Source organism: Erpetoichthys calabaricus, chromosome 7 (assembly GCF_900747795.2).
Source record: "Erpetoichthys calabaricus chromosome 7, fErpCal1.3, whole genome shotgun sequence".
Classification (NCBI taxonomy): Eukaryota; Metazoa; Chordata; class Cladistia; order Polypteriformes; family Polypteridae; genus Erpetoichthys; species Erpetoichthys calabaricus.
The window spans coordinates 98706247-98850425 of NC_041400.2; the positions used below are offsets into that span (position 1 = coordinate 98706247).

The window sequence follows — 144179 nt, forward strand, 5'->3', positions numbered from 1 at the left end:
GTAAATAGTTTTATTGTAAATAAACGTTTGGTGATGGCTTGTAACGTGTCTGCCTGTCTGTGTCCGGGTCACCTATTCCACAGCATGTATGTGTGTGTGTGTGTATATATATATATATATATATATATATATATATATATATATATATATATATATATATATATATATATATATACAAAATCCAATGTCTGTCCACTTTTCACGAGAGAACTACTTTACGGATTTAGATATGGGTTTTTTTTCTTATTTGCTTAAATATTCTGGTTGATTTTGCGACATCAGTCATTGCACAAAGTATCATTGTTTGCTTGCGGTACCGATTTTATTTGAGTGAATCCAAGAGAGACACAGTGGGCCAAGGGGCAGGGCCCTCCATACTTGCACGCCAGCCTCTGGGCATATCTTACATCCGCTTAGCTAGCGAATGAGAGGACTTCTTAATGCATTTAGATTGTTTTTTTTTCTATAATTTGCTTGAACATTCCGGTTGATTTTGTGACTTCTTTCATTGCGCTAACAATCTAAGTTCAGAGGCTGCGGGTCGAGGGGAGGGGGAAGTGTGATGTCAGGAGTGGGGAGTTGGTCTACCTCTGCATTTTGGAGCATAACTTGCCTCCGCTTAGCTAGCAAGACCTTTTTGTTTGTTGATTTTTAAAAGTTTGACCTGTTTCACTACTTGGAGGATTGTCTCGATTCACTCAGCTTCAGCACATTTTAATGTGGATATTGTTACATTGTATATGCTTGACCTGGTAATTAATTGTACAACTTTGCTTACATGTAAGCACACCTGGTAAATTCAAAGGAAACACACTAGGCCTTCATCTGTGATTCTAAAGGGCCGAGTTTACTGGGATACTTGACTATGGATTTGTTCACATATTCAGTCAACCTTGCTGTTTACCTGTACATATTTCTTGCATAGAGGCTTCTGTTGAACAGTTCATTATTAAAGGGACAGGTAGTGCCTGAAGTCTTCAAGTTAGTTGCAATCATAATTGCTTTATTGACTAATAATGTTATTAAGCATTGTGAGTAAATGTTTTTGGAAGCACAAAGAACAGCACTGTACTTAATGAAACAAATTTATGGGCTAACACCAACACAATGGGTTTCTTTTCTATTTTTTTATTTTTACATTTTTTTGAATTTATTAAAAGCAAGTAACAGTCCATACAAAAAGCAAGTCAAACTCAAATTGGCCCCCACCCATGAGAAAGTGAGCAAGACCAACAGCCAGAATAAAACTTTAAGAATAGAAAAAAGGGGGAGAGAATCCTTTTCCCCAATATAAATGCTTATTCTAAAATGTTGATTAGATCATGCCCAATTTGAAAAACGTTTTGAGCAGATCCTCTAAGTGAGAATTTTATTTTTCCCAATTTCAAATAATATATAACATAATAATATAATAATGAATGAATGAAGGACAATTGCGTTGTTAGTATATTGATGATAACTTGCATTTACTGGGGCACAAAGCAAGGAATATAAAGAAGTACTGCAGGAGTTTTTCTATTGCAGACCAAGCCTGTGTATGTTCATCTACTTGTGTCAATGTACAGGTTTTCATAGCTTGTATATTTGCCACCCAGTAATAAAATTGAAAGTTAGGTGGTCTTTGTAGTGTTGCTCTTTGGATGCGTCGATGTTTTGAATTCCAAATAAATGAGGTTATGATTGAATCTGACTTCTTAAAAAATGATTTGTTAAAGTATATCGGGTTGCTTTGAAATTGAAAAAGGATCTTAGAAAGGATATTCATCTTGACAGGGTTAATTCTTCTAGCTAAAGTGAGATGAAGAGTAGACCATCTGTGCAAGTCTTGTTTAAGTTTTTCCATGCAGACAGCAAAATTTTGTGGATAAAGAGCTTTATGTTTACTTATGATGTTTATCCCTAGGTATTTAAACTGATCTGCTATGGTAAAAGGGGCAGGTGTCCAATCTAGTTTTGTGTGCTAGAGAGTTCACTGGAAAGACCACACTTTTATTCAAATTAATTTTGAGTTCAGAAATCTTTTGAAATTCTGCTAGTTTTGTCAGGACTGCAGGCACAGTATTTTGTGGATCTGATATATATAGCACCATATCATCTGTATATAGTGATATTTTCTATTCAAGTCCTTCTCTGATAATCCCCTTTATCTCAGAAGCATTTCAAAAGTGAACTGCCAGTGGCTCACTGGCATTTGCAAATAGCAGTGGTGACAAGGGGCATCCTTGTCTAGTACCACATTCTAGTTTGAAGTAGTCTGAAATAATGTTGTTAGTACAAACTGAAGCTTCTGGACTGGTATACAGTAGTTCAGTCTATTCACATGTTCAGGGCAAACCCAAATTTGTCCAATGTAGTGAAAAGGTAGTCCCATTCAACCATATCAAATACTTTTTCTGCATCCAACAACCAACAGGGTGTTATACTTTGTGGGTGAGCATCAAAGACTGGAAGCTAATTGCCCACCTTTAATAAATCCTGATTGGTCTTGTGATATTACCAAAGGAAGCATTTTCTCAATCCTTCTAGCTAGAACTTTGGAGAGTATCTTAACATCATTATTCAGAAGTGAGATTGGTCTGTATGATGCACATTGTAAGTCCTAATTTTTCTTAGGAAAGACAGTAATTAATGCTTGGTGAAAAATCTTAACATTAATCACATTTCAATATGCAGCAAGAATGTCGTGCTTTAAATGAATGTTGAATGTTGTATTTTAAGTTTAGTTTTGTAAACGTGACATTAACAGCTCATGGTTTTCTGATGGTTTCTTGATGAAAATGTTGGTCTTTTCTTTTGATTTACCCATTTACCTTCCAGCCTAGCTTGAAGACCATGATTCTGTCTTTTATACCTGAAACATATCTAAAATTCAATCATCAGTTTGAAGAGTGCTGGAAGAACTGATAAGTTCAATACAACTATAAGTCATGAGGTAACCCATGTAAAGAACTCCATTCGGAGTAAAGATTTTCCCTATTGATCAGGCTGATATGTATGAGGATAACATGGCATTCTGCAGAACATCAGATGATACATGAGTGCTAGATGCATATTCATAGAGTAACTTCTAAAATGCACATTCTTCAGCATTCAACATTTTTAACAGATTCTCAGTTGTTTACTTAAACTGATTTCCCAACTGATCCTCAGTACAACAAATTTCTTTTTCATGCAAAAGTCAGATTTACCACAAAGAGTATACTGTTAAGGAAGGACCCAATATGTCACTGTAGGTTCATACGGAAGCGTATTAGGGCCACGGTGAAGAAAAAAAAACCGAAATGCCGACTTGTTGACTTTATTTTCAACATTTCCACTTTATTCTCAATGTTTATGTCGAGCGGGAAGGAGAAGAAAACACAAAAATACAGTTAATGGAAGACTTAATACAAATGTATTTTAGAAGTGGTTTCAGTAATCAAGAAATTCTAGCTCTTTTAGCCCATGAGCATAGAATCATAATTCGCATAAGGAGTTTGAAGAGATTGTGCCTAAGATTGCATCTCTTTAGACGGAGGAATCATGCAGATGTAGATGAAGTGGCTGCTTTTTTCAGAAGCGAAATTGCCAGTAGTGGACAAATGCAGGGATATTGCTGGTTACATCTGTGAGCAATCCAAAGAGGGTACGTTGTAACACAAGATGTGGTGAGACAAGTGATCAAGCTGATTGACCCTGAAGGCGTGGAGCTTAGGCGGGCACGACGGCTGAGAAGATGGCACTATCACACCCTAGGTCCAAATGCACTGTGGCATATGGACTCTTGTGATAAACTGAAGCCATATGGTATTGCAATTCACGGTTGTATTGATGGCTTCAGCCGCTATGTTTTGTGGTTGGAGGCGTATATCACTAATAATGACCTGAAAGTAGTTGCAGATTACTTTATCTCAGCAGTTTCACGGTTGAGAAGATGTCCGCAGTGACTACGCACAGATAAAGGCATGGAAAACGGACATGTGTAACAAATGCTTTTATTTTTGCGAAGAAATCATGATGACAGTTTTGCAGGTGAAAGGAGTTTCATTTATGGGCACAGCACCGCAAATCAGCGAGTTGAATCGTGGTGGGGAATCTTGAGGAAGCAAAGTATGGCAGATGAAATTTAATGTCAGTAAATGTAAAGTATTACACATTGGAAGTAAAAATGTTAGGTTTGAATACACAATGGGCGGTCGGAAAATCGAGAGTACACCTTATGAGAAGGATTTAGGAGTCATAGTGGACTCTAAGCTATCGACTTCCCGACAGTGTTCAGAAGCCATTAAGAAGGCTAACAGAATGTTAGGATATATAGCACGATGTGGGGAGTACAAGTCCAAGGAGGTTATGCTCAACCTTTATAATGCACTGGTGAGGCCTCATCTTGAGTACTGTGTGCAGTTTTGGTCTCCAGGCTACAAAAAGGACATAGCAGCGCTAGAAAGGGTCCAGAGAAGAGCGACTAGGCTGATTCCAGAGCTACAGGGGTTGAATTATGAGGAAAGATTAAAAGAGCTGAGCCTTTACAGTTTAAGCAAAAGAAGATTAAGAGGTGACATGATTGAAGTGTTTAAAATTATGAAGGGAATTAGTGCAGTGGATCGAGACTGTTATTTTAAAATGAGTTCATCAAGAACACGGGGACACAGTTGGAAACTTGTTAAGGGTAAATTTCGCACAAACATTAGGAAGTTTTTTCTTTACACAAAGAACGATAGAAACTTGGAATAAGCTACCAAGTGGTGTGGTAGACAGTAAGACGTTAGGGTCTTTCAAAACTCAACTTGATGTTTTCTTGGAAGAAATAAGTGGATAGTACTGGCGAGCTTTGTTGGGCTGAATGGCCTGTTCTCGTCTAAAGTGTTCTAACATCTCGTAAATAAGTATGCAGTTTTGGATTAACTTGTTCCAAACCCTTCACGATGACGGATATTTCTCTGGCAATTTCTTGGATAAAATCCTACTGCAGTCTGCTTCCTCAGCCTTGTTCAGGTAATATTCTTAAATAAAAAAAAAAAATGAAAATAAATATAAACACAATCGTATGTGAGCATAAAATTTTTTTTGTATTCCAAAATGTGTTTTTGTACTTTATTTCTTTATATTTGTAATTATTTCTTCATTTATGTATTTCAGTGACACCACACGTAACAAATTATTCATGAAGAAAAAAATAAGCAACAAAATTATACATCATGACACATTTGAGTATTTATGCTGTCCTATTATTGTGTTTTTTATTTATTTGTTGTTACAATTCACTATTTATTTAGGTAGTTAGTTACTTAGTTATTTTATTTTGTCTGAAATATTCTTTCATAGCCTGCAACCATGCTGTCATTCATCTGTGCTGCTTGAACCATATAATATGTTCATTTATAACATAATGGGCTGGTTTCAAGGATTTGGATAAAGCCTAGCCTGGTCTCTTTGCAATGCAAAGCAGTTTTCTTTAGTCTAGAATTAGACTTAATCTGGGTCCAACAATCCAGGGTATGTCAACAACAATAATAGTCAGTGTTGTCTTTTTTATGAATAAAACATTGAACTGTTACTTGTTTATTTTTGTGCAGTCTGAACTCAATGAGGTTGACAAAACATGGAATTTTCACAAGATCAGACCTAGGGCAGGCCATGGTGTCATTGGAGGTCAACCTGTTTTGATGCACAGTGTTCCTGAGATGTATGGTGCAGAGGACAAACTCTTGGAAGTGGACATGGAGGAGCTGGCTTTGTGTAAGGGGGAGTGCCCACCAAAAAGCCAGTACCCCTGTGATGAGACAGTTTTTGATCTCTGCTGCCTTCTGATGGAGGAAAAGGGTTGGAATGCTCCTACAGATGCCTTTTCTGCTGTTGAACTGTACACCTTGTTGAAAAATGAAATACGAAATGAAATATCTGACTCGTTACACTCTAGTACATGTATCAGTGTTGACATAAAATGGAGCATAGCTCAATTATTAAATAAGATGATCTCTCTAATGACATGCATATGGACACTGTAAAGGAAAAGTTACTGTATAAATCTGTAAAGTGCTTGAAACTATGCCTGCCCTTTTAACATGAATAATTTATACCCAGCACATTACTATACAGTATAGACTATCCTATGACATGTTAGCTTTTTATTTTGTTCTCTGATAATAATTTACATATAAGAAGTCCTGTTTAATGAATCAGATATTTGCCAAAGATTTTCAATCTGTTTAACTATTTTGGGACCTTTAGATAATGTTAAGCTATAGGAATGTTTAAAGATCCTACCTTTTATCTGTATTCTTATTGGTGTAATTTAAATACTCCCTTGACTGTAGTTATGTAAATGAACCTAATTCATAAAAGATGCTGCACTGTTCACATACTGTATGTTAGTCTGTCATGATGTATTAAACAAGAGCACGTGGCAGCACCATCAGCCTGATGTAATAAAGGACATCCATCTTGACTCACAACTATTCTTTATTTACCACATATTTTCTCTAATAGACACATAACTTCATTTTGTGCACACGTACACTGGGCACTAGTTAAGGCTTATGGTTGTTAATGCACAATTCATATTAACATTACCCATACTAATGACATCGAATGCTTCCACCACTTTCAACACCTATTGTATGATTGTATTTAATGTATGATTTGGTAACATCAAAATATACTAGTGGTTAGATGACTTAATGTACTTGAGATGGAAAGAAAAATGTGTTAACAAAGTATTTATTCCTTTTCAGGTAATATGCAAACTCTTCACGAACATTGAATATCTATATATATAAAATTCTTTTCGCGTTTGAAACGGAAATTACGTATGACCACAGAGGAACAGGAAAAACATTAATAAACCTGATTCTTGCCGATGGTGACATAGCTCTGGCTGTAGCGTCATCGGGAATCGCTTTTACATTATTAGATGGAGGCCGTACAGCACATTCGGCATTGCAATTACCCTTAAACCTCGTTCACGACGAAAATCCAATTTGCAACATACGCAAGGGCTCTGGAAAGGCAAAAGTCTTGCAACATTCAAAGATAATAGTTTGGGATGAGTGCACCATGGCACATAAAAGAGCTTATGAAGCCTTGAACCGAACAATGCAAGATCTCAGAGATCCTACCAAAATAATGGGAGATACTGACGTTTTACTCGCAGGAGATTTTAGTCAAACATTACCAGTTATTCCACGATGGATACCAGTGGATAAACTCAATGCGTGTTTAAAATCTATGCTTCTCCCACGGTCAGTTATATGTCGCGTATTCTCGGTTAGGTACACCAAAAATTTATACATTTATGCACGTAATGGGCAAACAAAAAATGTAGTATACACAAAAGCACTGAAGTAGTACTCACTCAATGTATCTTTACTTCTTAAATGTTAATGTTTTACTGTTTAATAATTTATACGCTTCTTATATGTTGTTCAAATTCTTTTATCAAAATATTTTACTGTTTAATAATTTATATTTATATGCAATGTGCTTCTTATATATTACTTCATATATTCTCATATGATAATGATGTTAATAATGTTGTTTATATTGATTTCTATGTTATTGTAAATGCTCTTTATTTGGTGAAAAATAAAATTGCCAATTAACAAACTTATTTTATAAATACTACATTTTATTTTTTTCCATGGCACTCAGTGAGCGAAGCCACTGGGTAATCAGCTAGTAAATTATAAAACAGTATTGGCCTTTGAACAGTCAGTCAGTCTTTTCTTATAACAGCATCACAAATTCCACAATGGATGAATACAGTATAGTTCTACAGTATAAGCTGAACAATAAAGCAAAATTAACAGACATACTCTGCACTGTCCCTGGTTCAGAGTATTCAGTATACTTCAAAACATTTATCAAAAGATTTAGAACATAGTGTGAATGTTTATTTCGCAAACTTGGATTACAGAGTCACAGAGTAGTAAATCTTATTGATGCTGAGCATTCACAAAAAAAATGAAAAAGCATCACTTATAATTCTGCAATATATATTTGGCATGATTTAGCAGGATAATTGCTATTTAATTACTGAAAAGTCAATAAAACAATGTAAACTTTAATAAAGGTGAACAATGAGGAAGGGGCATGCAGCCTCCCAAGTAGTATGTGGATGTTTTAGTATACAGCACTGAACATTTTCAAAACTTTACAAAAAGTCAAAAGTTTGACAGACGTGTGATAACAAAATAGATGAAGAGTATCCACTTTCTTTACACAATGACCATTTCTTACGATGGTATAAAGCACAGAAGGAAACTCTGAGTAATATTAATTGTTATCATCTAGCTGAAGGATCACCCCTCATGTACATCATACTCAGTGTAGTGAAAACACATAAACACAACAGTAGCATTATCTGCCAAATTCAGATCTGAACCTTTGTAAAACAAGTATTTCTTTATATTATTTCTTGTTGTAACTTCTTAACTTATGCTCAGTCTCATTTTGTTTTGTTGTTATATTCTGTCTAGGAATTTTAATAACCAAGACTTTTATTTTTGGCATTCTTTTGACTTAAATCTATGTATACTTTGGTTGTCCAGTCCTAATTCAGTTCTGCACAAGTTCCTTATGTGCAAACTCTATTCAAACTGCTTGATTGACAAAGGTTTTACCACAGAATAACTGGGTGTCTACACAATGTCCATCACCCAAATGTTACTCTCAGACATCACTGAATTCAGCACGAAAGTCTGGAAAATTGTCATAATTGTCAGATAGCTGCAGAATCATCCCACATGTGAGTCCTATTGGCCGCCTTGTAAAAGAAGACATAGGCACAAAGGCAACAGTGATGTTTTCTGACACAATCCAATCTGTACAAAACCTCAAAAACTTAGAAAGTTTTACTTCGTCTACTTCCCTGATATATCTTCTAAGATGATGCTCAATCTCTTTCTGTTTTGGTGTCATATCCACTGGGAATTTCAACATCTTTGACACTTTTTTGGATGTTGGCTTAAAATCAGTATACATTTTGGTCAACTGGTCATAATTAAGTGCAGTGTGATGCTGGATAATATCCCTCCAGCTGTCTATCACAAACATTTGCTTCTGTATAAGTTCTTTATGTGCAATCTCCCTGAGAACTGCTGGAAGAGTGTCAGGGGAAGCTCTTTTTCTACACTGATAATTGTTTAGAACATCTAAAATGTCATCAAGCTTCAACAGAGGAGATATCCTTCAAGGCTTGTTTGAGGACCTCTTGCTCTTGGACACTCAATTAGGTCACTGTAAACCTTTACAAGTAGAACATTCTCCAGAAAGGGAAGTGCAAGCTTGATTGGAATGTATTTGAAATCTTTGTATCCTCTCCAGAAAATGCGGGCAATAGCTTTCCAAGTGTCAGCCTTAAAATCATGTCTAATGAATGGTACTTGGAAAGTTGTTCCAATTGTGCACCGATCCTAGAATTCCTCCCAAAAAGAACTGTTCACGTCTCTCACAAGCCCTGATCCACAACCAGCCTCTAAAGAGTTATCTGGAAGTAACCTGTTCAGTGTCAGTGGTCTGGTCAAAGTCTCTGGGTCAGAAAAGGATTCAGTCATGTCACCGAGGCAGTTTGCATAGCGTATAGTTATTATTTTTGTCTGTTTTATGTTTTCATTGGATTCAGCCTCATACATTTCTGTGTCATTTAGGTGATCTTCAAGATCTGTACATGGGCCAAATGTAATTTCAGGATCAGACACAGAAGCATCAGCATGTATTTGGTAAACAATTTCACTTTCCTCCATCATCTGATAATGGATGTCATATTGATCTTTACTGAGACTGACAGAAACCATAAAAACATCAGGCACATCCTGAGGGTCACAATCCTCAGTAGTAGCCTGCCTGGAATTGGTACAGTCCTCAAGATCACGAGTACTGGCTTCAATGTCTGACTGCTCCTTTGTTTTTGTGGCAGCTTTTGTAGTTTGATGGTGTCATATATTAAACCAATTGTGATATGATGATCAAGTGAAGTTTGTTTGAGGTCCCAGATATCAAATATGAATTTGGGTTCATGCCCTTTGCTTGAGACACCATCAGGGAAAAAAAGACCCCTTGCCTCTTTCAGTATACCCAGCACTGATTGGCATGGAAATCTTTTGTGTGCCCCCACCTGGTTTTGCTCTGACCTGTTTAGTTTCCCCCTTGTTACTGTGTATCCACCCTAACTCTATGGTGCGTGTTTTTTTGCCTTGGTTGGGAACGGGATTGAGAATGTTGAGGTGTCTCTTCACTTTCATTGTTTTCTTTCCTTAACTTCATTTTGTCACGGAGCTTCTGAAGGCGGCCAGATGTTCGTATTCTGGTGGTATTTTGATTCTTGCAGAAATTGAAAAGTGCAAGTCTGTCTCCATAGGAGAGAATGTAATTGGGCAGTGTTGAATCATCCATGAGCAAGACAACATCTCGCTCAATCTGTGAGACAAAATAAAAACATGAAAGCTAAATAATTCATAAGTATATTAAATACATCAAAAAACATATCTGTTAAAAACATAACTGCCTTGTAAAATAACACTTCAAAAAAGGATATTTGTCAATCCTTTATATCAGGCTATGCACAATATATTGTAAATTTAAATATGAATAGCAAGGCAATCTCCTGTAGGATCTCATTGAATTGCCTTGGCATATAATCAAGAAGCTGTTCTGTTTAGAGGGCGGCACGGTGGCGCAGTGGGTAGTGCTGCTGCCTCGCAGTTGGGAGACCTGGGGACCTGGGTTCGCTTCCCGGGTCCTCCCTGCATGGAGTTTGCATGTTCTCCCCGTGTCTGCGTGGGTTTCCTCCGGGTGCTCCGGTTTCCTCCCACAGTCCAAAGACATGCAGGTTAGGTGGATTGGCGATTCTAAATTGGCCCTAGTTTGTGTGTGTCCTGTGGTGGGTTGGCACCCTGCCCGGGATTGGTTCCTGCCTTGTGCCCTGTGTTGGCTGGGATTGGCTCCAGCAGACCCCCATTACCCTGTGTTCGGATTCAGCGGGTTGGAAAATGGATGGATGGATGGATGGATGTTCTGTTTAGAAGCACTGCGATGATGGGTTCATGATGGGTTCTTTTTTTCTCTTTAAAGGAGCATTAAATTGATATGCAGGTGCCAGTTTGCTTTGACTTCAGATTTAGCTTTACAAATAAAACTTAATGGCTCCAATCTGATCTCTATTATCACAAACCTTTTGTTCCTCAATTAGAGTCAGGGCATCCTGGGAGACACCTCGTCCTCTAAGAAACTCTACTATAGACATTTCTCAGGTCAGGGAGATCAAACTTTACAGCTGCAGTAGACCTTTAGAATTTAAAGAGAACAAAAGTTTGAAATATGTGTATTTGGGTTTGGGGAGAAATGCAGTAGCATCTGAAATTTTAACACAAGGCGGAAATGCGAACTCATAAACATAACTATAAAATGGACCAAAATGTGAAAAAATGTAAATATCTTGCTTAAGAATTTGGAATGCCATATGAAAATGCTAAATGGCTTAAGATGATAACTGGACTTGATTAAATTACTGGAATATCCAATTCAAGGACTCCTAACAGAACTAACGTAACCATTACTTACTGAAGAAAATGTATTTACTGTAAATACAGTGGGGTTTGCTATATTGGGCTTAGCTTACATAGACTTCAGTTCTGTTTCTCAATTTGGGCTGCATCTTCTGAAAACGATTAAACTTGGCGATTCACAATCAATATGTGGTATGTATACGTAACCTATGACATACTTCTTCGTACAGCGGCCACTTTACGAATAAACAAGTACTACTTAGTTAATAACGCCACCGTACTCGCATATAAAATGCATTATCGGTAGATTAAAAAGCAGTTGATTTGGAATTACATTATATGTTTTCATTACTAGGCCTTTGGTGGGATGAAGATAGTTGTGAAAAGTATTACAAAGTAAGCATATCATAACCTAACACCAAAATGTGACTAAGTATATAAATAAACTCAAAATCGGACATGGATTGTTCCTGAAAGGAACACTATATAAACTACAGATGCACGCCATTAAAGAAAATCAGCTTTTCCAAAGACGAAGAAAAAGAAAAGTGAGACGGTACAAGGAGGTTTGCATTCCATTTATTCCCTACACAAAGTTTGCATGTTCTGCCTGTGGACATGTGGGTTTCTTTCCATAGTCCAAACACATGTTGAATGAGTGTTGCTAAACTGACCACTAATGTGTGTATGTGTTCATCTTGCGACACGCTGGCACCCACTCCAGTTCCTGTCTAGTGTCTGATGGTTGCTGAGAAAGGCTCTAATTGCCTTGCAACCCTGTTTTGGAGAAGTGGGAGTGAAAAGTGGATGGATGGACATGATTCAATGAAGAGAATAAGCATGAACATCACATCATATTTACTCTTTTTCGGACACAAAGAGCTTAGTGGGCCAACCTATGTGTAAATTTGCGGGCAGTGTGTTGTGGTGGTTAAGATTGAGGGTTCAAATCCCTCTAGAAACGCTTTGTGGCCCTAAGCAAGTCACTTGACCTACCTGTGCTATAATTGGAAAAACTAGAGAAATGTAACCAATTCTATCATAAATGCTGTAAGTCGCCTTGGATAAAGGCATCAGCTAAATAAGTAAATGATGCCATGACACTTGAAAAAGCACATTTTTTCTATTCTTTGCTTTCCACTACGTTTGTTGATTTGCTAGGATCTTATTTTTCGGCCGCTGTCTCGGGTTAGTTGCAGGTTTCAACAGACACGTGGATATACCTGCTGTCAACTAGTGGCCACACACCACTAATCTTGTCATTTTGCCACACTGTTGAATTAGTTCAAAGCAGAATACCTTTGCAGCAGGTGTAACAAATATCTAAGTGGCAGGGTTTATGAGTGGGTACCAGATGCAGCCTGCCACTGGTGTAGCTGGGAATGTGCAAGTGTTGGCTTCATGAGGTGGTGGTCGGAGACAACGAGACAGACTTCAATGGAGGTTCTTCTGGGCATGCATTCTTTATTGTACTCGTACTGTAACTAGACAAACATACCAGCTCTCAGTTCGGGTCCTTCTGTTTTCCTTCTTCCCACTTTTACACGCAATACACTTCTCAGTGAAAGTAAAAGCAGTTGTATGCATAAAACACGGATTCTTCAAAACTTATAAGGAGGAGGAGGAGGTTGGAAGCACGCACTGATATGACGCATAGCCGCACCCACCCCACAATGAACCGTCTGAGGATCCCAATTTAGGTGACACCTCAGCGACACAGTAGCTCGAATGGTATGGAATAGAAGAACACAGAAAATATTTATTTTACATGTTTAATTATTTGAGCAATCCATCCATCCATTTCCCAAACCCACATATTCTGTGCAGGATCGCTGGAGCCAATGCCTGCAACAATACAGGAGCAGTCACTGGGACTGGGTGCTAGCTTATCGCGGGGTAAGCAGAGACACGAGCACAAGCTGGAGACAGTTTAGCATTACTAGTTCACCTAACCTGCATCTCTTTTGACACCGGCGCACCTTGGTGAAATCCACGAGGAGAACATTCAAACTACGCTCACGGGAAACACCCAGGACCTGAACCCCTTACTGCGAGACAGCTGCACTACCTCTGTGTGACTGTACCACACAGTATAAAATATTTAAACAAAGTGAACAATCCATATTACTAACCGAGAATGCTAAACCGGATGGACGCAGGGACATCCGGCCATGGGCCGTAGCCGCAAAAAGATGTACTGCGCAGGCGCCCCAAGAAATGAGGCTCCGCGAGAGGCGGACGCGACCACAGAAAAAAGGAGTGAGCACAGAAAAAAGGAGTCAAAGAAATGAGGCCCCGCGACCACAGAAAAAAGGAGTCAAACGCAGGCGACGCACAGCGCCGCACGAAACCCATTGCACACGAAACTAGCACACAAAAAAAAAAGAAGCCGCTCGCGCCCACCTGCAAGCCACCCCCCCCCCCCTACAGGCACCGGACGGGACACACACAAAGAGGACGATTCAACAAGCCCCTGGCACACAAAAAAAAAGAACCCAAAACCACCCCACCCACCCTACAAGCAACGAACGGGACACACACAAAGAGGAGGATTCAACAAGCCCCTGGCACACAAAAAGAAAGAAGACACTCACACCCCACCAATCCACGCTCAGACGCCGAAAAAGCACACGGCGCCGCACGAATCACATTGCACACGAAACGGGACCCACACAAACAGGAGGATTTAACATGCTCCTAACGCAACAAAAAAAAGAAGCCGTGACAACCACGCAAGGGCCCATTAGAGACGAGACATGGCACACGAAACGTTCACAACAACGACGAATCAGACCCACAAACACACTAACATCAAAAAGAAGTGACACCCAAAGCCCCATTTCTAAAGGAACCGTCCATATTAAACATACGTCATCTCAACACCTTCACACTAGGCAGCATAGGTGGATCTCCTTACAATAAAGCACTATTAACCGTTCAACTGCAGAAAAGGATCCATATTAACAGTGAGTGCGATCCTCCTTATTACTTATCCATATTTCGCATGCTGAGGAACAAACAAGTCATGAATACACGCTCACGGGTACAAAACGATTCGGCTCGGATAACGGGACCAAACACACGAACCCGCATGAAACAACAAAATACACGGCGGCGCATCTACATTACATCCTACAATAGTTCATTTGATTTTGCATCTACCGGAGTAAATATCATGTCACCAAAAGGCAATGACCCATACTGCTTTCGCGTATGTGGACAAATATTACATCGCATTGGAACAGTGCACCCTGAAACAAATCAAGAACGCAAATATGCACAAATCACGTCGGCACCTACAAAGCAATTCTGAAACCACGGAAGAAAAAATGTCTCGGCTCCAAAAACACATGTCACTCCTTATTCCAAATACCAGTCCCAATCACAGAAACATCGGTATCCACTATGACAATTCACAGTAACAATGCACGTGACATCCGTCTTGCCACACTATTAATTATAGATGAATGTACAATGGCATCCAGTCACTTACTCAACACCATTGATAAACTTCTACAAACGTTGATGAATAAGAATATTCCCTTTGCGGGAAAGGTACTTTTATTAGGAGGAGATTTTAGACAGTGCTTAACTATTACTCCACTTACAATGCGCTCAGCTATTGTTCAGTCCACCTTAAAATACGCGGACAATTGGCATTGCGTTGATGAATAATAATATTCCCTTTGGAGTAAAGGTACTTTTATTAGGAGTAAATTTTAGACAGTGCTTACCTATTGCTCCACATACCATGCGCTCAGCTATTATTCAGTCCACCTTAAAATATGCGACGACGTCATATAAACAACACGAGACCGAACTACAATACATATACAGGCGCGAGACCTGATTGGTGATAATACGAAGAAATGAACAGTCCGCATATTAACAGTGAGTTCGATCCTACTTATTACTTATCCATATTCCTCACGATAAAGATCAAACAAGTCATCAATTCACGATCACGGATACAAAACTAAACGGCTCGAGTAACGGGACCACAAACACGAACCCGCATCAAAAAAAAAAATTCTCCTCGGCGCACTTCGAAAACCGCGCAACACAAAATGTTACGCGAACAATTGGCTTTACTTTCTAAAGATACACTTGGTACAAAACATGCGATTTCCAGATCACGAATATAACAATTGGTTATTACAACTAGAACATTGTACCCTCACCAATACAGATGGACTTCACCCAGATATTATTACAATTCCTCAACCCTTCATCTGCGACGACTTACTTACGGAGATATTTGAAACAGCGGTCTCATTAGACCAAATGCCCCTTTTAACACAACGCACTATATTATGTCCAAAAAATATTAATGTTGATCACATTAATAACCAGGTCATTTCATTACTTCCTGGAGAGGCACGGCTCTTTCAAAGCTCTGACAAAGTTGACTCTGATGACGACAATGAACATCTGAATTTCCCCTTAGAATATTTGAACACTATTAACCCGGCCGGATTACCACAACACAATCTTAGCCTTAAAAACGGAACAATAATCATGCTATTAAGAAACCTTAACACTAAACAGGGTTTATGCAATGGCACACGTTTAGTCGTCAACACCATGACACACAATGTTATTCAAGCAACAGCTCTTACAGGATCACCTTCTAACAATACTGTTCTCATTCCTAGAATTGACTTTACGAGTTCTGACCTAGAATTACCTTTTACATTCAAACGCCGACAGTTCCCCATTAAACCTACATTTACCATGACCATCAACAAATCACAAGGACAAACCATGGACAAGGTTGGCATCTACCTCTCTGAGCCCGTTTTTGGACATGGACAACTTTATGTTGCCTTCTCACGTGTTCGACGTTCATCTGATGTTAAAGTTAAAGTTATAAATGCTCCATGCCAAGGAAGACTCATTCAAGGACAGGACACCATCTTTACTACTAATGTTGTGTACAAAGAAATATTCCAATAAACCATTACTCTGTGCCAAACACTGTATTTTTGGCTTTCTATATGCATCATCCACACCTGCACACTATTCTATATCTAATTCATACATCTCACTCTTTGTCATGCCCCAACGCCAGGGGTTGGCGAGCGAAGCGAGCAGGGGGCGGAGCCCCCTAGTTAATCTATAAAATGTAACACTAAAATACATGGATTTCAGCATTAAAATTACACAATCTCAAGTATAAATTGCAGTTTTCTAAATGCTCACGATGTTGCCATAAAATGCATATTCTGTATGGTGACCTGCGGTGGGCTGGCGCCCTGCCTGGGGTTTGTTTCCTGATTGCGCTCTGTGTTGGCTGGAATTGGCTCCAGCAGACCCCCGTGACACTGTAGTTAGAATGTAGTGGGTTGGATAATGGATGGATGGATGCATGGTGACGACCATAGACATTGAATTACTAGACGCCTCATGACCAGCTGCATCGTAAATCAATGTCGTCGCCATATTGCGAGTGGCATTGCTGTGGAGTGAAGTAATGGATAAAGATGCCTCAAGCATGTGCTGCTTGGGATTGTACAAACTGCTGTACGCTCCAAACCAGATCACAGGGATTACATTTCGTAGGTAAAGCTGAACAATTGTTTTGGTTATATTTGGCCATTAGAAAATCCCGTTTTATAATCTTAACTTTAGCTACGCCAGACTAAGCTAGCAAAGCTATGCATTTATGTGCTCAAGTGAGCCTGCAAACAACGTTTTGGCTAAACGTATTTAGTCACTAACTATGTAGATTGTTGTTAGCTATTAACATTTCTCAAACTTTTAAGGTTTCCCAAAGAAATCCACCTCAGGAAGCAGTGGGAGGTAGCCCATAGACGGGATTTTGAGAAAGATGTCCTGTGATGTGTGCCGTGCTAGTCTGGTAACAGCTGCTGTACCGGCATCACATGATCAAAGCTACCACTTGCTCACGTTAAAAAACAAAGGAGGTTTGATGATGCCTTCTTCTGAGGGTACAGTCAAGGTAGTCAAAGTAGCTGAGTGTGTTATCCGACAGTTGACATTAGGGCAAGCTGTCAGTGTATCTTTGATCAATCAGTTTGTTCGGGCTGAGATTGGTTCAGATGATGTGTTTTTTCTCAAGGAGCACATTGAGGAAACACAGTCTGAAATCGACAACCATCATTTTATGCTCATGGGGGTATTTTTCGTACGTCGCTTAAATCATCCGAGATCAGGTGCCTCATCTTGGATAAGTTAATGCCGGTGACACTCATCTGGGATAGGTCGGTTTTTCAAACGCAGCCATGTATTAGATTAGTCGAGCTGGATCTAATCATACGAGATGAATGCGTGCGCCCGCGCTGAGTGAAAAGCCCATATATAAGGCCGGATTTTCCTATAGGCTAACTAGGCTTCAGCCTAGGGCCTCAAGGTCAAGAGGGGCCTACATTCAAATTGTTAGCAAAATTTTATTATCTCTCATGTAATTTACAAACTTAAAAATGGAAGGTGAAAGGGCCTCATAAGTGGAATAGCCTAGGGCCTCTTTTCATATAAATCCGGCCCTGCCCATATATATATATATAGTGAGTCTAGAAAACATGATCAGCAAGTCTTTGATAGGCTGTAACAAAATGACGAAAGAACGGGCGCATTTTTTTCACACACACGGCGCAAGACCTTTTATTTGAAGGACATGAAGAATGTCAAGATTTAATATGCACAAGGGGTAACACTGCAAAAGCAGCCCAGACCAGAAAAGACGGCTGGCAAAAAGTGACCGTCAAATTAAACGCTAAGAAGTGTGCATTGTACTTACTGAATGCAGTGTTTCATTTCCTATGTGTCAGATTAGTTATTATTTAATATGTCATAATTCCAGATCAGTCCTGTGGTGGGTTGGCACCCTGCCCGGGATTGGTTCCTGCCTTGTGCCCTGTGTTGGCTGGGATTGGCTTCAGCAGACCCCCGTGACCCTGTGTTCGGATTCAGCGGGTTGGAAAATGGATGGATGGATAATTCCAGATCAAACGTGAGCACAAGGAGAACATGGGAACAGGTTAAAGTGAAGTACAAGAATATACTTCAAACTGGCAAATATTGGTATATAACTATTTAAAGAATTGTTGACATAAAGAATCATATATAATATAAAAAAACATTAATTTTAAAGCTAATAAGGAGGCAGACAAGCAAAAAACAGGTGGAGGTCCACGCGGTCCAGACCTAACCCCTGCAGAAGAGTTGGCTCTCCAGCAAAATGCCCATCGCCCTGTTTCTGAGGGCATTCCAGGGGGAAACTCCTCCTCAGAACCAGTGGCAGGATGCAGTGGTCACTTCATTTCAGGTAAAGGATGGTCATTGCATATATTTGTCCTCCATGTGTGCCATAGGTATGTTCCATATAGCCCTCTTTTTTGTTGGGTCAGTTGCAGGGAATGTCATTTCCCTTGAACCTGTGTCTGACCAACGAGATATTGACGAAGGTCAAATATTTGATGAAGACACTGTGTCTGATTATTCATCAGGAGGAGAGGTACATTTTCCAAATAATGTTTAATCAAACTCCACTCTGATCAGTCCCATGTGGCCCAATCACATTTGGAAATCCTGGTAATGAGAATGTTAGCCTGTGTATTACCTACCTGCAATTGCATGATACGCCTCTTTTATTGTCTGCACACGCAGGTGTCCAGAAAACACAATGAAAACCCGAAGGAAATGTTTCAGAGACAAACAGACTTTACGAATTGCCTGGCAAACTGCACTTTTCGATAGATGTTCCGCATCGCCTACAGTATATAAAAAAGTGCCGCTTGCAAGAAACCTCAAAGCAATGCCTACTGTCTGTGTGGTCGTGAGAGCCCGACTTCGCCGAGTTTGACTTCGAATATACGGAGCTAATAAATCTTTGAGGTACAATATTCCCCCTCGGCTAAAGCGGTATCTTTCGAAAAGAATTTCCTCCGGGAGCAATAAAGGATCTTGCCGATCGCGCAAAACCCTCTCTATATGAAATTCTCTTCGTATAATTTGCGCACCAACATCAATTGGTCGCTCATTCATGAACGGCGAAGCCATGACTGGATGACTTCCACAAACCGTCACTGATCACGTGTGTAAACTAATCCTTGTTTACGTAGAACAAACCTTGCGGATTAGGATGTGTTGCTATGACAACACTTCCAGCAAGAGTTTCGAAAAACCGACAGATCCAGGATCAGGCCAAATCGTCAACAATTACATCCGGCTAAGCGAGTAATCCACGTACGAAAAATACCCCCCATGTCTTTAGTTGTGTCCGTCTTCCACAAACTAAGGCTGCACCATATTGCCAGACTGAATATTCTCAAATTACAGAGTGGCAACACACGGAAAAAGCTATGTAAAACAGTTCTGTTTCATGGATTTTAGACTCTATCCTGTATATATTTAAGTAACCACATTGTGCGTGTGTGCGCGCGTGTGTGTGTGAGAGAGAGAGAGACTGAGAGATTGAGGAATGAGTGAAATGCTTTCAGAAATTATTAAGCCAATTTGTATACAATAAAATAGTTTATTTTTGTCATTGAGTGTATCATTTCACTGTTAAAAGAAAAACAAACAAAGATAACTGGCAGTAACAGTGCAAAATTCACAATTTGTATGCCAGTTTGAAAAATAGGTTTTGAGGGTAGTTTTAAAATGTGTTATTGAATCGAGCTGACGTATATGAGAGGGAAGAGAATTCCAGAGTTGAGGAGCACTATGAGAGACGCTCAAGCTCCCAGAGTACTGAGTCTGACGTGTGGTACAAAAAGTAGAGCTGTAGATGAGGATCTGAGTGAGCGAGAGGAGTGCAAGTCTGTAGGAGATCAGTGAGGTAGGGGGGAGCTTTAAATATTAAGAGCGGTATTTAGTATTGTATTCTGTAGTTAACAGGGAGCCAGGGAAGTGAGAGAGAATAGGTGTAATATGTTCAGTGGATTTAGAACAGCAGGTTATTATCCTGGCAGCAGAATTTTGAAGAAGTTGTAAGCGATGGATACGTTTTTGTGGGATGCCAGATAGAATAGCATTACAGTAATATACGGTAGGTGATTCGGGCATTAACCAATACTTCAGTACTGTGTTGCATAAGAACAGGGCGAAGTCTAGATATGTTTCGGAGATGGAAGAAGGCAGTCCGAGAAATGTTACTTATATGGTAGGAATTATTTAATAATTATTATTATTTAATAATTGTCATTATTAGTGTATAAATGGATATAAATAATTGCATTTAAACGATTCACCAAAATCTGTTGTATGTAAACGATACTGTTTTAAACATTATTGTTTTTTCATCAGAATAACCAGTTTCCACGTTTACCTGTATTAGTTTAAATCGCACTTTTGCCACTCGCAATATGGCTGACGCGCTGACGTATCGTGTCGACTGGGCAACACAGTGAATGCGGCGTCTATCTATATATGTTTATGGTGACGACTGCCTGTGCGTTCAGGGTTTGTGCAAGAAGACAAGCGTTTAAGAAGCATTAAGTGTATTAATGGCCAGGTCGGGGAGAACTTAGATTACGAATGACTGAATGTACTACTTTAGTTAGGATGGGGTTTGAGAAACAGCAGTAAACGTACGATTTCAAGATGGAGTTTATGGCGATCTTAATGATAGATAGATAGATAGATAGATAGATAGATAGATAGATAGATAGATAGATAGATAGATAGATAGATAGATAGATACTTTATTAATCCCAAGGGGAAATTCACATACTCCAGCAGCAGCATACTGATACAAAAAACAGTATTAAATTAAAGAGTAATAAAAATGCAGGTAAAAACAGACAATAATTTTGAATAATGTTAACGTTTACCCCCCCGGGTGGAATTGAACAGTCGCATAGTTTGGGGGAGGAACGATCTTCACAGTCTAGTCTGATGATAGCATGCTTTATGAAAAAGCAACTCGGCATATACACAATCCCCCTTTAAAACGATATGTGATATACACAAACTAACCTTTATCGTTTAGTTTCTTCCTAGACTGACTTGTTTGTGCTGTGTTCGTAGTTTTCTTCAGTTTTCGAAAGTCCCAATCGTACGTACGGAAGTTAAACTTAGTTTGATGTGGAAATGTGAATAAAATCAACGTGTCGACTTTATTCACGACATTTAGTTTCTTTTTCCTTCACCGTTGAAGCCAAAAAAACAAGAGACTATTTTTTTTCCTCGTAAAGAAATGATATCCTGTAGTAACGCTGCACTTTTGTTTTTTTGTGCCTTTGTATTAATGTGAATTAACTGGTCAGAACAGGTCACACTATAATAATTGAACCATTCTTTTTAAAATGCACTTAACAAAATTCAAAGATGGGGCAGGGAGAATCTTCAGATAAAGATAGTAATGTCGCTAGCTGTGCTCTAAACCAGGGGTAGGCAACGTCGGTCCTGGAGTGCCACAGTATGTGCAGGTTTTTGTTCCAACCCAGTTCCTTAACGAGAACTCAATTATTGCTGATGAAGCACATATTGCTTAAGTGACATTTTAATGCTTCATTTTAGTGGTCTCGCTTGTTAAGGTTCTCCAACCTTAATTGCTTATTTCAATCTTAAACTGCTGCATTCAGTGTTTTAATTGCTCCTTATTAGCAATAAGATGTAAAACAGGGGTAGGCAATGTCGGTCCTGGTGAGCCGCAGTGGCTACAGGTTTTCATTCAACCCAATTGCTTAATTAGAAACCAATCATTGCCAATCTCAGACCTTATTTAATTTTACGGCTTGTTAGTCTGTGCAATGTAAGGCTTTTATATCGTAGATTTTTTTCCTTTCCAAGGATATCATCCAAATGATTTGAAGCCTAAAACAGATCATTTTCAGTCTGTCACATTTTTCTATTAAGTGTTTTATTAAATCAAACCGTGCATAATGAACACACACAGATGTAATTGGAAAAAAGCTAGCTGGAGAACTGCTGGCTGCTTTGTCTTTTACATCTTATTGCTAATAAGGAGCAATTAAAACACTGAATGCAGCAGTTTAAGATTGAAATAAGCAATTAAGGTTGGAGAACCTTAACAAGCGAGACCACTAAAATGAAGCATTAAAATGTCACTTAAGCAATATGTGCTTCATCAGCAATAATTGAGTTCTCGTTAAGGAACTGGGTTGGAACAAAAACCTGCACATACTGTGGCACTCCAGGACCGACGTTGCCTACCCCTGCTCTAAACAACAGGCTTGTAAGTGCTCCTGTGTTTCTTTTAAAGAATGAAAGTAAATATTTGTACTTTCTGGTATATTGTGCCAGGCCTTCAAGTTGAGAACCAAGTTGTTTATGGCGTCATTTAGACTCGCTCAATGTCCAAGTGCTGTCAGCTGTGCACGATGGCTTCTAGGCAATCCTAAGATAATGAGACTCGCTGGACCTCTTGTGAAGTTCCTTCTCCTTTTTCATTGAATGTCATTTCACTTCATATTTATTAGCCATCAATCTCAAGTCTGAGAGAATAGGTTTCTGCAAGTTTGCTGATTGAGTGCCTTTTTGAAATGAGCATGCATGGGATTTCTTCCAATTGACCATGATACCTCTACTCTCCTTTTCTGAGTACAGGTGCCGGTCATAAAATTAGAATATCATGACAAAGTTGATTTATTTCAGTAATTCCATTCAAAAAGTGAAACTTGTATATTAGATTCATTCATTACACACAGACTGATGTATTTCAAATGTTTATTTCTTTTAATGTTGATGATTATAACTGACAACTAATGAAAGTCCCAAATTCAGTAACTCGGAAAATTAGATTATTGTGGAAAGGTTCAATATTGAAGACACCTGGTGCCACACTCTAATCAGCTAATTAACTCAAAACACCTGCAAAAGCCTTTAAATGGTCTCTCAGTCTAGTTCTGTAGGCTACACAATCATGGGGAAGACTGCTGACTTGACAGTTGTCCAAAAGACGACCATTGACACCTTGCACAAGGAGGGCAAGACACAAAAGGTCATTGCTAAAGAGGCTGGCTGTTCACAGAGCTCTGTGTCCAAGCATATTAACAGAGAGGCGAAGGGAAGGACAAGATGTGGTAGAAAAAAGTGTACAAGCAATAGGGATAACCGCACCCTGGAGAGGATTGTGAAACAAAACCCATTCAAAAATGTGGGGAAGACTCACAAAGAGTGGACTGCAGCTGGAGTCAGTGCTTCAAGAACCACCACGCACAGACGTATGCAAGACATGGGTTTCAGCTGTCGCATTCCTTGTGTCAAGCCACTCTTGAACAAGAGACAGCGTCAGAAGCGTCTCGCCTGGGCTAAAGACAAAAAGGACTGGACTGCTGCTTTCTGATGAAAGTAAATTTTGCATTTCCTTTGGAAATCAAGGTCCCAGAGTCTGGAGGAAGAGAGGAGAGGCACAGAATCCACGTTGCGTGAGGTCCAGTGTAAAGATTCCACAGTCAGTGGTGGTTTGGGGTGCCATGTCATCTGCTGGTGTTGGTCCATTGTGTTTTCTGAGGTCCAAGGTCAACGCAGCCGTCTACCAGGAAGTTTTAGAGCACTTCATGCTTCCTGCTGCTGACGAACTTTATGGAGATGCAGATTTCATTTTCCAACAGGACCTGGCACCTGCACACAGTGCCAAAGCTACCAGTACCTGGTTTAAGGACCGAGGTATCCCTGTTCTTGATTGGCCAGCAAACGCGCCTGACCTTAACCCCATAGAAAATATATGGGGTATTGTGAAGAGGAAGATGCAATACGTCAGACCCAACAATTCAGAAGAGCTGAAGGCCACTATCAGAGCAACATGGGCTCTCATAACACCTGAGCAGTGCCACAGACTAATCGACTCCATGCCACGCCACATTGCTGCAGTAATCCAGGCCAAAGGAGCCCCAACTACATATTGAGTGCTGTACATGCTCATACTTTTCATGTTCATACCTTTCAGTTGGCCAACATTTCTAAAAATCCTTTTTTTGCATTGGTCTTAATTGATATTCTAATTTTCTGAGATACTGAATTTGGGACTTTCATTAGTTGTCAGTTATAATCATCAACATTAAAAGAAATAAACATTTGAAATACATCAGTCTGTGTGTAATGAATGAATCTAATATACAAGTTTCACTTTTTGAATGGAATTACTGAAATAAATCAACTTTGTCATGATATTCTAATTTTATGACCAGCACCTGTAATTGAGATTCCCTGGAAACGAGTACTTCAGGAACGTCCACCTTCTATACTTCCTTAGTAGCTGTGACTCTCTGATGTACAGTCAGGAAATGGAATCAATGACTCCATTTCCATAATGGATGAGGACTAGTTTTGCTTTGATAATCTAATCTCTCTTGCTTGATTTCCTTGTCTACCACTTAGTTCTGGCCTATTCTATATTACTACCCATTTACATTCTCTCTGATTTTGTTCTACATCAGTGTCTATTTTCCTGTTGAAAAATAAAAACATACAGCTAGTTCTCCATTATTTGCTATAAATGGACCTTTTTTGCCCATGGAAACTTTTGGTCCTCTTAATCTAGACATAGTTGTTTCAACTTGAAGTCCACATACCATTGGTAATTCCATCAGCTCCTGGGTGCTTCTGTTGGAGTAGGACATGTTACGTCAGCAGCACTACTTGTTTCGTTGCTGGGTGTAAAGAGTGCCAAGCCCAACATGTCATGTCAGTGTGTTCCTCCCTCTTGTAATTGGTTGGTTGGCTTTAACTTGCTGAAGGGAGCTCCTGAAGTAGGCTATTCCTTCACAATTCAGTGGTTTTGTTTTACTTTCATACACTGGTAGTAAATTACTGTATCTACAACATCTCTGCCCAGTTTAGGAAAGAATATATCATGCCTTGCAGTCCCTATTTTCCAAGAAATAAAATGAGCTCTGCATGGTAGGCTCGTCTTCTCGTTGAGGTTACAATTGTCTATATTAGTGGTTTTGTAGTGCAGTGTATTTATATCGGTTTGTCTTATTTCTTACTCATCCACAAAGTTAGAAATGATAGTAGAGTAAAAGTAGAAGTTCTTTGTCAAATTTTTACTTTTCACTGAAACAGCAAGTATTTCAGTTAAAAAAAATAAAATACTTTATTAAATGTCTGCTTTCAAAAGTCCAAGTACAAAAAGTAAAATTACACTTTATTATAATAACAAAATCATGTCAGTACTGCAATCAGAAGAGCTTCTAATTTTCCTCCAAAATGTATTATACACTTAAACAATAGGTTTTGCCATTTATAAGCTTAAGTAGTAGCTGTTTCTCAAAATTCCTGCTGTCCAGCCGTGCACATCTAGGGCTTTTGTAATGCAGAATGTTTGATTTTCAAACAGAGGCCACTGGATGAATCCAATTAGTAATAAACATTAGAGTCATCACAATTTTTTTCCTTTCTAGACGTGAAAATGCTGAAAGATTTTAGACTTTGAAGAGTATGCATTTCTACTGTGACTTAAAAACAGGATTTGAATTTGTAAACTGAGTGTTAATTGGTAGTAGACATGAAATGAATGTGTCCTATTCAGTTTAAAGCTATCCACTGTACTTGGGTGCTCAGTGATCGTGTGGTGTGGAGCACACAAAGAATCGGCTTGTTTTTCATAGCATTGCTATTGAGTTTAAACACAACACTGTCTCGTTTAAATGAGATCATTTTTGTTTTCTGTGTAGAGCTATTATGTTTTGGTAAGATCGTACTTTGTGATGTAGGAATGGAATGAATTTTAACTTGTCCAGCCCAGGCATGGCAACATACTGCATGATCTTTGTTAATCATCAGCTTTACCTGATGACCTTCAAGAGACCAAGTTGTCTTTCAAGGGATCTCTTTCACTTTCTAGTTGGGATGCCAGCAATGTGAAGCAATCTGTACAATTTATGAATGAAGTTCATAAATCAGCAAAGGTCGACATTGACAATTTCACTTTGTCTGTGGTTAGGATGTGGCCAAAAATGTAACTTTCACAAATAACTGAAACACATTTGTTAAAGTAAACAAAGTAAGACAATTTATAAGCTAAGGATAATACATGGATATATGCAAATAGAGAGCTTGAGTAGTTCTTTGTACTTCCACGTTCCACAAGGTTTATTCTCACCTAGAGGAAGCAGGCAAAACTGGCAGCACCTTTAATACCATCCAGCCATCGCTGTTAAGAGACAAGCTCAGAGATATACAGATCACGGACTATCTGTTGGGCAGACTGCAGTTTGTAAGATATGTAAACTGTGTTTCTGGTGTGGATGTGAGCAATACTGGAGTGCCACAAGGAACAGTCCTGTCTCCTTTTCTCTTTAATCTGCACACCTCCGACTCTAATGGGTGCACTGATAAGGGGGATGACAGAGTATAGCAGTCAGGTGGAGAACTTTGTCTTTGTTCAGAAATAACTAACTGTCTGCAAGTTAACATCAGCAAAACCAAACGTCATTGCACCAAAGAGACTCTATGTCTGATCACTAATCAGGGAACAGATGAAGAGGTGGTGCACTCCTAGAAGTACTTGGGGGTCCACATGAATGACATTTTGGACTGGTCTCATAACACTGAGGAACTAAATAAGGAAGGTCAGAGCAGGCTCTTTTTCCTTAGGACACTGCATTCCTTTAATTTGGCTAATGATGTCCTCCACATCTTCTATAACACTATGATGGCCAGTGCAATTTTCTATGCTGTGGTGTGCTGGGTTGTTAACATCATTTCAAGAGAGGCCCACCAAATCGATCAAATTAATTTTCTGAAGCAAAGTGCCATAAATTTGAAAATGTGATTGATGGTGCGTCAGCGACAGTGGCTCTGTTACTCTCTTGCTTTTGATCTGGTAAATCAGAATATACTCCTTGACTGCCTTAAAAATTAAGTTGGCATTGAGGTTACAGCACAGTGGACTGGTTTGTCTCCTACCTTTGTAGCGGAGCTACATAATAAGTATTTGTTTTTTGTCTGTGCTGAGTGCGTTGTTTTCACCGTCCCATTTACTGTCCGTTATATGTGCGTCAGTAAATGTTGTCCCCATAAGTGAAGAGGGGAAAGATGATGGAGAGAGACCGCAGCCCCGAGACGGAAATCACCTGTTGGATCCACCAGTAACATCTGGGACTAGTGATGGGAACTCCGGCTCTTTTCAAAGCTTCGGCTCTTTTGGATCGGCTCCCTTTAAAGAGCCGGCTCTTATGGCTCCCGAATGGCTCTTCGTTTAGTATCACTTGGATGCTTATATCTTAGCCTAATTAAGCAATTATGAATGGTTTGTGTATAAGCAATTTCTTATTCATTGTTTTCAGACATTACGTATTTTTATGCATTTTTTCATTACAAAAAATACACAGTTACTATTGTTTAACATTTTAATAAAAGCTTTAAATGAACAACTTAACACAAAACCACAGCAAACACAGCAAACAAATTAAACAAAGGCCAAACTCAACAACAACAACAACACAACACTATGACTCTTTGAATAAAAGTTTTTAGGTGAGGTTGGCATTCAGAAATGCCAGATGCCTCAACTTAGATGGGCTGATGCGATTTCTCCTCTCCGTGATTATTTGTTCTGCTTTTGAGAAGACTCTGTCTGAGGGGACAGATGTAGCGACAATGCAAAGTCTTCCTACCATTACCTTAACCAGGCGTGGGTAGACTGCAGCCTTGGCCTCCAACCAGCTCAGTGGGTCTTCAGCTCTTTGGATGAGGGGCTCCTCAAGATAGGACCTCAACTCCAGCATAGCATCAGCTGTGGGATTTCTCCTTGCAGTGTCTCCTGTTGCTCTTTCGTCAAAGAGCCTCCACACAGCAGAAGCTTGTGGTTCCTGTGAACATGCTCCTGCTCCAATTTCTTCCTCTTGGCCCTATGATGGAGGAGCAGACAGGCTGCTGGGGTTGCATCTTGCTGCTGCTGCACTTATTCTTTGAAATGCCTCATCCACAGCTCTGTCGTCATTAAATGATACCTTTTTTTCCAGAGCAGTGGTTTCTGAAAGCACAGTGTTGTACTCCATCCTCAGATATATAGTTATGGAATAATTGTTTGGGACAAAGTTTTTCTGCTAGGGAGAACATACATGGGATTTAAGGCCTGTACAAAAGTTGTAAATCCTCTGTCCTCCACAATGGAAAATAGTTGAAAGTCGCTAGCTATCATTTTAGCCAGCTCCTCATCGACATTATTTGTTTGTTTGGCATCATTTGTTTTGGAATAAATGTGCTTATTTTGGTTTGAACTGAAGACCGTGTTATACCTGCAGTTTTCGGTAAGACAGTGGATGCTGCAGCAGAAGTACTTGGCTCTTTTCCAGGGTCAGTGGATAGCAGGAGAGAGGGCACGCTCTCCTCTAGTTGCACGGATGGGTGGGTGGTTCTTATATGTCTGTGCAGGTTTGTTGTTGACCCTGCTCTAACGGATATTTTCATATTACAAATTCTGCACTTAGCTTTGCAGTCTCCAATATCACTGAAATGCCGCCAGATGCTGCTTCTTTTTCAGCTTTCACTCATTTCTTCACTCTTCTTTTTTTCTTCACGATGCGCTTGCATTTAAATCTGGCTCCTCGTCTGTCGCAGCGACAGGTACACAGAGCGACACTGGCCTGTACCAACACTCGCTGTCTTCGGAGCATCTGCCCCCCCTTCCTTCTTTCACATAATGGTACGATCCTAGTCCGATGTGTCGTTCGTGAACGAGCCGGCATTATGAGCCAATGTTCTGTGTGCCCATATAAGTAAAGTCCCGCCCCTGCCGAATGGATTTTCAGCAGAGCTGAGCAGGAGCGGCTGAATCTTCGGCTCTGCTTGACGGGTATCGGCTCTTAGAGCCGGCTCGTTCGCGAACGACACATCACTATCTGGGACATTCTGCATTTAAACAAGAGGAGCGAAAGGCAAGAGGCAAAAGAGAGAGAGGAGAAAGGAGACAATTTACCCGTTCATTTACAAACATATCACTGCCATTTATTGTATCATTTTACTGCTTGCTTTTCAAACATCCGATTCAACATCATGACAGTCAGAGCTGAGAAACCCCGGGGTTTGGATTCATACCAGCCATTGCCAGAACTTTCACAGTGAGGTCGTTTTGTTGTCGGGAAGGAGCACAAAAACACTCCAGCCAGTATCAATACCGCTGGACTTTATTTTGGACTCATTTTTCACCACATTTCAATTGCTGTGTTTAATTAAGCTGTGTTTGTATTTGTGTTCCGTGTTTTTATTAATTGTTTAAGGGCAAGGGAGGTTTTTTTGTAACTATTGGTATATTCGTATTTTATATAGTAACCAGTAACGGCGCACTGCATGATAACGTGCAGTGAATACACTTGACTTGAGCATTCATAGTATTCATCCTCTTTCTCTGTACGTTTAGCATTTGTTTGCTCAGAGGTGGTTGCGCTTGCTGCTTCCTGAGCAGCTCTTCTTTACTCCACCCTAGCGGCCCGCTGCTTCTCTTCTTTCGTCGGCATCTTTTCGCGTTAAAACTGATTAAGTTAGTTTTTGTGTTGCAATTACTTAGTATGTTTTCTTTAACCTTTCACTTAAACTGGCACTTAAGTCTTCAGTCTGCCTCAAGAATGATTAGCGAAGGTGTTAGGGAATAAGAACGGCGACCGTACGCATGCACCGCACGGCCGCCCTGCTGCGCGCTGCCGAGAGTTGACTCTACAATAAAATAAAAATAAAAAGAGTAATAAAATCATCACCCCGAAAGTGGATAGTAGACGTCACGTAGTATATGTGTACCAAATTTACAAGTCAATAGGTGAAACGGTTTGCGAGCTACAGGTGATTTAAAATCCTGGACAGACAAACGAACAGCCATGGTAGCAAATTATAGAAGAAGATTAATCACTGGTGTCATTGGGATAGTGGTATTTTGCACGCACATATCTACATTATTGAATATTTGTTTGTCTCTTCCATTTATGATATATGCGTGTTTGATTTTATATTCCTGTCTACTGTTTGCTGGTTATTTGTTGTGTGGGGAAAAAGGTACAATTTGTAAGGAGTATGGCTTGTTATTAGAGCAAGAAGCCTCAGGTTATCCAAAGAATAGTCTTAGTAGTGTAGTGGCTGGTCTGGGTAAGGGGTCGGCCGCTACACCTTAATCACAGGACCTTTTCTGTCAGTATTGGAAATCAGTCCTACTCATCTGCTGTTTCATCTGGAGCCCCATTGAGGCTCTATTTTAGGGCCTATTCTCTTTTCAATTTATAGGCTACCTTTAGGACAGATAATTAGGAAACAGTATTTCCTTTCACTTCACTTCCATAATGATATTCAGCTTTAATTGTCTATAAAATCTTGGAAGACCTTTTGCGACTGCTTGGGGGAGATTAAAGGCTGGTTGGCAGATTTTCCTCCAGCTGAGTTAAAGTAAATCAGAGATAATCTTGTTTTGTCCACCTAAATGTTTTGCAAGACTCTCTAAAAGCCTAGCGCACTGACCAATATACATCAAACCGCAGGTGATTTTTCAGCCAGAGCTCAAATTTGAAGAACAAGTCAATCTTGGCTGCTAACCTCTCTCTCTCTCTCCCTCCCTCCTAAGACGTGAAGAAGAAGATGTCTGAATGTGAGCTTCAGCGCATTGTTGATGAACTCCACACATTTAAGAGTCAGATTCAGCAACTCCTTGCTAGACAGATGCACCTCAGGGAACAGAAAGCTCAACTGCTAAGAGACCTCCGCCGCATTCGAATTCAACGTGACTTGACTCAACTCTGCAACATCAACCCCACTTCACGCTGCTTGCACACTATGCCATGTGAGTTTTACTCAACACCCCCCACTCCTACTCGAGATGATGACGATGAAATCTAGCTGATTCTGCAACACAAACTCCATGTATAGATCATCTCTGTGGTCTCAAGCAAGCATCACCATCCTTAACCGCTTCAACCCTCTCCACTCCCCAACTGTGCTGGCAGACTTTCTTGATGTATTTATTAGTGGGAATTCAACTTTACAGCTCAGTATTTCATGACCTAAACATAAGTTTTGTTTCTTGTTTTCCCAGTGCAGCAGTACAAGATATTAAAAAAAGATCACCAACAGTCAAAGAACAAGAACAGGGCTGTTGTACTACAGGTACATCTCAATAAATTAGAATATCAGTGAAAAGTTAATTTAATTCAATAATTCAATTCAAAAAGTGAAACTCGTATATACAATCATTACACACAGTGTGATATGTTTCAAACATTTATTTGTTTTCATTTTTCTGATTATGGCTTATAGCTAATGAAAACCCAAAATTCAGTATCTCAATAAATTAGAATATTGTAGACTCATGGTGTCACACTACACTCAGCTAATCAACCCAAAAACCTGCAAAGGTGTCCCGAGCCTTTAAATGGTCTCTCAGTAGGCCACACAAACATGGGGATGACTGCTAACTTGACAGTTGTCCAGAAGGACCACAAGGAGGGTAAGCCACAAAAGGCCAAAGAAGCTTGCTGTCATCCAAGCATATTAATGGAAAGTTGAGTAGAAGGAAAAATGTGGCAGAAAAAGGTGCACAAGCAACAAGGATAACCGCAGCCTTGAGAGGATTGTGAAGCAAAAGAATCCGGGACATGGACTACAACTGTTGCATTCCTGGCCTCAAGCCACTCCTGAACCAGAGACAACATCAGAAGCGTCTTACCTGGGCTAAGGAGAAAACAGATTGGACTGTTGCTCAGTGGTCCAAAGTCCTCTTTTCAGATGAAAGTACATTTTCAAGGTCTTAGAGTCTGAAGGAAGAGAGGAGAGGCACAGAATCCAAGTTGCTTGAGTGTGAAGTTTCCACAGTCAGTGATGATTTGGGGAGCCATGTCATCTGCTGGTGTTGGTCCACTGTGTTTTATTAAGTCCAAAGTCAACAGAGGCGTCTACCAGGAAATTTTGGAGCACCCCATGCTTCTCTCTGCTGACAAGCTTTATGGAGATGCTGATTTCATTTTCCAGCAGGACCTGCCCACACTGCCAAAAGTACCTGGTTTAATGACCATGGTATCATTGTGCTTGTATTGTCAAGAGGAAGATGAGAGACACCAGACCCAACAATGCGGACGAGCTGCAGGCCGCTATCAAAGCATCCTGGGCTTCCATAACTCCTCAGCAGTGCCACAGGCTAATCGCATCCAGACCATTCCACATTGATGCAGTAATTCATGCAAAAGAAGCCCGACCAAGTATTGAGTGCGTACATGGACATACTTTTCAGTTGGCCAACATTTCTGTATTAAAAATAATTTTTTTTATTGGTCTTATGTAATATTCTAATTTTCTGAGATGATGAATTTTTAGTTTATTACCTGTAGGCCATAATCAGCAAAATGAAAAGAAATAAATGTTTGAAATATCACTCTGTGTGTAATGAATTTATATAATATGAGTTTCACTTTTTAAATTGCATTACTGAACTAAATTAACTGTTTGATGATATTCTAATGTGTTGAGATGCACCTGTACATGCTGGCATAAACAACACTTTGATATCCATGTATAAACATAAAAGGCAAGGAAAAGGACAACAAAGTTACAAATCTATATGATCATTAAGTTAGACACGTTAAGACAAAAAAAGTGTACAAAAACATACATCAAGATCGACTCAAAAGCTAAAAGGAAAAAGGGGACATTTGAGTCTACTTTTAAAAATGGTAGCAGAAGAAGCAGCTGTAATATTGAGGTTTCAGCTGTTCCACAGTCATGAGGCAGCTGCTGCAAAGGGATGAGGCTCATCTCATGACACCTGACGTAATTACCATTGGCCTGGTGGTCAAGTTGGGGGGGCAGAGCAAGTAAGCAATATAAGGGGGAGCCAAACCTTTAAAACCAAAAAGGAGGAGTTTAAAATGAATCCAAAAATGAACTGGAAGCCAATGGAGGGAACCTAAAACCAGAGTGGTGTCCTTTTCTTTGTGCCAGTCAATAATGTTGCGCAGCATTCTGGACAAGTTGCAGATATAGCAGAAGACTACCTAATATCTATATATAAAGAATTACAATCTAAACATGAGGATATAAATTGTGAGAGAATAATTTAGAGGGAACAGTAATTAGGTATTTTGGTTTCTAGTGCATAGTGAAATATATAAGCATGTGTTTTAAGAAATGTCATGAAGAGAACCACTGAAGTGGTTAAGTATACAAAAGACAAGTATGTACCAGAGGAGGGCTGATGTCATACACAACATGTACTCAGAGATCAGCAGATCTCCTGTAAACAACCATTGACAGCTGTCACATACACAGAAATTTCAAGGATAATAGTTAACGCTAAAGCTGTATGAAGAACAAGCATATGATTAAAAACAGGCTTTTATTTTCTAAGTTATCTGATGTGTAAACCAACCAGTGTAAAAGGCATGCATTGATCGACACTGTACGTTAATTCAACTGTTTATAAAACAGACCTCAACCCTTTGTTTACTGATCATATTGTAACGGACTGCACTCCGGTCCCAATCCAGGTAGTTTGTAGTGTGGTGGGGTCAGCAACGCGCTCTTGGCGAATGCTCCCAACCTGTAACAGACTACCATGGTGATTTTCCCTCTAAAGCATTTGCAGAGGAGTGATTAAAGACACAATGAACAGGTTTTCTCCTGCCGGATTACTGACTCAAAAAGATTTTATCAAACTTGTCCATTTAGAGCAGGGGTCCTCAGTCACAGTCCTGGAGGGCCGCAGTGGCCACAGGTTTTCATTCCAGCCAGTTTCCCAATTAGACCTCAGTCCTTGCTGATAATGAAACTTGGTGTTTAACTCTATGTCTTGTTAGCACTTTCTTTCATCAAAGGCAAATTTAATTACATTGTAGATCAGAGGTCCTCAATTACAGTCCTGGGAGGCCATAGTGGCTGCAGATTTCCACTTCAACCAATTTTTTAAATTAGAGACCATTTATTTACTACTAAAGCAATACATTTTTAGGCTTAATTTTAGTTATCTTGCCTGTTACAATTCAAAACCCTTAATTGCCTATTTTAGTTTTAGCAGCTGTATTTAAAATTTTAATTGTTGGCTATTTTGTTAGACATTAGTTTATAACAAGGGGGCTCCGCCCCCTGCTCGCTTCGCTCGCCTACCCCCGGTGTTGGGTAACCCGAAATACATTGATGAATGTATGAGATATGTTTGTAGCTCCGTTAGTCAAGCTGTTTGGTTTTTGGAGCCGAGACAGTTTTGCTTCCGCGGTTTCAGACGCACGTTGTAGGCGCCGACGTGTATTGTTTTTGTCCATGCGGGCTCGTGTTTGTAGCTCCGTTAGTGGAGCTGTATAGTTTTGGAGCCGTGATCATGACTCCATTAGTTCTCCGTTTTTTACCGTTAGTAATATGAATAATTGCACTTACTGTTAATGCGGAGCGGTTTCTGTGGTTGTACTGTTAATAATGCATCACTGTAATGTGATTCACTTATGCTGTATAGTTTGGACGTGTGAGGATGACGCACGTTCAATACGGAGCGTTCGTTTATTCTTATTACAGTTTGGACATGTGAGGATGACGTACGTTTAAAATGAAGCGTTCGTTTATTCTTATTACGCGTTGTAGGCGCCTTCGGCTTTCGTACTAACTCACGCCTTCCGTACTATTATGCTGTGTATGGTGGACCTTTGTGGACTCCGTACTTTTTCCCTTTTCACTCTGGGGCGGGGGGCTGAATCCTCTTTTTTGTGTGGCTGTGTTGTTACCTATGGGCGCGTTGCCTCATTTCTTATTTACGTTAGTTGAGCTCCTTTGTCTTTGAGCCGTGACGCGTTGTAGGCACTTATTTACGTTAGTTGAGCTAATATTATACCTCCGGTGCCGTGTGTGTGTTTCATGTGGTAGTCGTTGTAGGCGCATGCACCCTCCGTACTATCTCGGGTTTGACTATGCTGTGTTTTATGGACGTTTGGGGATGCCATACTCTCTCCGGTTTGATTGTGGGGCGGGACGCCGAAGCCTGTTGTGTTTGTTTTGTTTGTGAGTACTCATATTATTGTATTACTGTAATGTGATCGTTAGTTGAGCTGTTGGCGCCTGCGCACTATGTCTCCTGCGTCCATGGGCATGCCATGTACCTGCGTCCATATCCGGTTTACTCTCGGTTAGTAATATGGATAAATTGCTGATAACCAATAAACCAGCAGCTCTCCAGGCAACGTGCTTCCTTTTAAACCTGTGCATATGCACCATTAAATGTGTCCGTTTTAAAAAAAAATGTTTAGAAATAAATGAGAGGAGAACTGGAAGAAGCATTAAGTTTAATTCTGTTCTAGCCCACAAAACACATGGATAATGCTCTCAGGTAAAGAAACTCTACAGCACAATTACAATTTCTCTTGGATGAATGAAAGCACTAACAAGGCATATAGTTAAATAGTAAGTTTCATTATCAGCAAGGACTGAGTTCGAATTAGGAAACCAGTTGTAAGGAAAACCTGCATCCATTGAGGACCCCTGATAATGTTCTTTCTTTAATTAAGATGTTGATTTCTTCCACAATATGCATTGATCACTTTTCTCTAAATCAGTGACAATATTGGCTTCACGCTAAAAGATCATTCTAAGCTGGAAAAACTACCTTTCACAAAAACATTTCTATAGTACATTTTCTTACAAACAGTGTAGCTCAAAGTGTTTTACAAGATACTGTATCAAAGAGAAAGTTACAAGAGAAGAAAAAGACAAGATTAGGCAATAATATTAAAGATGACATAAAAAAATCTTAACAATCTTAAAAAACAGATAAATATCAAGTAGAAGAGTAGTGTACTTATATACAGTATCATGATGCAAGTCTCTAAAGGTGAGTCCAGTGATAAGGTCAGAAAAAAATAAAACCACTGGAGGGAAAAGAAAAAATTGCAGGGGATCAAAGCCAACAAACCGCCCAGCGCCTACTGGTCATTCTACCTAACATACAGTGAAAGTTCTTAATTTTTTTTTTCAGGCTCCATATGAGAGGATTTTATAACCCAGCCACAGGGGATGCACAAACCAGTGTATTTCTTTGTGCCGATCCCAAGCCTGGATAAATGGGGAGGGTTACGTCAGGAAGGGCATCCGGTGTAAAATTTTGCCAAATCAATATGCGGACAACAATTTTGGACGATCCGCTGTGGTAACCCCTAACGGGAGCAGCCGAAAGAAGAAGAAGATATGAGAGGATTTTATGAAGTCGGTCTCATGAACAGCTGAGGCACCCGCCTTCACTCCTGCATCACATGTGGCTGTATGGTGCCTTGATCAAGTGGTGGTGGTGCAAATCGGCACCACAGAAGAAGCAGAAAAGACTGAAGAGAAAAGTAGAGATTAGTAAAGATTGCAGTCAGGCTGACATACTAAGTTCAAAAGAGTGCAGTAAGGTTATGAATTCTTTTGCTTTCAGGTCACACAGGAACACATGAACATTGATACAGCTTACAATTAGGAACCTGTCATAATTAGTTGTTATTATGGATATCAAGTCTGAGAAATCCTCAATAAAAGACACATTATATTTTGGTGGTCTATAAACGGTCCATACAAGAGACTGTGACACTCCTTGAATATCCATGAGGAGATACTCGAAAGACGGGAAAGTACCAAATCCGGCATCTTTACAGTTTAATCAGCTTGAGTAAATAATCACTAAGCCGCCTCATTTTTGCCTTGGTGTACTGAATGAACAAAGCTATAATTTGGAGGCGCTGCTTTAATGAACACTGCCACACCATCAGAGCTGAGCCACATTTCGCTGTAAGAAAGTTGATTTTCCTATCACTGATAAGATGGTTAATGTAAAAAATTTTGCTGGTTAATACTGTAATATTTAGTAGAGCCACATTTAAGGTCTCGGAAGAGCAGAGGTGAATCAGAGTGTTATAGTAGCTTGTAATGGTAAATAAGTTATTTGTGATTATGCTGTTTTGTGTGGATTTTTTTATTTAATCTATAATTTATAATCTGATAATGTAGATCTAATAGAGTGCACATCTATAGGTGATATGGTAATTAAGTTATTCACATTTATACTGCTTTGTCTGAATTTTTTAGTTATTATAGTGCTAATACAGTGCACATCTAAAGTTGAACTCACTACAGAATTATCACAACCTAACACAGCATTAAATTACACATTAAAACTAAAATTACGTAGTCAAGAATGACAGATTAATTTAGAGATATTGTCGGAGAGGACCCAGGTACCGAATCAGCTGGGATGCAGACCATCTCATCTGAAAAAATGCAGTCTCTCCCAGAAAAGATCCTAGATGTCCATGAAACTAATGTTTTATCTCTTGCAGGAGCCTCTCATCCAGTTGTTCAAGGCCTGCAGTCAACTGTAGACTTCATTTAACCTAAGGACCTGAAATGATTCTTACAGCTGTGGTCCTCTCCTTTGTGGCTTGAATTAGGGCTGCAAACTTCATATTTAGAACTCTGACTGTGGATATCGAAGTGTTGTTTATGCTGGAATGTAGTACAACAGCCCTGTCCTTGGTTTTTTATATGTACAGCGCTTTGTCTAAGACAATGTTGCTTTGTAGTTAATGTGCTTTATAATTTGCTTGCTTGCTACCTGATCATTTACATTGTCATGATAAGACACAAGAAAAATAAAACGTCCTTCTGCTGTAATCTGAGTAGGTGCATCAGGTGAGCCCAGTGGTTTAATTACATACACCACTCCATTTTCACCTAAAGGCTGGATTGGCTGTACAACAGAATACAGGCCGTGTCAATGTGCTGCTAAGGTATACCTGGAATTTGCTGGATCATTTAGCCAAACCACACTGAACATTGGCAAAACCATACCGAGTTCTTTACTTTTTTGGTTAAAATGGACCTTCTGGTGATAATGGGCATGTTGGCAATGTTCCTTACTGGACTGACAAGCAAACTGTAACCTACACCAACCCAGATAAACATATTTTGCATGGGTGCCACTAGGAGCAGAGGATGGCACTCTATGGGACAAAAACAAGAAATGAACTGGCAGCCTGACCTCCAGATTATGTTCAAGGGAAAAAGGCTAGAATGGACACTGATGCTCTAAGAAAACTGAACTGAATGCAAAAGAGTATCCCATGGTTCAGTCTGTTGGTAAAGATATGTACCTGGTTGTTCTTTAACAGTCTGATTACATCGCTCTATTAAGGCGTTGTGCCGTGGATGACATGGATAGGTTCTCATCTTCTCAATGCCTAACTTGGAACACAGTTCATGTATTAAATCTGGTTTAGACTGTCTACCTCAGTCAGTGTGTAGATATTCTGGAACTCCATGCTTAGCTCTATATTGTTTAAAGATGCACTGAGCAACAGTAACTGCCAAATGGTTCTTCAATAGATACAGATTTACATACTTAGCTAAATAATTTTACATCACTAAAACATAGTTGTGGCCTGTAGGCATTAGGAAGCTCAGTAATGTCTGTAGCCACCTAAATGGTCGACTGGACTTAATTGTTTGCAGAGCAGCCAAATTACTAGGTACAGGCATTGCGCTGGCTGACATGCTATACATATACAATATCCCTCTATGTCCTTAGCAAAAATGGCTGTTTTGATTGGAAAAGTGTCTTTGTGTAACCAAAATGCAAGACCTGCAGCACAGAAAGAGTCAGTTTGTGTGGAATAACAATGGGAGGCGTTGGCTTCTAACCAAATGTAGTACATGAACAGCAACAGATTAAGTAATTTTGCAAACAAAGTCTCTGAAACGGTCTCTAGAACATCTTGAGTACAGCTGAGCTTTTCTTCTGTTTCCATGCAGGTGGTCTCTTACTCTGCATTAACCATTGCCTTACTGTGGTCAGTATGGGGTCTACCTTTTGAGACTGCAATTGGTCAACTGATAATGCTTGACATAGATCCAAAGCAGAGAAGATTTTTACAGTAGTGTATTGTGTTGCCTGTGTTACTGTCAGTGGGCTAGGGGGTTTGCCCGTGTATAATTCCTTGAGCAACAAGAGAATGAGACTGCATTTCAATGTCTTTTACCATCTCAGTGTTTGATTACCCAGTCATACACATCAACTTCTAAATAAAGCCCAGCATTTTCTTCATCCTGTAGCATTATGCCGAATGGTCATGTTCTTTAAACCTATTAAGAGAGGGTAGTCAGTAACAATACATAAGTACAGACAAACAGTGCTCTCTAAAAAATAATCAAAATAATTACTTAATTGACATCCTACACTGTAACTGAGCTCAGAGTTGGAGATGATCTCCGGGAAGTACGATATGAACTAGTCACATGTTAGTATGCAGCATTAAACTAACTTGCAACTGGCACTGTGGGTCAGCTGCATTGTACCTGAGATTGTACCAGACTAGCAGCAGATTGACACCAGACTACCTGGTGCAGTACTAAGAAGAAATGATCCTCATGTTCAGGTGCTGTCTCGGTAAACAGCGGAACAAGTTTAATACCAGGTTTAACTAATGTGCAGCCAGTTTCATTTTGGCTTTGTGTTTCTTCTCCATTTGCTCAGCTGGCATTCTGATGGTCTCCTAATGGTGGTGGCATTGGTTGTTAATGCCTGGCTATCTCAATTAACAAACGCTATCAATCTTCTGAATTTAATGGGACAGATCATGTGAAACAACTACATTCTCATGTAAACTTGATTAAAAATAATTCAAATAGTTAAGCTATATTAGATCAAAATGAGTGTCTCTGTCATTATTGTAAACATTACTCACTTTGAGTGAATGAAAAGGCTCTGAAATCCCAATTTGGGAAAGTATATGATGACGAGAGAGTACACATTAGTAGAACTGTATCTGAAGCCTAACTGTCTCTTTGTAACTCATTTCCCAGTTATGTACACAATACTGGAGAGTTGACACTTGTTATTCATTATGCACCCAACTTTTCCTAATAACTGAATTAATCCAACAGTCACCAAACCACAAAATATCAAGCCAGAGCTTGGACAATATTCGTATAAAATGTCTCACTGCAGCCTAAACCTCTCAGTAAAGAACAAGCTCTATATAATACATATTGTGAGAGACCTCATAGCAGGTCTGGGGGACACCTGCAAACATACCTCCACAACACACCAAAGGAATACTGCATGGAAGAAACTGACAACATCTGAACCGGTGGCCGGGCAGCATTTCACATCTAAAAAAAATGTGTGAAAGCTGATGAAAACAGGGATCCGAAAGGCAATTACAGGGAATCAGACAATGGCTGTGTAAGGAGAGCTGGGATCAGTGAAGGCACTGGTGGTGGATGTTGCTCACAAAATTAGAGGTGGTTAGAGCATGGAGTGTATTGTGCTAATGACACTGCCCTTTGAAAATGTAACAGTACAGTAGACTCCATGCTGTAACTCTTCCTGCCTCCAATTTATTGGTGTCTATTGACTGTGCCATTGGCAGTGATGTAGTGCATGCTGATCTGTATATTTCTATTTCTTATATTGCACAATATAATATTTATGCATTGCTTTTTTTTAAAATGGTATTTAAATATATTTCATTCATTGTTACGCTATACTTCAGTCCAAATATAATTTATGTTTTCCATATTTTTAAGTGGCATATAAGTGCTTTTTCATGTCTGTAACATTACCCACCATACACAGAGTTCTTCCACTCTACTCTCATTGGCTATCAGCCTTTTATAAATGATGTGAAGGTGCATTGCATACAAAAATATGGCCTTTCACCCCTCAGACTGCAAGATTTGGTATTATAGCTAGTGAGTATGCTAAACATTCATTATTTGAAACTGGAGTATCTCAAACTAGTCTGTAAGTAAATTAATAAAGGTGCGATTCATCAGTACATACCTTGCACTCCAGGAAGAGAATCATTTCAGAGCTGCTTGATGCAATGCAGTCTCCCTCTCTGACTCGCTCTGAAAACACAACTCAAGTACAAGTTAAACAGAGTGAAACACAGAAGAAAGCAAAAGCCACTTTGAATGCTCCACTCTTTCCTATAAAAAAGCATTTTCTAGAAGTGGTTCATTTGATAATACTTTAACTAGATGTTTGTGACACTGTGAGCACATGACTAGACAGAGTACCCAACATTTTGATATTCTGATACAAGTAATTTGAAACATTTTCGTATTGTTTGCTATTATTGATTGAAACCCAGAGTATTAGGAATTTTGTGATCTTTATTCTCCATGAAAAACATGGGACGAGCTTTTGAAATCACTGCAAACAATGTGGATAAGTAAAAGATGCAAATATATCTTTGGGTGTAGTTTTCCTTTAAGTTGATTATTACAAATAGATCCGTTCCATACAAAAATACCACATCTGCCTAAAATGAAAATGGCAAAAAGGATACAAGCTCTTAAAGTATAAAATTTAATTTAATCAAAGTAAAACGAAAGGGATGGAGTCAGTGTGTGTGCATGAATGGACCTTGTGCAGGACTTGCATCCCATGCAGGGATGATTTCCCATCTTTCATGCAGAACTCCTGGAAATGGGCAGTGACTCCCTGGGACCTAAATACGATACTCAGATGATCTCATCCATTGGTTTATCGTTTAACCTAAGGAAAGGCAACACACCAGAGGAAAAAAACAAAATCCCTGAAGTCTCACTGAGTTAAGCCAAAAAAGTATCTGCTGTGTCAATTAGTTGGTGTGGCACTTCAATTTTGAGAGTCGCAGGTGTCCTGAAAAAAATGAAACAGTTTACCAGTCATGCAAAACACCTGAAAAATGAGAAAAAGTAAACAGTGCTGGATATTTCTTATGCTGTTATGGAAAATATTCCCACATTCACCAAGTGAAAATGTATTTCCATGTCTTTCAAAAACTAATCCAGGTGTGCCCAAAACTGGCCGATGACTTTAGATCTACGTTCAGCATTTTTGACTTTTGTAATTGCCAGGCTGTTTTTCATTGATGATACCCTACATAAGATGCTAATTATTATGGTCTGCCAATAAACTAGTCCAATAATGACTCTCTTATGATAACTGGCAAAAATGAACTTACTAGTAAGAAGTTTCATGTGACTGCCCATAGTATTAGCTTCCAGCAGGAGAATTTGGAGATTATTATAATATTTCCAAACTTGGGTAACTAGAGAGGTAAGACAGAAATCTGGGAATGTTATATTTGGAGGAATGCAACAGTCAGTTAATGAGTTTCCACTGATTTTTTGTGTGCAAAATAAAAAGAGACAATCCACAAATGCTACTGGTACAATTTGAGAAGCACAGAGCCAGGTAGGGCAAGTGTTTCATGTTCTAAATGCCGGTGGACACGGTTCTGTATACAAATATATAGACTTGGTGATTAAAATGCAAAAAGTAAAAGCTACTTGTATGAATGGACACATTAAATATCTCTAACACATTTTCACTGGCAACTCTAAATTGTCCCTTTATCAGTAGCTTTGTGCGATTCTGCCCACTGACATCCAGATACGGGCTTGTTCTTGCCTTGTACCCAGTGTTGCTTGCATAGACTCCAGGTACTTTGACTTTGAAGGTCTTTGAAGATGAATGGATGCAAGCCCTGCATATACTTCTTTGTTATTGGTGTCTAGTCAGCTAATTATGATATTTAACTGCTGACACATAATGAGGGTTAATGTTAAGGCTGTAACCAAAATCTTTCAGTAGCATTAAATTCATTTTTTTCCTCAGAATTCTACACACAACACCCCATAATGACAACGTGAAAAAAGTTTACTTGAGGTTTTTGCAAATGTATTAAAAATAAAAAAATTGAGAAAGCACATGTACATAAGTATTCACAGCCTTTGCCGTGAAGCTCGAAATTGAGCTCAGGTGCATCCTGTTTCTCCTGATCATCCTTGAGATGTTTCTGCAGCTTAATTGGAGTCCACCTGTGGTAAATTCAGTTGATTGGACATGATTTGGAAAGGCACACACCTGTCTATATAAGGTCCCACAGTTGACAGGTCATGTCAGAGCACAAACCAAGCATGAAGTCAAAGGAATTGTCTGTAGACCTCCGAGACAGGATTGTCTCGAGGCACAAATCTGGGGAAGGTTACAGAAAAATTTCTGCTGCTTTGAAGGTCCCAATGAGCACAGTGGCCTCCATCATCCATAAGTGGAAGAAGTTCGAAACCACCAGGACTCTTCCTAGAGCTGGCCGGCCATCTAAACTGAGCAATTGGGGGAGAAAGGCCTTAGTCAGGGAGGTGACCAAGAACCTGATGGTCACTCTGTCAGAGCTCCAGAGGTCCTCTGTGGAGAGAGGAGAACCTTCCAGAAGGACAACCATCTCTGCAGCAATCCACCAATCAGGCCTGTATGGTAGAGTGGCCAGACGGAAGCCACTCCTTAGTAAAAGGCACATGGCAGCCCGCCTGGAGTTTGCCAAAAGGAACCTGAAGGACTCTCAGACCATGAGAAAGAAAATTCTCTGGTCTGATGAGACAAAGATTGAACTCTTTGGTGTGAATGCCAGGCGTCACATTTGGAGGAAACCAGGCACCGCTCATCACCAGGCCAATACCATCCCTACAGTGAAGCATGGTGGTGGCAGCATCATGCTGTGGGGATGTTTTTCAGTGGCAGGAACTGGGAGACTAGTCAGGATAAAGGGAAAGATGACTGCAGCAATGTACAGAGACATCCTGGATGAAAACCTGCTCCAGAGCGCTCTTGACCTCAGACTGGGGCGACGGTTCATCTTTCAGCAGGACAACGACCCTAAGCACACAGCCAAGATATCAAAGGAGTGGCTTCAGGACAACTCTGTAATGTCCTTGAGTGGCCCAGCCAGAGCCCAGACTTGAATCCGATTGAACATCTCTGGAGAGATCTTAAAATGGCTGTGCACCGACGCTTCCCATCCAACCTGATGGAGCTTGAGAGGTGCTGCAAAGAGGAATGGGCGAAACTGGCCAAGGATAGGTGTGCCAAGCTTGTGGCATCATATTCAAAAAGACTTGAGGCTGTAATTGCTGCCAAAGGTGCATCGACAAAGTATTGAGCAAAGGCTGTGAATACTTATGTACATGTGATTTCTCAGTTTTTTTATTTTTAATAAATTTGCAAAAACCTCAAGTAAACTTTTTACACGTTGTCATTATGGGGTGTTGTGTATAGAATTCTGAGGAAAAAAATGAATTTAATCCATTTTGGAATAAGGCTGTAACATAACAAAATGTGGAAAAAGTGATGCGCTGTGAATACTTTCTGGATGCACTGTATCTGGACAAATCACAAAATGAGAAAAAATAAGGTGTAAGAACAGCAACTTTAAAATGCAGAAGTACAGTATTTTGCAGTCAAACAATTTCAGAAATGCACAAATCCAGTGGGTGACACCTCACAGGTACAGCATCCTCGGTTCAGGACTTGCACCCAGTCACTGTTATTTTTTCAGTTTCTAGTTGTGTGAAAGTCTTGTGATTGTAAATGTCATATGTGTCTATAGCTAAACTGTATACAGTAATGGATAAAGTAGTGCAACAAGTACCGTGACAGGTAAGGCAGCTATGAAGGGCTTAAACCTGAAATATTTATTACTGATCCTTCTTTTGGTACTCAAAGGTGATTACTTTGTACTGGCTAGTCCAGGGAGTAAGGGCAAAAGGGTTACAATGAAATTCTAAGATTTTTATTTACAACAGTTCCTGCAGGGTTAGTTAATTTCTTATAAGAATTTCTAGTGATAAAGCAAAGCATACAGTACTGTGGAACCTTCTGCAATGTCTTACCCCTACCCTGTCTCCTGAATAACTGCAGTACAAGTTGGATACTCTGATAACAGAAATTTTGTAAAACTTCCCCTCTTAGCATAGCAGCCATTTTTATTTTAAATGGCTAAAGACTGTTTATCGTATTGGCCAGACACCCTACTCTGTTACTGCCAGGCTTCAGATGCAGCACAGCACAGTGTTCTTGGTTATCTCTGGTGACCTTCATCATGCATGCGTCTCTTGTCTACACTCTCTCCTTATGTCTGCTTGAAAGAATAATTTAGAAGTCACAGTAGTTAAGCATTTTGGTTTGCTGTGCATAATGAAATATATAAGCATTTGTTTTAGTTATGTCACGAAGTTATCCCTGAAAGAGTTAAGCAAACAAAGGCACAAGGATGTACCAGAGGAAGGTAGATGTCATACACAAAATGTTACCAGGGAATGACTAAGAGACCAGCAGATGTCCTGTAAACATCAAGACTGGACAGCTGTCACACAGAAATTTCAAGAAGATGGCTAAACCTAAAAGATATGAGAAGAACAAGAGTATTTTAATAAAATAAGACTTATTTTAATAAATCATTCAGGTGTAGCCAACAAACCAATCAAAGTAAACATATGCATTAAATCACCACTGTTATGTAAATTCAGTTCTTTATAAAATAGACCTCTGCCTTTATTTTTCTGACTATTCTGATCATTTTGTAACAGACTACTGTGATGAATGCTCCCTCTTCAATCATTTGCTGTGGAATAAAGTAAAGACGCAATGGATAAGTTTTCTCCTGCCTGGTTTCGGACTTGAACAGATTTTATCAAACTTGTCCTAGTACAGGATAAGTTTCTTTCTTGAATTAATAATTTCTACCACACTGCCTACTGTGTTAAGTTATCAGCCCAAGAAATTAAGACTTTACACCTACTGTACACTAAAGTATGTATATATTTCTACAGCCCTACCACACCTAGACATGTCAGACTGCAGCCTCGTGTTTCTTATGTTATTTTATAAATTCATTGTACAGCAAGAATTGATGCATTTATGGACAGTGAAAAGGACACTGGAGGCTGAAAAAACCCTACAAGATGATGTTGGGGCAACCTACTCGGGACTGTTCAAGTAATCCAATGGAGAGAGCATTACATAAGATGTTTGAGAAACGAAAGGAGACCATTCGGTCCACCAAGCTTAGATAGCCATTAGCTGTACTGTCCATACATCTCATCCAGATACTTTCTAAATGCCATTAAGGTTCCTGCTTCAACTAAATAACTCAGTAGTAGTGCTTCCTGGCTTCAGTCTTAAATATACTTCCCATTAACTTTCACTGTCACCATAAAGTACGTAATCTGCTATTAATTTCTAAGAATTCCATTGGGTCATCTATATCAATGTCTTTGAGAATTCTGAAGAACTGAATTAGATCCCCAAGTAGTCACTTCTACCCGCGATTAAAGAGATTAACTTTCCTGAACCTGTCAAAGTTTAGTTGTTTAGTTCTGGAATGCACTTGGTTGCTTTTCACGACACAGTTTCATGTCTTTTGTGTAGTGTGGTGACAACTGCCTGGTACTCAAGAGATGGTCTCATTTGTGCATTATACATGGTGAGTATACTCTCCCTTTGTTTACATTTAACATTTTTTACAAGATAACCTAACATTTCATTTGCCTTTTTAATTGCTTCTACTGATTGTTTAGACCAGTGCTTCCCAAACTCAGTTCTAGTGACCCACTGTCACTGCAGGTTTTTGCTCCAACCTGATTCACATTTAGAGATAATTAATAATTATTGATCTCATTTAACTAGCTGGTCTTCAGTGCCATATGCATTAGTTTCATTATAATGTCTGATGACCAATTCACATTGTCATCATTATCACTTGATTCAACTAATGGTTCAGTTCTAAAACTGGCTTTACAGCTTTTTGTTTACATGTCCAAGTATATTTTGGTTGAAGGTTCCGCCCCATCCATGAATACTGATGAGTTACCATAGCATTGCAAAGCACATAGAAATATTCATTATTTTTTGCAGTATGATGGTATTTTATCCAATAGATGGCAGGCCCCAAGTGTTACTTGTGCTTAATGCTGTACATCGGAACATGACAGCTTGTCCCATAAGACACTCTGACTTAACCATTTTTAAAAGAATTCCAAGCCTGAGAGAACCCCAGGGTTAAACTCATACAAATAATTTCAGGCTGCTGACATAAAAGTAATTCTTTATTTACAAAATTAGTTTATTATTTTAGCACAATTACAATCTGACCCACTGTTCTCAAGTTTTCAGTTCAGTTTTACAAAGGCTCGTCATTGTTACAGAAAAAAAGGCTTTTCTGTATGTGGCGCAAAGCACGGTGTCTTAAGTGAGAACAGGCAGAATGAAAACAAAACAGAACACTCGTTCCCTGAAGTATGTCAAGTTTTACATCTATCTACTTTTGAAAAACTGGAGAATAAATAACAGTGGACATGCTTCTCACAGGCAATCGCTAGGTAACAGGCAACATAAAGGAAATATTTGCAAAACTGAGGGACACATATGCACAACTGCATTATTTTTGTGGGGTACCAAAGTCTGAGATGGCAAACAGATGTGCATAGTTAAACAACTACAAATTATTAATCACAAATGCAATATAATGGTGATGCATGTTGTAACAGCCAACTTTACTTGTATAATAAAAATATCGATAATGATAAAAATAATTCTTTGCATTTATAGCTTTTGTTGCTACTAAAGTGCTTTACGCAGTGAGTACGGATTCACTTCAACCACCACTAATGTGCAGTATCCACCTGGATGATGTGAAGACAGCCATTATTGTGCCAGTATGCTCAGCACATATTAGCTGTTAGGTGGTGAAGGGGTGCCGATAGTTAATCAATTAGAGACAGACAGAGATAGAGAGAGAGAGAGAGATAGAGATAGAGATAGAGATAGGGATTAGTGAGCAAGCTCAGGTTGTCAGAAAAGGTCCCCAAAAAAGTGGGTCTGTCTGTCTTTCTATTTGACTACCTAAGGATACATTTACAGCATTTTTAAGCTTTCACAGTTTTTGAGATCATCCTCTTCTGAAAAAACATCTCAGTACAAAGGATCTTTTAGCATAACAGTTTTAAATATTTGTGACACAACTCACTTCTTGTAATCACTGATACCACTGCCCATGATAATTTTAAGGTATAAATGATTTGCAAAGAAAATTCACCTTGTGACCAAAACCTTAAACCAGAGCTGTCAAAATGAGATCCCAGTTGGCCACAGGGGCTACAGGCTTTTGTTTCAGCCATGTCCTTAATTAAAAGCCAATTACCACCGCTAAAAGAATGGAATGGACTTCTTTTGCCGCAATTTTACCTGACTTGCTTTTAAGATTAAACAGCCTCAGTCTGTTCATGTAGCGGCAGGTTTATTTTTATATGAAGCCACAACATATGAAATAACAAAAAAATGTAAAACATACAATGCAACATGCCAGCAAAGCTTTAACTGGACTTCTCACATTTTGACCTCTCCATTGAAAAAGGAGGTGAAGGTCTAGCTGCAGACCTCTGTAAATCTGCGTTTCGGGAGCTCTGCTGAAGAGCCAATCGAATTGCATGTTTACATCAGATCATTTACATACCAGAAAGTCTGACACACTGAGACAGGATTGGCTGTGGCCCACAGCACTGTATCACAGTCTCACAACCTTTTTTGACAGTCATCCTACACGACCTACCCACTACAAACATATCTACTCGATAGTTGGCATTACTCAAGCATAACACCTCCCTAATTTAACCGTAGTGTATGTTTTATATGAATTAAGGGCGAGGTACGTCTTGGGTATGTTTAGAAAGACATAAATGACTGGGCATGTCACACATCATGACTAATATATAATGCAAAGGTTACTAAATGTCATCAGACATATAAAATTTGATTAGCTCCTCAACGAGGTGGTGCTAAAAAGGCCACTGTACCATGTGATATCAGGGTTTGTTTCGGGCCTCCTAACTGACATGAAAAGGATCACCTGTGACCCAGATTAAGAATATTTATTTATATACTTCCCAAAACATGATTTTAAAAAATTTCAGTAGACTGTAAAAATCTCACTACTTAATGCGACATCATTGTGATCCATTTGACCACAAATTTTATACAGTTTACTTACCGCAGTTTGAGTGTCTACAACTGTGAGTTTTTATAAAAATTTAAATATTTCAAAAATGAAATTATGATAAGTCATCTGTCTATTTATCATTTCCAGCTTGGCATATTTCAGGGAAAATGGGGGTCATGGCCTGTTCCAACATTCAAAAGTACAATAAAGTGAACTCATTTTTGATTTCTCCAGAGACTCACTCGCATCGAAGCAGTTCTCTCTCACCCACAAGCCTAAAAGAATAACTTTGGACTAAAGTAGGAACATGTAGAACATGAAAAGTAATCTTTCTGCCTGCTTAATACTGAAAAAATTCTTTATAGTTGAAGCCAGAATAATCTTCATTGGTTTTGCTTAAAAATATACTTTCAATATCTGAAAAACTTGATGCCGTTATAAATGTAATTCAAATTGAAAAGTTCAATAATTCACATATGAAACAGATGTGATCACTAGTCAGTGCAAGTTCAGATTGGACCTTCAGCTCCATTCGACTGTTCCAGTTCCTGTGCAGTTTTGCCACTCAGTCCTGGAGGACCTGTAACACAAAACCAATAAATAAGCCCAGCTGTCATTTTTTACTTTTATTTTGTTTAATTGCATGTTACTGAGAAATTCTGATAAAGTTTAATTGGCTTAATATGAAAGATGGTCATTTTGGATCTTGCTACTCTTTATTAAAGAATACTGTGCCTGCTACTTCCATTTTTATCTGGCAATGTTGCCCCTTTATAGGATAAAACTCTACTGAGCTGCATTTCCGTGGGTCAGAAAACAGTCCTTGAACATTAGCTTGTAAAAATAGAAAAAATACCACCCAGCTGCATTCTTCACCTTCTTCTTGGTACTAGCCCTTTATTTGGGACTCCATCCCCAATTATTACCTTTGGATGTTTTCTGTTCAACAGATTTTCAAATGATTCCTGTCCATCTATTATTGACCCTATCATGATCACTCAAAACCATACTCTGTCTTTCATCTGGTTTACCTGACTAAAATCCTTCCCAGTTCGTTATTCTAAAATAATTCTCTCTCATTTGTGCCTCCAGTTTTTCATACATATTTTCCAAAGCCAGTGCCTTGGCACTGCCCTCTTTGCCTTGTTTATCTGCCTATACATTTCTCAATCATAATTGGTACAAATAACTGTTATTCATCTCTAAAACAGGCTTTAGAAATGGAAGGCAGTGAAATTCCTGCAAAATGTGATGAGGTCATCACAATTGGCTGCCCTAAGAGGCCTTTGTGTCTGCACCTACTGTGAGGTGATTAGCATGGCAAATCACCCCTACATCTTTAGAAACACTCACTCACTCACTACAGCACAGCTTCATGGAGAAAATCTTTTGCCTTCAAACCTTCATGTTTCATCAATTAGCACAGGGCATCACTGAAATGCTCCATAGTAAAACCAGCATCCTGCAGCTGCTCCCTCGGTCACACAAGTCTACTCAATTTGCATTTTTATATTACTTCTTATTTTTTCTTATTTTAATTCAAACCCTTAAGCTTCATGTATTACTCTATTATTTGATGTTTAATGTTTGATAACAGCTTGTATTTATTGATCTTCATCTGTGACTTTATTATTTTGTGCCTTTTTGAATTTATGCAAGGTGCTTTTAATTTAACAAGGGCTATCTGCTTTGTGCTTTCTGACCAGACGATGATGAAATCTCTTTGGAGGTCTTTATGACAATTTTGAGATGGGCCTACTTGTCCCAGTCACCTGCTGTGGCCATGCACTTACTGCCTCCAGAATCCTTAGCCATTTACCATGGCTTAACTATACATTATCAAAGCTGAAGATTACAGCATAATAGTAGAGCAGTTTAGCATATGGTTTGGCCATAAAGTATTGAATAATATGGGTGAGCCTTTTGTTTAATGTTTTTTGTGCATAATTTTAAATATATTTTTAATTGTGCTCAAACTGAGTCAACTGTGCTACAAAACTGTGTATTATGATAGTTGATACTTAATTTCATTAAACAATTTGTTGGGTGTCTTTCGCCTGTCCTTCTACTCGTAACTCTCTCTCTCTATCTAAGATAGAATGTTGGCCTGTGCTCTGCTGAAAACTTCATACAATGGTATCCACTACTATTTTGAGAGTAGAGGGCAAACTGGATATAACTAGGATAGAAAAAGAAGGGGAAGGGTCAAAGGCAAAACTCCATTAAAGGAGAAGTACATCAGAGTTTGCAGCTTGAGAAACAAGATGCCTTACAGGTCTCAATTGGCTTCTTCATTTAATTCACACCAAATAGCAGTGTAACAGTGAAATTGTTAAATAATTAATTAATTGTTATTCTTTTGCCAGATGTATAGTCTGCATAAATGTGTGCCATATACGTGTGTCTTCTGGCTGCCATTGCACTTCAGTGCTTGCTGTGGCCTTGCAGGTGGCAAGATGACACATGGCTCCTTGTAGTGTTTAACAGCCAATCAGGCTACAAGCGGTCATCCAGTCAGCAGGCACATGGTGGCAAACACCATAATCAACCATGACTCAAGGGTTATTAAGTTCCTGGTATCCCTTGTTTGACAAGTTTTGCATACTTTTATTGACAGCTTTTGTTTATGTATTAGTATTTTTTTTAAGTGCTGTTCCACTTGGACCAATTTGTCAATCAGTGACTCAAGGCTGCAAATTACATACTGTATCTCTAGGAACACCACAGACATATAATCTCTATCTACTAAGGTCACAATTATAGCAAGAGCAAAATGATTTACTAAACAAAAAAAAAGGGAGCAGCTGGAAATTAATCCTTTGTACAACTGTATACCTTACCTGAAAATACCTTTAAGCCATTCATTTGTATAATTATATACTGTCACATATATGCGCATGGGAGGCAGCTAAAGGGCCTGAATAAGGGTAATTCCACAACAGACCATTGGGTGGTGGAGTGTACTGACCCTTAAACTCTTTCAACTGCAGGCCAATTATGGGAAATTCCACCTGTGTCCAATGACGTCACTTTCCAGTTCCAGCCCCAATGACGTCACTTTCTGGTTCTGGCCCCGATGACATCACTTTTCAGTCCCGGCCCGATGACCTCACTTCCTCTGCTCTCCCTTATAACCGCCATCTTTGCCTCCTTAAGTCAGTTCGGTTTTGGACTTGTATCTGTACACAATGTACTCCCAATTTAACTCTTTCACAGCCAGGAAAATCATATGGGTGGCTGCCCTGAACCTTTTTTCGACTCTATTGTCTCATTTTTGACAATATCTTATAATATGTTTAAACCTTTCACCTTAAAACACTCTGCACCAGGAGAATCTAAAAGCCCTTTGGTAAAAAAAAATAAGAAGAGTTTAGAAATTCTGTACAATTTTAAAATCGAGAGAAATAGGAAAAACTGAGTATCATAACTTGTCTATTCTCACCTGCATGTTCATTATCCTCTTGTAATACTTTAGGTTTTTGTAGGAGTCTTGGTCCAGCCAAGCCAATAGCCAGAGCTCCTATTGGTGCGGTGATAAGAATTGATAAAAATGCCACTGTAAGAATATCCATACCATATGCCTCCAGCTGCACATCATGTTTTTCTCTAGCTGTATCCAATGCAACAGGACCTATTGCAGCCTTGAAAACAATAGGAAGACAAACATTACCATTACAGGAACTCCCCAAATCACAATTAAAGAATGTGCTAGATAAAAAAATAGGAATGCAACTAGCCATCACAATACATATTTAAGAAAACTTTTAAGTGAAGTTTTTTTAGCCAGTACATAAGAAGAACACTAAAGTTTTTGATAAGAACAAGTAATTCATCCCACCCCAGTAGGGACTGCCATTACCTGTTTACCTAAAATGATTACCAGGAGCACAAAAAGAAAAAAGAAAATGTAGTAAACAAAGCTAGTTACTCATCACAAACACATACTGAAATACAGTTCCCAAAATGTCATGTAAACACTTATTCCTGCCAGAGAAACAGAGATATTGGTCTCTGACAAACCAGGTTAACACATGCAAATTTCTCTGCCAGTAACCCGGTTATTTCACCACGTAAAATCTAAACTGGGGTTCACTTAAGTATTTTATAGTGTGTTCATGTCTGTTGATGTCTTTACTTTGTACAAAGTACAAAAGTACCACAAAAGTACATTTTCAGAGGCAAATTGTCAATCACATTATTTCTTCTCCTGCTTTAAATAATTGGTTGCAATATTTCAAAAATCACTCAATTTACGTTGATGAGCTGAACATGTGTTAAGCTCAGCAACACAATGTCAGTAGCAGAGTTGTGGATGACACATTAAAAGTATTGTGCATTCAGTATTCTGTTTACTTTTTAGAGTAAAACATAAGTAATAGGTAAGTAAAAATAACTGTATTGTTATTTATTATCCCAGTAGCACTGGATATAAGGCATGAAGCACATGTACCAATATGCTGGTCGTTTGCAGGGCTCAATCACATAGCAAAGCAGAAACAGGAGTGCTGCATACAAAGTAGTAACAGAAACATATTATTAATGTGTTAATTTAGTTCACAAAGACTTGTAACAAAATCATAAACAACAAAAAACAAAACGTGAGTCTAAAAGATCCCTTTTCAAAAAATGTTTTTTAAGTAAAAGTAGTAGAAAGCCAGAGCTCATGAAGGTTGAAAATACTAGTTTAGGCTCACTTCCACACCAATTACAGGCCTCAGTAATTGAAAACATTGTTATAATGTTTATAGAAAACTCAACTTAGTCTTCATAATTATTTTTTTCAGTTTTCTACAATATGCTTTTGGAGCATGTAACATTTTTTCTTTATGCCTGGCACTGCCAGCCTGTTCCCAAGTTACTTGAGTAGGTCATTCAACCCTGCAATGCTCTTGGTATACATTTGCTCATGAGTGTTCATGTGCAGCCTGAACTTTTTATCTCTGCTTACTTTGAGAAGTCATCATCATTATCATAAATCATTTTGAATACTTATGTATAATACAATTTAGCAATTTATCCACTGAAACATTTGGAAATGTATTAAATTTAATTTGCATTTCTTCTTTCAATGTTGAATATTTTATGATATTTTATCATCACTGGTGCTAACAGCTTAATCTATACAGTAATCCCTCCTCCATCGCGGGGGTTGCGTTCCAGAGCCACCCGCAAAATAAGAAAATCTGCGAAGTAGAAACCGTATGTTTATATGGTTATTTTTATATTGTCATGCTTGGGTCACAGATTTGCGCAGAAACACAGGAGGTTGTAGAGAGACAGGAACGTTATTCAAACACTGCAAACAAACATTTGTCTCTTTTTCAAAAGTTTAAACTGTGCTCCATGACAAGACGGAGATGACAGTTCTGTCTCACAATTAAAAGAATGCAAACATATCTTCCTCTTCAAAGGAAACAGAGAGGAAAGCAAACAAATCAATAGGGCTGTTTGGCTTTTAAGTATGCGAAGCACCGCCGGTACAAAGCTGTTGAAGGCGGCAGCTCACACCCCCTCCGTCAAGAGCAGGGAGAGAGAGAGAGAGAGAGAGAGAGAGAGAGAGAGAGAGAGAGAGAAAAACAAAGTCAAAAATCAATACGTGCCCTTTGAGCTTTTAAGTATGCGAAGCAACGTGCAGCATGTCGCTTCAGGAAGCAGCTGCACACAGAAGGTAGCAATGTGAAGATAATCTTTCAGCATTTTTAGACGAGCGTCCGTATCATCTAGGTGTGCGAACAGCCCCCCTGCTCACACCCCCTATGTCAGGATCAGAGAAAGTCAGCGCAAGAGAGAGAGAGAGAGAAAGTAAGTTGGGTAGCTTCTCAGCCATCTGCCAATAGCGTCCCTTGTATGAAATCAACTGGGCAAACCAACTGAGGAAGCATGTACCAGAAATTAAAAGACCCATTGTCCTCAGAAATCCGCGAACCAGCAAAAAATCCACGATATATATTTAAATATGCTTACATATAAAATCCGCGATAGAGTGAAGCCGCGAAAGGCGAAGCGCGATATAGCGAGGGATCACTGTATATATATAAAATCCCTATGTGCATCCAGGTGTCCGTATGTGGGTGTCTTCTGATGAAGTGCGCATGTGTGGGGCACGGTGCGATGCGTGATATTACTGTCAGAGAAAGTCAGAGGCGTTTTACGGAAATACAAACCAGTATTACTGCGAGAGGAAATTAAAGGTACACAATACAGTGACGCATATTACAGCCACATACAAGCCAGTATTACTGTCAGAGGAGATTAAAGGCATATTACCGACACGCACACCTGTATTACTGCCAGAGAAAATTAAAGGTATATTACAGACGTACAAGCCAGTGGACGTACAAGACGGTATCCTACAATAAGGGCGCGCACAGGCATCCTTCAATAAGGGCGCGCACAAAAAGGCGAGCCTCAAAAGGGCGACCTCAATTGGGTGCAGCGAATAAAGGCGCGTGTAAATAAAGATCTGCACCTTTGTTGCTCTTCACTTATTCCAGAGCCATTTGAACTAAATTATTTACGAACGCCTTTATTCGCCACGCTCAATTGAGGTCTCCCTTTTGAAGCTCGCCTTTTTGTGCGCCCTTATTGAATAGAGCCGTACAAGACAGTATTACTGTCACAGAAAATTAAAGACACACAATACACGGCGGCAGCCCATGAAGAACGGTCAGCTCAGCAAGTAAACATCAACAAAAGAAAGGCTGAAAGAAAGAAAAATATGACCAACAAAAAGAATGAGGTCAAAGTCCCTTGCCATTTAATATAGACTGTTCCTACTAATGTTTATGCACTACTGTTCTAGCGCCCGTTATTGTAATGGGCTAAATGACTAGTACATTATAAAATGCAGTGTCTCTCCCTCACGTCCTCATGTTAGGTTTACTAGAGGGCATTCAATTCCTGCGCTGCTCTCCAGTGCTGCCACCATTTCGATCTTCCATGGGTCCTTTTCTGCAGCTCCAATAATCTTTTTTTTCTGCAGTCTTTATGGTTTATACATTCACATCTCGCATTCATTTGGTATCATAGGCAACACCATCTGCACTTAATTATCCCTTTCTGTTAGCCGATCCAAGCCAAGATCCTTCCTGAGACCTGACGGCAGCCACACAGGAGAGCCAATGGATTTCATTAAAGGAGTGTCTCTCATAATTTAAGTGCTTGATCCTCCCTCTCCCTCAAACTCTGCACAATGTTTCAGGATGGTTCTGTCCTTTCTGACAGTGACTTTCTTTTTCATGTCCATGTGGCCCCACAAGGATATTGATTAAAAAATGCCACAGTTCTACATGACACACTTGCTTTGAAACCAAATTCCCTTATTAAGACTGTCTTTACCCTGCTCTGGAGTTGACCCATGGCAGGGACCCCTGGAAAAAATTGGAGATACTCACAATACCTCATCTGGGTACCACAGAGATGGAGTTTTTTTTTTTCCCCAGTGGACTATAGGCTAGCACCACACCAACATCGGAGGTATTTGACCCTTTTTGATATACTGAATTCCATACTTGAAATAGTACCATCTACTGGCTATGCAATCCTATAGTAAGAATTCAACACAAGTGGGGAATGATGATACCTGAAGGGGCCTAATCTGAATTGGAGCAGTGAATTGTTACTGGACTGCAGTGCTGGACTTCCCATAAAGAACACTTATGTATGAACACAAAGGTGCTCATAAGTACACCTGGATGGACCAAGAGGGTTTATTCCATTCATAAAGAGATGACACTCCTCAGTCTATTGGAGAAAACCTTATGTCTGGGGTATGAAAAGGAGACTGATAAATGAATTCCAGACCAGGAATAGTAATGCACATTCCATTCTGGACAAAGAAAAGCGAACCAACTCTTTGTCCTTGCACAGATATTTGAGAAGCCATGAAAGTTTGTCATTTCTGTTACCATGTCCTTTGTGGAAATGGAAAAAGCTCATGACCATGTAATATCTTGTGGCAAGTACTTCGTGTTTGAGGTTCTAGGTCTTTTGCTTTATGCCATGATGTCCTTATATTTGTGTAATAAGAGTTGTGTTTAAACACTTGGCATTTAAATCAAGTCTGTTCAGTGTTGGCATTGGACTCTGGAAAGGATGAGTCTTATCTCCTTTCCTCTACATGCTGTTTATGGATAGGCTATTAAAATGTATCCATAAATTTGCAGAGTGTCAGGTTTGGAAGCATAAGTGTTGGCATCACTAGATTGTGATCTCAATCACACACTGAAACAGTTTACAGACAAGTAAAATGCAGTTGAAATGAGAATTACTACCTCCAAATCTTAGATGAAACTCATGATCTACCAGTCCTTCTACACAGCAATATTGATGTAAAGTATGAACATAAGCTGTAACTTTATTTTCCCACACAATTTCATTTGAAATTTTTTATCAAAACAACTGAAACTTTTTGAAATCCTTAACCATTTCCAGAAAGTGAAGATCTGATGAACTCCCTTGGTGATTCACATCCATCTTCAGGCTCCTGCATTTAATGGTTCACATCATGTATAATACTATTAAATGTGCTTCAGTGTTTTTTTTTTTTTTTTGATACTCATAATTTGAATCACAGGGCACAGCTGTGCTGTCAACAAGGGTGATCAGGGTATGGAGTCAATTTTTTTTTCTTCATATCTAGTCATTCATTACATACATGACAAATAATAAATACAATCATTTTTAAAAAATTTTGACGATTAAGTGCCCATTGTAGCTAAGGCTCATAATACCATTTTATAGAAACTAAGGACATATTGGTTTCTAGAAATTAAAAATTAAAACTACTTTATATTGTGATTAATTCTCACTATTCTTTTAATTAACGGATTAAAATTTGTTCAATTAATCACATTGTTTCATATTTCCTGCTTAATGCTACATTTAATATTACAATGTGATTAATATTCTAATTCCTTTTGATAAAAAATATTTGTTTTATCATCAGGTATAAGAATTAAAATTAATGTTATTTCTTGATGTTCCCTTAAACCTCCCTTTGGATTAGAGGTTTTTAGAACCACGTGCTTATGTCAAGTGACTCGTTTCGAATGTGTGTGGTAAATAAAACATACACATCAATATTATGCAACTTTTGAAATCACAACACACAGCACTGATATATAGTCTTCTTCTATAATTATATAGAAAAGAAAACAAACTGATTTCTGAGGACTTTCTGTATTTCTTTTTACTGCCTGTGTGTGTTGGGTGGCTGTCAGGGGTTTCTGGATACCCTACTCATAGGGTCACAGTAAATCAGTTACTTTGCCCAGTTCTGTCCTGATAGCTCAAAACGTGTGGTAATGAAAACAGAATACAGACAGAAAAAACAGACATTCAATTTTAGCTATGTAGACTGTGTTTTTTAGAATACTGATGATTAAAAAAATGTTTTTACGTAATTGTAATCAGTTACATGCAGGCCACAAATACTGTAAGTCACATATTTATCACTTATAGAGACTGTCATAGATAACACCCTTTGTGGCTCACACATCTCAGATCAATAATCCCATTGTTTGGTACTCCATGCCCCATGAATTATGCCCTGGACCAAGTCTTCATTAATAAAGAATATTACAAATAAAAGTAATTTAACATTATGAAAAGTTTACCAAATAGAACTTTAAATGACCACTTTATTTTATGAGTGGGACAGTAGTAGCATACTCTTAAATTTCTTAATGCAACACTAATACTTTGTCTTTAAAAAGGATGACGGGCTATATTTGTTTTTGTATACAAGCCATGTACAGAAGGATGCTGATACTTACAAAAGGTCACCCTTGGACCTTTTGTAACACCTTTTGGACATGCGGATAAAAAGGAGAGTGGAGAAACGAAATCATTTAAGTGAGTGAGTATGTGCAAGAATGGTGACAGTTAAGAAGAATGGCTAGAACTCTATGTGGGTTTCCAGTAGAGGTGAGACAGACAGTGGAGTGTGAATCAGCTGGAAGCAGACGTCTCGGGTCTGCTAAATAAGTAAGGGAGCAGTGAAGGTGGAAGGTAGCTGGCGTAGATCCCACAGCTCTCTTTTTTTTTGTTTTTACCAAAATTAACTTTTAATATTAACGATATAGAATGCTCTTACACTAACAAACATTAAATAACACTAATATTTATATACTACTGTATATGATTTGAAGTGATTTAAACTATTTTTAGTATTATATACTGTATTTTTGGCTTATGTGTTGTCTGCAAATTTCTGCAACCTCCAAAAATATTCCCATTTAAATTGTTCATGGCCAATTTGTGAATAACCAAAATGCAAATATTGAATTTGTGAACCTGGAGGGGTGGTTGTACATTAATTTCTGTACATTATTTTCTGAAGTATATTTCTGTACAGATTTTTTATTCTTCAGCTATTTTTAAGTAACACATCTGTCAAAGCAGAAGACCTAAAATTATGTTGAAAAATAAAATGTGTAATTGACCGTTGATGGACAATTTTTATTCTAAATAAAAATTTGTTAACTGTGGACTTGATAAACTTGCAACACACAGGGAACACATCTATATTACTAAACGACAGTTTAATATATGCATGGACGACGGACGCACCGAGGCGCCTCAGCGCCCCAGAGTCAAACCCAGCGGCTTCCCAAAGTCAGTAGGTGGCGCCCAAACAACACAACCTGTAAACTAAACTTGCTCTAATCCACTGTGCCAGCAGTCAGTGTGGCATATTTGAATCACATAACGGTAATTCAGTATTAAAAGTAAGTTGGATTATGATTCCTAACAGTAAACGACTTCTACCTAACGACACAACCACAGAACAACAAAGACGAGACCGCATGGATAAAGACAATACACGGAGGCTCCTACAACACGCTTCAGAAACACCAGAAGCAAAGACGTTACAGCTCCAAAATGAAAGAGCTCAACTAACAGAAATACAAAAACGAGCCCGTATGGATAAAAACAATGAACGAAGGCGCCCACAACGCACTTTTGAAACAGCACAGGCAAAGAAGTCACGGCTCCAAAAAGAAACAGCTCAACGATTAGAAATACAAAAACGAGCCTGTATGGCTATGACCTGTGAACTAAACCTGAGGTAAAGCGTGCACGCCAGGTTGTACAGCCGCCCGAACGCGACCGCCCACACCACCGCATATACCACCTTCGTTTAGTAATGTAGCCCTCCATGCCCGGATCCGCCGCCATGGTCACTTCAGCACGTGAATCCGCAGTCATCAGCAAACGACTTCTGGCTGACGACACAGCCATAGAAAAACAAAAAAGAGACTGCATGGATAAAAACAATAAACAAAGGCGCCTACAACGCGCTTCTGAAACACCAGAACCAGATGAGTCACAGCTCCAAAAAGAAATCGCTTTAGTACAAATATGTTTATTTAATTAAATGAAAAATTTCCCAAGACGCACCCACCCTCCATGATATTTCATCCCTCCAAATATCGGAGGGAACAGAAAGTGATTGCCATTCTTGGATTTGCGATTCTTTTGAGAATCGCGGGGTTACTGGTTTATTACAATGCACACTTATTCACGCCACCACATTTACTCTTACACTTCACTATCAACTGTAGCACCCTTAACCCTTTAAAGTCAGCCTAATTTTTGTCCATTTTCTGCTACTTTGATTTAACTGGCTATAACTCATCATCCTTCACTCAATATTCATGTTCTAACCCTGAAAGTAAAGGTCAGACAGTTCTCTTTCAGACTTTTTACACCTGGACAATTAGTTCTGTTGTATACATTTGTTACAGAAAAATAAGTTGTAAAAAAAAAAAATAACAAAAAAAATAAATAAATAAAGCACTTTGAATGGTGTTCTCAAACCTTCAAACACTATAAAAGTGTCAGTGAATGTGTTAGGGACAGCCAAAAATTGATTATTAAAATATCTACAAGTGTTATATCTAGTTTTACTGTTTTGAATCAGTACAAAAAAGACCCATGGCCTATGCATCATTTGGAAGGGCAGCTCTTCCACTGTCAGAATATATAGTTAGCAAAGAAATTATACTGTGTCTCTAAATTACAACACCAATAGTTACAAGGTTCAAAAACGTCTTAACAAATAATTCTGAAATATAGAAAGTGGAATGTGGTGTCACTTGAAAGCTGAAACATCCCTCTCATTTAGTAGATACCCAGCTGTCTGTCATATTGTACGCAATTAAATAAAAAAAATTTAAGAAAGCCATGGGGGTGGGGTTGGGAGCAGGTGTTGTTATAATGCAGCAATATGGCCATCTTTGAGGGATGAAAGGAAAACATTGCAACATGGCATTTTATACAGTTTTATCTTCATTATTTTTAATTTGAATTATTGTTGAGTCCTAAAACAATGGGGCTCAGTTTATAGAGTTGAAAAGACCAGAAAAAACTATAAAAATGTATTTCAGCCAGTAACCGAACTGAGGTACAAGAACTATGAGGTGACAAAATTATCTGCTACACCACTCCTGCCATTGACAAAATAATGATTATTAAATACTCTAACAGAATATACTCAGTTCTAACAAATAAGGCAAAATTTACCTGAACTGTTGCTTTTGGAACCCAAGCAAGAGACACAAAAATCTTTTCTTTTAAACTGAATCCAGCAAATGATACCATGAGGAAAGTGCAAAGTATTCGTACTGCAAGGGCAGCAACAAGAGTTGCCACACCAAGACCTGCAAGAAAAAATATAACAAAATTTCAAGAAAAATGATAAAAGTAAAGTTCATACTGAAAATGAAATATTTTTTTTAAACTTCAAGTTCCAAAAGTTAAGTCATAATGTTCAATTTTCTTTGTCAGGATAGAGTGAACCAGAAAGCAGGAACCTTATATGTTGTTCTGGATTTATTGCAATGCATTTTCATTTTCTAATGGAAACTTTCAATATGTGTTAAAAACATAGGAACCTATGAACGTCTATTATATTTTTAAAAGTACAATGCATCTACTGTATATGGAAACCATTATTGGTCTCTGAACAAGAAATTTTAAGAGGTTGCAGGTTTGGTCACAGATAGCAGGGTCCATATACCTTTTAACTATAGCACTGGAGCTTCCAAAATATTCTTATTTTCAGGCTATACTTAATATTTTACCAGCTATACTTTTCAAACTTTACTGTAATGCAGAGCATCATAACTGACTGCATTCTACAGGACTATTGTACTGTTTATGAAACTGAAGGATTGTGTATATTCACTTCCCACAAAGTACTTTATCTTTACTTAAGCCATTCAAATTGCCATTTGTAGAATGCACAAAATTACTACTAAAGTGAGACAATAGTTGTAGTTTATTGCTCCAGACTTGAAGGACTGAAAGGACAGATCACACTGCATGCATGTGTTATTTCAATTGTCAGATAGTGGTGGGACAGGACTGAAACTTCACCTCTGTTTTCATTGACATAAAACTAAAACCCCGGTTGCAGAAATCTATTTTGGAGAGTTCAGCAGCAAGCAAATAATTGTTATGCATTTTAACTTTAGCACTAAGCTTCTTGCAATGATTTCCCTATTGGTTCCGTGTATGACTTCTCTGTTCTTTTAATGTGTTAACAGACAACACCACAAACTTACTTAAAAATAAAAACACCCATTCATTTTTAATTTATTGCAATTAACAGGTTTGTTTCTTTATTTCCCTGTTCTATTCCCCTTCTGGAATATATGTTGTCTAATGATCAAAAGTATAATAAAGTATCATCCAAAGATTCGAGAAATTTGAAACCTTATCTTCCTGATGGACATGCCTGTGATGGTGCATGGATGCCCTGGGTTAATATAAACTCTATGTTGTACTGTATTTTATAAATTTAAATATACATCATTTGTCCTGGTGTGATTGTTAAGATGTATTAGTGTCATTAGGCAACAACCAAATGCTACAATGTAATTTTGTTTTAGCACATTATTTGCAACTAAACTTGTCATATAGACGCTATGGTGGTGACCAGTATACCTGCAGAATTACTCTAAGATAGACAGAGATAGGCTTATCTATTTAGGTGAAAAATTTAGACAGAAAAATTCATATGTGAATAGACTCAGTTGTTTTTTCAAGTTGCAGGGTCTCTGTTCAAAGTTTTGTACAACCTCCTAGCCTTCTATCGACTTTTTGCATTTATGTCATTTTTGTTATTGAAGTGTTCTTGAGGTTAATCAGTGATATTTTCTGCCAGTTGTCCTTTATAGATATAAATAGGTCTCACTTCAATAATCTGTACTCAACCCTTTAATTCTGTACTTATGACTATCCTTTTGCAGCAGCATTTCAAGTTTCTCATGTCAGACATTAAAAGCACCAGTTATCTTTGAGTCCTGCCAAGGGCATCATTTTACTTTCAGTCATTCTTTAATTTCTTTGTAACAGCTAACTTTCCACTAGCAGATAATACAGTATATATGTAAGCAATTAGGTCTGCTTTAAATATACCACCTAATAGTAGGCTAGACAAATATTAATGGTTTGTGTGTGCAGCAGGAGATGATATTGATAAAAATGGGCCTGAGAAAAGGCAACAATAGGTGCATGGTATAATATTACCCTCCCCTGAAGGTAAAACATGTGCATGTACTATATATTACACTTGTCTGAAAAATTCAGAAAGCAAGGGACATAAATAGCAGGATGGTTAAATGTGGTGGGAGAAAAACATATGCAATGTCTGTATAAGAAAAGTTAAGTTTATTCAAAATTTACACTAAACAGCTTTGTCTTAAGAAAAGTTTCTTCTAATATTTCAGACTCACTAAAAAAAGAGGGATATGAAAGAGATCACTGAATTATCTTACTGATAAAACAAATAAATTACAACTATAAGATAGATAACTATAAATGGGAGAATGTAGGAGGAGCCAATACTGGTGAAGAGCACAGGTTCCAAACCAGATTATATACTTGCTTTTGCTCTTTAAAGACACAGTGCCAATAAAATAAAAACTTCCAGTTTCATGATGATCAGCTTGTGCCACCGTGTGGATTCTAAGAAGTTGTTTTGCCTAAGAAACTGTGTAGACTTTCTGTAGTCATCTAACATTAGTGAAAGTTGACAGACTGTCTAAGGCCGACCTATTCAAACAACCTCTAAATGTCCCAGCCCATGGTTCCACCAGAAACACAGACAAAAACCCATTTTGCAAGCCTTCAGAAATTCCTACAGTAGTACAGATCACGAATGTAACATTCGATGTAGCATTCAACCCACAATGCAGCACATCATTGTGTGTATTGAAATGGTGATAATACTCTATGACACAGGTATTCCTTTTTTGTGACAGTATGCACTTCAGTCATGACAGATGGTTGTGGCATCGACTACATATTAAATGATTATACAGTCAATTGTGTGCAGAGTCTTGGTTGTATTCCAGTTTCATCTCAAGTGAGTGCGAACATGGGTTTTCACAAATAAATCTAATTTTGTAGCTTTGCGGGGCTACAAAACAACTTTTTTTATAGAATGTAGAACTTGTTATTAACTTGGAGTTAATATTCTTTGATTTTGGAAATTCTGTGTTTGTAATTCTAAACTAACAAGCACAATATTATACAGTACAGTACACCTATGCAGGCAGCGTAAAAGTAACGCCACAGCCTTGCAATAAGATGATCATGGGTTCGTGTCCTGGGTCCTCCTTGCATGGAGTTTGTAAAGAGCTTTGAGCAGGGAGCAAAGCTCTATATAAATGTAGAGAAATTTTTTTATTCTTGACAATTTGTCAATTTCAAATTTTAAATGTTTTATTCTTTCATCAACTGAACAAAACATTTAGTACTATGACCCTCTGCCTCTAAATACCTTCACAGTACCTCAAACTTGATCCAAAACAACATACGTGCACCACCTCCTTTTTGTTTATAAAAAAGGCACTGCTAATCACATGTGATGATTTAAAATGAATTTGTTTCCTTATTGTGCAGTAGACATTGTATTCATGTGTGTTAGTTACTCTTATCACTTCTTATAGGTTCATTCACTGATAGCTTTGACAGCATTGATAGTTCTTTTTTATTCTGTTAAATGCACATTGTGATTTGCCTGGATCATACAGTATATGACCCAAGTATTTATATTATTTCAAAAGGGAAACAAATGTTATTGCTAATACAGTGCATTATTTTGCTGTCATACACTTTGAGATGTGCCTAGATCAAATATGGCAAGATGTTTATTTTTTTATTTCAAAAGTAGAAATAAAGTATTGCTTCTACCTCAGATATATAGCTCTTTTGTTTTTTTATGCACTTTAGATGTGCATGTGTCAGATGTGACCCAATTTAAAAGGAAAACAATGAATAAACATTGCTTGTTTTTCAATACATTCATTTATGTTGGTTTAAAATTTGTTATTACCTGCTGCTGAAAATGTCTGGCCCAGCTAAATTTCTTGATTTGAAAATCTGGCTGAACTGAATTTGTAATTGAATAGCCCTGGAACAATGCAATCCCACAAATGCTATCTGCTGGATATAATCCAATCCAACAACGTTAATGTCAGACAGAAAATTTACTGGGTTTTTATTTATGACAATTATAAGAAATTAATTTCTCCCTTACCCACTGTATTTGGGTTCAATGAAGTTATAGATATTTCTGCTCCAATAAGACCAAAAAGAAGTGGTTGGAAAATATTCCAGGCAACTCCAACAATATCTTCTACAACACCCTTTAAGATAATAACATTTGTGAGAGAAAAATACATTATTCTTTTATCCAAAAGTTAAATGTAATATTAAACTAAAAATTTTAAATCTTCTCTAGACAGTACCCTTTAACATAAGAACAAATACTGTTGGGAATCACAAAATACAAACTCATCTAAAATTCTGTAGAATTTCAGTTCATTGTCAACAAGCAAAGACTTCAGAAGTTGTATGGAATTAAAAGAGGAGGTTTCAGGTTTAAAATATGTGATCAGTCCCCTACCACAATGAAAATCTAAAATAGCTTTCAAGCACATGTGATGGAAATTGGGAGTATCAGTGAACCCCAAACCCCTAAACACGATCAAACCAAGTCCCGGGTCCAAATAATGGAAGGTTTATTAAACAATTCCTTCACAAAGTCACACAAGCACAAACACAAAAGTTTTCTCTCTCCACAATACCTCTCCTTTTACCACCACACTACACTCCTCCAGTTGAGTGTTGCTCCAAGTCCTCCCAGCTCTGACTTGCCTGGATAAGGAAGTGTGGTCCCTTTTATTACGGACCCGGGAGTACTTCTGGGTGCCAGGGTGATTGCCTGATGGAAGTACTTCTGGGTCACATGGAAGTCCCACAAATTGGGGAGGGCATCTCCCTACAGCGCCCCCTTGCAGCACCCATGGTCCCCAGCAGGGCTGTATTGCTGGATTACAGTGTACAGTAACTGTAGTGTTACTGGGCAGCACTGTTGGGGTCCACAGGTGAGGCTGCTAGGGGGGCAGCCTCATCTGTTAAGGTAAAGGTTCCACCTGGCCTGGAGGCACTTCCTTGTTGCTATGTAGTGACAATGAAAGTACTCCAGGGTCTGGTAAAAAAGGAAGCTGATGGAGAAAGCTCGCCTGGAAAAAGAAAAGGAATATTTGTGCTTATGCAAACCTTAAGAAGCCACCTTTGTTAAAGTTTTTGGTTACAAACAATTCCTTATTGGAACCCAGGACTTGAATCTGTACAATTTTGTTTGGGGCTGGGGCACTGTTTCATCCCTATTGGTCACAGCATATACTGCATGTTTAAATTCCTGGTAGGAAACTTTACATTCTTTCTAAGATATGTTCCAGTTATGCCCCTGCTGCTGCCAGGTTCTACTTTGATGTCTCCTAAATTTGCATTTAACAACTTAGAAATAAATTGGATGGATGGATACTTCAGACTCAGAATGGTTAGGAATAAATTGCTTTGATTGCTGTCCCTAACAACATATGTAATTTGCTTTGTTATGCCTCTGCAGTTACATATATGTTACCAGTATGTTATTTCAAATGGAAAGGTGTTGCTGATGTAAAGGATTTTCTAAAAGATTCTAACAAGAAAACATCAAAGCAGTAATACTGACATTAGATCAATACCTTATTGTACCTATGGATCAGTAAAAGAAAATTATTTCTATTCTCCTTTTCAAAGAACCAATTTTGTAAATGTTCTGCAAAATGACTTTGAAAGTGAACAGAAGGTTAGATGTTACCAGGGAATGATTAAGTGGAAACTAACAAAGGTACACTAGAACAGTAAAACAATACAGTATCTGCCTGTGCAGTACCCTCTCATGAAAGTATAGGTGGATGTGTGATCAATCAACAATGATTGCAGACAAGGGTCCTGGTCTGTCGTCTCAGATGTCCAAAATTGGGCTATCTAATAAGAATAAATGTAACACTAGATACTGTATAGTGGATCAGCACATGCACAAGATTCAGCTTGCTAAAGGCATTTCCACTTATCAGACACCCAAAGAAGCTTTTCCAGTACAAACACAACTAGCTGCTCACAGAATTCAGCTTTGTTAATTAAAAAAATAAGAATTGTACAATTTATTTTTGATTTCAACCTTTCAAATTTGAAAGTTGTCTGTTAACATATTGTTAATTTCACCTCATGAAGGATGCAACCAGGGAGTTGGAGACTGGAATTGTAATGTTTTTATATTAGACCTAGGGGATATCAAGTTAAAATTTTTGACGTTGGCACCCACACAGCATCCAAAAATAGGAAAAGGATACTGTTGAAAGTTGTCGGAAGATCATGGTGTACAATTAAAAAGGCCACCATAGTACGGTTGCCAACATGTGAAGGGATCGATTACAGGAAGGTACTTGGTGTTTAGCTTCTGTTTACTGAGTATTACCCCTTTTTATAAAAAAGTAACTTGGAGAAAAAGAAAAGACATACAGTGGTTTAGTTGAAATTGCTCGGTACTTCGACAGTAGATAGGATTCAAGATCTATGCAAGCTCAAACCTTCAAGCACTCTGGTCTTGATTTTAAAGTTTCTACATGTACTTCAGAACAGGTAATCCAACTGAAGCTAAGCATGTTCAGGCCTGGTTTGTACTTGGATAGGAGATCAACAAAGAAAAGCTTGGGTTGCTACTGGAAGAGGTGTTGGTGAGGCCAGCAGGTGCAGTTACTATTTGGTCTGAATGTGGATCCCAATGCCCTGGTACAGTGACATGGACACTGTGCTGAAAAATGGTGCTGTCCTTCAGATGAAGCATAAAATTGAGGTCCTGACTCTCTGTGGTCATAAAAGATCCTTGGGCATCCTTCATAAAGGGTAGGGTGCATCCCAATGTCCTAGCTAAATTGCCCACCATGGCCTAACCAATCTTGCCACATAATCTCCTGTCTCCAATTGGCTAACCATCTCTCACCCCTTAAACATGCAATAGCCAGTGTGTGGTGGGCGTACTGGCACAAAATGGCTGCCATTGCATCATCCAGGTGGATCCTGCTTATTAGTGGTGGTTGAAGTAGCTCCCCATTCTCTACATAAAGTTCTTTGTAAAGAATTATTATTACAATGAAAACATTATAGATCAGGAGGTCACACAGTACTTTATCTTATGCAGATGGAATGAGACACCCCCTTTCCTACTCAAACGAGTATAAAGAAAAGGCTTTAACATGAAGTAACTGATATTAAAAATTTTAACAATTGAGAACAAAACTGATAAATGCTTCCTAATTTATTACATAAAAATAGTTTCTTGACTTTGATTTTTTCTAATTTTAAGTTAAAATGATACAGAATATTTCTGTTGTGTTATGATAGATAGGTTGGGATTCTTTCCAGTGACCAAGATAAGATTGTATGCTAGCAATGAGCACTCTAACCCTACATGACCTCTTTGTTTAAGAACTTCTCTCTTTATGGTTTGCAAGAGACCCCCCAGTGCTAAATGTATGGAATGGAAGTGTATGTATCTGCACAGGAAGGGGTTCAGAGGAACGTGAGATCATTAAAGGCCTTTAGAGAATGTTTTACAGCCTTGACTGCAACACCTATGATTTGTCTTGCTCATTCTGAACCCAGTTACCGTATACATATTTCTTTGCTTTAAGTCTTGGGTAAGTTCTCTTACATAGTAGCTCTAAATGCCTTAAAAAGGTGGCATGCAGAAAATTACTGCATTGTAAGAAGAATGACGATCGAACAAAGTGTTCAGCTACACTAAGAATTATTAAATGCTTAATACAGTATGTGAAAAAGAACATATGATAAAATGCATGTTCTGGAATAATTGTTAACAGTGATTTTCCATAAATACACTTAAAACAACAATGCTACCATGAAATATTTTACTGATCCAGCATTATACCAATTTGAAAGATGTTACTGAAAATATCACATTAAAATCAAAAAGTCATCTATATGGCTAAAGAAGATAATGTTCTCAAAGTGCACAGATATCTCATCACTAGTATATCTAAATTCAATGCAGTAAAGGAAAAGCAGGAAACAGTGATTATTATTAAAAAAACTAGTGGTTATGATCAACTTTATTTAGAATACAAGGCTTTAAGAAACTGGGTTCAACAAGATGTGAGGTTGATCTTGATTTCCTTAACAAACCTTTGAGTCTGCCCATCCAACTCCAGCAAGAAAAGACATCACAAGTGTGCAGAGGCCTCCTGATCCAGGGAAACCAGCCCGACCGCTGCCAAAAACTGCAAACACAGCCAGCCCCAGAAGTAATGTGCTCCTCTTTACAACAAGGCTTTTCTAGAGAAAATAAGAGTTTCATTTATCACCTTGTGTGTTATATTTGAAGATACTCAACCCACCAAGGTGCAAATCTAAGCACAATCAGATGCATCTGATGCCTCTCTATTTATTAGGCTTGATAGTCCAATAAAAGAACATCTCAAATAAAGAAAGAACAAACACTAATGTTTTTATTTGGGATAACCATTGTCACCATTATTATAATCATTCTCAAAGTCGCCAAGTCCAATTCGGAGTATTGGGAGGTCAGGTTCTATGGCAGGAGCACTGGGTGCAAGGCAGGTAACAATTCTGGACACTGCACCAGTTCACCACAAGACCCATTCATGCACATTTCCACACAAGGGCCAATTTAGAATCACTAGTTAACCTAATTTCAGTCTTTGGGGATTGGTTACAAAAACCTATATGGACAAGGAACAAACATCTCATGCTACATAATGCTTTATAAACCATCACTACATTTTTAATAGCATTCAAGGTTCTAGGTAAATCAAACAAATGTTTGTGTGCGATTTTGGTGCGTTTCTGTCTATAAATTATATTTGATTAAAAGTTTCAGTAAGTGTTTTGGCAACTTTTTTTAATTGACAATTTTTGACTTTATTCCTTTAGTGGCTTATGTTTCATCTCCTGGTCCTTAAAACTTGACTGCACAGTTTACTAGCACTGGTAATATACCATCAAAGAAACCTGCCATGGATTAATAAGACTCCATTTCTGACATAGGATCAGTTCATTATTATCTAAGAAACAAAGGCATGATGCCTAGTGATGCAAACATATGATTGCTACCATTCTACAAGTCATGAAGGAACATGCCTAGTCTGTCCTGAGTTAAACCACTACTGACTCCCTCTGGAATCTTCAGTTAGCCAAAAACTCTTTGTGAGATTACTGCATTTGCATGACTCTCCATTTCCATTAAATACCAGGAACCACATTTTCCTGACATAACACAATAAAATAAAGAATGCAAACACCACCCATCTACGTCCAAACACAACACAAGGTGTGCAGCTTGGAGAAGCACCAGACAGAAAAAAACAAAGCTATGAGAAGAAATGGAGAGAAAGGTAAAGAAGCTACATTTGCACTGGTAACACAGAGCACTGCTTTTTTAGACCTAACAATATACTGATTATATCAAAATCATATTCATCCACTTCAATAGTTATTTTTGTTTTCTGCGTCATTTGTATTTTATTTACAAATAAGCATCAAAAAATGTTAATTTATACAATATACTGCCATTCAGGCATTAACCTATTTATGTTTGGCAGATGTACTTTGGCGAGAATTCTCCTCCATTGTTAGGTTGGAAGGATATACCAATAGCGTGTTGTTAGCTTACATGAAAAACAATGGAAGACTGGTATGATACTCATGCAAATATGGAGCAATCACAGAGTATATCAACACATTTATACAATGTTACCTTATTCCCAGATTATTTGTAAATTATCATCATTATCAAGACACAAAATGCATAAAAAACTGGTAACAATCACTGTCTACAGAACTATTTCCTCTATTTCTTGAGCCTTTATGTGTGCATTATTTTCTATCCTCTTTAATAAAATCCCTGTGTGCGTCCATGTGTCTGTGTGTGTGTGTCTTCTGGTGAAGCGGATGCACGGGGCACGGTGCGAAGCTTCAAAGGTCGCCTGACGCGTCACACAAGACAGAGGGCGGGACCTATAAAATATCGCGCGGCCGATCCAATTGGATTTCGGTAAATGAGGTAAGACCTAAAACATAACGCACGAAAAATCCAATCGGGTACCGAGGCGCAGAGACCAGCTTCCCCAAAGAGGTGGGATTAGTGTTTGTTGTTGTGAAAGTGTTCACTCTGAGGATGTCAGATTTGCGATTAACAAACTTGGCCCGGTAAAGTGTTTTCCTAAATATACACATTTTCATGATATTACAATAGGATGACTTTTAAAAGTAGATTTATTTTCGCGTACATAAAATCCATTGCTGGGGAGACACCATACATACAATAATCAGCTGCACGCCAGCACAGATTAAAATACTTGCTGGAGAGACGTATTACTGTGAGAGAAAATTAAAGGCACACAATACAGTGACGCATATTACAGCCACATACAAGCCAGTATTACTGTAACAGAAAATAGACGGTCCTTTGCCATTTAATATAGACTGTTACTACTAATGTTTATGCACTACTATTCTAGCGCCCATTATTGTAACGGGCTTAATGTCTAGTAATATAATAAATTCTTCTTTTAGCAATGGTCCATATTTATGTCAGTTTTACGCAAAGACAGTGTCAAGTGACTGCATGAACAAGTTTAACAAGGGTACCTGTAAAACTCCACTTTAACATATTATGTAAGCACACATAGTAAAAAGAGTTTGGAATAGTGGTTCAGTTTTACTGTCATCTTGTTCTGCTGTACTGCAGTATGTGGTTAGAATATTATTACTATATTTACTATATTCTTATTATGGAACACTTATTTATAATTGTCATTACACTATTTAGTAATTCGTGTTACTCTCAAGCCCTTTTTGGATATGACTATTTTTACTCTAGAAGGTGTGGTAAAGTAAGAAATTACTGGAGGACCTCTGTCATTTATAAACTCTGTTTGGACAGTATTTGCTACTACAGTGGTGTGAAAAACTATTTGCCCCCTTCCTGATTTCTTATTCTTTTGCATGTTTGTCACACAAAATGTTTCTGATCATCAAACACATTTAACCATTAGTCAAATATAACACAAGTAAACACAAAATGCAGTTTTTAAATGATGGTGTTTATTATTTAGGGAGAAAAAAAATCCAAACCTACATGGCCCTGTGTGAAAAAGTAATCGCCCCCTTGTTAAAAAATAACCTAACTGTGGTGTATCACACCTGAGTTCAATTTCCGTAGCCACCCCCAGGCCTGATTACTGCCACACCTGTTTCAATCAAGAAATCACTTAAATAGGAGCTGCCTGACACAGAGAAGTAGACCAAAAGCACCTCAAAAGCTAGACATCATGCCAAGATCCAAAGAAATTCAGGAACAAATGAAAACAGAAGTAATTGAGATCTATCAGTCTGGTAAAGGTTATAAAGCCATTTCTAAAGCTTTGGGACTCCAGCGAACCACAGTGAGAGCCATTATCCACAAATGGCAAAAACATGGAACAGTGGTGAACCTTCCCAGGAGTGGCCGGCCGACCAAAATTACCCCAAGAGCGCAGAGACGACTCATCCGAGAGGTCACAAAAGACCCCAGGACAACGTCTAAAGAACTGCAGGCCTCACTTGCCTCAATTAAGGTCAGTGTTCACGACTCCACCATAAGAAAGACACTGGGCATAAACGGCCTGCATGGCAGATTTCCAAGACGCAAACCACTGTTAAGCAAAAAGAACATTAGGGCTCGTCTCAATTTTGCTAAGAAACATCTCAATGATTGCCAAGACTTTTGGGAAAATACCTTGTGGACTGATGAGTCAAAAGTTGAACTTTTTGGAATGCAAATGTCCCGTTACATCTGGCGTAAAAGGAACACAGCATTTCAGAAAAAGAACATCATTCTAACAGTAAAATATGGTGGTGGTAGTGTGATGGTCTGGGGTTGTTTTGCTGCTTCAGGACCTGGAAAGCTTGCTGTGATAGATGGAACCATGAATTCTACTGTCTACCAAAAAATCCTGAAGGAGAATGTCCGGCCATCTGTTCGTCAACTCAAGCTGAAGCGATCTTGGGTGCTGCAACAGGACAATGACCCAAAACACACCAGCAAATCCACCTCTGAATGGCTGAAGAAAAACAAAATGAAGACTTTGGAGTGGCCTAGTCAAAGTCCTGACCTGAATCCAATTGAGATGCTATGGCATGACCTTAAAAAGGCGGTTCATGCTAGAAAACCCTCAAATAAAGCTGAATTACAACAATTTTGCAAAGATGAGTGGGCCAAAATTCCTCCAGAGCGCTGTAAAAGACTCATTGCAAGTTATCGCAAACGCTTGATTGCAGTTATTGCTGCTAAGGGTGGCCCAACCAGGTATTAGGTTCAGGGGGCAATTACTTTTTCACACAGGGCCATGTAGGTTTGGATTTTTTTTTCTCCCTAAATAATAAAAACCACCATTTACAAACTGCATTTTGTGTTTACTTGTGTTATATTTGACTAATGGTTAAATGTGTTTGATGATCAGAAACATTTTGTGTGACAAACATGCAAAAGAATAAGAAATCAGGAAGGGGGCAAATAGTTTTTCACACCACTGTATACCAGGAGGTGGTGTAAAATCAGTGATTTACCAGCAGTTCTTCACTCTGTACAGGCATTTCCCCTTTCCCTATAGTTAAATGTATGTGTACCATCAGGTTGGACCACAATAGCAACATTTATTTTTAAGGACAATATATCTGTTTGTACCTCTCTGAGGGACAGCCTGGCACCCACCCAATTTTCCAAATTGTAAACATCAGCGTGCTTGCAGACTTCTAAGGGGATATAACACTACCATCCACCTATTATTGAGCATGCAGAATAAGGAGTACACTGACAGCTCTTTTTTCCCCACTTCAAACACTGGGTAATGCAATTATTACAGGAGGAAGTCTAACTTTAGTCCCATTTGAAAAGCTCAACTGACAGAATTTTACTGACATGTTGAGTCACATGAGACTAGTTTAATCTGTTTTTTATTTTATTTTTTTTAAACAGACTTTTTACAGAAGGTAAAAATTCCTACATTTTTTACTGAGATGTGAACGCGCAGTGCATGAAAGTTACATGAGTGATTTCGACGAGACTAAAATTACTAAGGTACTATGGTAAAAATGACTTTACACCACCTCCTGGTATAAAACTAATCCTGCCTGGAAAGGGCTTAAAATACACGATATTGGCACTGAATGGACCTATACCACTGTGACTGGAAGCAAATGTGTCCCATTGCACTGTAAGGTATAATGACAATATATTGAATTGAAACTGAAATAATTTTAGCTTTAATGCTGACAAAGGGAAATATAACTTTGGTGAAATAAGCATGACAGTGCTGTGTATTTCAGGTAGTTCAACATCTGAAATGAAATGCTTGCTTGGTATACTGTATTGCTTAGTCATTTTATTTGACTAAACAATGTAATTTTTGACTTCTTGCAACCAGAAAGACCTGGCCATCTAAAGCATTCTGACACAAAGAGATAATGTAATGAAAATGCATTACACAGAGATACAGTATATATCATTTTAGTTACATTAGGTAGGGCACGTACATATGTACAGTTTTGTGTAGTTTGTCCATTTGTAATTCTGCAATTTGAGAGTTTATTTAATAAAAGATTCAATTTTGTATATTTTTGGTTCAGTCGTAGTTTCTATAGGTTGTGGATGGTGGCAATTAGTGTTCAGTGGCATGAGGCAAAAAAAAGTACTATATATGGTTTTGTACTAAATTAGAAGTGATTTATGCAGTATAATTTTATTGAACTTTAAAGTCTATTAAACCACTAGTGAACAAAATTGATTTTTATTCTATTAATATTTATTTTTTGAGCTTACTTAATTTAATTATTGGGTTGCTTGGGGCCAGAGAATATCCTGGCAGTACTGGACATCCACATGCCCACACCTAGACAAGTAAACTCATGAAGGCACATATGTATACTCCAGTGTCTGAGCTGAGATTGTAACCCAGTTCTTTGGAACTATGAGGCACTAATAACTTCAGCACCATGTTTCTCCCTAATACATATTATACAACAACATCTGTGTATTTAGCCTGTCTCTATGAAAAGCTGGAAATTAACAATAAAAATCTAACATATACAGGTAAAGCAAAGTAAATCTAAGAGGATGATTTCAATTTTTCTTCAGCTGCTCACCTGGTCTTTACTTGGAAAGAATCGCAAAAAGAAACCCATTGCTACTCCTGCAATAATACCACCAACCACCTCCATGCTTCCTCTAAAGATATTGTACAAAGATGAACCTATAGAAAGGATAAGAAATATATATGTAGAAATACTGATTATCAAATAAAGTATTCTTTTTCTAATCTAACTACTAAAACCAGTCCATAAATATACCTCATCTTGTATGGTTTAAGAGAAAAATGAATCACTAAGACTGACACTTTGGCAATTATTGGTGCTTATTTTATTTTAAAACTTGTTTCTATACTCAGTTTTAGTCCTCTTTTCATATGATTGTTTTTGACACTTGTCTCAGTTCCTTCTTTAAAAAGCCCTGCATTTATTTTTTCCAATTAACATTTTTTCTATTTCTCACTTCAACCAAGACTGATGTTATACGCAGGGAATGAATTGTGAAATTAATACGAAATACCAATGCATTAGACAGATCATTAAGGTCTTTAAATATGTTCCAAACTATGGTTTTTCCCCTGTGTCAGCTGTCCATTGTCTTAGAATTCTTAGGATTGGTTTGCAGGAGTTTTGCTGCCTAAAAGACAGTAAAATGATAAACAATCCATAGCACTAAGAAAGCATGGCAGTCCCATCACAGTTTCTAGTACCAATATTCTCTACCATATGTTAGGGAAACACCATACAAACTGGTATTACCTTTCCTTGATCAGATTAATAAAACAACTTTATCAGTTATTTTTAGGCTAGTAAATTCAGAGGTCTTGCAAGGAAGCCTGGTCTTCTGCAATATTTCCGCCTCTGAAGCTGGATATACATTATCTAGTATTGTGCTAATATGAATTGCTTATAAATGATTTGAAATCACTATTATTTTTTCAGCACTTCCTGACCCACTAGTACAAAAAAAACCTCCCACATATGACATACTGTTTGATTCGTCTAGACAGACAGACAGACAGACAGACAGACAGACAGACAGACAGACAGACAGACAGACAGATAGATAGATAGATAGATAGATAGATAGATAGATAGATAGATAGATAGATAGATAGATAGATAGATAGATACTTTATTAATCCCAATGGGAAATTCACATTCTGCAGCAGCAGCATACTGATACAATAAATAATATTAAATTAAAGAATGATAATAATGCAGGTGAAAAACAGACAATAACTATGTATAATGTTAAATGTTAAGTTATGCATGACATTGAGTTTTTTAGGGATGCCCTCATTTTTGGCCATCTAGACTTGAAACATCCTCATTTGTAGGCCATTTTTGGACCCTATTATGCACATGAAATTACACTCTTATGATAAAGAGTAAGTCAATAGGCGTCTTCAGCAAAAATGACGAGAAGAACTCGAATTTATGCGTGTCACAACCACTGACCCCAGGGGTTCACCCCTTGATAGGAAACGATGAGTCAAAATTATTCCTTTTCACAAAACTTTAAATGGCCATTTGTTATATAGACATTTTGAGTTTCATTTTATGCTATTTTGAGGTTGCTGATCACCAATATAATTTTTTTGATATGCGAGTCTTTAACGGTGGTCCCAACCCTCAAAGAATCATTCTGAGAGGATTAAAAATCTCAAACATAAGCATGTGGTGTATTGTTTTAGGCTATTTCTAGATCAGTAATTATGAATATTTTTGATCCTTTACTAGGGATCTAGCTCTCTATGGACCTCTATCAGAGCGTGTAAAATTATAAATTTAGATTACAATTGAAAATATTTAGACATTAAAGTTTTAAATTGGAGCACACATTTTAAAATTTCAAATATTTGACAAAACTGTTCTTTATTATGCAGATCTGCGTCATGAAGTTATTATGGCAGCTTACACTAATTCAGACTTTTTTTATATGCTAAAATGTTGGAGTTAACTAATAAAATGCTATTAAACAGACAACAGATAATGAGAAAAGAAAAAATAAATGCCTCACATTTAGAGGCATACCTGTCCATACCTTTTATACATTGCTTTTGATTCTATATCATGTTTTGAAAACAAAATAAGACAAATCTATTTCTTTCCACATACTGTATAAATAAAGGCAGAATCCAACCAACAAAATAACACTATGTAGTCTAAGAAGAGTGAAAACTTGGCTGGCCCAATTATTACCTGTGGAAAAGGCAATTCCCAAGCAAGTGTTGAAGCCAGTGATGGCCAGAATGTCATCAAAACTGCCAGCTGCCATTAATAGTGTTGGGACACCTTGTTCAACACCATATCCATCCTTCTGGAGAATTAGCATGGAGGGAACTACAACAGCGGGTGACACAGCACCTAAAACAAACCTGGAAAAATGCAATATAATAAATGCAACATTTTGTTTTCAGATTTATAAGTCTTAATATAGTCAACAATTTTATATTATTACAAGGCTTTTACTTATTATGTCAATGCCAAAATAAAGAGAAAACTTTAAGAAATATTTTGATGCTATTCACATCACTAAATACACACAGTCTAAACTTAACAAAACAAAAGAACAAAAAACAGCCACCGAACAGAATTTTTCTACAAACTGTAAAACAAACAATGAGATTGGGAAACACTATAAATACATCCAATAAGAAAATGTCTTCAGTTGAGTGTCAGGTAATTGCATTTGTTGTGCCAATAACAGTAGTAGGAAGTACGGTCAGACTTAAACAGCATGTAAACCTGAGGCTAAATGTTTAGAGATGAGCAAGTCTGGAGGTGTGCCATTACCTCTAAATTGTATTTTAATATTTTTATTCTAACTTCTTACTCTAGAAAAAAAATGGTTAGATTTTTAATGTATTTGACATAATATATTTTAAGTAGTAAAACAATATTATAGTAAATTTTTACTTGTCAGTGTTATAAACTAGAGAGTTCCTAAGCATGAAAGGCCCAATAACTACTCACAATACCAACTAGAAGGGAAATAACTGCTCTGTACTCTGTACTAAAATAAGCTCCGAGGAGCATGAGAGAGACAGAAGGCAATGCCTTCAAAATAAACAATCCCAACAGCCATAGAAGTCCCAATACAAAACCAAAAGGTAGTCAAAAAAACATAGCACATGGACTCAAAACAATCTAGAAATTCACAACAACACAACACTAGAGAAACTTTCCATACCATGAGGACATTCACAATGAACTGCAAGGGACTGTAAAAGTTGCTTAGACATTACAAAACTAAAGATTAAACAATGTTAACAGAAACAATGAACAAAATCAACATAAAAGAAACCTTAGAACCCTAGCCAGGGATGGAACCCTGGTAGAAATGTCTCAGACAGAGTGCATTTGTCATACTTAGAAGGTCAATGACCACAGCTAATATCAATAGATATCTGAGAAGAAGGAAGGAAAACCTTGAGTAAATTGTTTTGTGTTTGGATACACAGTGAAGTATAAAAATAACTTCGCCAACCCCAAATCCCCCTCCCTACCACGCGTGTATGTGGATTTCACTTTCACCAAACAACAAAACTTAATTCTTGCGGATAGGCCTCTTCATTGAGAAGAAACACTACTTTTCCCTGATGGCAACACACATTAGACGATCTACAAGTCTCTGACAACCAATATCAACATAGTTTCAATAGAATGCAACATTAAAACTATACTGATCCATTTTCCTCCCAAACAACAATGTGTAACTAGGATAGAGTAGCCACTTTATTAGGTGCGCTGGCCTACTTCATTAAATTTAAGTAAGCATTACGGTGCTGCGGTCTATTAAGCATAAGTAAAAACTGCACTGTCATTTTGTATCAATATACAGATTATTCTAAGTTCTCTAAGGAATGCTATTAAAAACACTATAAGATATTATTCTGAGCAAGTAATTACAATGGCCGTTTGGCTGCTTAATTTAAGGAATGGTATTTAGCCACTTCTATTTTAAGTAAAAGCACTTCAGAATCCTGTTTCTTGACCTTAGCCTGTCCCTATGGGTGATGGATTTGTAGCAATCAGAAGCTGCATTATTTCACTGCATATTTGGTTAAACTATGCTTTCTCTTAAATGGTGTATTTCCTATTCTTTCTATTGTTGGAGTTATCTTTGATTATAAAAGTGTCAGAAAGAAGTATAAGAATTCAGAATCATTGTTTTTATCTTTGATATTTGGATTTATCATCTTCTGATCTGGCGGCACGGTGGCGCAGTGGGTAGCGCTGCTGCCTCGCAGTTGGGACACCTGGGGACCTGGGTTCGATTCCCGGGTCCTCCCTGCGTGGAGTTTGCATGTTCTCCCCGTGTCTGCGTGGGTTTCCTCCGGGCGCTCCGGTTTCCTCCCACATTCCAAAGACATGCAGGTTAGGTGGATTGGCGATTCTAAATTGGCCCTAGTGTGTGCTTGGTGTGTGGGTGTGTTTGTGTGTGTGTCCTGCGGTGGGTTGGCACCCTGCCCAGGATTGGTTCCTGCCTTGTGCCCTGTGTTGGCTGGGATTGGCTCCAGCAGACCCCCGTGACCCTGTGTTCGGATTCAGCGGGTTGGAAAATGGATGGATGGATGGATCTTCTGATCTGTGGTCTTCCTACTTTTTTATGCCGTAAATCTTTAGTCTCCAAGGAAAAAACTGGACACGCTTCAGGTATGTGTGCACTTTCAACTTGATTGCATAAACATGAGTATTATGGCATTTACAGAAACTTGGCTAGCTGAAAACAATGCTAGTAATTATTTGATGGATTTGGAGATAACGTCTCAGCAAAGAAAGTTTTCACAAATTTTGATTACAATTGTCTATACAGTATTGACCAAAGGAGCGGTCAGTATCTCCAGGGTGAAACATCTGAATTGCTGTCACCTGACTCCAGAGATTTTATTTTGGGCAATTTTAACCAGTGTTCACTAAACAAAACACTTTTTGATTTATATCAATATGTCACTGCTCTAATTGTCACAGCAGAGTGCTTATTATCAGGCTCTTGTTTCTGTTTTTTTAATTCTCATTGACATCTAAAAATGATGTAGACCTTATTTTAGGGGTTTTAAAAGTCAAGGAATCTTGTGGTTACATCTGTTTTGCTGCTGGATATATTTTCAGCAATGTTCAAAATAAGTAGCCTTTTCCCCACAACATAATTTTGTTTTTCTTAAGGGCACTGCCATTTAAGGAATATTAGTGAATGGTTGCTATGCCAATAATAGGCAAGGTGACCCAGAAGTGTATGGTGTGTAACATATCTATATCAAAAGTCATGGTGTACACTTACTGGTTGCTCTTGAATGGACTTAACCGAAACCTCAAAACTTGAATTCCTTTGTTGTTTTCTGACTACATTCCTGTTGATGTCCTGTGCAGTCAGCACAAATGCTTCATCTGTGCTACAGAAGCATCAAAGGAGCTTACAGCCAAACTTCTGCAGGGTTCATCAGATCATAACTGCACTTACCTCATTCCTGCATATAAAACAGTCTTCAAAACAGAAAAGCTGGTCATTAAACAAATCGAAGTCTGGGTTTAGAGGCTGTTTTGAATGCACTAAGTGGACCACGTTTAAAAAAATCCTTTGCTGTTATTAAAAAACTCAGACACCAGAAGCACTTACATACAATATTTGGAGGATTACAGTCCAAATTAAATCAGTCAAAATACATCAACACGATGTTGGTTGTTATTCAAAGTATAAACAATACTTTTGTGGAACTGGCAGGTGGTAAAAGTGCTTATCAATTGGCTCAAAAATTCATTAATTCTTTTTAAGGCCAAAGAAACAGGATTTTGCTTCAGATATTATTCAGCAAAAGACCTGAAATGGGACAGGAGCTGGGAGTCATCTAGCGTTTATTTAAAATGGTGTCAAAAAATAATATTTCAAACAAACCAATAATCAAAAAAAGCTTTACAGCAGAAACAGTAAGTGAGTGCCTGCTTCAGTCCTGCACATAGCAACTATGTTCAATATTAAACTTCATGTTTTAGATGGGTTGAATGGGTACACAAACTCTGGAAATTGACAAATGTGCAGTTCTGGCGATTGGGATGACATCTAAAAGCCTTAAATTACTTCAGACTGTTGGCCTAGCTCTCATGAACTTAGTTTTGATATGAACTTAGTTTTGTCAAGTTTGACTTGCTTGTATGGAATCTTACTTGATTTTAATAAATTCAATAAATTGTGAAAAGAAAAAAAAATGTTACTTGACATTGATGTCCTAACTTCTCATATAACAAAATCCTTTGAGGAGATTATTAAGCGATAGCTGCAAAACAAAACCTAGGATATAAAGACCCTTTCCGATTTTCATATAGAGCAAAGAGAAGGGTGGCAGATTCAATAGTGACCCTTTGAAATTGCTGTATGAACACCTCGAACACTCAAAAACCCATGAAAATTATTGTTTGACACAATCAAGACATTACTGCACTGACAAGTTAAATTAAGATTCAAATAAAGAGTATTTTTTTATTATACAAAGTATTGTATAGTTTCTTCTTTCAATCTGCATGTCCCCAGTCCAAGTCACAATTCCTTTTTCTTTTATCCTCCTCCCCCACTCTCCTCCAGACAAGCCTTGTCCACCCTTCCCGACTACAAGGTGGTCATGTAGAGCAGCTGCTTTTAACGCAAACCCACAAGTACTTCCAGTGCAACAGGATTGCCACCTGGAAGCAATTCTGGGCCAGGTGGAACCTATCCATGACAGGGGAGCTTGCTTCCAGGAGCTCCCCCAAGCGGCAGCCAAAGGCCCTAACACAGTCGACCACCAAAACTACAACTCCCATGCAATCCTGCAGGTGTCCAGACAGGAGCAACACCAGAGGAATGCTGCCATCTACTGTACTAGTGGAACAACTCTTCTTGGCTGGTGATTTCCTCCAGTCCATTCACTATTTTTTCTTCCCAAGTTGGGAAGGGTATACGATCCATTGCAGTTGGGATACGCATCCATCTGCGCTGTCCTTCCATAGTAGCCACCTGACCAGATAAGGGACCATCGTCCATCTCAGTTGGAAGGTTAGTCCATGCATTAGAGCTATTACATTGCTTAACAATGTCCTCAATGTACTGTCCTGCTACAAACAAATTTCTCTCTGGGATAATAAATCTACCTTAACTAACATAACATAAGCTAGACCTAGTTCTTGTTTTCTTCCATATACAGTGCATCCGGAAAATATTCACAGCGCATCACTTTTTCCACATTTGGTTATGTTACAGCCTTATTCCAAAATTGATTAAATTCATTTTTTTCCTCCAAATTCTACACACAACACCCCATAATGACAACGTGAAAAAAGTTTACTTGAGATTTTTGCAAATTTATTAAAAATAAAAAAATTGAGAAAGCACATGCACATAAGTATTCACAGCCTTTGCCATGAAGCTCGAAATTGAGCTCAGGTGCATCCTGTTTCCCCTGATTAGCCTTGAGATGTTTCTGCAGCTTAATTGGAGTCCACCTGTGGTAAATTCAGTTGGTTGGACATGATTTGGAAAGGCACACACCTGTCTATATAAGGTCCCACAGTTGACAGTTCATGTCAGAGCACAAACCAAGCATGAAGTCAAAGGAATTGTCTGTAGACCTCTGAGACAGGATTGTCTCCAGGCACAAATCTGGGGAAGGTTACAGAAAAAATTCTGCTACTTTGAAGGTCCCAATGAGCACAGTGGCCTCCATCATCCGTAAGTGGAAGAAGTTCGAAACCACCAGAACTCTTCCTAGAGCTGGCCGGCCATCTAAACTGAGCGATCGGGGGAGAAGGGCCTTAGTCAGGAGGTGACCAAGAACCCGATGGTCACTCTGTCAGAGCTCCAGAGGTCCTCTGTGGAGAGAGGAGAACCTTCCAGAAGGACAACCATCTCTGCAGCAATCCACCAATCAGGCCTGTATGGTAGAGTGGCCAGACGGAAGCCACTCCTTAGTAAAAGGCACATGGCAGCCCGCCTGGAGTTTGCCAAAAGGCACCTGAAGGACTCTCAGACCATGAGAAAGAAAATTCTCTGGTCTGATGAGACAAAGATTGAGCTCTTTGGTGTGAATGCCAGGCGTCAAGTTTGGAGGAACCTGGCACCATCCCTACAGTGAAGCATGGTGGTGGCAGCATCATGCTGTGGGGATGTTTTTCAGCGGCAGGAACTGGGAGACTAGTCAGGATAAAGGGAAAGATGACTGCAGCAATGTACAGAGACATCCTGGATGAAAACCTGCTCCAGAGCGCTCTTGACCTCAGACTGGGGCGACGGTTCATCTTTCAGCAGGACAACGACCCTAAGCACACAGCCAAGATATCAAAGGAGTGGCTTCAGGACAACTCTGTGAAGGTCCTTGAGTGGCCCAGCCAGAGCCCAGACTTGAATCCGATTGAACATCTCTGGAGAGATCTTAAAATGGCTGTGCACCGACGCTTCCCATCCAACCTGATGGAGCCTGAGAGGTGCTGCAAAGAGGAATGGGAGAAACTGGCCAAGGATAGGTGTGCCAAGCTTGTGGCATCATATTCAAAAAGACTTGAGGCTGTAATTGCTGCCAAATGTGCATCGACAAAGTATTGAGCAAAGGCTGTGAATACTTATGTACATGTGGTTTCTCAGTTTTTTTATTTTTAATAAATTTGCAAAAACCTCAAGTAATCTTTTTCACATTGTCATTATGGGGTGTTGTGTGCAGAATTCTGAGGAAAAAAATGAATTTAATCCATTTTGGAATAAGGCTGTAACATAACAAAATGTGGAAAAAGTGATGCGCTGTGAATACTTTCCGGATGCACTGTACTAGTTCTGTTTCCATTAGTATTGTTCTCTTCCATCTCCTGGTCCTGTTCATATGATTTCTAACTGTCTTTTCTTGCCAGACATTACACATAGAACAGACAACATGCAGGAGTCATGCGAATAAGGGAGCCTGTGGGCAGACCTAACAGTTATGGTATTAGGCAAATATTATGTAGGACTCCTAAGATGATGTTTAATTTATCAATTTATTCTTTCAGAACACAGTGATGCTCTGACAGAGGGCTAGTGGCTTAATTATGTTTCTTTACTTTTTTGCTCAATGTCTATATAACATATAACATGTAAAGCAATAGTGTCTGCCTTGGCACAAAGGCATACCTGAGTTCAAAGCAAAGTCATGTATGCTGAGGCTACTACAAGGATATATTGGGCATTAAAGTCTGGCTTCAAACTAAATTCAATCAGATAATCAAATTTAGGGTCACAGGCTTAAGCCTCTTGTGCCCTAAGCCATCATTAGACAGGAATAACTCTGGATGTAGGTCCAATTCACAAAGGGACAGATTATAACTGAGGGACAGATTATAACTGCTATTTAACTAGACATGCATGTCTTTGTGCTGTGGGAAGAAAACCAAGGTATCTAGAAAAACACATGCAGACAGCAACCAGATGTGGGATTTGATGCAGCAACACTGCATATGTAATCCAGTTAATTAAGGTAACGAAACCAAAAGGCCAAAGCAAAAAATGATATTAAAACAATTTATCACGCATTTGAAATCAAGATTTCCTGTTGTGAAAAATGGTCTTGGCCACAGTGTCAATGATATTCCAGTCAAGATGGGTATTAGTTACTAATTATAAAACTAACTATGACTGGACAATACAACACATTTCATTCTTAATACTAATCAAAAGGAAAGCATTCAAAGTAAGTCTCACAGAACACAACTGCAATGATGTCAGAAAAATCGGGAGTGGTCTCCCCTAGACTTTCCTCGTATACTCAGATATGGGGATGGATATTAGAGGAGTAAAACACAAGACAATGATTTTTATATTATGCACATTAAAGAACCATCAACAACAACTCAATTCAAATTAATAATATATTGAACAATTATTATAAAAGTAAAGTTGAATAAATCGGCTGCAAGAAAAAAAGGTAAAGTACCACTTCCGGTTAACGGAAATAGCCCAAAGGTTGAAAGAAGTCTACGTTTTGTACCTAATACTTGTATGCAAAATTTGGTTGGCCTAAGTGAAAGCGTACTCAACACAGACAAAATTCCAAAAATGGTATTTTTGGACTCAGGGAGGTCTAAAACATCAAGATTCAACAAAATCTCGAAATATAATTTTTGGAAGGTTCCAATACTTTCTCTATACTCCATATACAAGAAAGTCAGGGAGGTCTAAAACATCGAGATTCGTCAAAATCTCGATATGGAATCTATGGACGATTACAATACTTCCCTATACTATAAAAGGAAAGAGGCTACTTTGCCAGTGTACATGTAGACTTTCAAAAGACAGATAAGTGCTAATTTCTACCTTGAATTTTTTTAGACCTTGCTCTGATGATGTCTTTTGTTAAACATTGGGTGTGTCTTTATCAAAGATATAGTATACATACAAAATACCATTTCAAATTGTTTATTTTTGTATTACACATAAAAGGATACAAAGCCAAAGGCAGACATTGGCTAATCTTTTAGAACAGCAATTTATAATTGTGAATGGCACAGAGTTGTATTCAATAATATTATTTTTCTATTCTGTGCTTAGCAAATGCCAAAAGTAATATATATAAAGGATATGCAGGAAAAATAATCTACCCTAAAGTATTTTCAAAAACATATACTCCAACATAATAAAATATACTCTTACCCTAGGATAAATCCCCAAATCCATGGAATCTGCAAAAGAAAGTGACTCAAAACAGCCACAGAACATGCCTCTGTTAAACACGGGCCAATTGCAAGCCTTACACACACGGCCTTCAGTTTTCGAAGAGCCTATGGAATGAAAATTGTAAATAAATGATTAGGACCAATTAGGTGATATTAGAAGCATGTGCATGTATAAACTGTAAAATATGTAGTATAATTAAAAAATGGACAGTAAGTAACATTTTTTATTCAAAGGCTGCAGATGCCCTAAGTCCCAAAGTACAAAATATAATAACCAAGAGCAGGGAAGTAACATGCTCATGCAGTAGAATTGTCTGGTGACTACAAGAAGCTGAAGGTGATCCCTGATCAGGGAAGTCTAATGTAATTATAAATCACTGCTCAATGTCAGGAAAATAAAGTTAGAGTACAAGAAAAAGTGACCTCACTGACATGGAAAACCAACAGTCAAAAAATAAAGAAAAAGTTAGTAAAAGAAAAGGGGAGATTAGACAGTAACAGGGTGTGAAAAATGGAAGACATCTTTAATCTGTAATCAATTGTAATGTACAATGCCATGTTTGTGAATGTGAAGAAAAAAAAAAGTGTTTAAAATGTTATAGGCTACACTTGAATATTATTTAAACCTTTTAAAATCCTCAGAAATTTTTCTCTTTATTTCAAATTATGTTTTTTTTTTTTAAAAAAAGCTGTATTATTTTTCTTCACTCTTCTTTTATGGTATTACATATGTTCTTTTAAAATTCTTATATAACTTTTCTATTTTAGAATTTTTTTTTTTGCATATTAAGGAGTGAAGTCAACAATGTTTCAGTTAATAAATACATTAAAAACATGATGAATACATAAAAGGTATAACTATTATCTATTAACTATCCTCACAGGTGGTGCAGTGGCAGTGCTGCTGCTTTGCAGTAAGGAGATTGTGGGTTCACTTCCCGGGTCCTCCCTGTGTGGAGAGCGCTTTGAGTAGTGAGATAAATGCTATATAAATGTAAAGAATTATTATTATTAATATAAATAACCTTCTGAAACATTAACCAATTGAGGATTGTGGTGGACCAAAGCCGGAACTGGGTGACAGATCATATTAGATCAATATTAATATTACTGACTAATAGAAAAAAAAATTCTGCATAAATATTGAGGATTCCTATGATTTTTCAAAGCACATTCTTAAATTGTGGGTTCATCTTTCAATCATTGGCTTTTGAGATTTAATAAATTTCAATTCCAGAGATGTGAAATGCATATGATAACAATAGATCAAAGTATCTGATAATTCCTTTATGTTCTCTGAAAATTTTGATCATACTCTAAGTCTGTGCTTCTTCCACTTTTTCTACATGGAGATATAAAATCTGTAGCTTTCTTATCAAACTCTATTTGCAAACAATTTTTAGGCATTTAACAGCTACTACACTTATTTGATTTTATCACATTAATACCTAATGAAAACTGAGCTTGAAACCTAAAACTTTCTTATCCCAATGCACATTTCTGAAAATCTACTTTATAATACACTTTGGCATGTTTAAAAGATGACAGTCTTTATAGAAAGAACATTCACAATATAAATAATTTGACTGAAACACAAACAGCATAATGACATTCCTGAAGCTCCTAGGTTTATACAGAAATTGCCACTGTACCTTTGCATCAAGTCCAAGTCCAGCTCTTGTCAGAATAACTGCAAGAGCAATGCTCCTTAGAGAGGAAGACCACTTCTGACTTATATTAACAGCTGTATTGACAACTGGAACATTATGAAGAACAAATCCTGCTAGCAGCATTCCTGAATCAAATACATAAAAACATAGTATACAAGAAAGCTACACAGCTATATTTAAATAATTGCACTATGCATTCAGTATTTATTATTAGTTTAAAGAACAACATAATAGCTCCATTGCCTTGAAATAACTACGTTATTTAATGAGAAGAGTTATTATTCTCTAATTAGAAACCATGTTTATTGAATTCAATTAACTAAAGCAATAAATTGCCTGCATACATTAAAAATAGATCACTTGTAGATAGGTATGTATTAAGATGTGTTATGAAATCCCTCACCTACTGAATACTTAAGGATGATAACATTAGAGAAAACTAGCTCAAAAAAAGAGCACCTGGATATCTGGAGTCACAGAAAGAGTTGAAAAGTGACATAATTGTGAAGGGGCTCCACTGATTAGAGTCAATTACCTGAGAAGAGAGGCTGTACAGAAAAAACAATTGCTAAAGACAGATACCCCAGTAGGTACAGTTAGGGGTCATACAGTTTAATAGGAAAACTTATATATGCAAAACTGAACTACGAAACTGGCCAAGTGATACATTCTGGAGTCTTAAAGAAATCTTCACAATTGACACCATGACTGCTTAAAAGATCTCAAAGGGGAACAGCATGAGGGCTTCTATTATTGTACCTATGAGCTTTAATTGGCAGGTAAGTCAGTAAACAAACTGAAGAAAAAAAAAACTTATCTTTTGTTTAAAAAGTTGTTATAGCTACCAAGGAATACTGTATATGATAACAGTTAAGCAGGAAAAACATTGTTGAAGGGTCATAGCTTAATCATAAACTAAATAGCTGAGCAGCATTTTATGTTGTTTCTGTAAAAATAACTATGAATGTTATGATCTTAAGATGTTTTGGTGTCACAGTCTGTCATTTTACGGTATCCAAATAGTCTCCTAATCCTCAATGACATTACAGCGCTGGAAAATCTTTCCAAATTCCAGGCTAATTCAATATAGGTAATGTTTAAACAAATAAGATTTAGTTTAATCAAATGTAAACATTTGAAATACTTCAAATTATAGACATCATAGCACACAAAGTTTGCTCCCATTTATTCATTAAGTGTAACCTTACAAGAAACTGGCAAAATGAAAATGGTTCAAAATTATCAGGCCTTATAACTTTTTAATGGCAATTTGTTCTTTTCAGGTAATTATTACATAAATCTGACATAGACTTGTCTCAACTGAACCCAAAATTGTAGAATAAATAATAACATTTAAGTTGCTGAAACAGGAGAGTTATTTTTGTCTTACAACAATGCAATAGATTTTTTGTTAAAATATGCTGTATTTACATACACAGAATTTACATACAGTACATACATACATACATACACACAGACACAGACATAGGATAGACATTTTAGATTATCAAGTATCTCACACAATATCACAACAGTAATTCAAAATAATACCTGCCTTCTAAGCTTTGTCCTTGCTGAACAATATGGTGCCTAGTAGGAAAACATTATTTATTGGCCGCTCTGATATAAGCCCCAAGGCTTTTTCTCTCTTCCTCTTAAGTGCAATGAGCTACCAAAGGAGGAGTTGGCTTCTATCCTTTTTAAGGATTGCATTGGAGTTTTTATCTTTCTACTTTAAAGGATTCTATATGTTGATACCTCCTAGTTTGTCTAACTATTAATGCACCCTTGAAACATCAAAAAAAAAAAAAGAGCCAAGGTCCACTTACTGTATTTCCCAACTTTCATACATTTCAAAAAGTTAATTATACTATATATAAATCTATGAGCCCTAAATGCAGTAAAACAATAAAGTACTGTTCTGAACATCATAGTTGAGTAAAACATGCGCAGTTTGTTCCTTTCTTAGATTAATATGAAGATCCAACAAGCAACTCTAAAACATGGGAAGTTCAATTAATCGCATGCACTGACCTCAAACTAAGACTATATGGTTAAATCATAAAAAACCTACTGTATCTCTACGGGGCCAGGAATGCCTATTACTGCTGTAATGATTCCCAATATATCAAGCAATATACTGAAAACATTTCTTTCCCTGATCTTGGAAGAATGGTAACTACGCCACTGTGCTCTTTTACTTTTAGAATTTCAGTATTTCTAGGTTTTTGTCTTGTTTTTACCTTTAAGTATGGAATCAATCATACATAAATTTTTGCTCAACTCCTAATGTCAAACTGTTAAATATTAGATTATAAAATAAAATTTAAACAAACCATTAAGCACATACTATGTAAAGTGTTACCGTAAATTGTTCTATGCATTTACGGTCTTTACAGTTTCTTTATAAAGAAATATTTTCCAGTATTTAAAAAAAAAAGAAAAAAAAAGTACCAGTTTCCATTGGTTCTCCACTTGCTCGTGTGAAAGAGATTATTTGAAACTAACAGCTAACATTCAAGTTCCTTTGGAATTTAAAACCCAGTTTCTCTCTTTTTTATTTCCATTGGCTTAAACACATTAAATCCTTATTCATAGTTTATTTCTTTCGACTTCTCTAAAGACTTGCTCTAGAATAGTAAAGAGTTTCTTGAAATATGCAGAAAAAAAATGTGCACAAAGTATGTTCCACTGGACCTAATTAAGTGGGACCACTCTTAGCTTGCAATTGACAAAGCATGTGAGTTGACCAAGAATCCTATTGGCATTTTAATGATTTATATAAAACATCTTGTTGTGACAGTCTTGAATCATTGGATCTCTTAAGTCTTTTTCATTGGGCATACCATGTTGCTCCAACTACTTGAATGTATAATTTTGATTAATATTTTCATGGTGTAAATGTACAAATTGACATTAAATTTCACTTGTAACATACACCCACCCTGTGATGGACTGATGCCCTGTCCAGGGATCGTACCTCCCTTGTGCCTGGTGCTTGCTGGGCTGGGCTCCAGCTTCCCCGCAACGCTGCTCCAGATAAGCAGGTTTGAAAGATGCCTACATTTTATAGAATCTATAAGGACTTTGCAGATAACAGTGTATTTTTATATACTGTTTATTGTATTCCTAAAAATGACTTATGAACACTTTGAAATAATTATTTTTTTGTCTAGAACCTGCTGACTTATGAGGAAAACCCTACATGTGATACACCATTCAACTCCCCTTGATGTTTAGTTATGTAAGACGTTGAGCTTTTTGGATTCCCTCCCCACCCTATTTTTTGTCCCTCTAGACCTGAAAAAAAAACCCTAATTTTCAGGCTGTTGTGGACCATATTTTTGTGCAGCAAAATACACCCTAATGATAGAGGGTAAACCAGTTAGTCTCTTCAGCAGAAATGATCAGAAGGGCAAGGACTTGAAGTTGTGCATGCCACAGCAACCGTCTCCAGGGGTTCACCTGCTAATGGAATATGAGGGGTCAATGTTACTCTTATTCACAAAACTTCTTAAAAAAAAAAAAAAAAAAAGCAGATCACATGGTGATCACGAATATAAGAATATTTTTGATATCTGATTCTTTACTGATTCTCGACTATTTGAAGGTCAATGATTATGAATATGATGATTGTTATGATTTTTGATCCTTTACTAAGGATCTAGCCCTATATGGACCTCTATTAGAGTTAAAAAATCACAAATTCTTGTTTATTATATACTTCTTCCTCATGAAGTAAATCATTACATTTCTTATGAACACCCAAATCAGGCCAGTTTACGCTAACTCAGTATTTTTACATTTGTATTAAATGATCTAAAAAGATGTGTGAGCCCTGTGATTCGTCACTTCTTCATCTAATTCAGAAAAGGATACTTAAATCATAAACTCTTTGCTTCATTTTTTAAGTTTACTTTATCTGAGCACTTTAGTTCAAATCACTCTTATAACTTGACAAGGCACTCATGAAATGCTGTGTCAAAAGCTTTTTCAACACATTAAGTCAAACACTTTTCATACACTCAACTACTTAAAATGTTTTAACTTCTTCTCCATGAAACTACATGCTGTTTTACTAGTATATATACAGCATGATGGTAAAACAGGACCTTACCTGTCTAAACGCACATCCAGTTTGTGCAGTAACAAACTCCTCCTGGATAGATGCTTTTCCATCTTGTCATTTGCAAGGACTAACATTAATTTAATTGATGAGTTAAATAAACTACAGGTTTTTTTTTTTTTTTTAAATACTGCAATATTTACCAGATTTAGGTCTTTTAAGAATTTCCTCAGCATATACTGCTCTCTGAAAATATAAATACAAACTCATAAAATAATTGCTACTTTAAGCACGTTGACTAATGTGGTCTGGTTCCATTAATTTATTTAATTTTAGCTTTTTCACTTCACTCTGTAACAAATTATGAAAAATTCTCAAATCTACTTTTTATTCATTTTAGGGTGTCAGGGATCCAGAGTCTCTCCTAGCAGCATTTGTTTGAGAGGCAGAAAATGAGGGCCAACTTACAGATGCTCCCATACAGTGGGGCAATATGTAATCAACAAATTAACCTAACCCGTGCATCCTTGAGGATGTGGGAAGAAAACCAAAGTGCCTTAAAGAATGGAATGGAAACCAGACACACATTATAAGGTTGGATTCCGCACAATATCTGATTAACAGAACAGTTTATTTAAACCTTAATATATGTATTTCTTATACTGCCTTCTAATGTGACTGCAGTAAATTTTCAAAAGCAAAAAGGACATTCATATTTTAAGACAATCATTCTATAAAATCTCATAGTAAAGTAGCATTGTTTATAGAAATTCCTACATTTATCCAACAATAGAATATCTTTAGTAGTTGTATAAGCAGCTGGGCAATACTTAGTAACATCATTTCCTTTTGTATAAATGTCCCTTTTGTAAAAATTGTCAGAAAAGAGAGGAATAGGGATGTCAATGTTCTGTATTAAAGTGGTGATAGAACTCAAAATCCCAAAAATCCATATGGTGTCATTAGCTATGCCATGCATGGCCAGGCTGTCCTCTAACTGCCACATTGATTCTTGGCATATGAGCTCTTCCACAAACTCAATTACAGACCAGTGAAATCAGCAGTCCGCTCTTCTCTACCAATTTATAGGACAATGGTTGCCATCATTTCATTCTTTTATTTTTTTCAAAGCTCCCACAAGAAAGAACTTTTCACTATTAAAAGACAGAAAAATGTGGTTGTTTCCCTTTAACATATTCACCATGGGGACTGGGGAAGGGATTTATGAGATCCGGTATGGCTGCAATTTATAAATAACCCATTAAATAAAGTACAGTGCCCATAAAAAATATTCACCTCTTTGGATATTGTCAGAGATTATTGATATACAACATTAACAGTGGAAAGCTTGGCTTTCTGAAACTGATCAACAGACAATGACTCTTTAATGTGAAAGCACATTCCTACAGATTGATCTAAATTACAAATATAAAACACAAAATAAATTGATTACATAATATTTACTCTCTTTAATATGACACTGACCAAAGTCCTAACCATCTTATGACCAAAATCATTACTCGTGCAACCAATTTGTTTTAGAAATCATATAATTAGCTAAATGGAGATCACCTATCTGCAGTCAATGGGTTTCAGTTGACTGTAATATAAATGCACCTGAATCTAGAAGGTCCATTTTGAAGAAAGCCAGTATTGTGATCTAACCTACACAATGAAGACAAAAGAATATTCCAAGCAACCCCATGAAAAGGTGATTGAAAAACATAACACAGGAAGAAAAGAAGAAAATATTCAAGTCACGGAATATCAATAACTAACAATGGTAGGGGCAGTATCATGCCTTGAGGATGCTTCTCTGGAAGAGTTTTGAGAAGTAGAGGGTATAATGCCGAAAAATGTAGGTTAATTTGCAGAGATCTATTTTCACTTTGACATCAAATAGTCTTTATCTACAGTGGAACCTCGGTTCACGAACGTCTCGGTACACATACAAATCGGTTTACGACCAAAAAGTTCGCCAAACTTTGAGAAGGGTGTCTCTGCAGAACAATATGGGTGTTCCCCAAGCAGTATGGGCGGGTTTCAAGCATCCAATCAGAAAACGTAATGGGCGTTCCCCAAGTTGTATGGGCGTTCCCAAAGCTGTATGGGCTGGTTTCAAGCATCCAATCATCGTTAAACCTTTTTTTCGGTGACAAAAAACAGGGAAACTGGAACGCAACCTGCAAAATACAACTGTAACGGCTTGGTTCCGCCACTAACTTTCAATATTTAAAATGCGATGAGCTGGGATGTGTAATGTGCCTGCTTTGCTCTGCATTAAGCGGTACTGTTCCAATTTATAACTACACACATCCACACGCGATCTCCTGCTGAGCATGCTTTTTTTTTTTAATCAACCTACCATTCTTCTGGATGTCAATGTCAGATACGCTGCACATTACATTTATTCTCGTCACTGTGTTATGTTTACATTCTGTCTACCTCCCCATCCCCTTAGCACAGTAACATGACTGTACAATACCAATATTTCTTTTGTCCAATATATATTTATATTCTGCTACTATATTCAAATTAATGTGTATATAGCTCCTATATAATATTCTGTCTCTGTGCAATGCTCATACACTTTACCTTTTATACGATTATTCATGTGTAGATATTCCACAAACCTAACACCAGCTTTTAAAACAAATGGCTCCCTCACTCGAGGACATTGCCAACACCCGGTACCATAGCAGAGCAAAGAACATCATCAAGGACATGTCTCATCCCGGTCATCAACACTTCGAACCTCTGCCCTCAGGAAAACGTAACGTCAATCAAAATACGCACTAACAGACTGCCGAACAGCTTATTTCAAAAAGAATTCCAGTTGTTCAATAATAACTTTGAATGTCTTTAATATCCATACTTATAAATCTTGTTCATAATACATGTACTGGCTGCTGTAATATGGCACTCATTACACCTTACACTTTTAAGCACTTTATATTTTTATCTTTTACATGATTGTCAATTTTACTAACTTTTACCTGCCTTGGTTGTGGTTTACAGTAATCCCTCGCTATATCGCGCTTCGACTTTCGCGGCTTCACTCTATCGCGGATTTTATATGTAAGCATATTTAAATATATATCGCGGATTTTTTGCTGGTTCGCGGACTTCTGCGGACAATGGTTCTTTTCATTTCTGGTACATGCTTCCTCAGTTGGTTTGCCCAGTTGATTTCATACAAGGGACGCTATTGGCAGATGGCTGAGAAGCTACCCAACCAGAGCGCGTATTACGTATTAAATAAAACTCCTCAAATATATTGTGGGCACGGGGGCTGTTCGCACCCCTAGAGGATACGGCCGCTCCTCAATATACGCTTCACATTGCTCTCTTCCTTGCTGGGCTTACATATGGCTGATTTGTCAAGCGATATGCTTCCAGCACGGTGCTTCACATACTTAAAAGATCAAACAGCACGTATTGATTTTTGATTGTTTGCTTTCTCGCTCTGACATTCTCTGCTCCTGACGGAGGGGGTGTGAACAGGTGGGCTGTTCGCACTCCTAGACGATACGGACGCTCGTCTAAAAATGCTGAAAGATTACCTTCACGTTGCTCCATTCTGTGCAGCTGCTTTATCAAGCAACATGCTTCCTGCACAGTGCTTCGCATACTTAAAAGCTCGAAGGGCACGTATTGATTTTTGATTGTTTGTTTGTTTGTTTTTCTCTCTCTCTCTCTGACATTCTCTGCTCCTAACGGAGGGGGCGTGAGCAGAGGGGCTGTTCACACACTGACCTAGAGGATACGGACGCTCCTCTAAAAAATGCTGAAAGACTACCGTTACATTGTACCGGTGGTGCTTCGCATACTTAAAAGCCAAACAGCCCTATTGATTTTTGTTTGCTTTTTTCTCTCTCTCTCTGACATTCTCTGCTCCTGATGCGCACTCCTTTGAAGAGGAAGATATGTTTGCATTCTTTTAATTGTGAGACGGAACTGTCATCTCTGTCTTGTCAAGGAGCACAGTTTAAACTTTTGAAAAAGAGACAAATGTTTGTTTGCAATGTTTGAATAAAGTTCCTGTCTCTCTACAACCTCCTGTGTTTCTGTGCAAATCTGTGACCCAAGCATGACAATATAAAAATAACCATATAAACATATGGTTTCTACTTCGCAGATTTTCACCTTTCGCGGGGGGTTCTGGAACGCAACCCCCGCGATCGAGGAGGGATTACTGTATACGTTGTTTTTCATGCCAAGTCTTGTGCTTTGTGATTTCAATGTTTAATTCAACTGAGATGGGGACTTGCAGCGTCATTGTATACAGTAAAAGGGGGTCATGTACTGCATCCGATCTGATGCCATTGTTTCTGCGCGCTGTGCTGCACGCATCCAGACTAAGATTCTTTTTCCGGTATGATAAGAAGTCCCGTCACACAGCCAATCAGATACTTAACTTGAAATCTGCCCAGTTGTCGTTTTAGCCAATCAGAAACTCCAATGGAACCCGCCTACTCCGCTTGAAATCCACCCAGTGTTTGTTTTAGCCAATCAGAACAACGCTTTGAAACCGCCCACTGTAATACACTTCCAGTACTTGAAATCCACCCACTCGGGTCAGTGTTCTGCAGAGAATAGTACTTGCAAACTTTTGCCTCGGTTCACGACCACACACTCGGTATATGAACAAGCCAGTTTCCATTCGGTTTGTACATGTTCAGTCTCTCCCTGTGCATTTCCTGTGCAGCGAGCAAGAGAGAGAGCGAGACAGCGCGCGATACACACAAACACAGGCAGCGAGAGAGAGCCGCGCACACACACAGGCAGCGCCAGAGAGAGACAGACTCACACACACAGGCAGCGAGAGAGAGAGGGGGCTGGACTCATAAGGTAGAGAAGGCAGTTAAAGAATGCACTGGGCTTGATTTTGTTTTCACTTCTGTTTACAGCGATCGGTTCGTAGTGTGCATTGTTGCAATGTTACTTTTCTTGGTGGTTTATTAAATTACGGATTCTTTCAAATGTTCATTTTTGTAGTGCTATAGCGCGAACTATTGCAGTTAGTTTTCTCTGTTCAAGATTTTCTTAGTGTTATTCAATGTTTTTACATTTAGTTTACTATTACGCTGTGCTTTCTATGGTTTAATTAACTATATTTGTGCTTAAAAACTTAAAAATATATATATTTACATACAGTTCGTATGGTCTGGAACGGATTAATTGTATTTACATACAATCCTATGGGGGAAATTGCGTCGGTTCACGACCAGAGTTTTGGAATGAATTATGGTCATGAACCGAGGTTCCACTGTATTGGTTAGTGTCAAAAAACCTAAATTAAATCCACAGTGATTCAATGTTTTATAAAAATTAAATGTGAAAACTTGTTTTTTTTTTTTTTAAATAAAAAAGGGGGGGCATAAATATTTTTTATAGGCACTTTATGTATGCCCTGGTGGATTCAACATGTTGGACACAAACATACTTTTCAGTTTTATGTTTATATAGTCCAACTGCACTTTAGCATATATGATATAACATGGTGAAAAAGTATTCACCTTATGTTTAGTTTTTGTAGTACTACATATTTTTCACAATGAAGGTTACTAGATATTCAACCAAAAGTGAATAGAAAATAAAATGGATTGTGAATGAACAAGTAACACATTTTTAAAATTATATAGTAAACCAAACTATGCAAATCTCAATGTTCTTGTGGAAAAAAAGCAATTTACACTTTGGTTGCAGTAGTGATGAGTGCATGTGTAAACACCTTACACTAAATAAATAAAAGATGCACCAAACTTTGGATTGCTTTTCCAACATGAAGATTTGACCAAATTAAGTTTGAAAGTTTTATATAAATGCAGAAAATCAGAGAGAAGATACATCTTGAAATTAGTAACGCAAAGCTTAGTGCACATTCAGGTCATGCACAAATGAAGGAAGCATCACCAGACAAATATATCTTTCCTTATTCTGCCATATACAATATCAAGCTACAAGAAGCTTATAATAATATTATTTATAACAGTGAACTGGTTTTAGTTTGTTATTATAATAATTGATCTCTGGTTTTGACTCCAAAATGGATGATTCAGTTATGGCTAATACTAGGGGGCTCCGCCCCCTGCTCGCTTCGTTCGCCAACCCCTGGTGTTGGGAATGACAAAGAGCGTGATGTATGAATGAGATATAGAATAGTGTGAAGGTGTAGATGATGCAAATAGAAAGCAAACAATAAAGTGTGTGGCACAGTGTAAAGGTTTATTGTAAAATTTCTTTGTACACGCCGTTTAAGTGTAAAAGGTAATTCCAGGTCAGAACTTGTAATGTCAATGAAGATGGTTATTGTTGTGATCAGAGTCAAGTTTGTCAGAGGTTAGAAAGAGTTGTGTCTCTCTAGGAAGTAATGGAATGACTTGTGTATTTATGTTTTCCACATTAATATTTTTTGGACATAATATAGTGCGTTGTGTTAAAAGGGGCATTTGGTCTAATGAGATTGCTGTTCCAAATCTGTCTGTAACTAAGTCGTCGCAGATAAAGGCTTGAGGAATTGTAATAATATGTGGGTGAAGTCCATCTGTATTGGTGAGTGTACCATCTCCCAGTTGTAATAAGTAATTGTTATGATCTGGTTCTGGACATCGTATCTTTTTTACTAACTGTATCTTTTGAAAGCAATGCCAATTGTCTGCGTATTTTAAGGTGCACTGAACAATAGCTGAGCGCATGGCATGTGTAAGAATAGCTAAGCACTGTCTAAAATCTCCTCCTAATAAAAGTACCTTTCCTCTAAAGCGAATATTATTATTCATAAACGTTTGTATAAGTTTATGAATGGTGTTGAGTAACTGACTGGATGCCATTGTACATTCATCAATAATTAACATTTTTGCAAGACGGATGTCACATGCAGTGCCACCGTTAATGTTCATAGTGGATACCGATTTGTAGGATCTAATGCAGTTGATAAAGATTTCACTTTCAGGTACATCGTTAGTTAGAAGCTTTAGTTGAGCTTTGCGTTTTTGGAGCCGAGACATTTTTTCTTCTAGAAATATGGATAAGTAATAAGGAGTATTGCACTCACTGTTAATATGGAGCCTTTTCTGCGGTTGAACGGTTAATAGTGCCTTATCAGTATGCTGCTGCTGAAGAATGTGAATTTCCCATCGGGATTAATAAAGTATCTATCTATCTATCTATCTATCTATCTATCTATCTATCTATCTATTGTAATGAGATCCACCTATGCTGTATAGTGTGAATTGTGTTTGGTCCCGTTATCCGAGCGGTATCGTTTTGTACCTGTGATCGTGAATTCATGACTTGTTTGTTCTTGAGCGTGAGAAATATGGATAAGTAATAAGGAGGATCGCACTCACTGTTAATATGGAGCCTTTTCTGCGGTTGAACGGTTAATAGTGCCTCATTGTAATGAGATCTACCTATGCTGCATATTGTGAACGTGTTGAGATGACGTATGTTTAATACGGACGGTTCATTTAGAAATGGGGCTTTGTGTGTCATTTGTTATTTATGTTACTGTGGTCGTGGGTCTGAATCGTCGTTTTTGTGTACGTTTCGTGTGCTATGTCCGTAGTCTGTCCCGTTTCGTGTCCAATGGGCTTTGTGTGGTGCTCGCGGCTTCTTTTTTTTTGTGTGCTTGTGGCTTGTTGAATCCTCCTCTTTTTGTGCGTCCTGTTTCGTGTGCAATGGGATTAAATCCTCCTCTTTGTGTGTGTCCCGTCCGTTGCTTGTGTGTGTGTGTGTGGGGGGGGGGGGGTTTGCGTGCTCTTTTTTTTTTGTGTGCCAGGGGCTTGTTGAATCGTCCTCTTTGTATGTGTCCCGTCCGTTGCTTGTGTGTGTGTGTGTGTCTGGGGGGGGGGGGGGGAGTTTGCTCGTGCGGTGCTGTGTGCGTCGCCTGCGTTTGACTCCTTTTTTCTGTGCTCACTCCTTTTTTCTGTGGTCTTGGCCGCCTCTCGCGGCACCTCATTTCTTGGGGCGCCTGCGCAGTACGTCTTTTTGCGGCTACGGCCCATGGCCGGATGTCCCTGCGTCCATCCGGTTTAGCATTCTCGGTTAGTAATATGGATTGGAACTTACCTTTATTCTGCGGACGCTGAGCCCTGGTTATAAGTATAAATTTCAGTAATTTTAATGCAAAAATTAAATTTAGGTTGGTCTGTGCTATAATTATGTTTTCATTTTGTCAGAAATGTGGCCATTCATTCTGAAATGGAACAAGGGAAAGGAAACACTGGAAATGGTTTCTGTACCCAATTCCCAAGACATTGGAAATGACAAACATCATATAATCAGTCTAATGCCCTCCAAGGACAGAAAAACAGAGTAGAGAGTATCCAAAGTGAAGGACTAAACACCATAGACCTCCTTGTAGCTACGAGAATACTGGGTATATTATCTTGGCCATCTTTGTTGCTTATTTGCTACACACATTCCAGTAATCTCAAAACCCATGTGGTTCTAAAAACTTGTTACAGCCTTTCAGTATAGTACATCTATTTTACTTATTTGAGTTTAGAATATTTTATTAAAAAAAACAAACTTTAAAAATTATACATTTAATATTATGTAAGGAAAGAACACTTACCTAACAAAGGGGGCAAAGGTGGTAAGGTTGGTATTTTAATCAGACCAAATAATTTTCCTGCTACTACAGCACAGAATAGTAATAGCAGTATCCCAAACAGATTTCCTCCAGGTAAACACTCATCTCCTGTAACTGACCAGACAAGTCCAAACAGTAGTGCTGCCACCATAACTACAATAGGAAATAATGCAATTTTATTTCAGTTTTAGTCTTTCTCACATCATAACAATTTGTGGCCTATTACCATTTTTAAATGTTTCATTTCCGTAATTATTTTCTTATTTAGAATTTTGCCATACTTTTCTAAAAGAAATAAATTTACATCCACAGACTCCACTGTAATTGATAGATGCAAATTAGCAAGAAATAGATAAATAAAAAATAGCTTTTGTATAAATAACTGAACTATTTTGTCTATCAGTGTAATCAATGAGGTAACATAAGCAATTCCTGAAATAGACACCAAAGTAACTAATCAAAGAGACTATCTATCGCCAGATTCATATTTAAAAGGCTTCTGCCATTTAAAATTAAGAAACCCATCAATTTGGTTTTACTTTGCATTATACATCATGCAGTAATCTGCACAAACCTTTGAATTTTTGAGAAACTGTAAGTACTCCTAATCATAACTGTGTAATTTCCCAAATGCTGTCTGAATGATGTTTGCATGTTTACTCTTATCTTTTTCTAGAGGTATTCCAGTTTTTACCTAGATCCCCAATGACATGTATATTACATGAACTGTGTATTGGACTGGGGTCTTGTGCGGGGTTATTTCCGAACTTGTACCCAGTGTTACCTGAATAAGCTGAAAACCCCATAACCCTGAATTGGTTGAAGCAGGTTTAACTATGTCAATCACTAATATAACAAAGTACAGTGGTATATTATCATTCTGCTTATACTAATTTCAAAAGAAAAATGGTCTTGTACATACTCAGAACAAAGTTCTCTGGACAAATGAATCTAAAATTCATATTTAGGATCTGTAATCATCTGGCTGTGCAAGTCAAAGCGAGGTACTGGGAAAGAACTTAGCCTGATGCCACCACATAAAGAAGTGTGCTGCTTAGAAGCTGACCAACCTGCAGGAGGATGAGTTCTCTCATTGCTCTCTGCAATTCAAAAGCTTCTTGGCCTCTTTGTAACCCAAAGGACACCAGCTTTTGATGGAACAGTGGTACAACAGAGTGAAATCCCATTGAGACTGAGCTGAAAAGTTTTATTCAGCATGTCATCATTATTAATGTTTTCATTCCACCCTCACATAAGAATGATTCTAGAATTCCAGCAAATTCAAATAGCTGAAAGATATTTACCGTTTTGTTATGGCCATGTCAGTGTCCACATATTTGTTGAAAAGGACTGTTGTGGCAGGACATGATACAGGCTATTCAAGCAAGAAAGCCAAAACAGTTCCTCAAAGGAAAACTAATGCCAATTAATAATTAAATTAAACATTTGGATCCTGTCAAAACCCAGTAAAATATTGATTATAAAGTTCAATAACTTTTGCACACTGCTACCAGAGGTTTTTGTTGAAGCTGTAGGCTGACTGTCTCTCCAGGAGCAAAGGTTACCCGGTCTACTTTTCAGGGTCTTGTTCAATTGTAGCTATCCAACCTTCAGCTCTATCTCACCAGTATAACTGCTCTGCTGCTGTGCTCTTCTTAAATAAGCTGTCTAGCAAGTAATTAACAAATTATGTTTGTTTATCCAGTGTTATTGTTTGTATGTTGCCAGTCAAGCTTCAAGACAGCGGTCTGTCTCTGCCACTTCATAGACTTGTCCGTAGCACTAATTAAATCGCTACCTTAGCAGAATGTCCTATGTGTCTATGCAACTGGCCTCACCACCTTATGATTTTTAAGGAATGGCCCTCAGAAACACTCTTACAGTGGTGGTTTTAATTCTTTTTTCAGGTAGCATCCAGATGAAAAGGAAACAACTTGATCTTTTGAGTTCCTGGTTCTGACCCTCACACAGCTGGAATTTACAATTACGGTGGCCTCTTATTTTAGACACAGTGATCTACATCCATAAGTACTGATTCTGATCTGCACATCCCCTAACCCTGGCTACTCTTCTTAGAAATAATATTCACAGAATTTCTGAGTACATCCCCATGCCTTGTTACTGATTATAATTTTATCTAAGCCTTGCATAACTTGGTCGCTGCCACTCAGAAATAAACATGATTCAACAGGCATAAAGAAAAAAAAAAATATTAGGCACCTAGCTGGATTGTACTATTTTAATAGTGTATTGCCTCATTTTTTTCTAGCTTTAAAGCACTTCTCTGTAAAAACAAAATAATATAAATATAAATAAAATGTGCATTAGGATGTATATTGTGTAATTCATTTTCTACATGAAACACAGAGTCAAGACAAGCCATTTACACACAGAAATACATCTAGTTAGTATATACATATTACATTCAAATTAGGTTCCTAAAGCATTCAAATATCAATGCATAAAAGAAAACATAAAAGGAAATTCTACAGTTTCCCTATACCAAGGCTTATATAAACTTATATATTCTATAAAAGCAAACTATCTTACTAGAGTTTATTTGCACTATATTGTTTTACTTTGATCAATGTGATCAATTTACTTTAGAATATCTGAAACCAAATAGTGATTGAAATAAAAAATTAGAAGTTACTGTACTCACAGAACCTTAGTCTAAATAAATTACTTATGCATATTAAATGAGCTATTAACATAATTTCCCATTTATTTAAATCAAGTTTCATATGATGAAAACAATCTGCTTTAAATGCAATTTATAGAAGAAGAAAATTACCTTTTGTTATCACATTGGCTAAGATGCCATGTGGGGGACACGAGCAAAGTCCCTTCTGAAGCTGGCTTTCTTCTGAGGAGCAGTCATGTTCCTGATTGCTCTGTTGACCATTTTCCTGTAGAAAGGTGGTCTCTCCTATTTCTGCAGGATTTTGTGCATATCTTATAGGAATTACATAGGCATCTTTATTATCCATCTCCTGTCAGAAGCACAAAATCCATGCTTACTAGCATTATTTATTAAAAAAAAAAAAAACTCTCCATCTGTCACTCAGCTTAATGCTAAGAAAATGCATATTCACACTAATGCAAAGTGATTCACATAAAAATATACTTTACTTATTGCTGACAAGTCAGTCACTAAAATATATTGCGTTATCTTTATGTGCTCTCTGTTATACACTTTAACCTGTTTAACAGAAGCTTGCCAATTACCCCTTAAAAATTACTTTAAACCAGTAAAAGAAATTTAGGTAATTCTCAAAGAGGAATCCAGTATCTACTGACCACTGAAACAGCAGTGTGTCATGGGGCTTGTAAGCAAAAATTATTTGTAATTCCTACCACCACACATCATTAAAAAATGACTTATTGAATTTAATTCTGAAAACACTGCACCAACTTTTTAAAGATAACATGTTGCAGTAACTTTAACCTTGCCTTATACAACTTACATTGTTATGTACTTTCTAATTTGGATTTTTAAAAACATCTTAAGTTTGGCTCGTTTTTTTTTTTTCACTTTAGTGCACCATAACTTGGCTTAACAAAGCACTGTTTAATTCACAATTCAATAAAACTTGTCAATCTAACAAAGCACAGCAAAGCTACATAATTAAGTCCAGAGGTACAGAATACAGCTCCAAGTACAAATTGGTAATACTGGTGAAGACATGATCCACATAGATTTATAATTGAATCAGCAACCTTCAGTAGCATGACTATGTCTCTTGTATAACCTCTTTTACAAGTCAACTTCCAACAGCTTGTACTGCCACGAAAGTGTACCTACAGTATATGCACTACAGTTGCTATCTGGCATGCACCTTTTCTTTCATGCTTCTTGCCTCTTCACATCCAATGCTCACCTTGTCAGTGCTGCATTCATTTTCTTCCACACCTCTGATCACAATTTCCTCTATACCTACATCTTTACACCTACACTTCGCTTGTACCAGCAAACAATCACAGGTGTCATAAGTGCAACTTGCCAAGCTTTACAGAAAAAATATCATAAGCTTACCAAATGTTTACAAAGTAGAAATTTACAATATTGCTTTATTAAAAACTAAAACTTGGTTGTCCCTTAAATTTATTGCATATTATCATACAGGGATCCTTGCAATCCCTTGAGCATTAAGTACTTTTCAATAGAAATACGATATTCACCTAAAACCTCAAAACAATTGAGATCTCTCTCTGTGAAGTAAACTGTTATGATGTAACTGACTAGCATTAAAAAGGTAAGAACTGACTAGCGTTACTGGTCAACAGCAATACATACAGGAATACATTCAGAAACCAATGTAACCACTCCTGAGATTTTCTGTTCCTCCCCAAAAACTACTTAATGGATGCCCGTGGGAATGTTAGCAATGTTAAAACAAAAGTGTACAAATAAAGAACAGCTGTTGTAGTTTTGCTATATCAATGAACAGTAACGACAAATAGCCCAATATCTACTTTTTACCTAAAGTCTGAAGTTATTAAATACACAAATGGAAATCTATGCTGCCATGGAATAGCAGAGATCTGCACCTTTCTCAGGCAGAAGTAGACAAAGTAGTATAAAAATCTATATTGTTAAAACATTTGATACTACATTTCAAGTACCCTGCAAGGACACCATAGGGAGAATTATTTCCAAGATAGGTAATTAATATCCATAAAAAAATCTTTTTGGTCCTGTTTATATTACTGAAAACAACAAAATATTAAAATTTTACTTAATTTCCACTCACATATGGACTGAGAGAAAGATGTGCCATGCTCAATTCCTGTGCTACAGCTATTACAAATGCTTATGACCCGGCAAGCAGACTACTACAAGATGTAAGGTGTGGTTACAACCTCGTCTAACTACAGTAAGTTTGATTACATTGTTTATCAGGGCTAGAAAACATTGAGTCATATTTATTGAGAATCGTTGAACACTCCCACTTCAAGATTCCATAATCTCAAAGTAGTATTATATTATAAATAACCCAATGTTAGCTACCATCACCATAATAATAAAGTATTCATTATTATCATTAGTTTTCATTATTGAAATATGTAACAAATGTATAACTACGTTTTAGCTTATGTTTCGTTTAACTTGCAGGCAAATGCCAGCTAGCAATTAGTTCCTAATTTCTTACATACTGTATGCATTACATGCACTTAAGTGTGACCAAGTAGTTTTAATATAACTTTAGCGCATGTTAATGTTACTTCATAATCTAATGTAAATTAAGAAGCAAGTGTGTCAAAAAACAAAACTTGGAATACTTCTTTACATAAAGTGTCATGGAAATCAAAAGTTTTACAAATATCTGGATCAGATATTGGGTAAGTATAACTATTAGCTATCCAAACAACCAATATAGATTAGTATATTGTCTCTTTTGATTTGTAAAATTCAGGTTAACGTCACTAGATACTAGAGTTCAGACAAAAGATCAATTAGATTTTCTCTGTAAGTGGTAAAAAATGAAGACCTTTTAAACAGTAGCCAATAAGTTCCTTGTCTAATCAAATAATAAGTAACCCCACAAGCTCAGTGAAGTACAATATAGTTGAAATTTTGAGCATACAGCATGAAGCAGCTAGTGCAGCAGTCAACAAATATGCATTTTGCTCATATGTTACTGTAAAGAGTTCAAACATTTTGTAAATAAAAATGGATTTAAAGACAGATGTTGCATTTTGAAAAATTCAATAAACGTATTGAGAAATTGGGTATGTTTTTGTTCCAATTTTCATTTACACTTCAATTAAAAATGAAAAGAATAGGCACATTAACATGTGTTATCTTCTAACACTAAATAGGGAAAAATTTTTAACTTTCACAAAATAAATCTTTAATATTATGGATTGGTCAAAGACCCAGCAAAACACATAAATGCTTTCTTTTGCTAAATTTACTTTACTTTTTTCCCCCCTAATATTTCAGCCTAACATTTTATGCCTTCCAAAGGAAATAAATAAAAATGCTTATTTTATATATCTGGAGTCAAACTAAAACATGACATGATGTAATATGGAAAACATGAACACTAAGATTTGTACTAAGATTTTACTTAATAAAGTAAAAATGTGGAGAAATCAATATGAACTTAATGGGAAGTGTTAGAAAGTAAGCATTGGTGACCTTAAAGGTGGGAGGTTACATATTTTCTATATAAAGGCTTATATACCTGGCACAGTAAGAAAGTGATTATCTTATCTAATCAAATAGAAATGCTTTCATTTACAGTTTACATTGAAAAATACATTTATTTTTCTGTTTTACAGCAATAAAAACAAATGTGAAAAGTCTTTTCTGTTTACCTTTGTGTTAGGTTTTATAGCTTCATGGTCACAGTTGCCTTTATCCATTAACAGCGATGGCTTGTGCATCTCATCTCTCTTGACAGCATTTTCTTCACTCATAGTGTTATGGCACAAGCTTTGGAAAAATAACACCCAAAGCAAAAGAAAAACAAAAAAATGTATATATTTGATTAGTTGCTGATTTGGCAGTGTATCAAGGCAAACCCGTTCCCATGGAGACATCAGTGCAATGTTTAAACCAAGGTATTTACAATAGATTACAAGGCTGCATGTGTGCCAAAAAGGAAAGATACAGTATCACAACAGGTCTTAGGGCAAACAATCCAAAGTTATCACTTGGGAACAAGGTAAAAATTAGAACTATTCATTCATTATCTAGTTTCAAAATGTGCATTCTTTCATTAACAAATGCTTTGGAAATTTCACAAACATGCATGTATTAGTGAAATCTTTCCAAAGAGCTAGATCACATGCAAGAAATGATCACCAACACTTAAGCATGACTAAAAATCAAGAACTGAAATTGGGCACAGAATAATACTAGCTATTATATTTACTAATGCCTTATTTATATTGACTTTACAGTGGAATTGTATTACTATAGTCACCGTTTTCATATTTTGAATTTTACCAAATAATGGAATAGAACTCTTAAAAAAAATTGTGAGATCATAAAATGATCACACAAATTAATCAGATAACTTGTTATTCAAAGAGAAAAGCATGTCCATTTATATGGTTCATATGGCAATGCTTTTATGAAGGTACTCAAGAAGAAAAATTTGTAGCAGCATACTAGGTTCATTCACTCATCTCTAAAACTAAAAAAAAAAACACACTGGCTGAAAAGGTTGGGATGCATGCACTGCAGGAGGGATGATACTGAACTTTTTTAATAAAATAGACTCCTACTATAAAGTGGAACATTGCCATCTCACAGTAAAAGGATCTTGGTTCAGTTCTCATCTGCACATTCTCTCTTTTCAATTACTTCCCACAGGGGAAGCCATAAAGAGACATGCTGGTGAATCTAACACAGTGCATTTGAGTTCCACCTGCAAATGACTGGAAATCTTGCCAGCATGCAACCCATTTAAATGTCTTTTGCTGCCCAAAGCACTAAAAACAAAAAATAACAAAACCACCAAAACAAAACGCGCAGAAAAGGAATGAATGAATAGTGTATCTTCCTATTAACGTTTGGCACACTGCGTGTTTTACAGATTTAAAGGTTTATTTTGCAGTGGACCTCTTAATTAACTTTAATTGACCCATCGCTTTTTTTTAAATATATTTTCTGTCTGCAGCACTGAACATTATTCATCCGAGTCATCTGTTACTCTAGATTATAAACATATTTAAATTATGTTTAAAATTGGATAAGCAGATTAGAAAATGGACCAACATTTCTCAGGTTGTCTGAATAAAGCATAACAGTATTCAAATTCTAACAATATTTAAACTGAGTTGCAAGGTTTAATTGTTGTATCAGCTCTCACTACAATGGGTTGCTGGAAAGTATGATCATCAACAAAATCCATCCATGTTGCCTTTTTGGTCCAGGAAGCATAAACTTTCTAGCAATTAAAAGATAACTTCAAAATGTGTAGGCACACAAAGTAATGTGAAGCATATTTTCACCCTTGTAAAGTCCAGTACATTATTTTACCTTAGTCCACTGACACATACAGCATACAGACTGGCTAAAATTGCATTCTTTTGATATACTTTGTTACCTTTGTTGGCAGAATGGGGTTTGAGGGGATGTCGTTAAGATGCAAACATTATTTCAACTCATTAACATCACCAAACCACCATTTATTACACAGAATAAAAAACAACTGAAATCATTATGCCTCTGGAAATTTATCAGCTCTCCATCACAATATGGGAACACCAAGATGTTCCACAAATGGCATGATGTCATTATTCTGCAGCATCACATGTACTAAATTCACCATATGTCTCTCTATTATAAAAAAAAAAATTCTGTCCTGGAAAGCAAATGCAAGGCTATGATACGTGATCATCTCGGAAGACATTTTAAAGACCTGCGAGACCAAGGAGACTTGCCACGGTGCGTCTCACGGGGACCGTAAACATGAGACTTGGTGCCAAAAGATTGTCCAAGGGCCGTAGCAAAAAGGACAGCGGCTGTACAGGCTTTAAAAAGATCGAAGGGCAGCGCGACAGCAGCTTCCCCAACCCCCTCCACCCCCCCAAACGCGAGCAGCGTTATACATCCTGCAAGAAAGAATTCAACCACGCCCGGGGCCAGAAATAAAAGACAGGTATTGCTTTTACAACGTCACGCGAGACCAGGCAGTCAGCCATCATTTAAAACAAGTCAACAGACCTCTAATCTAGCAGTTGTTGGATTGCTTTTGGCAGGCAAGCATCATGTGCTCCCAGCTCTTAAAACAACAAGTAGCAAGCAGCAAAAAGACAGCAAATGATCCAAAGGCATATCCTTAGCGTACGTTCAGCCGCAACACCCTTCACAACATGAGCAGTATTATACGTCTGGCAAGAAAGAGATGTAACCACACGCAGGGCAGGAAATAAAGAAACAAGTATTGTTTTTACAAAAGTTTTTAAAATAAAAGTGAAAATAATGCATATGTAACAATTCCCAAGAAAATAACAATGTATTTAAATTGTAGATTGCCTGCCTAAGGTAAAGTCATCCCTGATAAATGGGGATGTGGGAATTAGGGGTCCTTTCATCGGATTAGCGCTATTTCAGATGTGGAATGGCAAAATGGGGGAGGCAGCTTGATGAATGAGGTCTCCAGGACTTGAAACAAATCCAAATCATATTATGTGATATCATCTAATGTGAAATTCTACTCCATACTTCTAGAAATTTTATTTTTATAAAAATTATCCTTTTTTTGAGGATTTATTCTGTTCCATGTATTGTTTTGACCCCCTTCTTTTCGACACCCACTGCATGCCCAACCTACCTGGAAAGGGGTCTCTCTTTGAACTGCCTTTCCCAAGGTTTCTTCCATTTTTTCCCTGCAAGGGTTTTTTTTTTGGGAGTTTTTCCCTGACTTCTTAGAGGGTCAAGGCTGGGGTGCTGTCAAGAGGAAGGCAGGGCCTGTTAAAGCCCATTGTGGCACATCTTGTGTGATTTTGGGCTATACAAAAAATAAATTGTATTGTATATCTGGTAATCCAAACATGGGGGTTGGCGAGCGAAGCACCCTAGTTTAACAAAAAGATAGATAGATACTTTATTAATCCCAAGGAGAAATTCACATAAAGGGGAAATTCACAAGACTAATTCACCAATATGTTCCTTTTATGCAATTTATCTGACCCACAAATGTCACTTCACTTAGTTTTAAAATTGACTGTGTGTAAAAGTCTTTTAACTCAGCACCTCATATCTTTACCTGACACTATGTCAGCAACAGTCATAAATGTCTCTTTGCTTTCTAGAAGACAACAGGAGCCAAGGCCTCAACTTTGTTTAGGATGTGCAACAACAATATTATTATAACAATAATTTCTCATCAAAAGCATTTTCTTTGCTCAGTTCAATAATGATCACTTTATTCCCCCAATTATACAAAAAATATCATCTGCTTCATATGGCTGGAACTGATCTTTGTCTGGTCCTCTGCTTTACCAACACACATAACCTTATTAGACATGGTTTGGAAGTAACCTCAATTTCTCCTTTATGTCTGCTTCAATATTTCCTATTCAAATTAAAGTCAACTGATGGCATAGAAGATGCTTTTACTTCATTGGATTTTACGTGTGTTTTCTGGCTGTTGCAAGGGGTCTACTAAAGTACAGTGAGAGTCCTTCCATAGTTATGGCCACACCAATTTACTCTTGATGGCTCATTACTGTTGTCATGTGATATATTATTCAAGAGGAATTCACATTCCTTTGAAAGCTTGTCAAGGAAGAGTCATATTACTTGTGCTCAGCTACTTGGAAATTCAGATATAGCATCCTAAGTCATACTGGACACAAACTCCAGAGAAATTGTTCTCTAGTTTAGTCCTTGAGGTCCCCCATAGATGAAGGTGTTTATTCCAACCAAATTTACGATCAGTGCATCATTCTTACTTTTAACTGACCTCATTATTTTGTGAGCTGTTCTTTATTCTCTTGTAAGTTTTCTGTCATTTTCTTTTTCATTCAGCCTTTTTTATAGTATACCCCTTTATTGTATCCAGAGTCTGATAACACTGAATGCTAAAGGAGAGCCATTACTTCGCTGCCATATTCAATTGTTTACTCAATTGTAGGGAATATTTATTAATGAGCAAACAGACAAAAATGGAAGCGAAGTAATGGCTCTCCTTTAGCATTCACTGCTTATTGTGTCTACATTGCTCCTACATTAACACTGTTAATCATCATCAAAATTATGAATCAGTTAAATGATCAAAAACTACAGTAAAAAGTCAATTAAAAAAACAGCATAACAAAATTTAAGTATTAAACTTTTGGCAAAGAATATACATTTATTAAATCCTAGAAATACAGATGATCCGCTGTAGCAACTGCTAATGGGAGCAGCCAAAAGAAGATGATATGTAGTCCAATAACTAAACAGTGGGATCAAACATATGAATGACACCTTAATTGTGAAACCAGCTGGAATAAACACCTGCAGTGAAGCAGGCCTCCCAGGACTGAACTTTAAAACCACCGCTCAAGAGATCACATACCAAACTGAAAAATATATATATATATATATATATGCTCGTATTTACAGTGGTGTGAAAAACTATTTGCCCCCTTCCTGATTTCTTATTCTTTTGCATGTTTGTCACACAAAATGTTTCTGATCATCAAACACATTTAACCATTAGTGAAATATAACACAAGTAAACACAAAATGCAGTTTTTAAATGATGGTTTTTATTATTTAGGGAGAAAAAAAATCCAAACCTACATGGCCCTGTGTGAAAAAGTAATTGCCCCCTGAACCTAATAACTGGTTGGGCCACCCACCCATGACAAACATGCAAAAGAATAAGAAATCAGGAAGGGGGCAAATAGTTTTTCACACCACTGTATATTTCTAGAAAAAAAATTGCGGAGCAAAATATCTCTCTATTATAATAAAAAAAATCCTGGGACGAGACATGAATTTTTCAGAGAGATACTTTCAAGTCCCGTGAGACGAGACTTTGTGCCAAGAGATTTAACCAGCCCGGGGCGAGAAATAAAAGACAAACAGTAGATGACAAAGTAGAATGTCATAAAGAATTCAAAAATGTTGGTGCAATACACATGCAGAGCAGGTTAGAGATAATGAAAATACTAAAATTTGAAAGTCTCAAAAAAATGACAGTAAAGATCGCATTAGTGCAAACAAACAGAAATTATTGCTCAGTGAAATAACGGAACAGCAAAAAAGAGATCGAATATATTGTTCGGATTTAAAGTTTAAGTCTGGAGACTTGTAGATCATCTAATTCGTGTTGCCATCAGGGAAAAGAAGTGTTTCTTCCCAATGAAGAAGCATATCCGCAAGAATTAAAAGATTTGTTGTTTGGTGAAAGTGAAATCCACATATGCGAGCGGCAGAGACGTGAAGTGGCTGGTGTGTAGCACCGGCTATTAGTGATTGAAGAGAGCAGGGGGGAAAAGCCCCCTAGTAAACAAAATGAATAAATTAACATAAGATTATAGTGATTGAATTTTGCATATCCTGCCTTGTGCCCTGTGTTGGCTGGGATTGGCTCCAGCAGACCCCCGTGACCCTGTGTTCGGATTCAGCGGGTTGGAAAATGGATGGATGGATGGATGGATGGAATTTTGCATATGTTTTTAAATTACATTTTTTAAAATAATATTTTGCTATCATGATGGTGCTGACTCAATTCTCTACATATGTGGATTCAAATCCTAGCCCAGGAACCCTCTGTCTGGAGTTTCCAGAATCTCCTTGGCCAAATGAAAGACATGAACATCAGGCTGAATTAATGGCTTTGGCACTGTAGAAGGCAAACATAGGTGTATATATGCATATACTGGTTTTTTGGCTTTAGTAATAACTGTGTCAAACTCAGATACTGGAGGGGCACAGTGGCTGCCACTTTTTAAATTAGTAACCAATTACTTCTGATAATGGAAAATACTTTGCCTTAATTGTAATTGCCTTGCTTTTAAAGATTCAAGATGTTTGATTGCTTTTTCCTTAACCAGCAATCAAGCAATAAGGAGGTGCAAACAGATGATCAGCTAACTCATGGGTCTCAAACTCAAAGTTCCTGGACAGCTACCATTTTCAAACCCGAATTTTCTGTGGACGTCACTGGATCAGAGTCTGACACTACTGATTTAGTAGCTGTTTCAATGCCTTAAAATTGTACTTATGTTTTTGTATTTTTTTTTTTTTGTTCTTTGTTTCGCCTTATACAATTTCTTGTATTAGGAATTTGGTAGTTTTCGCATACCCCTTGGGGTCAGAGCGCAGGGTCAGCCATTGTACAGCGCCCCTGGAGCAATTACAGGTTAAGGGCCATGCTCAAGGGCCCAGCAGAGCAGTGGCCTTTTTTGGCAGTGACGGGGATTCGAACCGGAATACCAGCGTAGCTCCTTAGCCTCAGAGCCACCACTCCACCCAAATTTTCTTAACATTATGTTCCACAACATAACTCAATTGAGGGCACAGAAGGCTGCATTGCGTACATAACAGGAAGCAACCCTAGCTATTGTGCTCATCCATCACAGAGCACACATACACTTAATAAGAGGCTAGTTCGGGGTCACCAATTAAACTAACATACATGTCTTTTGAATGTGAAAGAAAAAACAGAATACTCACACAGACATGGGGACGACATTCAAACTCAAGAGAACGGTGACCAGAAAAGCACTTGAATCCAGACTCCTGGAATATGTGGCAAATAAAAAGAATATCTGCCACTCATTAAGCAGATACTCAAATGACAGAAAAAAAGGGCCTGCACCTGGAATATGTCAATGAGATGAAGGCACAAAAAAACAAAAAGGACTGTTCAAAAGGTGAAAATATGTTCTGTGTGCATGTAATAGAACCCTGATGAACACTCATTATGAGGTTATGACATTTATATAACATTTTTTATTTAAAAAAAATAATAAATTCTGTGGTTACTGAAAATAGCTGTCAGACCATGGCACAGTAAATTAATCTATATATCTCTTTTTCCCCATCTCATACTCAGCATTCTCCTTCCTTACCCTGTATTTGAAGTATGTGGAGGAGAAGTTGCAGGAATGGAACAGTGCCCGATAAACACGATGTGAATACATTCCCCACTTTCAGTCAGAAGCATATCCTTCACAAAAACATTTCTTTCCTCAATCATTAAGCAGTGAGCTTGCCAGACAATGAGCTTGTGGAGAGGATGTTCTCTATAATGAACATAGTGGAAACGTATGGAGCTACCACACTGAAGGCTTTGCTCACCACTGGACTACATTTGTTCAAATTTTTACAAGGACCTCCTGCAAAACAAAAAGCTACTATGGAGCATCCGTTCCTCAGGCGTGTATATTCTGCCATACAAAATCAGTGAAATTAAGATAACAAATTAACATGACTTTTACAAAACTATATAACTCAATGCATATAATAGTGCATTAACATTCAACATGGACCTTTGAAAACAAACAAAATGCAGCGAGTTTATTCAAAAAGCAATTGTAAATGGTTATTCACTATTAAATACACGGAGTTTGTCCATACATGTAATTTATTAAATACACTGGTATGTTTAAAGGAAAAAACAAATGTTTATTATTATAATTTTTTTTTAATGAGTAGTGATTTGATGTAGACACATACATGTTTATGAAAATATTCTCTACCCTGACCGCTTTCCGAAGAGGATGAGACAAGGCACGAATTAAACAAATAAGAATAGGAACTCTGCGTGGGCTTCAGTTAACACACATACATTCAAGCTACAACAGTGTCCTGGACTGGGATTTCAATCTGGCTCCCGTCTTTATTGCCACTCCTCTGGTACTCAATACTACAGCAGTCGTGCTCATCATGCCTCGAGTAGCTGCCGTTTGGAAAACGAAATGCCATACAACAAAAACGATTCGTGGGAAGGATTTTATTTTATAAACATGATACAAAAGAGGAACATGAAACGGTTAATTTAAGCGCCTTAACCATCTGCAGGCATCAATGACAACCTAACATGAAGGAACTAAAAACATATCCTCAAACTCGTAAATACGTTTAAAAATCACTCTGAAAATTCTGCTGGTTTCATTTTTAATAACCCCTTCTCGCAGGAGGCACCACTTTGAAGTCAGCATAACGAGTGTCAACCCGAGTGTGTCGAACAAACTTCCAGGTTGTCGGTCTCAACGCACTTTTGTTCACCGCCAAATTTGTACATTTTTATTCCAATTTCTTACACATTGTGATCCGAGTGATTAAAAAAAAAAACGAGACAACTACGTCTACTTAAACGGTTAAAATAATCACTGAGATCCTACTTGAGAGAGACGTCTTCCGCCGCATCCTTCCTCTCATTGGAGTTTATCTTGATGCTGCCGGATACATCCGGTTCCGTTGCGTTGACAGTGCGGGCGGCTTGAGCGAATCCTAGCAACCCGTCATATGGCGCATCAAATGTCTTCGCTAATCGCGAAGTACCAACGGGTACCCGGTTAACGTGCTTCCACAAACCCCTCTTAAAAACCGCTGTCGGAGCCGCTTAATCCGAGTCAAGATTACGAGAGTGCTGGTGACTACTACTGACAGCACTGGACTTCAATTCCTCGCGATGTCCACTCACTTTATACACATAGACAGTGGCCAGTTTAGAGTAGCAGGATTCAAGGAAGGAGGGCGGAAACCCGGACGCACACTTCATACGGACAATTCAGAACTGTGAAACCGTGAAGCAAGCCGTGTTATTTTGCTTCAAATGCAGATATTCGCCAAACCTTATAGTAAACCGGCATTATGTGGCGTTTCAGTAAAGAAATATTTATTCTTTTGCGTTAAATTAGGAAAATAACAGAAAAACAAGATTGCATATCCAACAAGAACAACAACATGATGAATACATGTAGTTTGGTAACTTTTTTCCTTCGATTTTTCTCTTTATTTCATTGAAATTAACAACTCTGTTTCTGTAAATTTAGTGGATATATATGCAGGTAATAAGGCCGAAACGTCGGTCCCGAGTCTAAAGGGGGTATCGAGAACCAACGCCGGGACCATGGAAAATATTTTTTTTACCAGACCCTCTAAACAAAATGATTATTTTTATACTTTCGTGTTTTAATGTTATCAAAAGAACTGATAAACAATATCAGACTAGAAGAATAAACCTAATAATGAGACACAACATATGTATTTTTTTCAGATAAATTGAATATTGCATATTAATGTTTTTTTAAGAAAAAATTAACTAGAAGGACCAAACAGAATTACACAATAAAAACTTATACTGTATACTAGTAGCAATATTCCTTTCAGTTTGATATTGCATATTAATATTTCTTTTGCAAAAAACTGGTAATTTCACTGTATCATAATTGCACTTATAATGGAGCTTTCCTGACCAAATATTACCAAATAGTTGAATAATGTCATCAAAGTCCTGGTTAACATTGTCAGACTGCTGCGATGTTACTAACACAATAGATATTAACACGTTCTTGCTCAGTTGTTACTTCCCTCTCGTGGGGATGTTGAAGAAATTGCAAAAGTAAAAACAATTCACAGAGACATTAAAGTAGTAATTTCAGTTGAGTAATGAAGAAAAATAAATAATAATGCGGAGCATTTAACATATCTTGTGTTCAAAACAACAAGTGTTAACCGCGAGTGGCTCATGATGTACACTCTAGGCCAGTCATTCATACTGCATGCGAACGCTTCTCACCTCTGTCTCCTCTTTCCCGGGATCCCACTGTGGCTGCAGGTTTTGCTTCTGTTTTTAATTGGACTCCTGGGTTAATTAAATGAACTGTTATTTCCCAGATTCTATGTTTTGGGAACAATATACAAATTATAAAGCTAAGTTTGTTAAAAAAAATTAAAATGTAAGCAGTTACTGGTAATAATGTATTTTTTTATTTTTAGCAATATATTCATCCTGATTTTCTCTCTACTTTTCCAGGTGTTCTAATTGCTTAAATCATTTTTTTACCTACATTGGGGCCCCTAGGAATCTCTGAACAGAGTAATCTTACTCTCCCTCTTCTTGTCTGGCTCGTCACAGCATCAGCTTTTGTGGCACTTTCATTGTTTTCCCTGTTTTACAGTGGGCTCCCTCTCACATCCCTAAGTCGTGTTTACTACTTTAATTGGCTTGTATATATACAGTATCCCCAGTATGTGTGTCTGTGCAAGTGCACTGAGTGATGTTCTGCATTCTCTTCCAGAGTTGATTCCCACTGCAAGCTCTGACAATGTCAAGCAGGTAGTTCACTGAATGTGAAATGGTCTCAGATGAAGGTGAAACAAATAGAAAGTTAAAAAAAGAAAAAATAGTATTAAGCTGATAAAATACACTAGCTGAGCAAGGAACACTATGCTAATACTGGGTAGGGCCTCATTTTGCTCACAAAACAGCCTTAGTTCTTCTTGGGACAGATTCCACAAGATATTGGAAACATTCCTTTGAGATTGTGATCCATGCTGACATGACTGCATCACACAATTTCTGTAGATTTCTCAGCTGCACATTCATGCTACGAATCTCCCATTCTACCACATCCCAAAAGTGTTCTTTTGAACACTGAACTCATTGTCATGTTCATGAAACTAGTTTGAGATGACTTTTGCTTTGTGACATGATGCATTATCATGCTTGAAGTAGCCATTAGAAGATACACTAGGTAAATTGTGGCCATGAAGGAATGCACATGGTCAGCAAGCATACTCAAATGGGCTGTGACATTCAAGCGATGATTGATTGGTATTAACAGGTTCAAAGTGTGCCAAGAAGACTTTCTCCACACCATTAAACCACCATCACCAGCCTGGACTGTTGACACAAGGCAGGTTCTGGCAGGGTGCATGGAACCATGCTGTTGGTGCCAAATTTTAACCCTATCATCTGTGTGCCTCCTCCGAAATCGAGATTCATCAGACCAGGCTATGTTTTTCCAGTCTTCAGCTGCCAAATTTTGGCAAGCCTGTGCCTGCTGCAGCCTCTGCTTTCCGTTCTTGGTTGACTGGAATAGAACCTCATGTGGTCTCCTGCTGTTGTAGTCCATCCACCTCAATGTTCAACATTCTATGCATTCTGAGATGCTTTTCTGTTCACCAGAGTTGTACAGAGTGGTTATTTGAGTTACTGTAGCCTTTCTGTCAGCTCAAACAAGTCCTGCCATTCTCCACTAACCTCTCTCATCAACAAGGCATAGAACTGTCACTCCCTGATTTTTTTTTTTCTTTTTTGCACCATTCTGAGTAAACTCTAGATACTGTTGCTATTGTTTGATAATACTTAGTACAAGATAATACTGTACAAATCTTCTTATATAATACAATACCGTGGCTGTTCGTTTGTCTGTCCAGGATATTAAATCACCTGTAGCTTGCAAACCATTTGAACTATTGACCTGAAATTTGGTACATATATACTACGTGACGTCTGCTATCCACTTTCGGGGTGATGATTGACCTCCAAGGTTATTACTCTTTTTATTTTTATTTTATTTTATTGTAGAATCAACTCTTGGCAACAGCCAGCAGGGCAGCCGTGCAGCAAATGTGTACGGGCTCTGTTCTCATTCCCTACCACCTTCACCGCCACTTTCCCCACCTCTTCATTTCTTAAATCATTCTTGAGGCAGATTGAAGACTTAAGTGCCAGTTTAAGTGAAAAATTAAAGAAATGTACTAAGTAATTGCAACACAAACACTGACTTAATCAGTTTTAACACAAAAAGATGCCGACGAAAGAAGAGAAACAGCGGGCCGCTAGGGTGGAGTAAAGAAGAGCTGCTCAGGAAGCAGGAAGCGCATCAACCTCTGAGCAAACGAATGCTAAATGTACAGAGAAAGAGGATGAAAACTAGGAATGTTCCAGTCAAGTGTATTCACTGCATGTTATCGTGCAGCGCGCCGTTACTGGTGAATGCAATAATATACATTTTGTATTCCTGCTGTGTTTTTTGGTAAGTAGACCTAATTTCATCATGCATAAATAGAACAGAAACATAGAACTGAAAACAAACAGAAAACCTCCCTTTTAAGGAATTGCTTCCTCAGTGCTACAGGGTTTTCAGCTCAAACTGGTCTAAAAGAGGGGTTCAAACAAAAAACATAATTGACTTGGATGATTGTTCTCAATAAATCAAAAAGAACCTTGTCTAGAACAATGCCACCCACAAGGTAAAAGGTGAAAATCAAGTGCAGTGTCAGTCGAGTGACAGGCAAGTGTAGGGTGAACCTGGGTAAACTAGACCTTGGAAGCCTAAACTGATCCTTGGTTTACAGGGTCATTAATGTCACATGTACAGAGTACAGTAGCATTCTTACATGTGCCTATCAACTTGCAACATGTCACCACTCTCCAGCTTCATGATTAGTTAGCATGACTACCGTTACCACAGTACTACTGTCTCACTTACCTAAAAATCTTGGAACAGATCTGTCAGCATGTGGAATGAAACTTTTCTGAAGCAGGCAAATATAGAAGTCAAGTAGGGGGCTGCAAAATACCAGTTAGATATAGTTAGACTCCTCTTTATAAACAACATTGGCTCTGAAACCAAACAGGTCAATTGAGGATATTCTTTTTCTTTCTACCTCCACCCACTCTGAACTTACCCCTTGGTGTAGGTCTTCAGTGGGTGTATTCCCTGGTCAATTCTGAGGAGAATCAGCATTATGATGATAATCTTCTTTCTGTTGTTACTTTGACAGCCAGAATGGATTAGTATCTTTCAATCTGTAATCTTTTGTAAGTCTTTATTTCTTTTTAAATACTTTATTGATAAAACAACTTTATGGTGAATTTAGTTGTTTATCCATTTTGTTATAAGTTATAGTCTGTCTTGGTACCACGGGAAACAAGGCAGGGGTCGGCTAAGAATGGGATGCTTCTTCTCGAGGCAGTTTCACCCACAAACCCACGCCATATCATGCCAGAGTAATTTAGAGCTTTGAAATAATGTGTAAATGGTGGCAATGTAGTTGTGTAAATGTTGGCTACTGTACCTTGCTAGATCATGTCAATTTTAATTGGAAGCTGAAAAAGAATAAGATTAAATGTATAAGTTAAGAGAAAAACAAAAAATACTTAAGAGCTCTGAATCTCAATGTTAATGAAGTACATCTAAAATGAAGAACATAGGCTGAATTAACTGCTGTTCATGAACTGTACTGACTGCAAAATGCCAATTTGTGAATTTGGCAGAGAGTTAAAAGATGCAATATTTGTAATGTTTAATTTTGTAAACAGAGAGCTGTCTCAAACAATCTAATAAGTGATTTGTTCCAACAGAAGTATTACAGTCAGTTTAGGAAAATGTTTGGCATGAAAATGTGGTCATCCAGACACTGAGTTTGACAGCCCAGTTCTACTATTAACGATAAAAAGTAGGAATTACATTAAACATATTCTACTTAAGCACACTTCAACTAAAAGTATGAGCCAGGTGGTCTATATAGTGATTAAAAATGTACAGCAATAGGAAAATGGAAACTCAATATCAATACAAGATCATTTTGAATCATAAACAGAGAAATACCATGCAATATGTACAAAAATACTTGAATACAGACACATACATACATATATGCAGGATGGTTTAAATTCTAAAAATGATATCAGTGGCATTCTGTAAAGGAAAATTTCATAGGCCAATGATGACAATTTTATTTGGATAGAAAATATAGTGCCCTCCATAATGTTTGGGACAAAGACACCATATTCCTTGATTTATCTGTCTGATTTGTCATTATATACTGTGGAACAAACAATTCAGATGTGATTAAAAGTGCACATTGCAGCCTTTAATTTAAGGATATTTGCATACATTTCAGTCACATAATGTAGAAATTGTCCCACAACTCAAAACCCTGTCTCTTCTCATCAGATTCTCTAGTTCCTCCTTGCTTGGCAGTAACTGAACAGCCTGAGGATTGAGATCCCTTCACCTGGAACTTAACAGTATGCATAAGTGTTACATACTTACTTTAGTAACTCTTACTAGCAACATTTAAATATCATCTATGTTTCCATTATTGAACTTGTGTAATCCAGTTTAGGATCAGAATGGCTGGAGCTTAATCTTGGCAGCATTGGGCATAAGGCAGAAACCTACCTGGAAATAATACAGGTCTACTGCAGGACCCGGTCATATTGAACAGATTTGAGATCTTCAGTTAACCTAGCACACGTCTCTTTGGGATGTGTGAAGAAAACCAGAGTGCACAAACACAGGGAGACCGTACAACCTCTGCACAGATTGCACCCAGGCTTCAGATCCTTCAGGCAGTAGTGCTTACAGCAGTGCTAGGATGCCACCTGGGCATTTTATCTTTGATTTTACACATCAAAAAACAGTTTAAAATGTTAGTTATAAATGAATCGGAACAATTTGCTCTTTTTGAACCACAACATTATACTTCGGAACTACACTCACATGACTAACCCAAAATGGCTGATTTCAAGTAAACCTTTTTATGTGTTTCTTTTAGATTATATTATTTAGAGGTGTAAAATTTAACTCAATAACCACTGATGCCATTACAGTGCTACGGTTGTACAGAAGAACTTTCTTTGTACCCAGTTATCCTGGTGCCACTGTCTTATGTCACCTTTTTTATCTCATCCCAAAAGTAACTCCTTTGGCTAGATTTGCACATTCCAAAAACTGATAAATGTCCACATGAGTATGATAAATTCATTTTTGGACTTCATGTCTGAGGGCTTACTTTTTGATATACTGTTGTGAGAGACAGCCAGCAGTTCAACCCGGCCTGGATGCCCCTAAAATGGATGGATGGGGAAAGGCAGCTACTTGTTGACACTGCCTCCCCAAAATGCTAGATGGCAGCTTCCCTGGAGTGTAGTGGTGCCCCGGATTCCCACAGGGCATCCTGGGACTTGGAGTTCGGTTTCTCAGCCCTGTTTGGTGCCATGGGTGCCGTCAGGGGGAGCTGTCGAAGAACCTGGGGAGTCATGCTTTCCCTATAGCCTAGAAGTACTTCCGGGCTGATTAAAGGAACTTGAATTCTCCAGCTGACCCGGAAGCGCTGGCAAGTCACGTGGGAGGAAAAATAGAAGCACTTCCGGGTCAGGAACTATATAAAGGGCCGCTGAAGACCCAGAAAGCGAGCCAGACTCAGGTTGGAGGTGGACAAAGCTTGCTGGGAGGTGTGGAGGAGAAGATAGAGGGAGGGGGAGAGAGAGAGAAAAAGAATAGTGTTTATTATTGTACTTGGTGATTTACTTGCCTGTAATATTGTGGCAGTGGTGCTTTGGGCACTATTTATAGAATAAAAAAGGATTAAAATGCTTCTTTCTGCTTTTGTGTCCTGAGCATCAGTCTGTTGGAGTTAAAGGGCCAAGAGCGACCCCTAGCGTCTTGCACTGTGTAAACTTTAAACCTTTAAGTGATGTGTTTGGTTATTCCTGCGTATGCTCAATATTCCACTATGACAGACAGATAATGTAGTACCTGAGGGCTATGCCACAGTCTTCAGGAGAAATACTTCCCAACCGTATAATATGCTCCTTATCTACATTTTAGGCTGTTAAGCACAAGCTTTGCACTTAAAATGCATAGTTTGCCTATCACAAAATGATGGGCTTGTCTGAAGTAAGGCTCCTTAAATTACTCCTCTAACAATCCTACTTTCTCATTTACATTTCATATATTGACCAAATTATTTGTTTCAAGTACTGACAGGCAAAATAAACAATAGTGTTTTATCTTATGTAAAATACTACTGATACATATATTTCTCTGTAATTCATTCAATATTTTTAAGTAAAGTCATCTGCAACACATTGCCCTCACATCACATGTCTTTGTCAATCACCTCTCCTAGCCAGGCTGGGAAATGTATAATATTGTATTTATATTTAGACAAATGATCACATTCACACTCCTAATCCCCCTATAAAGGGTAGATTATTTTAATAATTTAGATGATCAAAATGTGAACATCATTTGAATAATTTTTAATAGAAGTATTGTAAGACATCTAGAATATACATAAAATCACATCTGTTTAGAGCCAAAGTTGGAAAGGGTTTGCATCTAGCTTCCAATATGTCATACTAGTACTTTGTTTGCCAAGCACAGTTAATGGGCAGAGATGTGGAGATGCATGCATTAATAATTTGCATTTATAGTATGTATTAACTGGTCATTTAGGGGCATCGGTTTCCCTGAGAATGCCTTTCCAGTATGCAGCTGTAGATTAAAGTTTACCTCCTGAAGAGGTCACACTTGTGTGGATGTCATCATTAAAGTCCTGCCCACCTTTTAGAACACAACATCATATTATTTGTGCACCAATTCTGGGTCCTCTGTGTTGGCTCAGGAAGAAGCAAAATCAAATGTTGTGATGAGCACATGTGGGAAAAGCCCACTCTTCTAAATAGCCATCATAGTTAGACCCTTTCCAACAGCTGGCATGTGCCATAATACAGTATGTAACTGCACTTTGTTGTTCTGATAGCTTTATAACAACTCATATTTATGGCTTCAGTTGACACGTTAACTCATGGCTTGACTTTTCTTTGAATGGAATTAGAGTCTTTCACCCTTGAAATTCTTGAGAAAGGGAATAAACACTGGGTGATCAGGCAGAATTATTTTTTAGAAAACTATAAATAGTAATCTAATGTATCGTTCAGTGACTATTTCAGTAAAAACCATTATACAGTAAACTACGTAAATAACTTTACATACTAATTGTCACTGAGGTTTGGGTTATGTTGGCAACTATTTTAATCCAGTAGCAAACTAACATATATTAGTAATCTATATATTATAAACTGATTTCTATCTGTCTGCCAGCTATAAGTAAGTAATGGTTCCACTGCCTGGGTAATTTGTCTGAATTAGCTGATGCATCATTGCTTAGATTTAAATGCTACTCCAATAGTCTGCATTTTACTGGGCCCACCAATCTTTATATGGGCCATTGTACTACAAGTGTCAAACTGTGGCAAACCTGTTCTTCTTAACTCTTTCCTGTGTGCTTATTCCAATTGCATCTTGTCACGATCACAGTTTTAAATGACTCCATTTTTAGTATGAAGATCCTGACCAAAAATCAGAGATTTTACAGAACTAAAAAGAATTGTAGTATATCAAGGAGAGGTTCTGAATGGAAAGTAGCCACCAGAATAAATTTGAGACCATCTATTGTTGAGAGAGACCATCTTGTCAATGTTGAAGAAAAAACAAGAATCTGATTCGTTTTCTTAATAAAATAGAAAGAAGGGACGCTACAGGAGTTGGTCTCGTCCATTACAGGAGATGGATGTCTGAAGCGGAGCTCCGTTAATAGCAGCTTTATTTTTTCACGTATTTCTTATTATTTTGAGATATCCTGTATTTACCCGACCCGAGGAGTTTCCACTACAGTATATAAACATGAGTAACAAGAAAGGGGGTCAGAAAGAACCGGAAAGGAAACTTAAAGCTACATCCAAGACTAGACAGACATCAAGCCCAAGTGCGAGGTAAGGCCTTTCAGAGACTGACCTGGAACTGGCAGGTGAATGCACAGCCTTCCCAGGACCCCGCTTCACTGCATCATCTCCTGTCGCGAGCGAAAATGGGAGCGAAGATGCAAGTGATGCAGGTCACGATAGCTCGGCGATTCCAGAAGATCACTTGAAACTAGAAACGGCCTTGCAGACCGTGCTTTCATCTATTCCTCGTGAGCCCAAAGCGTCGGCTATAACCGGGGTTGCTACTTCACCTGCGGAGCACGAAATCTGAAGTGATTTGTTCGAACTGAAGGAAACAATCACAACATTGGTCACAGCCACAGTCACAGCCATAAGTGTGCTTAAGAAAGACATCCAGAAAAGTATAAAGAAAGAAATAAGTGACTTGCAGCAGGATAATAAAGACTTGGAAATGCGTTTATATAATCGTTTTGATGCAACCATTAAAGGTATGCTGGGGAAAATTGAGGAACACATTCAAGAAAATACGTCTAAACTGAGAAAACTTGCCGATCAGCTGGATGACGTTAAACAGACATTCACGGCTCGAATTGAAACAGCAGAACAATTGGCATCTAACGCCGATGGAAAAGCTACAGCTGTGAATTCCGAATGCAAAAAACTCGGAGACAGACTTGCAGCTCTGGAAGATGGATGCAGAAGGAATAATATCAGAATCGAAGGTCTACCAGAGAATCGTGAAAGTCCAAACCCAGTGAAGTTCGCAGTTGAACTATTCTCTAAAATAATTGGATAGGACTTTAAATCAGATACCAATATAGCAGCAGCTTACCGCATACGCGGATCAAATACCTAAAGAACTAGGTCTTTTATTGTCCGCTTCGAGCGGTTACTATGTAAGCTAGATGTGATGGCACTCCTCAGACACAAGCAAGAGATTATATTTCAAAACAACCACATTGTTTGGTGAAATATTTTCCCTGATTTCTCTCCCGCAACAGCTGCTAAATGTGCAGCCTTCTACAACATTAAACAGCAGTTACGGCAAGCCGATATCAAATACAGCCTCTTGTATCCTGCCAAACTGAAAGTGGATATGCAAGGCCAATACTACGTCATGGCATGGCAAGGAGATATCACCTGCTGTCTGATCCACTTGTAATGACATGGGTACCATAATTATACAGTAATCCCTCGCTATATCGCGCTTCGACTTTCGCGGCTTCACTCTATCGCGGATTTTATATGTAAGCATATTTAAATATATATCGCATATTTTTTGCTGGTTCGCGGATTTCTGCGGACAATGGGTCTTTTAATTTCTGGTACATGCTTCCTCAGTTGGTTTGCCCAGTTGATTTCATACAAGGGACGCTATTGGCAGATGGCTGAGAAGCTACCCAACCAGAGCGCATATTATGTATTAAATAAAACTCCTCAAATATATTGTGAGCATGGGGGCTGTTCGCACCCCTAGAGGATACGGCCGCTCCTCAAAAAATGCTGAAAGATTACCTTCACATTGCTGCCATCCTTGCTGGGCTTACATTGTGGCTGCTTTGTCAAGCAATATGCTTCCCGCACAGTGCTTCGCATACTTAAAAGATCAAACAGCACGTATTGATTTTTGATTGTTTACTTTTCTCTCTCTCTCTTACTCGGACATTCTCTGCTCCTGACGGAGGGGGGTGTCAGCAGGGGGGCTGTTCGCACCCTTAGACAATACGGACGCTCGTCTAAAAATGCTGAAAGATTATCTTCACATTGCTCCCTTCCGTGCAGCTGCTTTGTCAAGCGACATGCTTCCACACGGTGCTTCGCATACTTAAAAGCTTGAACGGCACGTATTGATTTTTGATTGTTTGTTTTTCTCTGTCTCTCTCACTCCCTCTGACATTCTCTGCTCCTGACGGAGGGGGTGTGAGCAGAGGGGCTGTTCGCACACTGGCCTAGAAGATACGGACGCTCCTCTAAAAAATGCTGAAAGACTACCTTCACATTGCTCTCTTCCTTGCAGCTGCTTTGTCTGGCGGTGCTTCGCATACTTAAAAGCCAAACAACCCTATTGATTTTTGATTGTTTGCTTTTTTCTCTCTCTCTCTCTGACATTCTCTGCTCCTGACACGCACTCCTTTGAAAAGGAAGATATGTTTGCATTCTTTTAATTGTGAGACGGAACTGTCATCTCTGTCTTGTCATGGAGCACAATTTAAACTTTTGAAAAAGAGACAAATGTTTGTTTGCAGTGTTTGAATAAAGTTCCTGTCTCTCTACAACCTCCTGTGTTTCTGTGCAAATCTGTGACCCAAGCATGACAATATAAAAATAACCATATAAACATATGGTTTCTACTTCGCGGATTTTCACCTTTCGCGGAGGGTTCTGGAATGCAACCCCTGCAATCGAGGAGGGATTACTGTACATCCTTTTCATTACTCTGACGCTTTCTGTTTATGTTTTAATTACAGTTATAGATGTGTGTGTGGAAGAAATTAATTTGTTTTTTTCTTTCTTTTTTTTTTTTACTACCCTAAAGGAGACTGCTTAACATCATACCCTTGGTTTATTGTTATTCTTATTATTGCATTAGGATTTACTATGCTTATCCAAGACCACTTTTTAACACCATTCCCTGGGTTTATTATCTTAATACTTTAAGATTGCTGAAGATTATACTTTATGCTTATAGTTTGTTAATGATTATATTTTAGGCATATAGTATTTAGACTTTATTGGTAATAGATATCTCTACTTTTTAATCCTCAAACGCCACTGCGTGGGAGCTTGTTTTGAACGTGCTCTGTCTCTAGGTATGTCAGAGGACCGGGACTTTGTGAAGTGGGGTTCAGCCTCACGTGGGGAGGCAAAAGGGGGGGATAAGGGGGGAGAGAAAGAGAGCAGGCTATATCCAGTGGTGGGGGTCAATCTGTTTTCAATCCTATTTTTTGTAAAAACTGATCTATTTGTATGGAATGATTAAAATTAATAAAAAAAAAAAAAAAAGGGACACTACATGAGTGCACAAAGCAGGCTCAGAACCAACTGACACCCCATTTTTGCACACCTTATATGTGACTCAACCAAAAGTCACATATTAACAATGCCAAAAAGATTTTCTTTATCTTTAAGAAGGAGCCAAGAATTAGCAGGGTGTACTGTACATTGGAATGAAGTGATGGAAATACAACTCTGTGTCAGCTGTCACAATAATGAACTGTTTAGGTATGGCCTTGCAGTTTCTTCAGGAGGCAGAGATGTAAAATGTAAAATGAGACATCCATTTCTTTTCAGATTGGAACAGAAACACTGTATGGTATAGTAACATTCTAGTTGAATTTGCAAACAAAAAAAGATTCTCTAAAATGACAGAAATAACCGAGTACCAACTTTAGTATCAAAACACACAGCATACAAGTGACTTTTGGACATATCAAATTAGTCTGTTCTTCTGAGTATGTCACATTGATTGTACTGTATTTATGAAATGATTTAATCTGTGATACTTTTATCCCAGACTTTGTTTTTCAGTAATTGCAAGACTGCTGGTATGTGTTAGATAAGAATGATTTTTATATGTGGTTTCAATAATTAAATCAGTGTGAGGTGCACATCTGCGAATGATCAGGTGTAGCAAATAATTTGGTTTTGCTAAAAGGATTATTTAGTCATTGGCTCATGTCAATGTGAACACTGGCTTTATTTGCAACAGATGAGCAGCAGTGGGTGGACGACTACAGATGTTCTCATAATGTGAGAAGAGCAAATAATGTTAGCAGACCATAGTGATATCTGGTGAGGGAATTTAAATTCCCTTTTGATAGCAGCTGTCTGATTTGCTGCTATTGCTTCATTCATTCATCACTCTCTGAACTGTTCTTTTTTAATTTAGGGACTAAAAACATGTATGAACATATTGGATGCAATAACTGTTTTGAAATTCTTGTTTTCCTTTGTGTTTATGCAGAAATATTCTTGGGGTTTGTATTTTTCACACATTCATACTTATTTAATGTATACATTTATACATATTGTAATCCATTCAGTTAGCCAATAAAAGGTGTTATTTTGCTTCATTTCTCTTTGTTTAAAAACCTCAGTTTATATATTCTGTTATTGTTATTTGGTGAAAGATTTAACTCATATAATGAAATTAGATGTCTGAACATCAGAGACATTGTGATGAGAACAGGCCATTCAGCCCAACAAGCTTGCCAATCCTCTCCACTTAATTCTTCCAAAGTAACATCAAGTCGAATTTTGAAGATCCCTACTGTCTACTACACTACTTAGTAAGTTATTCCATGTGTTTGTTCTTCTCTCTGTGAACTAAAACTTTTTAACATTTGTCCAAAATGTACCCTTAGCAGTTTCCAACCATGCCTCTGTGTTATTGCTGAACCCAATTTAAATTAATAGCGTGGATCCACTTGACTAATTCCCTTCATAATTTTAAACACTTCAATGATGTCACCTCTTAATCTCAACTTGATAAACTATCTGATGGCGGGGATTCTTTTCTTATATAAAACACAGTTTTTATTCCAGCTATTCTGGTGTTTAATAGTGTACTGTAGGTTATACAAGTTTTTAAAAACTTTCTTTGCCCCATGTTCTCTTTCATTTTCTATCTATTCGTGCGTATCCAGTTCATGGTCACAGGGAGCCACTGCTCATCCTGGTAGCATTGGCATAATTGTGTGAACCAGTCCTGGACAGGGCACCAGTATATATCAGTGCACATTCACTCCAATGTGGCAAATTTAGCATCACCGTTTAATCCAACAGGTAAACCTTTGGGAATATAAAACAATGCAGACACAGAGTGTGTGCTGATTCCCTACAGATTTACCACAGCAACACAATGTATGCATAATACTGCAATTGTACATTATAACATGGCATTATGTTTCATAAACACATTGTGCACATACTAGCATGGAAAATGTGTACATAGGACAACCAAATGAAGTTTATAAAGAAGTGGATTTACAATAACCTAGCTCTACACTGACTAAGTTATTCAGTATTAGACCCAGTTATGAATTCTGCTATTAGAAAATTCTGCAGTTTGCAAACACTTGTCAAAATAGGTAATATGGCTGGCAATGTTTGTCATAGGCTAGAGATTTACTATTAACATAAGTATACATTAGGTACTGCGGTTGGCTGGCGCCCTGCCTGGGGATTTGTTCCTGCCTTGTGCCCTGTATTCGCTGGGATTGGCTTTGTATTTTTAGCTATCGTGCACTTCTACTGTTTAGGAACACAAGACCCCGATGTGTGCTGTAAAGCATAATCACAATTACAAAATGCCAGGCAAGCTGAGTAAGGCTAGGCATATCTGTAATTCAAGAGAACACGGGTAACACATACACACTAATCACTCGTCACTTCCAAAATTCCAGAAATTGCCAATATACTCCAGTAGCTTATTCAACATGCCATATCATAAATTAATTTTGATAACTGATCATTTTTAGTGTTTTTTTTGGCATACAGTATTTTGCCTTGGTTTAACTAACACATTCAGGTTTATTGACTGTAATCACAGACAGCTTTTTTTTAACAACATTTTAATTAAATATGCCTTTTTAAAACCCTCTTTTTCCATTTCAGGGACACAAACAAGCAGAGTCAATTAGGTAAACAGCAGGAACCATCATTGGAAAGTTGGACACCAGTCTATCAAATGGCACCCACACAACCACATTCACTCAGGTCACCCTGACTAAGGAGTCTGCAATTAACATAAACTGCACAATTCTGAGGTTTGGGGGATGCCCACTGGGACACAGGGAGGACATGCAGATTACTAATTACCAGTCACTGGCAAAGGTTAATACCACGAAACATGCCACAGTGGCACTAATTAGTGCTGCTTCTTCCAAAAAAATCCAAACATAAGCAGACTTCAATTCAACTTCATTCAATTTGTGAAATACAACTAGCAATAATGTACAACATGTTGTGCAGAAAGGCTGGCATTGACAAGCAGAACAATAAAAATTGTTTACCCAAGAGAATTAATTTGGAAATGCAGAATTCTTCTCCAAACTGGCTTTCTTCCTTACTGTATGTGCTTTGTATCTGGATGAATGAGAGACTGAGTTGTAAGATGAAAGAAGCCCACCTAAAATATATATAATGAGTCAGTTCCATTAATCATCACAAAACTCATGACTCTGAGCAAAATTAAATAAACAGAACCACTGCCCTTCGTCTGTTTAATAATCATGGAAAATTCTTTAAAAATGGTCACATTGCTTTAGCTCATGTCATGAAGGAAACAAAGTTTATCTTTGAGTCACTGGTGCAACTTTAACATAATGTATGATTAACTCTTTTAAGGTTTCAAGATGTGAAGAAGGGGCCTGAGTTGCCTCGAAAGCTTGCATATTGTGATCTTTTTAATTAGCCAATAAAAGGTGTCATTTTGCTTGACTTCTCACTACATTCATAATGGCTAACACGGTACAACACCCTAGTACTAAGGAAAACAGGAGAAACATTTTGGTCATCTCATAAAAACCAAGATTATTTGGGATCCTGCCAGGAACTCATACTGTAAACCCAATGAAAACATGTTCTTATTTGTAGCAATTAAAAATATTTTTCAATATGCATTCAATAATGAATAACAACATCAGTTAAAAAGTGCAAATCTCTAGCCTCATATTTTTTGTTTGAAACCAGACTCCTGTCAGCATTTACAGTTTTAGACAAATAATATATATTTTTTCTAATTTGTACTTTACAAAAGGCTTGCTACAGTTAGGGTAGCATTTATTATCTCATGTATGCTTCTCTCTGTGTTCTCCAGTTTTCTCCAACATCATGACAATTATAAATAGATGACTAAGTCAGGTAACTCTGAAAGTGCCATGCAATATTCAGCCGAGGCAGGCTCCAATCCAACTCTGCATGGTCCTGAAATGTTCATTGTAGCCTAGAAAAATAGGTGGATGCTCATAATTTAGAAAATATGCAAATACTGATGTAGACTTGACAAAAAATTAATGGACTAGTGTGTCAATCAAGTTTAATTTGCACCATGCCCTTGATTAATCTTGAGAATCCAGCTTCCCTCAAGCCTGTTTTGGAATAAAATGGCTTTGATGACAAACAAATGAGTGATATAAAGAAAAACCTGATTTTCTTTTTGTTCATTTGTACTGTCATTAGTTGTTTTAGACTTGTAAATAATTCTTCGGTTAATCAATGAAGCCAGCAGAAAGAAACAACATGAGTATAATTCTATCTTGTACAATATGTGACCCCAAATTGAATTTGCGGAATCCACTTCAACCCAACCCTTTCCGTGGAGCGGGGCTCACAATGTTGTAGGATCATGCTGGCACACAGTTAAAAGGCAGACAACCAAAGGGCTTCTGGACACTTCTTTTAAATACAAAATTCTTATGACAGCTGAAGATGCCCAAAGGTAAAATCACATGCCTTCTTCAGACCAATTCAGAGATACTTGTTAGCCCTGTGTTCTCATCTATGAGATGTAACCTTAAGGAACTTCAACAGAAATAAACTGTTCTCGCTACAGCTTTGAGGTAACATTGTTAAACCCAGCACTGCATTTATTTGTAACTTTGTTACTTGTCCTTACCCTCTTCCAGATAGATAGATAGATAGTATGGACTCGTGGTGAGGCACACACTGCTTCCTTGTTGCAAATTTGCCTTGGCATTTGGGTCTGTGTCATTGTCAGGAGGCAGCCTGTCACACTTTCAAAAGCTTTGTGGAAACAGTTGTTAACATTGTAGACAGGTGGCTGATCCTAACCTTGTGACAAGAAGTCACCAGTAAACTTGGGCTTGGCCATGTGGTCTTATTTATGCATTTACTTGTGTCCCATTATCTCACCAGTAATTTACACAACTTGCTTCAATTGCAAGATGGGAAAATTTGACCTCTAAATGTATCATAAAATTATTAAGTGTGGATTGAGTAGAATTTTGTTATTAATCAGTATTAATGAAGTGTAGTGATTTAGAAACATTATACAGACTGCAAGGACAGGAGTAACCTGGGGGCTGCTCTAATGTGATGTTCCTGCAACACGACATTTTCTTTAAGGCCTACCTATCACTGCAAAACCTGAAAGCAAAAGAAAAAATCACAAAACCTGACCTATTTCAGGGAGTGATACAATCTCAGGAAATCAAGTAAAGTTGCTGGAAGTCAGAATGGAGATGAGCTGGAGACTGACTATAGCAGTAGATGTTACAAACTAGCTAACATTCCTTTCTCGTTCATTTCTCCCCCAGATGAATTTAATGTTGGCCCAGTTTGATTGCAATAAGAAACTTCTCTGCTGCATTGTGTGATCCAACATTGTGTTTCAGCATTTTGAATTTACCTGGCTTCAGTGGAATTTTAAGGTGTGTTTTAAGGACCTTTTCAGACTGATTAGCTTGTGTTTCTAATGGTATCTTCAATATCTGATAGAATATTTACTTCAAAAAGAGAACAGTTATCCCATAAACACAGATCACCAAGTTGTCACCCACTGCAATGCAACTGCTTTTTGGTTGTCCAAACTGGCAGAACCCGGCCTAGTTACCACCACCTCCTCCATAATAATCCATAACATAGGCATCCCCAAAGACTATGGTTGTACTCCTTATTCACTAACTCCATCATTAAATTTGAGGAAGACACCACCATCATGGGCCTAATCACCAACAATGAAGAGATGGCTTACAGAGAAGACTTGCCTTCTGACATAGTGGTGTCAGCACAGCATTCAATTCCAAGCAGCTGCTCAGAGATTTCATGAGGCAGAGAGCAAACCACAAACTCATCTAAATCAGTATGGGTATTCCAATGATGGCCAGTAGCTTTTGATTTCTTTTAACTTACCATCACTGATAAACAGAATTGGAAACAACACATTGTAGCAAAGATGTTTTACCAGTACCTTTTATTTCTTAAATATCAGAGGAAAGCCCTGATGTCTCCATGTATGCCCGCCAAATCCAACAGGTGCACACAGAAGCCCCATGCTCACTGGCTACAGAACATCCTGGTAAAGCACCTGTTCAGTTTTACACCACAAATCATTACCCAAGACTGAAAGATGGTGTAGTAAGTATCACTGCTGTGTCTAAAGCCTGAAGGTTTAGGCTCAAATTCTATAAAGTTTCTCCTTGAATTTTCCCCAGGTATTCTAAGTTTCCTTCCACATTCTGTAATTGTAAATTCTGACCTTACTTGCTTCTCTAAATAAACAACAAGATAATGAATGGATACCATCCATATGATTATTATCCAGTCTATACCGGCACAAGGCAGGAACAAAACCAGAACTGGATGTATGCACACACACACACACACACACACACACACACACATAAACATAAGTTGCTTTTAGCAGAACAATTTAGAATTACCCGTTAACATGCATATCTTTGGGATGGAGGTAGAAGCCACAGTACATGTGAAAAACTAAAATGAAGACTGGGGAAATTTGTAAAGTCCAGACAAACCAATATGACCTTAAGGTATTGGGGATTAATGATAGAAGCATTAGCCATTCATCACTGTGATTATTACTGTAAGCATCCACTCTTAAAACATGCAACCTTGAATGTATGCATTTTCTGTGGGAGTCCACAGACTGAAATTGCAATAACTATTTGTGGCGAGTAAGAGATAAAAGAACGTAGCATTATGAAACCCACTTATCTCAGGATGTCAGGGCGATAGGAACTTGGTAGTCAGCTACCCAATTATATTAGTTTGATCCTTTTGAATGACCTATTTTGAGATATATATATATATATATATATATATATATATATACATATACAGTACTGTGCAAAAGTTTTAGGCAGGTGTGAAAAAATGCTGTAAACAAAGAATGCTTTCAAAAGTGGAAGTGTTAATCTTTTTTTTCATCAAATCAACAAAATGCAGTGAATGAACAAAAGAGAAATCTAAAATCAATATTTGGTGTGACCACCCTTTGCCTTCAAAACAGCATCAATTCCAATAACAATTTGTTAAGGATCTGTTTTTTTCTGAACCTCGCTTTTCACAGCTGTCGCGCTACGGCGTGTGTTACGATTATTTGACAGTATGTAGATCGTGGTAATTACATTCATGGCATTCGTTTTCTGAATCACAATCTGACTGTATGGGTGGTTACCTGCCAGGTAACGCTTGTGGTTGGTCAGGAAGTCGCCTTACATCCACCATGTGCCCTCTTTCTGTTTCCAGAAGCTGATCATAGAATGGTTTTAATAGTTTACTTTCAAATAATGCAAAGAGTATGCGACACGTGTTTCTCCTAATTCTGGGCTCATCGGCATACACACTCACTGCATCCCCTCTCGTGAATCGAATCTCTATCGTCAGCGCCAGAGTTGAAGCCCCTAACGTTGCCGTCAGCAAGTCGGCTAACATCCGCCATGTGCCGTCTTTCAGTTGCGAGAAGCAGATCATAGAATGGTTGAAACTGTTGCCCCTAACGTTGCGCCACGGTGTGTGGTTCGTTTATACCTCGTGTCTTCTCATTAAACTTTTATCTCGCGAATATGTTATTGCAATCCGCAGCGGGAGCGTTTCTATAAACTTAATTTAAAGTTACGTTTTACACCGTGCTTTGTTTCCCTTATGAACATGCTTGTATGCTTCACTCGCTCCCTTCTCAATTGTTTAATGAATTTTTTGCTCTTCGCATTTTTGCGGCTCTTCCTTCATTTCCCCCTACTTCGTTCTTTTATCTCGCGAATATGTTATTGCAATCCTTAACGGGAGCGTTTCAATAAACTAATTGAAAATAGTTCTGCATTTACCTTTTTAGTAAAAGGCGAGCTTTTAAGCCTGAGAAATCACCCCGTAAATGCACACGTTTAATTGCACATGTGTTAATATGTATGGTTACACAGTATTAAAAGACAGTGAACGTCAGTTACCTTTGTTCCCGCGTTTGATAAAAGGCGAGCTTTTAAGCCTGAGAAATCACCCCGTAAATGCACACGTTTAATTGCACGTGTTAATATGTATGCTTACACAGTATTAAAAGACAGTCAAAAATTAACGTCATTTACCTTCGTTCCCGCGTTTGACTCGTGCTGTAAATCTCTTCCTTGTTTTTAGTTCACGTGATTACGTAGGAGGCGTGATGACGCGATACGTGACTCCGCCTCCTCCATTACAGTATATGGACAAAAAATATGTTCCAGTTATGACCATTACGCGTAGAATTTCGAAGTGAAACCTGCCTAACTTTTGTAAGTAAGCTGTAAGGAATGAGCCTGCCAAATTTCAGCCTTCCACCTACACGGGAAGTTCGAGAATTAGTGATGAGTGAGTCAGTCAGTGAGGGCTTTGCCTTTTATTAATATGTATATATATATATATATATATATATATATATATATATATATACAGACACACACACATACAGTAAATGTGCATATTGGCAGATTTAATATTTTCTGACTAAAACACTACTCTTACCGAACCTGGAGAATACTGCCATTTTTGTGATTCACGGTGATCAGTAATGAATTTCATTTTTCGCCCAGAAGAAATGCACTCTAACAAGATGACTCACCAGTCATGCAAATTGACCTGTGCCATCAAAGTTGCAACAGACTGCACCACATTGATTTTCTTAAAACCATTAAAAGTGGTTTTGTGAACTTTGATGAGATCCATGGTGTCTCGAACAACAATGGCTACTTGCAGGTACAATAAGAATCACACACATTAGAATCAACACACATTCACATATGGGAGTATGAATTTTATCTGTCTACCTGTTATCAATGTACCACCTCCACTATGTTGCTTCTGAGGTGACAATGTCACATCATCTTTAACCTTCCTTTGTGAAATGATTCCCATTACCTCTGCTCCTTTCTGGAAAAGAGCATTGGCTGTTGTGAAACAAATGTGACTAATGTGGCTCAATGACAATGAGATTGAGACTCCAATAACCTGACCAAGCTTTTGAGTAATTGGTCTAAGGACAGCTTGTTATATAGCAGAAGCCTCGGAAAAATGATAGAGGTAACGCAAATGACCAGTACTCGCAAATCGTTCCATTCCAGAAATTCTTACGATTGATAGATTGGGATCATTCTGAAGAACACACAGTCCTGGATACAACATCAGAGGTATTTGCCAACTCTGGATTTCTCTTTAGGCTTATCAATCTATACAAGAGAACTTGGGAATGGTCACATTATGAGGGAAGGTCTTTATGGCAAATAGACAGTGAATCACATTGGATCACAATGAACAGACTGATCCTACATTATCTGACAATTTTTTCTTACTGTTTTAACAAGATGTTTTTTGACCTCTCTTGGTTTAAGCCTTTTGCAGATTTACCGATCAACTAATCCTTTCCTTTCAGTTAGACAAACATATTTCTGTTTATAATATCATGAATCACCTAAGTGCACATTTTATCAGTTGAGTGTGGAGCCATCTAGTGAGAAAATGTAGAATACAATAATTAAATCATTTTCTTGCCTGTTTTATCCTGTTTAGAAGCTCAAGGAGCCAAAATGAACAAAGGCAGTAAACTGCAAAGGCTTTCTGTTAAAATAATATACTGCCTGTTTAATAAAACTATTTCATAATATTATGACAAATTGAAATCTAAACATAGAATAGTTAATCTAATAATATTATAACAAACTATTAAATATTTGACTAAATTAATTACTTTATTCTCAAGTTCCATTTTATTAAGTATCTTCATTTGGTCCTTAAATGTTATATTTGTCCAAGAGATATCAAAAGTCTTGTTCTTTATGGAATGAAACATGTGCATATTAACTCAGATTAGTACAAACTTATAAAACAAGAACCTAACTACCCAAATTATTAACCAATTATTTTAACAATTTTTTTTCTTTATAATTTTAAGTTGTACCTACCTGTGGCACAACAGGTAATGCTACTGGAGACTGGATTTAAAAATTCATGCTGGTCCCCACCATTTTCCTCCTGAATCCCAAAACCTCACACCTTAGGCTAACTGGCAACTAGAAACTGGCCTGCTATGAGCGATTGTGGTTGTGATCATAAGTGTGCTCACAATGGACTGGTATACCATCCACTGGTTAGCTCAGGCCCTTGTACATGATGCTGCCTTAATAAGTTAGCTTTAAAAATAGAAGTATGGATACTTGAATTAAGTAGGCTCAGAAATGAATGGAGTGAATGATTATAGTTGCCATGCGTTGCAACCCTAAGATTTTGAATAAAAGGGCTTAGAAAATTGATACAGGTAGTCAGTTTAATTCAGCTAATTAAAAAAATGTTAATATACCAGGAAATGCTGTATAATACTTTTTACTTTTTAAAGCATTTGGTCAACTGAAAACAAATGGTTTCTTTTTTGCAACTGTTAATTACACATTAGAAATTCTATACTATGTGTGGCATAGTGGTGTGTTTTTTTGCTCATTTACATTTTTTGTAGCCTGTTCAGATGATGTTAGCAGCTCAACCTCAACCCTGTTTAACTGAAATATAAGTACTATAATCCTGTTATATACTGAGGCTCCTAAAGCTGTTCAATTTTAATTAAAACCATGGTCCAAAACAGCTTTTTCATTACAAGATTATGAGGATCCAAAGCAGCTGTGCAATTCAGGAACCAATAGTGGGCAGGCTGTCAGTTCATTACAAGGCCAAAACTCACAAATATTCTCACATACTAGATTAAAATTGGAATGTCAGACCAACATGCATAGTTTAGAGATGTAGGAGGAAAATGGAGTACCTAGAGAATGTCCATGTGGACAAGAGAACAACACATACAACCAGTATCCCAGCAGGAGCCAAATGCAAGTCCTTGAAGCTGTTAGGCACCAAGACTTATCCCTGTACTACTGCGCCAACCAATTTAGTAAGTCCTCAAACCACAAACTCAGTCCAATTTACTGCTTATGTAATATAACTTACCTTATTAATACTTAAATATTTACATGTAAGAAATACCATATAGGAGATAATGATGATGACTGATGTCACTGTATTTTCAAAGTTTGAAAACTGTAAACCAGAGGTAAAACGTTTTGCATTACTGGATGACCATAAAATGTCACTCGAGATATTTTACTAGGCTGTTCTTCTGAAACACTTTTCCAAAATTTCAAAAACTCTCCTAAACTGACAGGTTTCTAAAACTGCAGAAGATCCCTACAGAGCTCGCAAAGGCTAAAAACCAGCTTGCATCAGCAAAAGGGGGGAGAGGAAATCAGAACACATGAATGCTGAAAAAAAGAAGAAAAAAAATTGGAGACACCGTATTTTGGCTATTTTTGCCTAATGAAGGCTAAACATCTGAAATTTGTAAGTCTGTAAAGTTTTGTTTTTATACATCATGAAAGGAAGAACATAATCATTTATTGCTCCCACATATATTAAGTGCTAGCTTCTTACACACCTCCCAATATTTACTGTATACGTATATGGTATGTTGAGTAATTTATAAAATTCACTGTGAAAATAACATTCTTAAAAAAAAAAAGGATGATTTTTTTTTGAAGTTTATCAATTTCAGATTAAATTCCCAGTGTGCTTTTGACCAGTTCAAGAAATCTGAAAAAAATATGTTGTTAAAGTTTTTAGCATACATGATTTGATCATTCTCCTGACCTTAACCAGCTCGTATAATGCCATGATTTTTTCTTTGCTTCTTATTTTAAAATCAGATTTACACTACAATTTTGGTTAATCTAAAAAAATTAACATAAAGAAATCCTCCATAAAAATTTAAATTTACAAATTAACACAAAATGTCTAAAAGCACAAATAATTTTTATTCTCTAAATAGTTCTTCAAAACATTATACATATAAGAATAAAACACTAACTAAAATGTAAACAGTTGCCTGCAGCATAATTACTGAAGGACAAATCTGGTAAAGTTAGCCTTTGAACTTAACTGAAACATATACAATAGAAAAATCCTGGGACTTGGGATTTATACATAATAAACATACAATAATTTAGTTATGCTAAACACTTAACATCTGAATGTGTTTTAATGTATTTGATATTCTGCATTTCCGCAAAATGATGTGAAAGTTTTCTCAACAACTAAATCACTCTTATTTCTGAAGTCTGTTAATATACACTGTATTTTGTCTTTTTCACTTAGTGAAATGGTGGAATGATGACAGTTAAAGAAATTAAATCGTACCCAACCCTAGTAATTGCTCTCGTCAATTATATAATATATAGTGTATACATACATACTGTACTGTAAATACACATTAAAACATAAAACATCAACCTTCTGTCACTCTTTTTACAATTCTACAGCAGGATAAAAGGCACATTTAAAATATTTACTCAAAACCAAAGTAAGTACAAAACTAAAAAAAAGTAACGCATTTCACCCACAGCAGAACTAAATAAATACCTATAAACACTTCTGTTTCTGTAAATAGTCTCATGCGGACCAGATAATAAACTGCTCTTCACGTTGAGTTTGACAGCATGTATTTCTTCCACTTTTGGCCACGTCTAGTAATGCTTCCTTCCATATGGCAGCCCCTCTCTCTGTACATAACTTTAGAGGGATTAACATTTAAAATTCACATCAATATTTGTCAATTTTTTAAATATTACTCTAGCTTATTAAACAAGCACTAATATAATTTAGCAACACCAGAGTAATTTGACAATAGTGCACATTACCTACTGTATCATTTATTACTAATTCAAAGCTCTATCTCTTTGCATATAGTACTACCATAACCACACAAGCTTTTATTAAAAGTCTACAACAGCTTGAAATCAAATGGGTTTATCATGTCATGGAATCAAATGAAATGTTTCAACAGAGGATCCTGAAATAATACTACAGAATTTGTCCATTCCTCATTTGGACTTTTGTTTACCCATTACAGGGTTGAATGGACTAAAGTGCTTATACACGCAGTAAAAGGCAGGAACCAACCTCACCTGAATGAGATGTCAGTCCATCACAGGAAACTCAAACAGATGGCCTCCACTCACACTGGGGCATTAATTATGAATAAATGTGTCAGATAAAGTACATCCATATATTCTGTAGGAAAAAAATCTCTTTAGAACTTTCCATTCTAATCCACATGGAATCTATACGTTACCCCACACCTGCTTCTCCAGATCTGCCCAGTTTCTCAATAGCTGTTATAGGTATCTTTATTATTAACGCAGAGTTGGGTCTTACAATTTTAACAAGGATCCAAAAAAATGTGTTGCTTTGCATTTTTTGCAGTGATACTTCTAATGGAACCTTTCCATATTGTCCAAACAAAAAAAAAAAAAAAAAAAAATTCCTACAGGAAAGAGTGACCAAGTTACTAGTCAACACTAATCCATAGCATAGCATGGAAAGCTGTTCTTAGATACAACACACAATCTGCTGACAAACCAATACACATGCTATTATGTTTAACAAATCTTAATTTAAGGTATATTAGTGCTAATAGTACTATAGTATTTCCCCATAAGCTTAGTGTTTCAAAGACCACTTCTTATTAAGGTGGCTCTACCAAACGTATGTGTTGAAAAAGGCTGGTTTTTAAAGCTTACCAAAAAGGCTTACTGTCAACTCTTAAGCAGAAATTTAAAAATTTCTCTTGGTCTCTCAACAAAAATAAAACGAGCTGTGAGACTAATGTCTCTCATTTATCTTACTTAGGTGCTGAAGAGCAAAACTGCATTTATAAACACAAAAATGTAATTCTGATAAGTAAAGAAGTGAAAAAACACTACAAATATACACACACACACACACACAAAAAAAATCACATTTTAAGTTCATTTCAACACCTCTGAGAAGTTTGGACAAACAGATAAGAACAGAAATTAAATTGTTTCCACATTATAGCACTTTCTTCTTAAGAATTAGTGGTCCCACGTTATCTCCCGTCAACTCATTATGTTTTATGTGAGACTTATCACAAACAGGAAACTGAAATAGAAAAGAAGAAGCAAATTAGGCAGCTGTAAATAGCTGAGCAAACATTATTTGTGCTCATTATACTCTGGCTGTTTAAAAAAGTAAACACACTAGTGAATGAGAATTCAGGAAAATTAATGCAGTACAGTGCAGCAATCACATGCAGTATATTGAACAAATCTTTGCTTAGTTCCTTAAAAAATAGCCAACTTCAAAGCTAAAAATGGGATAAGTAACATTATATATAGAAACTGGCTTCCAATAAAGAAATCAATTGGACAAATGAAAGAACAATGAGACTACACCTGAGCATCAGTGTCCTTGACAACATCTAGTACTTTCCCATAAAGGTACACTAGCAGTAAGAATAACACAGATATTGGTTGGTGGTAGTAAAACAATTAGTTAATCACAAATACTCAAATTTGAGATACTTTTAAGTTACGCTCTTATTTTTATCAGTGAATATACATTTGCATGGCATATGCTGTATCTTTAATCTGAAATGCAGCAATTTTAAAAAAATTATTATACAATAAAAAAATGTTGCTATTCTTACTGTTTTCGATCGCCAACACCTGCAGTAACAGGCACTAGGACTGTTAAGATCTTCAATGTCGATTTCATTTACAACTTTAGGGTTTTCTTTCTGAATCTTCAGATTAATAAGGCTGTCTTTCTGTTTTTTCTTTTTTGGAAGGAAAGGACGAATGGTGATGTACCCAAGGAGTGCAAGAATGCCAAGCAATGGAAGTAGGCGTAACCACTCTGAAACTAATCACAAACATAGAAAGGCAAACGTTATTTTCACATATGATCATTTACTTTCAATCATCTAACAATGACCCAGAAACAGAGGTTTACAAGTCACCAAATAATTCCTAGTCAATGTAATGAATTATTATTATTATTATTATTATTATAAGATGGCTTTTACACACTACTAGGTCTTATTTTTTTCCAATATGTAATCTTGCACACACAATATTTAGCTTTACAGTTTAATGCATTTTATTATCAAAATAAAAGTACAGCATAACAAAACTAGTCTACAACACTTGACCTAAAAATACAATCAGAGTTTCAAATAACTTTATATTTTGATGATATAGTTATAATATGCATGCAAACTGGGTTAGTGTTATCTTTATTGCTTTAGTTGTAAACATCAACTCACAAGACTTGTGCTGCTAATGGTACCAGCAGGTGAGTTCAAGAACAATTTGACACAATACACTAAATTATTAAAGCTAAAAATAAACTGGACAAGTGACTACAGCTGTGCATGCATGTCAAGTTTTAACTTTGATGAAACTGATATTGTTTTAAAAATAAATGGCTAATTATATGTTCAAGGGCAATAAAGGCATCAAACTACATTTATTACTACTTATTAGTTGACTGCGTGTGATTCAATCAGTTACATTTCTTTTTTTCGCAATTGGAGTACAGTCAGTTGATGTGACTTGCTCATTGTTACAAATAGTGGGATTTGTACCTGCAGCTTTAGGGTTTGAAGTCCAAAACCTCAACCACTATATAAATGTAAAATGCAAGTAACAATGAAGGCTAAAGTTTGCTAGAGAGTTAAATTATTAATCCAAAAACTGTAAACTCTGTCTTTAATAAAAATAATTTAGAATGAAATTTTGGGACCAAATATAACCTTAAATGTCTTTTTAACAATATAAGTGTTCTAAAGTGAGAGAGTGGGCAGCCATAATTCCTGACCAAGTTAATAAATGCTTGCATCATAGTATGCAGTATGGCACTGCACAACTCAATTGTAAAGTGATTCTTGACTTTTGACCAATATACACAATTTTACTTCTAAATGAGACCACTTGTTGCCCTTAAATAATATTTTATATTTCTTAATAATAATATGCTGAATTTATTTCCATTATTTTTTCATTATTACAATACAATAATGGAATTTGTCAGTTGACTCTTCCATTTGTTATGTGTCAGTATATTTTACAGCATTGTGTAGAATCCACAAGAAATGTAAATTTGTGATTTAATTAAAATTATAATGGATTTCAGCCTGTCCTCAATCACTACAAGTAACAAAGGTACCCCCTATTACTCATGTATTTTACCGTATTTTTTCACAGGTTTTGAACACTTCGGCAGACTTAGTTAATATTTAAAAAAAGAACTGGCTTCTCAGACATCAACCAAGGTTTTTACAATTCTTGTACATTTTCCACCTAAATTGTATCTGGATATACTGTATTTTAGTGGGAATAATTACATCTACACATTTAAATGTGCCTCCAGGATATCCGGAAAGAGACTGCAGTTAGATCTCACCGACGGCCCGACTTGCTCACTGTAAGATGAGGGGCTTTAATCTGTCATATTGGTTGATCAGTTCATTACAGAACGCTGCTATTTGTTTCTCACCACTTTGGTATGTGAATTGATCAGCCTGATCACACGTCAACTGCTATACGATCTTGGAAAAAGAAGGAACAACTAGACTTGATCTGATTAACCAGAACTTATGCAAAATGATTTATATTTGTGTACATGTGTGGATTTCTTCAGACATCATATTGTGTATGTTTACTTTGTGGGGTTTGTTATATTATGATTTTTATCCCAATTTTTTCCAGAAATA

General features: G+C 37.6%; 2 protein-coding genes across 5 annotated transcripts in view; both read right to left on the reverse strand.

Moving 5' to 3' along the window:
- Nucleotides 1-47255: 47255 nt before the first annotated feature.
- On the reverse strand, nt 47256-115658 carry LOC114654585 (sodium/hydrogen exchanger 9B2-like). 2 transcript variants are annotated; one of them, XM_051929643.1, is made up of 13 exons: nt 115485-115658; nt 107004-107121; nt 103474-103672; nt 100662-100832; nt 87997-88139; nt 86322-86449; nt 77879-78054; nt 75731-75837; nt 69713-69862; nt 65715-65823; nt 61691-61827; nt 52605-52803; nt 47256-49742 (listed from the first exon to the last, which is right to left on the reverse strand). In XM_051929643.1, the coding sequence occupies exons 2-13, from the start codon at nt 107103-107105 to the stop codon at nt 49672-49674; spliced, it is 1692 nt and encodes a 563-aa protein (XP_051785603.1). In that variant the 5' UTR covers nt 107106-107121; nt 115485-115658; the 3' UTR covers nt 47256-49671. The 2 variants fall into 2 exon arrangements, with proteins under 2 accessions (XP_051785603.1, XP_051785602.1); XM_051929642.1 differs by lacking the exons at nt 107004-107121; nt 115485-115658 and adding an exon at nt 105434-105510.
- Nucleotides 115659-139400: 23742 nt separating this feature from the next.
- Nucleotides 139401-144179, reverse strand: part of cisd2 (CDGSH iron sulfur domain 2) — a 38402-nt gene continuing 33623 nt past the window's right edge. Inside the window, exons 2-3 of one of the 3 annotated variants that reach the window (XM_051929648.1) lie at nt 142113-142327; nt 140495-141565 (exon numbers count right to left, since the gene is read on the reverse strand). In XM_051929648.1, the coding sequence (XP_051785608.1) occupies nt 141476-141565; nt 142113-142327 (305 nt within the window). In that variant the 3' untranslated portion in view covers nt 140495-141475. Of the gene's footprint in view, nt 139862-140494; nt 141566-142112; nt 142328-144179 lie in introns of those variants that run through there. The other 2 variants (XR_007935391.1, XM_051929649.1) reach the window with 2 other exon arrangements.

Coding starts and splice junctions, on each gene's coding strand:
- LOC114654585 (XM_051929643.1), bottom strand. CDS start 107,105: ATGAGTGAAGAAAATGCTGTCAAGAGAGATGAGATGCACAAGCCATCG. Junction 100,833..103,473: donor AGCCAATGTGATAACAAAAG/GTAATTTTCTTC, acceptor TTCCTATTGTAG/TTATGGTGGCAGCACTACTG. Junction 69,863..75,730: donor TCTTTCCAAGTAAAGACCAG/GTGAGCAGCTGA, acceptor TATTTTCTCTAG/AAAAGCCTTGTTGTAAAGAG.